The sequence below is a fragment of the Nyctereutes procyonoides genome, unplaced genomic scaffold (assembly GCF_905146905.1).
Source record: "Nyctereutes procyonoides isolate TBG_1078 unplaced genomic scaffold, NYPRO_anot_genome, whole genome shotgun sequence".
NCBI lineage: Eukaryota > Metazoa > Chordata > Mammalia > Carnivora > Canidae > Nyctereutes > Nyctereutes procyonoides.
This window is the reverse complement of record NW_026575133.1, coordinates 45,817,204-45,961,382: the sequence shown is the minus strand read 5'-3', so window position 1 is coordinate 45,961,382 and position 144,179 is coordinate 45,817,204. Positions and strand designations below refer to the sequence as shown.

The window sequence follows — 144,179 nt, the reverse complement described above, 5'->3', positions numbered from 1 at the left end:
ACCCACAGAATGAGAATCAGTTGATTTTTCAGGTAAAAATTTAAAAGTTTTATGAATGGCTCAAAATTATATTGAATTTAGTTATGATAACTAAGTTTTAACAGCTTATGGAGATTAACATATACATATATTTAGAGAAAAAAACTGTGTGAAGCAGATATTTAGATCAAAATTTTGATAAAATTATGAATCATAATACTAAATCAGAGTAGCATCTTTTACTAAATTATTTTATACACATGCAGAGTTTTACAAGTCAAAATGTCTTACAAACTTTTTCCTGAAATCAGAAGTCCCCTGTTACAACTCCATTCTTCACCAAACCACAAGTGACTACTGACAAATGACTTTTAGCAGTTTATTCAGATCCCCACCTCCACAGTTCTAAGTAAGAAACTTTTCCTGCTGCCTCTTGATTTATAATTTGTAGGCATCATCTATTAACTTCCTACTAGAAAATAGGAAGCATCTTTACATCCCCTCACATCTTGTGTCCCTTTCTCTGCATTCTTCAATGCAATTTATCATACTTTCATTATGATCATCTTAAGCATGATTGACTTTGTTTTTCTCAGCTACTAAGTGTATCTTTTATATTTGCTTTCATGATTTTCTGTCTTTATCATTAATGCTTTCAAGTTCCCTGTGTATTAAAAAGACTCTTGAATGCTCTTTGTCACATGGTCAAGCAGGTCAAGGAGCTAGCAATTCAGCTGTATTGTGTGTGTGTGTGTGTGTGTGTGTGTGTGTGTGTGTTTTCTTTGCAGCTTCTTCCTTGAGTTCTCGGTCTCTGTCCAATCTGGAAGTTGTGCTCTATGACTGCTCCTAAGTTGCTGTCTTGAAAAAAAAAAAAAGTTGAAAGTCAAGTAGGTTATACGATATGAATTATTTAAAGACTAATGTACTAAATTTTAGTTTCTTTGCACTAATTATTGGATAAGATGAAAACTGACTATGAGCAGATTCTACACATGCTGGGGTTCTTTGGTTTAAAGGAGGGAAGTTTTGTGTAGACTGAATGAACTCTTGGTTTTACTGCAAAATAAAATAAATAGTTGATATTCCAAATTCTAAAAAAAATATAGATTAGATAGTCAGGTTTGCTTATTTGTTTGATATCATTGATATTTTAAATTCTTTAATACTCTCATGTAAAGAAGGAATGCAACATACTTTATAGTGGCAGATCAGCTTCAAGAAGTTTTGCAGACCATTATGACATAATTTGTAATTTAACACAATTATCAGGGAAGTAGGTGATAATCTTCATACTGCATTGGGGAAAGTCATCACTGAATACCTCATAAGTATGATGAACTATTTTTATTATATATATATATATATATATATATATATACACACACACTCACATATATATATATGAAATTCATGCAATAGGATATGTATGAATCTGGAATCCTTTTCTTCTACTGAAAGATAATTTAAACTTAATTAAAACTTTACAGGCTAGATTGTTAGAACTAGCTTATTGGTAAAAAATTAAAGATAAATGTTCAAAATATATTATCATTTCTTCCATTTTAAATAAAAGATACAATTGAATATCCTGGTTAGGCGGAAATTACTTTGAAATGCTTCTGTCACATATTTTGGGAGGTTAGTTTTACTCCTACAAATGTTATTGAAACAAAAGATGGAAATATTTCAGATATACAGTATACCCTGGGGTACAATTGTGACCAATCCAGCATAGAATGGATCAATTAACCAGCAAAAAGTAAGCACATTTATGACATTAAAGACTTTAGATATTGATAAAAGCTTGGTGTGTTAAACTATGTACCTTTAAAATAGAGAATCTCTAAAAAAATGAAATAAAATAAAATAGAGAATAGCTGTGTTACTAAGAACGCTTGTCAAGTTACATATGTGGAACAATTAAATTTCTGAATGTAAGAAACATTCAATTTCATCATCTAAACACTCCCTTTTAATGATAAACATGTACAGATTTTATAATTCTTCTTTTCCTTATGTTAGTTTTCCACAACATATTTATGAGAATATAATTTTATTTCTGTTGAATCTAATAATAATCTGGGATGTATTTCATTTTTTCTTGTAATTCATTTTTAATTATATTGTACAAAGGAATGTTGCATGTGAAACACAGCTGCAATAATTATGAAGGGAAGAAGGGTACACATTGCTATATTTGGAGGACAGACAGATGATAAAGCAGGGGTCACATGGGATTGGGTGAATTTTTGGAGACCTTCCATGTCTAAAAATATTCTATCCTCATGCCTTCTTAATAGTTTGTCTAGGTATAGAACTCAAGGGGAAAACAATTCTCCTTCAGGATTTTTAAGTGTGATTGTATTATTTATTTATTTACTTATGGTTTGTTGTTGTTGTTGTTGTTGTTGTTGTTGTTGTCATTGTTTTATTATTTCCAGTGCTGCTCTTCAGAAATCTGAAGGTAGGAGCGCCTGCATGGCTCAGTTGGTTGAAGTAGAACTTTTGATTTCAGCTCTGGTCATGATCTCAGCTGGTGAGAACCAGCCCCGTGTTGTGCTCCATGCTTAGCAGGGAGTCTGCTTAGGACTCTCTCCCTCTACTCCTCCACTCCACTCCCTCCCTCTACAAGACAAATAAATAAATCTTGAAAAAAAAAAAAAGAAAGAAAAAGAAACCCAAAGATAGTCTAAGTCTGAGCTTATATATACTCCTGGTTTTCTTTCTTACCTTGTGCCCTCTCTCCCTCCCTCCCACCCTCCCTTCCTTCTTGAAACAATAAAGCAGATTCATTATCTCTGTTTTGCAAATGAGGAACTCCATTTTAAGGACCTTATTAGACATAGTCATTTAATGAATGTAAAAGGGTATCAACCAGTCCAATGCTAATAAGATTAGAGAAAATGGAAAATCAGCAAGTTCAAGTCATTTGCCTAAGTTTGTACTGTATGCTTCAATTTTCTCTTTTGTAATAGGCTAGCAGGGCTCTTAGAAGAAATAAATAGTGTAACGAATGTCAACATGTCTACTACACTACCTACCATTTAATACGCACTTAGCAAATATCAGCGTATCATCTTGGCCCATCCTGAGATCCACTAGCCTTCAGCAGTGTAGATAGGACTGGAATGAATGTCTCTAGTGCAATGCCACATTTTCTGCTGCCTCTGATAAATGATACTGATAAGGCTCAAGAAGCTATTTGTAGTGGAATCGGCCACCTGTGCAATGTGAAACTTGTCACTTATCAAATGGCAAAATGGAAAATTGTTAGAAGGTGACAGGATATTTTATAAAACCAAATGTTCCAAGTTTCAACACATTTCACAAAGTTTTCTTTGTGTGTCTTCGTTTCCTTTCATGTGGATCTGATTTTTTTCTTTCCTTTTTCTTTTTTTAACTTCTGTGTCCTCTGTCAGGCTTGCCCTGGTTGAGACTTGAGAGCCTCTCAGCTTCCTCTCCTGACCTTCTAGTGACAGCATCATCATTGTTCCTAAGACTGTGATTAGGACTCGTGATGGTTGCATGACAGACCTTCCCAGGGGAGTGACGGTCACTTGTTACAGACCATTTGTTTTGCTTCAGTGAACACAACGATGAATGACTTCAGAACAAAGCTGACTATTACCTGGAAGTGGGTTTGTTTTGTTTTTGTTTTTTTTTTTTTTTATTTGGTTTGCTTTTATTTATGAGGAAAAAAAAAAGAAGCTTTTTTCCCTTAAATAATTATTAAGTTAATTATTTAAACCAAATATGCAAGAACTTTCCATATACAGATAAATCAAAGGCTTTTGCTGGAGATGCATAGATCAGTAAATCATAAAATTTAAAGATTAAAAGTGACTTTAAGAAATGTCTAGTTCAGGAGCATTTGGTTGGTTAAGGGTTCAAGTCTTGATATCTACTCAGGGTCCGGGGTTCAAGTCCTGGGTCAGGCTCCATGCTCAGCATAGAGTCTGCTTGAGATTCTCTCTCTCTCACCCTATGCCCCTTCCCCCACTTGCATAAACTCTCTCCCTCTGAAATAAATAAATAAAATCTTTATTATTTATAAAATGGGATGCCTAGGAGCACCTGGGTGGCTCAGTGGTTGAACGTCTGCCTTTGGCTCAGGTCATGATCCTAGGAGGTGATGGGCTCATTGGGCTCCCTGCAGGGGCCTGCTTCTCCTTCTGCATATGTCTCCACCTCTCTCTCTCTGTTTCTCATGAATAAATAAATAAAATCTTTGAAATAAATAAATAAATAAATAAATAAATAAATAAATAAATAAATAAATAAATATAAAAGGGATGCCTGGGTGGCTCAGTGGTTGAGTATCTGTCTTTGGCTCAGGTTGTAATCACATGGTTCTGGGACTGAGTCCTACATCAGGCTCTCTGCAGGGAGCCCATTTCTCTCTCTGCCTGTGTCTCTGCCTTTCTCTGTGTCTCTCATGAATAAATAAATAAATAAATAAATAATTAATTAATTAATTAATAAAATCTTAAAAAAAATCTTTACGTTAAAAAAAGAAATGTCTAGTTCAAGACTGCAAATTCAAATGTCTATGGGAGCCTAAGAAGTAACACAAGTGAAGCTAAGTATGTGACAATCGCAGCCTCCTGGGGATGGTGGGGATGAATGCTAATGGCATACATAATACCCAACATAGCCTTATTCCTTCCTTAAATACAGAAATCTTATTTTGTTCACAATGGCTATTTGCCTGTTTAAAATAGTCATCTTTGTAGAATCCTCGGAATCTCATAGTCAAAGCAATGAGATATACGCAGAAGCCTAGAGGGTGAAACCACTCAGAAACCACTCTGGTCTTCCAGATGGGAAGGATAGCACCAGGAGGCACATGACTCATCATTTGCTTGTCATTCTATCTAGAACATTGTTATGACACCCGAAAGTAGAGCAGCCATCTTGTGGCCGTGGGAACCAAAGTCACTCACTGAAGATGGCAACACAGGATCAATTCAGTGAACACATGTTTTGAGTATGTACTGTGTGGCAAGCACTGAAGAGAAGCAAGGCTCTATGGTAGCAGGGACCTTAAGTTCTAAGAGGGAGTGAGAAACACACAGAGAAGGAGAACAAAAACAAGGTGAGAGGGTAGAAATTGATGTAAGCCTGATGTTCATTTAGATAGGGTGGTTGGCAAAATCTCTCTGATGGGATGACATTTGAAACATGGACTGTTTTAAGATACAACTGGAAAAGTCAGAAGGCTATATTACTGCCAATCCTAAGGAGGAAATAAAAAAGTCTACAGCACTTTGTGTTTGAAAATCCCTGAACAAAATACCCTCTTCTTGGTGAATCACATCATTCACTAGTATATTAAAGCTTCTAATTAATCCTGAGGTAAATAAACATATGTAACTTCACTCAATCCATATTTCCCCAGATTCATGTGACTTGGAACCTTCTGTTGGTGTTAGGCCTATCTACCACCTCTGGAGAAGTTCCAAGTCCTAGTCTTGGGAAATGCTGGCTATCATTGCCCCAGAACGGAACCAATTAACTATTGCTGCAGCCTCTGGAGAATTCACTGAAACTGACCCATTTGGTTTTTTTTAAGTTCTCATAAATAAACATTTTAATTCAAAAACAGTGAGACTCCCAGATCGTGGTGTTCTGTTATTTAGCAAGCAAAAATAAGCAAACAAAGAAGAAAAAAATATATAAGTAAAGACTAGCAATATTGCAATATAAAAGCAAGAATTGTAGAGAGTTTACCACTGTAAAAAAAAAAGTTACAGGGGGGATCCCTGGGTGGCTCAATGGTTTAGTGCCTGCCTTTGGCCTAGAGCTTGATCCTGGAGACCCGGGATCAAGTCCCACATCGGGCTCCCTGCATGGAACCTGCTTCTCCCTCTGCCTGTGTCTTTGCCTCTCTCTCTCTGTCTCTGTCTCTGTCTCTGTCTCTGTCTCTGTGTGTGTCTCTCGTGAAGAAATAAATAAAATCTTAAAAAATTATAGGAATTTAACTTTTCAGGAGGAATAATGCTCTTCCCTATTTGTTACAAAATACCCTATATCCTTTCTCTACACTACTTTCATCATGGTCCCATGTTCAGGTTCAATGTAGTCACCCCGTGTTTGCCTCACTTCCCATTTATTGTGTAGTGTGTTCCATCAAGGCTGACTGAATCAGCTTCAGCTTTCATTTGTCTAGTGTAGGACATGGCTCATGTTAGGTACTGGGTTAATGAGTAAATTTATTCAGAATGAATATCATGTTGTGCTCAGGAGCTTCCCACTTGAGCTCACTGTTTAAAGCTAGCCCAGGGAATACACTCGTGGCAAACTTTGCTTCTATCTCCTCACCTTATTTGTCAATATTGAGTTTCCTTTTCCAGCCATCAAAGCAACTTCCACGTTTCCACACAATCTGTGTACACTACATCCATTCATTGAGAGAAGAATTTTAACATGTCAGTTGTCCTCCAAGCAGCACAACAAGATGGAGAAGAAAAAGCCGTTTTTTTTAGGAAGGCTTCACCAGCGAACCCATACCATGTTCATCTCTAGTTATATTTGAGAACTCAGGAAGATATTCAAAGTAACAATAACTGGATTCTTCACCAAATCAATTAATTCTCCTTTTTTTTTTAATCATCCATAGCCTTTTTTTTTTCCAGGTTTCCAAATAATTCAAATATGTCACAAGTATTAGGTAACATTTTATGTTGATTGAAATGATTGAAAGCTTTAGGGACCTTCTGATTCAAGCAATGAAATGAAGAGGGGATACTTGTGGGTAGAATATTCAAACTAATGCGCAGGATAGCATCATCTTTATTCAAGAGAGCTTGCAGGACCAGTAAGCTAATACAGACTCTAGAAATGCTTTCATCTTTTTTGAAAAAAAAAAATTATCCCAAGATCTTCATGAATCTAAAATAGCAACAGTGCTACTTACTTACTATGTTAAAGACTAGATTTGAAGGAGGTGGGCATGATAATATATCACAGTGCTGCTCCAAAAATCATCTAGAACACTTTATATCCTACAGCTAAGAAAAAAGAAAAATCCCTTAGAAAGTGAAAGATATTGTTTCTTTTGTCATGACTTGTGCCCACAGACATGCATATATATACACACTTACTCAAATGGCAATATATCTGCAACTGAAGATGTCTCAGAAGAAATCTAGGTGGCCATTAATTAACATTTGGAGCAGAGATCATGCATTAGATGTATCTTCCCTCCATTTTTCTAATGACACATATGATTTCATCAAGATTAGTGACTGCGTATTTGTTTTCATATTCTCATTCCTATTTTTCTTTAATTTCCTCTGGAAACTGAGATACCACTAATGGGTAATTGGTGATGCCCAGAAAGGAAGCTCAACCAGTGCAATGTGGTTGAGGCAAAGGATGAAAAAAATAACATTAATGTGTTGAAAGAATAGAACTGATTATCCCAGAAAACTTTCAGGAAGTCAGGTGGGATCAGTCACTCTTCCTCTTTACAAAAATAACGTAAGCATTAAAAACCTGTTTTATTTCTCATATATTTATTTATTTAGTTGATATCATTTTTCTGTACATATTACTTAATTGTTGGCATACAAAACCCTCTTTTACCAAACAGTCTCTATGTGAGAAAGAAAAATGAAGATTTGCCATGTGCTTTATTTCAATTTGGAGGTGGAATGTTGGATTTTGCTGACTCTATGCAAGTTCCTATCCAGAGCCTAGCTCCACAACTGGTAGCTCAGCTGACAACCCTCTGCCAGTCACCCATTCTCACCTACCCAACATAATCATCACTTTTTGCCCCTTGCTTCTCCACAGTTCATTGATGCAAGCAAGAGAAATATCTTCTTAGCTCTTAAAGAACGTTTCAGGCAAACTATTCCTTAAAGACACTCTTTTTTATTTCAATATACACCAGTCAACCTCTAAATCCCTATCAAACACATGAGAACTTTATTAGCCTTAAATAATTGCATTTCAAATATGATATACTCAAGCAGACTGTAAACGCTTCAAAAGCAGCAAGCATATCTTAAATAATGACCACCCATCACCGATAGATCATGGCAAAATGCTAGCAACATTGTAGGAAGTTAGTAGCTATGCCTTAATAGTTTGCCTATCAAGTTATGCTTAATAATTTCTTATCTATTTTATTTTGAAACAATTGAAACAATCTCACACTTACGGAAAATTGTTGGATACTGTAGAAATAACTCTCCTTTTCTTAACAATTCTTTTACTTTTTGAAAGTAAGTTGCCACCAGGATACCCAACCCAATCATCCCTAAATGCTTACTGTCATATTCTACAAATAAGAACATTCTTCCTTATAGTCACAATACTACCACCAAAACCCAGGAAATTAGAACAGATATATCATTGCCATCTAATTTTCAGTCTTCCAGTCAAGTTTTCCAATTAAACTAATAAAGACAAACAAAAATATAGAAAAACAAACAACAAAGAAACCAACGAGACCTAGTTCAGAATCACACATTGCAATTAGTTGACATATCTCTCCAATCTCCTTCAGTTTGGAATTATTTCCCAGTCTTTGCTGATTTGCAAAACCTTGACATTTTTGATGTTTTCTCACAATTAGATATCCATTCCATCAGTAATATTGTAGAAATGATGCTGGTTTCTTCACATCAGATTATATTAGTAATTTAGATTTGTCTCATTCCTGTTAGTATTTGCTTTGGTCACATTAATAAAGTAGTAATTGGTTGTGAGAACATGTTCAAATGGACATAAAATTGTTTTGGAAAAAAAATTGGACAGTTAAAATTTCTCTAAGCAAATATGTGTATGTTCACATAAAGCACTTTAATTTAGGTAGTATCTTACCTCAAAATGATACCAAAGACATTTTGCATATATTAGAATAGCAATGAAGAAGACTGTTTCCTGTATACCCCATTCATCATCGCTACCTGAGATTTCTTCATGAAATAATGGAGAGGTTTTGCTGCCAATAGTGGTGATGATGATAGCAGTAGGGATAAAGGGGGTAGGAGGAATTGGAGTGTGCATGGAATAAAAGATCTCTAGATCCACTCCAATATGCCCTTCAAAATGTTTACTGCTTATGTTTGAAATGCAGCCAGTCTCTGTGCCCCTAAGTTGGGTCCTCTGGGCCCTCTTGGAAGCTGCTTTCTCTCCTCCAACATCAGCCTTTCAATTCTGTCTGCTGTGGCAAGAAGAGGGAAGAAAGGAAGATATTACACAGTTTAACTTGTGTGTATTTATTATTATGCTTAAAATTAATGTTGATTGCTCTATCAAATTATATTAAATAATAAATATATACTATATGAAATATATATTACAGTAGATATTAATATATATCAAATTATATTAATTCCTATCAAATAATGATCACATTTCATAACAGAAGGAAACAGACTAATAAAATTATATTCCCGTCTTGTACTTGACACCATAATAAATCTAAATGGATTAAAGATTTACATATGAAAGTGAAATCACCAGTTTACAAGAGAAGTATAAATGGATATAAGCATGGGGAAGTTCCCACTAAGTGTGACAGGCACAAGAAAAAGATCAATACATCTGACTACATAAAAATTAAAATTTCTTTGTGATGAAATGCATTATCAGTAATTAAAGGACAATATAAGAAAATGTTTGCCTTGTGTTTGAAAAACAAAAATCTAGCAACCTTATTATGTAGATATATTTTCAGAAACCAATTTGTAAAAAAAATTAACTCAAATTGGAAAGAAAAATGGCCTAAAAATATAAATATGCAATCCCCAGAAGAAAACACAAGTAGTTCATAAACGCGGGCAAAATCTCAGACTCACCAGTAATTAAATATAAAATTTAAGGAATAAAATACTAATCTTAGCCCTCATGTTGTCAGTGATGAATAAAGAAGAATATCCTAGGATGGGTAAAGGTATATATTTTCTAATTTGTCTCTAAACGTGTGTTACCTACATATATTGCTTTAAAAATAATTCAAAATTGTAGAACATTTAATTGGTTGTGAATTGTATGAGTTTTTGTAGGAAACAGAAATAAAAAATTAACTCCTTTGACATTAAAAAGTGGTGTTTGTTTCCATCTACATAACCTGTTCATCCATATTAAGAAAAATAGCTGGTTGAACACAATAGCAAGAACTGTACATTTGCCAGTGATGATTGGTTATATATATATATATATATAGCTACATGATAATGGCTATGAAGTGATTAATAATCATGCCTAGGAAATGATGTTCTGCTTAACATGTACTCAGGGAGTATTGTAGTGGTAAAAAAATTAAATACAAATTCCCCTGTTTCTTTGTATTTATTCCAGTGCCAGAATCGTCTGATGACCATGACTTTACAGTGCATTTTAGATCCCCTTCAGTAGTCATATTTTCCAGAAGATGTTTGCCCATAATCCGCTATTTACATTTCCAGATCAACTTCAACATCATTTGATCATAATCTTGAAAAAAAGATTTTTTTCAGAATTGAATTAAATTTATATATTAATTCAAAGAAAATTGACATCCTCAGAAAACAATTGCCCATATCTCAGGTCTTATTTGAGCTTCAAAAAATTTGTGTACAATTTTATTCATAAAAATATTACATATTTCTTGCTATCCTTAGATATTTTAGTTTTGTTTCTATTATAACTGATTACTATCAAATGGAATAAAAAGATTTTGTAAATTAGTTTTTAAATGGCTTTGTGCAAAAAGCCCTCCATCCACCCAGTTGGTTACCCTGAGGTATAGATATACAATAAAAAAATCGAATATTGACAATTTAGCCTGCTTTTTCTCATGATTACACCTCATTTTTGGTTGTTTTCTTCTAATGTCTAAGCAGGCTCTCAAAGAATAATGCTAGATAGCGATGGTAATGGTGAGATTCATGTCTTATTCTTTATTTTAATGAAAATTCACCCACTGTGATGCAGGTCACGGTTTAGTTTTATTATTCCCATCCTATGAAGAAAATATACATGATCATTTCAAAAATTTTTTTCAACAGGAATGCTATGAAATCTTATCAAATGTCTTTTATATCGATTGTGTGAGTCACATGTCTTTATTTAACCTATTAACATGACTAGCTATATACGTAGTTAAGTAGCTTTCCTGATATTAAAACCCTTTTAATGAATTTTACATAATCATGTTTTATGTTTTTTAATGTAACACTGCATTGTAGTTGCTATAAATGTTGATCATAGAATATATGTTCTTTGCATTGTCTCATTTCTTTGGCACAGTTTCAATGCCCAGGACATTGCACAAAATTCTTACATGATCGTTTTATGAAATTATTGAGACACAGAAAACTTACCCTGATGAGACCTTAGATTGGCAGTAACATCTTGTTCTATCAGCAAGTTCCTATAAGTCTTGGCCCATTCTTTTACTCTTTGACCATACATTTCAGATGGAGTCTCCATGATACAAATTAATGATCTATTTAGGATAATGAGAGAACTCCTGGATTGAGATGTACTATTTGGTTTATACTGATATGTTCCTTCCAAATTATCCTGGTAGCTTCCAGCAATAAATTTAAAGGATAACACATTAGTGCCAGTACTCAATATTGGCATAGAAAAATATTTTTATAAACTACTCTGAACGATGAAGAAAAGAAAGTTGGCTACCAACCAAGGCATTGTGTTCCAGAGCTGGAATGTGATTCTGTAATATTTCCATTGTGGTTTTCACTTCTGAGTAATTTGTATAATTTGGAGAGCAGGTCATAAAACTCTATGTGGGGATAGGTTATCCAAGGTAACTTCTCTGTCAAAGGAGAAACAACATTAGTAATTGTAGACTCATAAGAGATTATGTGTTACCAGTCATTTAAGCTAATAAGGAAAATGGAAGATTGTTTCACTTTTATGTACATGTGAATTACATATATGTGCATATGTATATATGTGGATATATCACATATATGTATAATAATATGATATATTATTTATTGGTTACAAAGACACTTTATATACCTAGGCTTAAAATACTCAACTATTAATGTGATATTAGTGAAGAACAAAGAAAAACGCAGCCTCATCTAAAAGCTTGTTTTAATAGAAACATTAACTATTTATATTTTGATACTGTTGTGGAAAAGCCTTACCTGCAAAAGACTGAGCAGAGTTTGAAAGAGGAGATGAGGTTTGAATTAAAGAAATTCATAATTGTATCAATCCAGGACTGTCATTTGTTACCCTAGCTTCTCAGGAACCAACAGTTTGTTATTGGATGCGAGGTGTTCTTATTTAAATATAAACATGAGTCTTAGCTGTAATCTGAAAGTTGAGCTGTGGTTAAAATGTGGGTTGAAAACTGTAAACAAGTTGGGTGAAAATAAATGAGGGCTTCTGACAAAGCTGTTTTAGGCATAACTGTAAAGCTGGGCAACTTTGTGTGTGTTCAGTGTTTTTCTCCTCCTGTGCCCTCTCACCATTCACTGGCATCACCATCTGTACTTCAGGTACTTAAATTCACCCCCGAAGCCCTTATTGCTTTATCAAAACCTCCTTCCAGTTTCTTCATTTGGAAGGTGAATGGGATTCCATGTTAATGAAGCTACATCCTACGCAGGCGAATCTGAGCCAGATAACACTTTAAGGTAATATTAATCATGTTCACACTGCAGCAAACCTAGTGCTACCTCTGCAAAGTAAATACATTAATTTCTTATGAAATAACAACAACAAAAAGATGCTCTTGCATTTTAATAGAATTTAAAACTATAAATTAGAAAGCTGTAACTCAAGAGGCTCTTGGGTGGCTCAGCAGGTTAAGTAACCAACTCTTGGTTTCAGTCAGGTCATGATCTCAGGGTCGTGAGATGGAGCTTTGCATCAGGCTCCATGCTGGGCATGGAGACTGCTTAAGAGTCTCTCTCTCCCTCTTGCTCTTCCCCTCTGTTCTCTCTCTCTCTCTTTAAAAAGAAAAAAAAATAATTGTAACTGAAGTGGAGGAAATAGAGGGTTAACCCAGGATGTTAACCCGGGCTTGGTTCTAATAAGGAGGGGTAGGAAGTGTTTAGGGCAGAGTCAGGAATCAGATTCTTGTAGAATTCTTCAAATCCCTTCACATGTTGGTAACTTCATCAACCCATTTTCAAAAAGTTGGATCTATAATTTTATTTTCTTTTGTTTTCATAAGTGTGATAAATATTCAGATTCCTCAAGAACAAAACAATAATCATAACTCAAGCTACCCCTTCAAAATTGATAGGAATTTTTTCTATCTTGTGGAACCAACATTGTGTGGCAAGTGGCTAACATTTCAACTATCCTGATAACAAATGACCATTCAGGGCAAGAATGAGAAGCCCAATACATTTCTGTTGCTTTATTTCACAGGGAGAGAGAAACAAATATTTTATATCAGTTTTTTTCATATTTTAATGAAGGAACAATTACATTTTTCTACCATCTTGATAATTTTATCATTCTTGGGAAAATTGAGAGACATAACAAAAGCTGATGTCTTGAAATTATATAATCAAGATGTTCCAGCTAAAAAAAGAACAATACACAATCTTTTGCCCTTCCATAAAGTGGAATCAAATGTTCCTACAACTAGAGAGTATCAGAAACTCTTAAATACAAAATGTGGAATGAAAAAAAAAATTTAAAAAAATGTGGAATGAGGAAGTGAGTTGCTATAAAGAGAGTGGCCTCAAAGTGGTATAGAGAGGAGGGCATGCTAAGAAGCATAGGCCACTTAAAAAGGGACCATGAGAATAGTTTAGAAAGTCCCCTTAAAACTAACTTAGGAAGAATTGACCAGCCATCCAGCTGAATGATTGGAAGAAAGAGTCAAGATGATGATGAAAATGAAAATATTATAAAGTTTAGAAAATCAAATTAAAAATCCCAATTATTTCCAAATATACTTATTGCCCAAATTATACATTATACATACACTGATATTTGGGGTCAGACAACTAGTAAGTTCAATGCTTCATTTCAAACTACAACATATTTCTCTCCATTCTCAGTCTATCTTCCAACTCGTTCTATTTTCATCTTTCTTCAATCATCCTGATATTTATCTGCCTTGTCATTCCAAATGAATGCACGCTACAGTCATCTCTGATTGGCTCAAGAATAGTGAGAAGGGAGGAAGTCAATCCAGTTTGGGATCTCTGACTAAAATGTCATTTTCATGGCATTCTTCATTTGAGAGCTTTTAGGAAGTGCAATTCTCAGCATAATGCCAACTGGTTGATCTCTGGTCCATGGAATTCTTCAGGAATGAGATTTGGAAATTCAGGAATACAGCCACATGGCTCGTGTTCCCTTAAGACCATAATGAAAGAACAATTTGATTTTGGGGTAAGAGAAACCAAAAATAAACTTTCCTACATTCCTATTACTAAGTGTTAATTATTACATTTGGGGGGATATGACTGTTATCACAATAGTGAACTTGCAAGAGGAGAGTGTGAGAAGAAACAGGAGCTGCTCTAAATAAGTAGGCAGAGGATGTTTATGTAGGATATTCTAGCCAAAGGCAAATAGAAGTTTCTCAAAATGTTAAATATGTGCTCAAAACCATAAGAAGGCTGAGAAAGTATTTCCAAATGGAGACTGTGGGAGAGAAGGGTGCTGGACAGAATAGGGGAATAGAGCTAATTTTTTTTCATTTTTCTTTTGTTTATCTCATTTCATTGAGATTGGGTTACATTTGAGATTTCCTCCCTGTAATGCATGTGCAAGGGAAATTTTCCTCAAATAATCCGTATGTTTTGGATATGATATTCTCAGAACTAAATAGGTTCTTAGGTCCTTGCTGGGTGGGAAGCTGTGCTTCAGATTGCAAGGACACTGAAAGGATTCATCCCACTGAGATAGAATTGATGATTTATCAAGAGACAGGGTTCACTTTCCTCTCCACTTTCTCCTCCACATTGTGAAATCAAACTAGGATTATGGTAAGACTTTTTTTTTTCTCTCTCTCCTCAATGCAAATGTCAGCAGACAGTGTCAAAAAAAACTAATTTCTATATGTGGCCAGCCAGCATAGTTAACCCAGTGGGTTTAGAAGACAGACAGACTTGGAGAATCCTACCTCCATTCTTTATCAGCTGTGGGACTTTGGACAAAGAACTCTACATCTTGGTGCCACAGCATCTCATCTATAGAATGAGAAGAGTAACGATGCTTATCTCCTGTGGCTGTGGTGAGCATTAAGTAAAATGACTTGGAGACAAGTGTTAGACACTGAACTGGTATATCCTAAGTGATCAATAAATGGGAGTTATCATTATTGTTGTTATTATCATTATAATTATGGAATTTGTGTGACTTTAATTATTAAAGGGAGAAATGAACAGTATTTTCCCACATCCCAATTCCTTATTATATTATAGCTTACTTTTTTCCAAGGAACTCAGAATGTTGCATCAATAGAACTTTCTTAATTCTAAGTAGTTTTTATTTAATTGTGAAATATGAACTTTTTGCAGAGGAATATAATTAAAGTTCACTTTATAAGCATACTTTTTTTATTCAAGGTTTAATAAAAATCTTCCGGGTATTATAAATCTCTAGTTCCAATTTGCAAAAACCGATCAAAAAGCAATTATCATAAAAAGCCAGTCAACAATATGAACTAACATTAATTATCTTTTACCCAATTATAAGTGGGTGATAGATGATTTAATATAAAAATCTTATACTTCTTTTTATCATTTTGTTATCATTCTTTTTATCATTCTGTTATCATTCAGTGACAACCAAATTTAGAGTGTCAGTTCTGTATAATCATTATTTTTTTAATTCATAATTTTTAAAGATCTAAAGCCTGTTCAGGAGATTGATAAATGTATGCCAACATTTGTATGTATATATTTTTATATTATATATTAAATATCATGTTTTTTCTAATGTATAAAATAACTTAAAAAGAATCTTTATATTTCTATATGGTTCCTTTACAGTGACAGCTATGGCTCAGTTATTTTTAATATATCATCTCTGGGTTGTTATAATCTTTCCAATATTTTTACCTTTGGGATTTTCGTTAAGAGCTTCAAAACAACTGAGATGTGTATCTCATTTTTTTTTCTTGTCTATGATATAGAAGAAACACACAAATGTTCATTAAAGGAATAAATAAGTGACTGAGGGATTAGCAAATGAAAAAAAGAATATTCTCTTCTAGTGCTCTAAGTCTGTTTATGTCTTAAAATTATTGACTTCCTGCCTCTTTCTTGCCCACAGTGGCCCAAGAGACATAAAGAAATATCCATACTCAAGAAGAAATAAATGAAGTAATTCTTGAATTTCTAATTAATTTTAATTTTTTTACAATCTACTCAGTTCATCAATGGCAGTGCTTATCAGAAGGTAACCATTCACTGAGACAACATTTGCCATCTGTCATAGCACCCCCCACCTCTTGCTCTCCTCAGGTTAGGCTGTTTCCTTGCTTTGCTGCATCTCCCTCAAGGGGATGCTATCTGGTTCAGCACTGCTTTATCATTTTGCAACACCCAGTGCTTTTCCTAACCTATCTTGAATGATTCAAAATCTATATGTGCAAACCCAAAGTCACACATCAGGGAGGTATATGACTTCATTATTTAAAAGTTAAGTAGATGTTAATTCAATTTACCATTACATGATGGCAGTATGTATGGGGATGCAGGGTGGATTAAAATATAGCCAACATTTCTCAGGATATTTTTCATCTTTTTTTTTTTAAAGAGGGGCGATGCAGGGAGGGGCAGAGGAAGAGAAAATCGTAAGCAGACTCTATGCTGAGTGAGTCTGGAGCCCGGCTTGGAGCTCAGTCTCATAACCCTAAGATCATGACCTGTCCAACCAAGAGTTGGACACCTAACTAACTGTACGACCCAGGGACCCCTACTTTTCATCGCTTAAATATAGTATGTTCAATTTTCTCTCTCTCTCTCTCTCTCTCTCTCTCTCTCTATATATATATATATATATATATATATATATATATATATATATATGTATATATATTCTAACCCTTAGCTAGTTGCTATTGTTATCTACATTTTATTTTCTCATTTAGATAAAGGGTAGGATCCTAAGACTGATATTCCTTTTGATAATAATTGAATGGGCTGCATCTTAGTATTTCATCATTGGTCCTTTTGGAATTCCATGACACAAAGGAAAAAATAGCCACATGGAACATGAAGTCCATTTTATTTTTTTTTATTATTTTTTTTAAATTTTTTTATTTATTTATGATAGAGAGAGGGGAGAGGGGCAGAGGGAGAAGCAGGCTCCATGCACCGGGAGCCTGATATGGGATTCGATCCTGGGTCTCCAGGATCGCGCCCTGGGCCAAAGGCAGGCGCCAAACCGCTGCGCCACCCAGGGATCCCTGAAGGCCACTTTATTGATAGCTACTGCACACTCAATATGCCTTCTCATGCAAGACTTCTCTGGAAAGACTGGAACTCGGGCTGAACTTGAAAGTGTTGTTTCATTCACCCTTTATTTGAATCAGGAACAATTAGCCTGTAGGTGAGGTTCCTAGTCCATTTACCCAGCTACTGAATGGCCCATGCCGTGCCCCTATGGCAAAGAGGAAAGGAAGGAAAGGCACCTTAAGCAAGGGAGAAAAGAATCCTGTTCTGGAATCAATCTGAGAAGACAGGAAAATCAATAAAATAAAACAATAGCATTCAATAATTGTTTTCCCCATAATGGGAAAACACAGGTATCATCTGGGTGCTTAGCAGTAGTACCCTTTGTATCAATCCACTATGCTTGGGATTCATCATTCTTAAGGTTCATAGAATATTGTTTCTTTAAATACTTGAATAACCATGCCAGGTACTGAAATGATACAAAGATGATCTCTTCTCTACAAAAAACAGAAGTTAGTTGATGAAAGAGAAACACAGAACAGCATTCTAGGAGAAATATTAGAAAGGAAAAACAACCAGTTAACGTGAACAAAAAAAAAAAAAAAAAGGAGGTTTTGGTTGTAGAGGTGAAAATGGAAGGCTCTTCCTGATAACTTCTGGATTTCATGCATTTCCTAGAGAAATTGTGTTTAGTAGACATGGAAATCAGGAAATCTACTTTCTATTCCTATCTTGGCCACCAGGAACTTGGTCAAGTAATTTAAACTTCATATACCCTGTTCCTTTGTAAAATGAGAGGACTGTATAAGCAGATCCTAAGTGGGCCTTCTGGCTCTGATGTACCATGATACTAACTATTCAAGAAAGCTGATTAAGTCATCATTGTCACTGTTTCTTCATACAGTGGTCTAAGCTCTAACTACCTTTTTATATAATAAGTTTTCCCTCTGCCTGGATTAGAAATATCCCTACTGAAGCATTTCTGGAACTTCTCAACAAGTCAGTGTCTTAGCATTCCAGGTTGCTTTAGCCTTCATGGTTCCATGTCCTGAAAAATATCTGCCTTTCCTATCTTACATGCCACTACTCTATCAAAAATCAACTAATCAAGTAAAAGATAAATATTAGTTCTAATCCACTTAGTAATAAAAAACTCCCATTTTTCTGAAAATATAGAAATTCATAGGAATTCTATGAATATTAAAGTTATAAAAACCCTTCATCCCACTTAGACACATAAGCATACAGCTGTATATATCAATCAACCTCAACCAGGGATGGTTTTGCATCCAGGAGACATTGGGTGATATCTGGAGGCATTTTTGGGTATCACACTAAGGGTGCTACTGGCATCTAGAGAGAAGCTGGGAGGGCTGATCAACATCATACCATGCACAGAATAGCCTCCTGCAACAAAAAATTATTCATTCCACAATGTCGATAGTTCTGAAGTTAAGGAACTCTGGTTTAGATGGTACCTGGACTTCTAATAGAAAGCCATTATTCTAGACCATGACAAAATGCATAACAGGTTTCTTCACTCCCCCTGCCCAAGTTTATTATTAAGAAAGTCATGACTCTGTTCTGATGAAGCTCTCCTTCTCCATGCTTTCCTTGGACAAAGGTCAATGTTGACTTCTCTTCCTCTCTTCCATCACAATATTCATAAAAGTAACCTGATTGCCAGCATCTTTTACCAATATAGGACACAGGATGAGAGGGCCAGACCCTCATGAAAGATTCCAGAATAACCAGGGAAACCTTAAGCTGAGAATATCTTTCCAGCTTCTCAAACCAAGGCAGATCCTGATAGCACTACCAGCTAGAGAGAGTGTTGCAGTAATCAATTTCTATTCCTAGTACCATACCGATTATATTCCTATACAGATTAGTAGTGAAATGCAGAGTCTAGAGTCAGAAGTACCAGGTTCAGATTCTCTCTCTTCTGCTCCCTCTTTTTTTCTTTTAAGATTTATTTATTTATTAATGACACACACACACACACAGCAGAGGCAGAGACACAAGCAGAGGGAGAAGCAGGCACCCCACAGGGATCCCAGGGCGGGACTCAATTCTGGATCCCATGATCACACCCTGAGCCAAAGGCAGACGCTCAACCACTGAGCCACCCAGGGGTTCCTTCTGCTCCCTTTCTGTCTAGTCTTGGACATATGATTGTACTTAATCTCTGCACCCCAATTTCATCATCTTTAAAGAGGGATAATAGGTGTGTCTGGTGGCTCAGTCCATGAAGCATCTGATTATTGATTTCAGCTTAGGTTGTGGTCTCAGGGTTCTGAGATTGAGCCCTATGTCAAGCTCCTTGCTAGGCGTGGAGCCTCATTAAAAGTCTTTCTGTCCCCCCTAATAATAATAATAATAATAATAATAATAATAATAATAAAAGGCAAGAAAGATAACAGTAAACCTCCCCTGGTGAATTATTGTGAGGATGAAATGAGTTAATATACATAAAGTGTAAGCCATAGGTACAACTTAGCAAATCTTTCCCTGTTGGAGCAATTCCTTTCATGTTATGGTGTCCTTGGTCCTCAGCCATTCACGCAAGCTTTCTAAGAGTCAATAGCATCAAAAATTGTGGAGTTTTTTTCCTTTGAATTTTAGGTGTTTTTTTTTAAACTTTAGGTTTTATTTTTTTAAAGATTTTATTTAATTCATGGGAGATACACACAGAGAGAGAAGCAGAGACACAGGCAGAGAGAGAAGCAGGCTCCATGCAGGGAGCCCAATGTGGGACTCAATCCCGGGACTCCAGGATCACGCCCTGGGGGGAAAGTAGGTGCTCAACTGCTAAGCCACTCAGGCTGCCCTTGAATTTTAGGTTTTAAAGTATACCTCCGGGGATGGGGTGGTGAGGCAAGATGGCAGAAGAGTAGAGTCCCCAAGTCACCTGTCCCCACCAACTTACCTAGATAACTTTCAAATCATCCTGAAAACCTACAAATTTGCCCTGAGATTTAAAGAGAGATCAGCTGGAACGTTACAGAGAGAAGAGTTCACGCTTCTAACAAGTACAACTTGTTTTTAGCCACTGCACTGAGCAAAATGACTAGAAAGAAGAACTCACCACAAAAGAAAGAATCAGAAATAGTACTCTCTCCCACAGAGTTACAGAATTTGGATTACAATTCGATGTCGGAAAGCCAATTCAGAAGCACAATTAGAAAGCTACTGGTGGCTCTAGAAAAAAGCATAAAGGATTCAAGAGACTTCATGACTGCAGAATTTAGATCTAATAAGGCCGAAATTAAAAATCAATTAAATGAGATGCAATCCAAACTGGAGGTCCTAACGATGAGGGTTAATGAGGTAGAAGAACAAGTGAGTGACATAGAAGGCAAGTTGATGGCAAGGAAGGAAGCTGAGGAAAAAGAGAAAAACAATTAAAAGATCATGAGGAAAGGTTAAGGGAAATAAATGACAGCCTCAGAAGGAAAAAAATCTACATTTAACAGGGGTTCCAGAGGGCGGTGAAAGAGACAGAGGACCAGAAAGTGTATTTGAACAAATCATAGCTGAGAACTTCCCTAACTTGGGGAGGAAAACAGGCATTCAGATCCAGAAGATAGAGAGATCCCCCCATTAAAATCAATAAAAACCATTCAACACCCCAACATTTAATAGTGAAACTTACAAATTCCAAAGATAAAGAGAAGATCCTTATAGCAGCAAGAGACAAAAGATCCCTAACTTATATGGGGAGAAGTATTAGGCTAACAGCAGACCTCTCCACAGAGACCTGGCAGGCCAGAAAGGGCTGGCGGGATATATTCAGGGTCCTAAATGAGAAGAACCTGCAGCCAAGAATACTCTATCCAGCAAGGCTCTCATTCAGAATAGAAGGAGAGATAAAGAGCTTCCAAGATAGGCAGAAACTGAAAGAATATGTGACCACCAAATCAGCTCTGCAAGAAATATTAAGGGGGACTCTGTAAAAGAAAGAGAAGTCCAAAGAAACAATCCACAAAAACAGGGACTGAATAGGTATTACGATTACATTCAATTCATATCTTTCAATAGTAATTCTGAATGTGAATGGGATTAATGATCCCATCAAAAGGCGCAGGGTTTCAGACTGGATAAAAAAGCAAGACCCATCTATTTGCTGTCTACAAAAGACTCATTTTAGAACTAAGGACACCTACAGCCTGAAAATAAAAGGTTGAAGAACCATTTACCATTCAAACGGTCCTCAAAAGAAAGCAGGGATAGCAATCCTCATATCCGATAAATTAAAGTTTATCCCAAAGACTGTAGTAAGAGATGAAGAGGGACACTATATCATACTTAAAGGATCTATCCAACAAGAGGACCTAACAATCATGAATATTTATGCCCCTAATGTGGGAGCTGTCAAGTATATCAATCAATTAATAACCAAAGTTAAGACATATTTAGATAATAATACACTTATACTGGGAGACTTCAACACGGCTTTCTGTAATTGACAGATCTTCTAAGCACAACATCTCCAAAGAAATGAGAGCTTTAAATGATACACTGGACCAGAAGGATTTCACAAATATCTACAGAACTTAACATCCAAACGCACCTGAATACACATTATTCTCAAGTGCAATGGAACTTTCTCCAGAATAGATCACATACTGGGTCACAAATCAAGTCTTAACTGATACCAAAAGATTGGGATCGTTCCCTGCATATTTTCAGACCATAATGCTTTGAAACTAGAGCTCAATCACAAGAAGAAATTTGGAAGAAATTCAAACACGTGGAGGTTAAAGACCATCCCGCTAAAAGATGAAAGGGTCAACCAGGAAATTAGAGAAGAATTAGAGGGATTCATGGAAACTAATGAGAATAAAGATACAACCATTCAAAATCTTTGGGATACAGCAAAAGCAGTCCTGAGAGGGAAATACATCGCAATACAAGCATCCCTCAAAAAACTGGGAAAAACTCAAATACAGAAGCTAACATTGCACCTAAAGGAATTGGAGAAAGAACAGCAAATAAAACCTTCACCCACCAGAAGAAGAGAGTCAATAAAGATTTGAGCAGAACTCACTGAAATAGAGACCAGAAGAACTGTGGAAGAGATCAACAAAACCAGGAGTTGGTTCTTTGAAAAAATTAATAATATAGATAAACCATTAGCCAGCCTTATTAAAAACAAAAGAGAAAAGACTCAAATTAATAAAATTATGAATGAGCTTTGTGCAGTGGCAGTATCATAGCCAATGAGGTTTATCCAAGGTACAATTATTGCTAATTGAAAATAAAATCATGAATGAAAAAGGAGATATCAACAATACCAAGGAAATACAAACGATTTTAAAAACATATTATGAGCAGCTATACTTCAATACATTAAGCAATCTAGAAGAAATGGATGCATTTCTGGAAAACCACAAACTACCAAAACTGGAACAGGAAGAAATAGAAAACCTGAACAGGCCAATAATCAGGGAGGAGATCGAAGCAGTCATCAAAAATCTCCCAAGACACAAAAGTCCAGGGCCATATGGCTTCCCAGGGGAATTCTATGAAATGTTTAAAGAAGAAACCATACCTATTCTACTAAAGCTGTCCCAAAAGATAGAAAGAGATGGAATACTTCCAAACTTGTTCTATGAGGCCAGCATCACCTTAATTCCAAAACCAGATGAAGACCCCACCAAAAAGGAGAATTATAGACCAATATCCCCGATGAACACAGATGCAAAAATTCTCAACAAGATACTCGTCAATAGGATCCAATAGTACATTGAGAAGATTATTCATCATGGCCAAGTGTGATTTATCCCTGGGATGCAAGGCTGGTTCAACATTCGTAAAGCAATCAACCTGATCAATCATATCAACAAGAGAAAAAACAAGAACCATATGATCCTCTCAATAGATGCAGAGAAAGCATTTGACAAAATACAGCATCCATTCCTGGTCAAAACTCTTCAGAGTGTAAGGATAGAGGGAACATTCCTCAGCATCTTAAAAGCCATCTACGAAAAGCCCACAGCAAATATCATTCTCAATGGGGAAGCACTGGGAGCCTTTCCCCTAAGATCAGGAACATGACAGGGATGTCTACTCTCACCACTCTATTCAATATAGTACTAGAAGTCCTAGCCTCAGCAATCAGGCAACAAAAAGAAATAAAAGGCATTCAAATTGGAAGAGAAGAAGTCAAACTCTCCCTCTTTGCAGATGACATGATACTGTACACAGAAATCCCAAAAGCCTCCACCCCAAGATTGCTAGAACTCATACAGCAATTTGGCAGTGTGGCAGGATACAAAATCAATGCCCAGAAATCAGTGGCATTTCTATACCCTAACAATGATACTGAAGAAAGAGAAATTAAGGAGTCAATCCCATTTACAATTGCACCCAAAAGCATAAGATACCTAGGAATAAACCTAACCAAAGAGGTAAAGGATCTATACCCTAAAAACTATAGAACACTTCTGAAAGAAATTGAGGAAGACGCAAAGAGATGGAAAAATATTCCATGCTCATGGATTGGAAGAATTAATATTGTGAAAATTTCAATGCTACCCGGGCAATTTACACATTTAATGCAATCCCTATCAAAATATCATGGAGTTTCTTCAGAGAGTTGGAACAAATCATCTTAAGATTTGTGTGGAATCAGAAAAGACCCAGAATAGCCAGGGGAATATTAAAAAAGAAAACCAGAGCTGGGAGCATCACAATGCCAGATTTCAGGTTGTACTACAAAGCTATGGTCATCAAGACAGTGTGGTACTGGCACAAAAAACAGACACATAGATCAATGGAACAGAATAGAGCATCCAGAAATGGGTCCTCAACTCTATGGTCAACTAATATTTGACAAAGCAGGAAAGCCTATCCACTGGAAAAAAGACAGTCTCTTCAATAAATGGTGCTGGGAAAATTGGACATCCACATGCACAAGAATGAAACTAGACCATTCTCTTACACCAGGCACAAAGATAAACTCAAAATGGATGAAAGATCTAAATGTGAGACAGGAATCCATCAAAATCCAAGAGGAGAACCCAAGCAACACCCTTTTTGAACTTGGCCACAGCAACTTCTTGCAAGATACATCTATGAAGGGAAACAAAAGCAAAAATGAATTATTGGGACTTCATCTAGATGAGGAGCTTCTGCACAGCAAAAGAAACAATCAGCAAAACTCAAAGACAACCTACAGAATGGGAGAAGATATTTGCAAATGACATATCAGATAAAGGGCTAGTTTCCAAGATCTATAAAGAACTTATTAAACTCAACAACAAAGAAACAAACAACCTATCATGAAATGGGCAAAAGACTTGAACAGAAATCTCACAGAGGAAGACATAGACATGGCCAACACGCACATGAGAAAATGCTCCGCATCACTTGCCATCAGGGAAATACAAATCAAAACCACAATGAGATACCACCTCACACCAGTGAGAATGGGGAAAATTAACAAGACAGGAAACCACAAATGTTGGAGAAGATGTGGAGAAGGGGAAACCCTCCTGCACTGTTGGTGGGAATGTGAACTGGTGCAGCCACTCTGGAAAACTGTGTGGAGGTTCCTCAAAGAGTTAAAAATAGACCTGCCCTACGATCCAGCAATTGCACTTCTGGGGATTTACCTCAAAGATACAGATGCAGTGAAACTCTGGAACACCTGCACCCCAATGTTTATAGCAGCAATGTCCACAATAGCCAAACTGTGGAAGGAGCCTCAGTGGCATCAAAAGATGAATGGACAAAGAAGATGTGGTCTATGTATACAATGGGATATTACTCAGCCAATAGAAACAACAAATACCCACCATTTGCTTCGACATGGATGGAACTGGAGGGCATTATGCTGAGTGAAATAAGTCAATCGGAGAAGGACAAACATTATATGGTCTCATTCATTTGGGGAATATAAAAAATAGTGAAAGGCAATAAAGGGGAAAGGTGAGAAAATGAGTGAGAAATACCAGTGAGGATGACAGAGCGTGAGAGACTCCTAACTTTGGGAAATGAACAAGGGGTAGTGGAAAGGGAGGTGGGTGGGGGGTTCGGGTGACGGGCACTGAGGGGACACTTGACGGGATGAGTACTGGGTGATATGTTATATGTTGGCAAATTGAACTCCAATATAAATAAATAAATAAATAAATAAATAAATAAATAAATAAAGTGCACCTCCACCTCTAAGAAAATTATATTTTAATAAAATCTTACTAGCCTTACATAACTTCATGTATACTCCTCTTATGGCAAATGAAATCAACATAATTAGAAGATAAAAGCTATTTTTTAAACTATTTCTTCCTTGGATTCACAGAAATTGTCAGGAATTTTAACACTTGCCCACAGTGTAATTCTTCATGCTGTCATCAGTGCTAGGAGTGTATCCTGCATTAAATCTTTATCTGAGGGCAGCTCCAGTGACTCAGCGGTTTAATGCCGCCTTCAGCCCAGGGCATGATCCTGGGGACCCGGGATTGAGTCCCATGTTGGGCTCCCTGTGTGGAACCTGCTTCTCCCTCTGCCTACGTCTCTGCCTCTCTCTCTGTGTCTCTCATGAATAAATAAATAAAATCTTAAAAAATAAATTATTTATCTGAGCTAAGAGATCCCACATAATAACGTACATCTCTTGATTAATAACTCTGTTAGGTGGTGTGTGGCAAAATGGCAAAAGTCAAAGGGTCCTTACTGGCTCTTTTCGCCAAATAATTGGGCTGGAAAGCAGATATCACCATTCCCCCTGGTCTTACTCCAAACTCTGTGATTAAAGATCTTGCTGTTTTCACAGAAAATTTAGGTGTTAACGAGTTCATCTCAAACATCCACAGAATCAAATCTTAGAAATAAATAAATTCAATGCTAACCCAATAGGAGTTTATCAACAAAGGGCCTGAAATAATGTGCCTGAAATCATTTAATCAAGGAGAATAAAATCAGCAAATGAATTATTTCCCATTAAAAATAAAATCAAAAACTACTTGAATCCAGAATTCCCGTTTAAACAAAGTGAAATTATGTCCTAGAAAAGTAGAAGGTATTTGTTACTAGAACAGCACAACTGTGAAAGGCTTATGAATACATATTTGAATAATAAGGAGGTGAACCTGAATCTCTGCAAGCTAATGGATAATTCAGAACAGAGGACTGATTTTGAAAGATGGCTTAAAAATGTAGGTTTTTTCCTTTAGTAAACTTTAATCAGCTGTGTGCATCTTTTTAGTTAAAATTGGTTTTCTCTTAGCCCACCCCTCAAAAAAAAAAAAAAAATAAAACCACAACAACAGAGAGCACAATCACATGCACACAAAGGAGCCCCCGACTCCCAACTGCGACTCAAGAGAGCCATGCTCTATCCTCCCCCAGAAACAAACTTTATTGTGGGACTGTTGTAACATTCTCCAGACATATAATTTCAAGAGCACTGTCATTAAATCAATGTTCATAAACAAACAAACAAAAAAAAAAAAACACTTAAGTCGACCCACAAAATAGTTCAGTTACATAAAGTATTTTGCAAAGAAATTAATACTACACTTCAGTTTGTTCATCCTTTTGCTTCCTCGTCGAGCTTTGAGAGCATTGCTAAATAAAGCACTGTTTCCACAAATGAACGTTTTATGTTGGGACACAACTTCAGCAGTACATACTCACTTTGATTAAAATGATTGGTTTCACTAGTGGACATTTCCCAACTTGCAGGCATTTGTTTTCATCATTGTGGCTGAAACAAATATTTTGTTAGGCCTTCCTTACCAACTCGCCTTGCCACACATATGTAATATGAGAATATATTTGGTCATCTTCTCTAATGGGAAAGCAATGGGAAATATGCCGAGGGAAAGCACCCTCAGCATATTTGCATAAAGTCAGTGAACCTTTTAAGGTGATACAGAAAATTCTATATCATTGTTTTAAATATCAGCTTCCAATTAGGCTGGCTACTTCTCTGTCAGCCCTTCTGAAAGGATTTGCCTATCATTGTGTCAGATATTTTGCAAATCATGCCAGTGGTAGGTACCAGCGTGGTCTGCTAATAAGGAGATCTATCTCAAGAGGAGGATTGGCCTCATCTGTGTGCTAGAACTGTGGGATGGGCGAGGATCAGTGATTCAGCAAGCAGATAGCAGAAGACTTAATGAAAAATCCATTTTTGGTGAAAGATATAAGCGGTAACCTTATCTAAAAATCGTCTTTAACCTCCAATTAAAAGTTAAAGTGCATTTAGCATTTAAGTTTCTAGATTCCTGAAGGCATCACAAATTTTGATTATGATATTATTTTATGATTTAGTCTCAGTACAGGTTTTTCCGCCCTATACCTAATATCTGCTTCTGACATGACTGGGCATACCTGATGAGTTAGCAGGGCCAGTCGCCAAGAAATCTGTGAAAGATCTAAAACTTTCTGGGAGGCCTCTTACACTTAGGTAAGAAGGAAACCACCCAGGATGAACCTGAATTAGTAAGGAGATCTTTGGCAGTGGGAGAAGGATCTATCTTAATACACCTGGCACTCAAATTTTCCTTCAACCTCAGCCCTACCTAGACTTATGGTGAGCAGAAGTATCACACAAAAAAGCTAAAATAGCTGTCCTACAGAACCCTGCTTGATCTAGCCTCACCTCACTTTCTAATCTTTTGTTACCTCCCCCCATCCCATTCTTTAAGATCAAACCATATCATATCTTCCGTGCACCAAATTCCATCAGGTAATAGTAACTTTACTCTTGTTATTGAGATCACTGAAACTTCTTTCCCTCAGGCTTCCCCCAACTCCCTTCCTCATAGCTAAGCATAATCCCTAAGGCTTCTAAGAAACACCTTCATGCTGAGAAGAATGGTGTTCAAGAAGACAGATTCAGGAATCAAAGGAAAGCTCCAATAAAACTTGGATACTCTGTGACTCTAACTTCATCCGTCCTCCCAAGTAGGCAAGGTCTGGCAAACTAGGGTTGTGTTTTTAAAACTGGGTTGTGGGGATCCCTGGGTGGCACAGCGGTTTAGCGCCTGCCTTTGGCCCAGGGCGCGATCCTGGAGACCCGGGATCGAGTCCCACGTCGGGCTCCTGGTGCATGGAGCCTGCTTCTCCCTCCTCCTGTGTCTCTGCCTCTCTCCCTCTCACTGTGTGCCTATCATAAATAAAGTAAAATAAATTTAAAAAAAATAAAACTGGGTTGTATTTTTTTAAAAGATTTCTGATGGGGGTGCCTGGGTGCCTCACTGTTGAGTAACCCACTCTTGGTTTTGGCTCAGGTCCTGATCTCACAGCCATGGAATAGAGCCCGTTGTCGAGCTCTGTGTTCAGTGTGGAGTTTGCTTCAGATTCTCTCTCCCTCTTTCTCCCCCTTGTGCTTGCCTCTCTGTCTCACTCTTTCTCTCAGATAAATGAATAATTTAAAAAAACTATTAAAAAATAAAAGGATTTCTTTTTTAATATTTTATTTATTTATTCATGAGAGACACAGAGAGAGAGAGGCAGAGACACAGGCAGAGGGAGAAGCAGGCTCCATCCATGCAGGGAGCCCGATATGGAACTCAATCCCGGGACTCCAGGATCATGCCCTGGGCCGAAGGCATGCAGTAAACCACTGAGTCACCCAAGGATCCCCAATAAAAGGATTTCTGATATAGAATTCTCTCTTTCTCCTTACCCTTTCTTCCTCCCTCTCTCTTTATCAGAAAGCTATGTATTAGACTTAGAACTAAAACACTTCTCACCTAACTTCTTTCTAATTCCCAAACTAGTTCCCTTAATAAATGATGATACAGAGCCATTACATTTTTGCAGATTTAAGGAGGGACATTAGAAATTACGTGGGTCAAGCTAGGAAAACTGAGGGCCCAGGAGTTCGAGTTACTGGCTCAGAGTTGCATATTTAGCTGCTGGAACTCAGGTTGACATTCAAAGGTTAGTTCATTTGCACTTTTAGGTTTCAGTTTAAAGAAAGAAGGGTGAAGTGTCACATTATGGAATTAAGCTGAGTTGACCTATAATTAAAAATCAAAGTCACGTCACCCAGACCTATCTACTCTGCTTAACATTCATGACCATCACAAGTGTATCTCATAAATTACAATTATTTCTTTGGCCCCAGAAATCAATTTGGTAGATAGATGCACCATTTATATACAGAACCCCACTTTTACATTTATCTCAGGACTAGATGTGAAGGACAGGGTTAAATATAGCTAAAGGGCATACATTGAGGGAAATGAATTACATACGATATTGCATATCTTACTTTAATATCAACAATAATCTTTCATTTTTCAAGCATATTGCATATAAAGTGGGCATTATGAACTCCTTGCACTACAAGCAAACAACAGAAGCTTATCATATGGCAAATGATGAATGCTCCCACCTCTAAGTTACCTTGGGCATAGTCAGGAGGCGACTGAAAGATGTGTTAAATATCTATCAACACCTTCTGAATCATTGGTATAAAAAGAAGGTAATCATGAAGGCCCTATGCTTGTCTTTCTTCAGGGTTAGATTCACAGGAAAAAAAATTAGGAGACTTTCTGAGAAATTAGGTAACTTTCGACACTTTGAAATTCCTTCATCCATTTATTTGTTCATTCACATAGTAAACATCTGTTTTAAAAAAGGGAGGGGAGCTATAATATATCAGACACTCATCTGGGCTCTAGAAATAGATCCAGAATAAAACTCTTCTTGTTAAAGAGTTAAGATTATCTTGGAGAAGTTAGAGAAATGAATGTAAAATATTGGGTGTAGATACGGGCTGTGGAGGCTAGTCACAAGTAGAGGGAACTAGTAAAGAGGACTAGTCTGTGGCTGAACAGGGAAGGAAGGAGCATGGTTCTGAGTATCACTGCTGATAATCTACTTAAGAAAGTGGCATAACTCAGGAAAGTCCTTTATAATGAGATGCCATTTCTGCAGAGAAGTGAAGGAAATGAACATGAGCCATGCAGATGTCTATAGGGAGAAGATTCTAGGCAGAGGCAATGGCCCATGCAATGACAGGAACACAGGAATGCACTTGGCTTTGGCATGTTCAAAAAACGTCAAGTGGTCAGTGTGGCTGAAGAATAATAATGTGTGTGCATGTGAAATAAATGAAATGTTTTTAAAAAGAGGAGGAAGATAGATTATTTAGGGTTTTGAAAGCCATAGTAAAAATGCATTACCACTGTGTGAAAAAAAAAAAAAACATAAGATTTGCTAATACTGGTCTGGGTCATCTGGAAAAAATGGAACCAAGATAATATATAATATTGTTTTAGAGATAAAGGAATTTATTATAGAAATAAGGTTATGTGATTATGGAGACCAAGAAGTTTCATGATCTCCTGTCTCTGAGCTGAAACACTGGGAGAGCCAGTGGTATAATTTAGGTGAGTCTCAAGGGCCAATAACCAAGAGCACACATATCTGAGGACAAGAGAAGAGGGATGTCTCAGCTCAAGCAAAGAGAGCATATTCATTCTTTCTCTGTCATTTTTCTCTACTCAGGCCCATCATCACCAGATAACAACTATTTGCCTTAGTGACGATTATCTTCTTTCACAGTTCAAGTTAAGTGCTAATCTCTTCTGGAAACGCCATCACAGACATACTCAGAAACAATGTTTTACTGGTTTTCTGGACATCATGTAGCCCAGCCATGTTACACGTAGAATTAACTGTCACACTTCCCAAAGTGCTATAATTTCTGGAAAAATGCAAATTCATAATTTTTAATATACAAGTCTTCACAGAGCAACACCATCATTTCATATCATTTTCTGAAAACATTATAATCAGCAACTGTTATTTAATAATTTAATGTATGGAACTATATTCTTGAATCAAATTCCCTTACTCTGAATCACTGTCTGTTTAGCTTTAATCATTTATTTAAAGTCTCTATACCTCAGTTTCCAAATCTTTAGTGCAGGGATCAGAACATAAGAGCAATCTCATGAGCATAAATGCAAATATATGCATAACAAACTAAATGATAGCAATCACATACAAGATAATGTATTAGAAAAATTAGGTGTATTCAGGAAATGCAAGATTAGTAAATGTTCTAAAATTGATCTACATGATTCATTATATCATCAGAAAAATAAAAGATCATATTGTCATCTCTATATTTGCAGAAAAAGCAATCAATGCCTATTGATTTTTAAAAACTTATAAAACAAAAAAAATATAGACAGAAATGTTCTCAATCTGATAAAATACAAAACAACAGCAACATACAGCTAACACTACAGCTGAGACAAGACTGTCCATTATTGTTACATTTAGTCAAAAATGTACTGGATATCCTAGACAATTCAAAAAGGAAGGTTTTTTTTTTTAAAAAAAAACACACGCTATCAAAATCAGAAAAGGAGAAATTGAAGGATAATTATTTTCATCTAGCATAATTGAGAACAAGAACATTTAGTAAATGTAACTAATAATCAATTGGAGAAAATTATGGGGTGAAAGATCGTATTTAGTTCCTACATAGTAACGAAACTATTAAAGATTCTTAAAAAGGAACTATTTCCTCCTATAGCATCAAAAACATCAAACACCTAACAATAAATCAAACTAGCAACCTGCACATTACTTCTGGACCAAAAAATTAAAAATAAAAAAATTAGAGAAGACTTTAAAAAATAGAGGAATACATCATGTTCATAGATTGGAAGTCTCAATACTTCAAAACGTTGATTCTCAACAGATCATTTCCTACATTCAATGCACCCCAACCAAAGCCTTGACCAAAATTGGCAAATGAATTCTAAAATATATATGGAAAGGCAAAAGGGCAAACTAGTGAAGATAAAAATTTTAGAGGATTTCCATTTCCAAACATCATGACTTCCTATTAAAGTACAAAAATTCTATTCTATTCCACTCCATGTACAGTTGCCTGTTTTATCACCCATGTGACAGAGTAATTCAATTGAGGAAAGGTTGTTCTTTCTAAAACATGATGCTCAATCAAATGAGAATCAATATGGGAAACGTATGCATTTTGGTGCTTATCTTAGACCACATATAAAAATCCATTCCAGGTAGATTGTAGATCTGAATTTGAATAATGAACAATAAATCTTCAGTAAAATAAAATAGAATAAAATATCTTCATCATTTTGAGATGATACTTAGAAGGCAAAGTAAAGCAATGGTCATATTTCTTACACTCTGAAGCCAGCCCGGGGCACAGGCACGAGGACAGCAATCAGACATTCAGATCCTTCTGCTGCCAGCAGACCTCCTCCATTAGCTTCTTTGCAGGCATGAGCCAAATACTTGAGTAACTCCTTAGCAAATACAGTAGAAAAGTTCAGATGAAAACTTGTAGAAGAACTGCCTCTATTTACCAAAATATAAAACAAAACAAAGAACATATTCTTGGAGGGTTTTCAGAGATAGTTTCTATCAACAAAGTTTTGAAAGGTATGGTGTGATGATCCCACCACATTTTCCTTGGACTTCGCTACTTGACCTGAGCAGAAGACAGATGGAACCTAGAAGATGGTAGTGTTGGGATGCCTGGGTGGTTCAGCAGTTTGGCGCCTGCCTTCGGCCCAGGGCATGATCCTGGAGTCCTGGCATCAAGTCCCACATCCGGCTCCTTGCATGGAGCCTGTTTCTCCCTCTGCCTGTGTCTCTGCCCCTTCTCTCTCTCTCTCTCTCTCTCTCTCTCTCTCTCCCTGTCTCTCATGAATAAATAAGTAAAATCTTAAAAAAAAAAAAAAGAAGATGGTAGTGTTTTAGTGTAAACTTAATCAAGCAGGGAAATCCAATTGCAGCTGCCGGTCCAGATGTAGCATCAGTACTAGAACAAATCAACACAGTACCAGCATCTGACCAATCAGACAGCATCTGTCTATCTGTTTCCTTCTCTTAATCTCTCTGTCCCCATCTCTTTCCTTTCTCTCTCTCTCCTGCCCCCTACCCCCTACCTATCAGTAAAGATTATCAGAAATAATTGACTTTCCTCTGCTAGGGCCAGTAATACAAAACCATATTAAATGTCTAGCCCTAGGGGTACCTGGGTGGCTCAGTGGTTGAGCATCTGCCTTTGGCTCAGGTCATGATCCCGGGGCCCTGAGATTGAGTCCTGCAACAGGCTCTCAATAGGGAGCCTGTTTCTCCCTCTTCCTCTGTCTCTGCCTCCTTCTCTGTGTCTTTCATGAATAAATAAATTCTTTAAAAAGAGAGAGAAGAAAATGTCCAGCTTTATGCTATCATATAGTCTACAGGGACTTATATGTCATCTCATTCCATAGGTATCATTATATTGACAACCTATTACATTTATGATACCATGCTGATTAGGCCAGATGAGCAGGAAGCAGCAAGTGCTCTAGACATTTTGTAGAATACATGCATGAAAGAGGAAAGGGAAAGAAACCCCACAAATATTTAGAGACCTTTCACCTCAATGGAATTTTTAGGGACAAAGTCGGTCTGAGGCATATTGAAACATTCCTTGTAAAATAAAAGACTAATTGCTGCATCTGCTTCTTCCCATTGTGTAATAAAAAAAAAAAAGAACCACAAATGCTTAGTGTGCCACTTTAGAATTTGCAGAACTATAAACCTCATTTGGGCATTCTACTTTGACCAATGTATTGAGTAGCTTGATAATTTGCTAAATCTGAGTAGGATCCAGAAAAAAAAAAGAATAATTCTTCAGTTTCCCTACCCCTTGGATATGACCTTGCATGGTCTGATGATGCTTGACACGTTTATGGCACATTGGAATAATTTACAGAGACTTTGGCAAGACCCTATAATTAGATCAAATAGTAAACATTTAAAATTTTGGATCTAAACTGTGTCATCCTCTGTACACTACTATTATCATTTTGAGAAACAGCTTCAGGCTTACTACCGGGGTCAAGCAACAAATGAACGCTTGATCATAGACCACCAGATTATCATAAGACCTTAGCTGCTCATTATGAGGTAGGTGTCATCTGACCCTCAAACCATAAAGTTGGACAGCACAACAACACTTCATTGTCAAGTGGTAGTGGTACGTACAAGATGCAGCTTAATTGAGCAATTGGCCCATATGCCACAGGCCATATTCAAACTACATAAACTACCCTACCCCCTTCTCAATCTTCCCTCATAACAATATGGAGATCTCCCTATACCCAGTAGACTAAGAAAACAATGGCTTCTTTTAGATATGAGGGCATTGATATAGGCCTACTCTGGAGTGGCCCTGGAGAATGGTGATGAAGGAAAATCCTCCTGTAGACAAAGCTTTGCACTATCCCCTTGGTTGTTTGATTGCCTGAAGGAGAAAGAAATGACTAGAGATACGAATCTATACTACTAAATGGAGAGCAACTAATGATTTGATGAATGGTGGAAGATTTTAAAGGGATATAATTGGAATATGGGTTCTGTTATTGGGGATGATGGATTGTGAAGATATTTGTTCTTCATATGAACACTTACAAAGAGTAACCTCAAACAGGAGGATTTTAATCATCATCTAGACAAGAAGACCCACTCAATGGAGGCCAGTCAGTCATATTGCCCCCAGACACTGCTGCCCTTGTCCAATAGATCCATGAACAAAACGGCTATGATTTTAGGGATAAACTTTGCACACAGGCTTAGAAACATATACTACCATCACCAATGCAATTTTGGAACATCATTCAGCAAACTGGTACAGGTTGATTACATTGGATCATTCTATAATGGAAGGAGCAGCACTTTGTTCTCACTAGAATAAACATTTACTCTGATTATGGATTGTCCCCTTTTCGCCTGTAAGTTGTTTGCCAAAACCTTCATTCAAGGATTTATAGAAAACTTCATTCAATGTCATGGTATTCAACACGGGTCTTTTCTGATCTGGGACACAGTCTCTTACCATCTCCCCCACCATCCTGAAGCAGCTTTACTGATAGCATGGTGGAATGGCTTTTTGAACACTCAATTATGGTTTCAATTGGGTAAGAACATCTGAAATAAGGTCCTCCAGGATGCAGTGTATGCTGTAAACTTAGCAACTTCTATGTAGTACTGCTTTTTCTAGTCAAAATTCATTGGTACAGGGATCAGTGAGTGGAAATGGGGACTCTTCTCACCATTAGCTCTTGTACTCCTCTAGCAAATTTTTTTTGCTTCTGTCAACAAAATTTTAGATTCTACTGGTCTCTATACTATCTAGTGGCAGTTCCATATCTGTGTAGTCCAATATGGTAGACATGAGCCACATTGAAATCTTGAAATATGGCTACTGCAACTGCAGTAATAAATTTTAAAGTGTATTTCATTTAAAGTAATTTAAATTTAATATAAACCTTCCCATGTAACCAGTGACTATAACATAGGTTAATGTATATCACAAAGTCTAGAGCTCCCAAAAGATGAATACTTATACCAGGGGGCATAGAAATGATTCCATTAAACTGAAAGTTAAGATTGACATCTGGGCACTTTAAGCTTCCATGATCATGATTTAAGAGTTGCTCTACTTTCTGGGATAATTGATCCTGATTATTAACAGGAAATTGTATTATTACTAAATAATGGGGGTCTGGAATACAGAATATCCTCTGAGTGCCTTTTAATACACCCATGTCCTGGCTTTAAAATCAGTAGATAATATAGGCATTTTAATAGTATTTGTTCTTTCAATGCATGAGCAAGGAATTTTTTTTTCCATTTCTTTGTGTCATCTTCAACTTCTTTTATCAGCACTTTATAGTTTGCAGAGTACAGGTTTTTACCTCTTTTGACAGATTTATTCCTAGATATCTTATGGGTTTTGGTGAAGTCATAAATTGGATTGATTCCTTGATTTCTCATTCTGCTGCTTCATTATTGTATAGAAGTGTATAGAAATAGAACAGATTTCTGTATGTTGATTTCAGATCCTGCAATTTGACTGAATTTGTGTTTAATTTCTAGCAATCCTTTTGTGGAGCCTCTTTTTTTTTTTGAGAGAGAGAGAGAGAGAAAGAGAGAAAAAGAAAGAAAGAAAGGGAGCATGAGGAAGGTGGGGATATTTGCAGAAGGAGAGGGAGAGAGAGAATTTCGATCAGCCTCTGTACTCAGTGTGGAGCCTGAATACGGGGATTCATCTCATGATCCTGAGGTTACGACATGGGCCAAAATCAAGAGTCAGATGCTTAACTGACTGAGCCACCCAGGCATCCCATTTTGAGTGTTCTGCATAAAGTATCATGTCATCTACAAATAGCAGAGCTTTGACTTCTTCCTTGCCAATTTTGATGCCTTTTATTTATCTGTGTTTTCTGCTTGCTGCAGCTAGGACTTCCAGTACTATGTTAAATAACAGTGTTGAGAGTGGGCATCTCTGTCTTGCTCCTGACCATAGATGAAAAGCTCTTAATTTTTCCCCATTGTGGATTATATTAGCTATGTCACATTAGAGGCAACAATAAACAAAAATAAAGGCAACCTATGGAATGGGAAAAGATATTTGCAAAAGACCTATATGATAAGATTCAGTAACCAAAATCTATAAAGAATTTATCAAACTCAACACCCAAAAAAACAAATAATCCAGTTATGAAATGGGCAGAAGACATGAATAGACATTTTTCCAAAGAAGACATAGAGATGGGCAACAGACACATGAAAATATATTCAACATCTTTCATCATCAGAGAAATACAAATCAAAACTACAATGAGATATTACCTCACACCAGTCAGAATGGCTAAAATTAACAACACAGGAGACAACAGGTGTTGGCAAAGATGCAGAAAAAGGGGAACTCTCTTGCACTGTTCATGGGAGTGCAAACTGGTACTGCCACTCTGGAGGAAAGTAGGGAGGTTCCTCAAAAAGTTAAAAACAGAACTACCCTGCAATCTGGCAATTGCACTACTAGATATTTATCCAAAGGGTTCAAAAACACTAATTTGAAGGGATATATGCACCCTAATGTTTATAGCAACATTATCAACAATAGCCAGATTATGGAAACAGCCCAAACGCCCAGTGACTGAGGAATGGATAAAGAAGATGTGGTACACACACACACTCACTCACACACACACACACAGAATGGAATATTATTCAGCAATAAAAAGAGTGAATTATTGTCATTTGCAACGACATGGATAAAGCTAGAGAGCAGTATGCTGAAGGAAATAAATCAGTCAGAGAAAAACAAATACCATATTATTTCATCCATATGTGGAATTTAAATAAAATAAATGAATATAGAGGGGAGAAAAAGAGCTACAAAAACCAAGAAACACTCCTAACTATAGAAAACAAACTGATGGTTACCAGAGGGGCGGGTGGCAGTGGGGGGGATGAAATTGGTAATACGAATTAAGAAACACAATTGTGATGAACACCAGATGATATACGGAAGTAATGACTCACTAAATTGTACACCTGAAACTAAATTTACACTGCATGTTAACTAACTGGAATTTAAATAAAAACTTGGAAGGGAAAAAAATCAATAGAAAATTATAATTCAATATAGGCAAGACTGTGAATAGCCAGGTAGCCAATATTATCTTTGGAAAGAATGATCATTTTGCAGCAGGTGAAAAGTTGGACTTAAAACCATAACACTGGAGCACAAGGTCCATTGTTTACATAATACCACTACCTCATATTTTAATTTGACAGAGTATTTTACAACAAACAGAGACAGAGCAACTGGAGATTTACTCACGAGAGTGTCTCTCTGCCTGACCTCCCCATCTCCATTTTCTCAGCCATAGTTCTCTGTATTTCCTTCACAGAACTCCTCAAAAATTTTTTTTGTTTATTATTTATTACTTGAATTGTTTTATTGGTATGTATGCTCCATGAGGACAGTTATCTTCTCTATTTTCCTTATCTTTCCTCAGTATTAAGGAGAGTGACTGGCAGACAATAGGTTCTTAATAAATATTTATTAAGTAAAGCAGTACAGAGAGCATGAATGACCATGAATTGGGCATAAATAATTGGCAACTATGGCATGTGGGTCAGCCATCTCAACACAAGTGATATTCATGGCTGACCTCTCCCCTAGTTTCTTTCTTATAGAAAGCCGTTCTGCCATAGTTAAATTTTTGCTCTGTAGAGTTGTAAGGGTGATTGTTTCAAGGTCATCAATTTCTGAATACTTGACATTTCTGATCCAATTGCCCTTGCACTTTTGTTAATGAAATGACAACACCACAAATCCTTTCCAAAATGAAGTGGAAAATGAAGGTGAATAAATAAATAACTAATGAAGGGACTACAGTCCAACTAATTATAATCACAATATCAGAAAGTTCATGTTAATAAGAAGTGTGTGTCATTTTACCTTGCATTTATTCATCATCTGGAAAATGGTGACAGGAAATCCTTGTGTCATCAAAAAAAATCTCTCTAATAATCACTGAGACATAACCACTATAAATAATTTAAATGATATCAAGTAAAAACAAAGATTTAACTGAGTTTTGCCAACAAGGCTTGGGGCACTTAAATATCCCCGCAGCAGATGGGAACTGTCAAAGCCCATAAACATTCCAAATTGTAAGACATGACTTTTAGACTTTTAGATGACAGAAACAAGAAGAATTCATGCAAATCAATGAGCCCAACACACCTTATTTAAAGACAATCCTTGACAGTCAAAAGAGGAGACAGTGTTGAAGCTGAGCCATTGGAGATATCTCAGGTTTTAATTAGTCAAATGTCACCATTTCCTAGATGGAGACTCTTCTATAGATAACCCCTTTGAAAATCCATTAAAAAAATAGTTTTTTCTTCCATTGGTCTAACTCTATGTTCAATCATACTTTTTTATTATTCAAAACCTCAATGATATTCAATGATAGAATAAGGAGACTAAAAAAAGTTCTGTAACAGATCTGGTCAACTTAATTTTAAGCAAATCCATGTGGGGTGCATCCATTTTGATTGATATATGCTTATTGCTGTAATAAACTTGCAGGTTACAATAGCGATGCCTCTGGAATTTTTTTTAATAGGAAGAGCAAAAATACATCTGGAATTAGCAACTCAGGATGTATGACAATGTATTTGCATAACAAGCATAATGCTTTTACTTTGTGTGTCCATTTATTGTTACTGCTGATAGATACTGATAGATCTTTAGAAGTGACAACTCAACCACCACCAAATGTTACTCACAAGACTTCTGCTGAAATGTGGACAATAAAATAACTGACATATACATGGCATTTCATCATTTTAAAAAATGCTTTCATATGTGTGACCTAATTTGTTCCTGAAGTTAAACTAGTGACAAGGATATTTTTATTGGCTGAATATTTCCAACTGAAGAAACTAAGGGTCAGGGAGGTTAAATAACTCATTACAGATCATGTTCACAGCAAATGCAGGACTCAAGCACCAGAACCTTTTGATTCCACATCTCTTGGTGTTTTCTACCTATCATTTTAAGGGAAGAATCGAATTCACCCTGTGAAAATAATGTTCAAAAAGAAACTGTGTGACATGCATCATTATATGTTCACTGTATACCTTTTGTATGCAAAGACCTGGTGATGCAATGGGGAATAAGACTCAACTTCTATCTGCTACAAGGTTGACAGGTGGTTGTACCATCATCACTGTGAACACTGCTATGGTGTCGTTAGTTCCCTGATGAATGGGATATCTCAGCCAATACCTCAAAGTTGAGTAAAAGCTGGGTTACAAGATGGGGCAGCACATTCTAAGCAAGGGGAGAGCATGTACAAAGGCACAAGAAACGAGATGGTGTGACATAGTCTAGGAATTGAAATAAATCCAGTTTTATCTGAGCGTATGGAGGGACAAGAGAATCATGACAGATGAAACAAGTTGGGCAAGCAAGGGCCAGATCACAGAGGACCTTCGAAATCATTTAAGTTAAGATTTTGCTAAAGACCAGTGGAGAGCCTTTTAAGAAGTTTAAGCATTTCATGTGCATTGGCAACCTATTTGAAAAGTTTATATGTAATCCTAAATATAAGTGAGGATCTGTTTGGAGAGCATGTTGAATCTTCTTTGGAAATCTGCCAATAGATAAAACTGCAAATGGCCAGATAGACCTTAGAAGGAATAAGATTTCTGCTCCAGGCCAATATAAATTTAATTCTTGGGGTAATACAAATGTATACAGACATAATTGACCCAAAGGAGAATTAAAAAATAACAAACACATTTTTTTTTTATAATGTAGCTGACCTATTCCTATTTGGGGTAGATTTTTTTTAACACTTTACTTGGTTCTATAGACTAGATAAATTTGGTTATTTGAAATAACTTTAAATAATATCATAAATCTAGGCAAGATCCCTTGGGCCATTGGAAGATGAGCTCTCTGCATGCTATACTGCAAGGTTCAGCATATGGTCCCTAACATTTGCACAAATAAAAATCTTCAGAAAACATTTTCAGTGAGGTGTCTTTTATATTTGTCTTTCATCTACATGCCTAAATTGTGTTTCTTTCATAACATGCAACATTATTTCCTTAGGAATAATTTCCATAATGCCTACAAAGGCTTTTAGTTTGCCCAAATACTTTTCTTTGCATCAATTTTGTACTTAGTTGGTGGCCAATGATGATTGAAAGTACTTATTTTCCAGTCCTACTATACAGTAAAGATAATTCCTGCTCTTCCAGACTCAAGGCTTTACATGAAAAATATCCGTAATTGGTAACCATTTCTTTTTTCTACATTCTTTTATTAAAATACAATTTAAATAGATTAAATTCACCCTTTTCTGGTACAGTTTAACAAGTTTTAACAGGCAAATGCAGTCATATAACCACACCACAATCAAAATATACAATAGTCCCATCACTCTAAAAAATTCCGCCAGCCCACCTTGTAGTCAATCCCTTCCCATCTCTAGTAACCTGGAAACCATTGATCTGCATTCCAAACCTACAGATTTTTTTTCAGAAAATTGTATAAATAGGAGAACATAGTGTGTAGTAGCTTTTGAGTCTAGATTCTTTCTCTTAGCATAACACTTGTGAGGTTTGTTATGAGTTGAAGTGTGTCCCTACAAATTCATATGTTGAATTCCTAATCCCCAGTGCCCCAGAATGTGACTTTCAAAATAGGGTCCTATAGATACAATTAGTTAAGTCAAGATGAGGTCATATTGGTCATCCTATTCTAATATGACTGATGTCATAGAGGAAATTTGGATACAGATGGGCTTATATGGAGAATGCCATGTGAAGGTGATGCTTCTACAAGCCAAAGAACACCAAAGATTGCCTGCAAACCATTAGAAGCTAGGAGAGAGGCATGGAACAGATTTGCCTTCAGAAGGAACCAACCTTACTGACCTCTTGATTTCAGGACTTTGTTTCCAGAACTGTGAGAAAATGCATTTCTGTTGTTCAAGCCATCCAGTTTATGGTACTTTGTAACAACAATCTGAGCAAACAAATACCAGGTTCTTCCATGTTACAACTAGATGTATCCATAGTTCATTTCTTTTTATTCCCAAGTTTTATTCCATTTATGAATGTTCATCTATTCACCAATGGAAAGGTATTTGGATTGCTTCCCATTTTCAGTGACTACAAATGGAACTGCTAGAAGTATTTGAGTACAGATTTGTATGTGAACATAGTTTTTCATTTCATCTAAACAATGCAGAGCAGGATTGTTGATAAGTGTATGTTTAAGAATGTAAGAAATTGCCAAACTGTTGACTAAAGAAGCTTCCCCATCTTACGTTTCTATCAACAGTGTATGAACATTTTACTTGTTCTGCATCTACATCAGAATTTGGCATTGGTGTTCTATTTTTTTTATGATCATTATAGGTATGGCTTTAAAACCACCTGTGGTTTTAATTTACTTTCCTGTAAGTATTAACAAAGTTGCACACCTTTTATATTCTTATTTGCCATTCCTGTACATCCTTTGATGAAAGGTGCTCATTTTTTTATTTGATTAGTTGCATTCTTATTGACTTTTGACATTTATTTATATATTCTGAATAGAAGTCCTTTTTAAGATATTTAACTTGCAAATATTGTCTACTGATCTGTGCACATTTTCACTTTCTTAATATCTCTCAAACAGCAGAATTGCTGTTAAATTCCAATTTATCAATTATTCTTTTATAGATTGTGCTTTTGGTCTTGAATCTATGAAATCCTTGCCTAATTTAAGGTCACAAATATTTTCTCATGTATTTTCTTACAGAAGTTTTATAAATCTTAGCTCTATATTTAGGTTTATAATCTATTGGAAGTTACTTTTTTGTATGGATCAAAGTCCCTTTGGGTTTCTTGGTTTGGGGTTTCATTTGTCTTATATATAGGTATCCAATGGTTTTAGCACCATTTCTTATTAGTTAAATTTTTAAAAGGTTGGCATCGATGTTCACGGTGAATATTGTTCTGCAGTTTTCTTTTAATGTCTTAATTTGGTTGTGAAGTCAGGTCAATGCTAGCCTCATAAAATAAATTGAGAAATATCCATTTTTCTTTAACTTTTGGGAAAAATTTGTTTCAAACTGTCATCGTTTATACTTAAATGTTAAGAAGAATTCACCAGTAATGTCATCGGGCTCCGACCTTTCCTTGACGGAAGAGTTTGTAACTACAAATTCAGTTTCTTTCCTGGATGTAGGCTATTCATGTTCTCTATGTTTATCTATCCTTTCTATCTTTATTTCTATCTTATTGAGGAGCTCTAGCAGTTTGTGCCTTTCAAAGGATTTTTCATTTCACCTAAATTATAAAATAAATCAACACAAATTTGTTTATAACATTTCCTTATCATCTTTTCCCATCTCCCTAAGTTTTGTAGTGATCTTCCCTCTGCCATCTCTAATATTGGCAATTTGTGTCATATCATTTTCTCCTTAGCAGTCTGACTACAAATTTATAAATTTTATTGATGCTCTCAGAAAACCAGTTTGATGTCATTAGTTTTCTATCTATTTTTTTGAAGGTTGATTGATTGATTGATAGAGCACAAGTGTCAGGGAGGTGAAGAGGAAGAGAAAGAGAGAGAGAATCCCAAGCAGACTCTTTCAGGGCTCTGCTAGGGGCTCCATCTCATGATCCAACATTATGATCTGAGCAGGAACCAAATGAGCCACCCAGGCGCCGCTAAGTGGTTTTCTTTATTGCTATTGTTTCATATTTCCTTGTTTTCTGTTGTTATATTTATTATTTCCTTTGTTCTCCTTACTTTGGGTTTAACTTACTCTTAATGTTTTAGTTTTCAATGATACTATAAAATTTCTGGGCTTTTTCATTATTATAAATTCCTCTAAGAAATGCTGTGGCTGAACAATACAATTTTTGATATATTATTTTCATTTGCATTCAGTTCAAAATACTTCCTAATTTTCTTTTTCATTTACTCTTCAGCTTTGCTGTAGGTTATTAGTTCCTAACATTCGGAGACTTTTTAAATATATCTTTCTATTATATATTGTTAATTTAATTCCATTGTGGTCATATTTTGTATTATTGAATACTTTTAAATTTATTGAGACTGGGTTTATGTCTTTGAATATAATCTGCTTTGAAAATGTCTGTATGTGCTTGAAAAAATGTGTATTCTGCTGTTTTTGAGTGAAGTGATAAGTAGGTGAAATATTGTTCAAGTCTTTTGTATTCAATTCTTATGGATCCAATTTTCTTTTTCTATCAATTGTAGAGAGAGGTATTGATATATTTGGTTATCATTGTAAATCTGTTTATTTACCCTTTTATAAGTTATTTGTTAATAATTGGTTATTTATGACACTTTTATAACAGCTTTTGGTTTATATATTTGGAAATTTGTCATTAAATATTCATAATTGTTAATGTCCTCGTGAATAATTGGCCACTTTAACCTTCTGAAATGACCTTCTTTATCACTAATTAAACACTCCTCTGTAATCACATTTTCTAATATTATATAGACACTCCAATTTTCCTTTTATTAGTATTAGAATAATGTATCTTCTACCATCCTTTTAATTTTAACTTCTTTGTGATGTTAAAGTCAGTTTCTTACAGGCAGAAAATAGTATAGCCATATATATATATATATATATACCCTGACAAATTGACAATCTCTGCCTTTTAACTGAAGTATTTAGACTCTATATATAATGTGATTACTGACATGGTTGGGTTTACATCTACTACCATATTATAGGGTTTTTTTTTCCTTAGTCTCTTCTTTGTTCTTTTTTTTCTCTCTCTCTTTTTTTCTGCCTTATTTAGAATTAGCAATCTTATATGATTTCATTTTGTCTTCATGCTAGTTTATTAGTTTTAACTACTTGTATTTCTTTGGCACTTGCTTTCAGGTTTTCTGGCATTTGTCTTTAACTTGGTATGATCTACTTTCAAATAGTGTTATAGTAATTTAAATACAGCTGAATTTTCACATTTCACCTATCCCAGGATTTTTAACATTATTGTCATAAATTTTATTTCAGCATCTGTTATAACCCCACAATGGACTGTTAGTATTTGTGGTTAGATGATTATCTTTGAAACTGATTTTTAAAATAAAAAGTTAATTTGTATGTATCTACATGCTACTAATTCTCGTATTCTTCATTCTTTTGTGTAGATCTAGGTATCTATCTGGTGTAATTTTCCTTCTGTTTGAAGAACTTCTTTTGACATTCTTATTTTGAAAGTCTAATAGTAATTAATTTTTCATCTTTTATATTGTAGAAAAATATTTTATTTTGCCTTAGTTTTAGAAAGGTTTTACACTGGATATAAGCTTCCAGTTTTATTTTCTTTTTGCACTTTAAAAATCTTGCTCCACTGTCTTTTGATCTGCATTATTTCCAAAAAGAAATCATTTGTCATCCTAACTCTCATTTCTCTATATGTACTATGTGTTTTTCCTGCAGCTGCTTTTAAGATTTTCTTATTTATTGCTGGTATTAATCAATTTGATTATGGTTTGCCTTGTAGTAATTTTTCTGCACTTTATTTTTTCTGACATTCTTTTTTTCTTTCTGGAAATTTTTCCAATTATTTCTTCAAATATTGTGTTTTTCTTTAATACTCAAAAGATAGTCAAGCTTTTCTTTCTTCTTTCTTTTTTCTTTCTCCTTTTTTTTTTTATTCTTTTCTGGGACTTTCAGATCATGTGGAAATAATTTGATCTTTTTAAAAGCTTATTTGTGGGCTTTGCTAATGGGACCAGAAAAGCTCTTAGTCCAGAGCTGATTTTTCTCTACTACTGAGGCTATACCATTTTATAATACTCTACTTATGACTCATGTTTTATGAAGTTTTTACATCCTAACTGCTGAAAACATCAACTGGTAAAGGCTCAGTATAGCTCTAGGATTTTTCTGTTTACTCTTTCCTGGACTGCTAAGTTTGCTTGTATGCATGTACCAATCAACATTCAGCTGAGGACTTGGAGGAGGGAACCTGTGGTACATCTCTGAAGCTCATTCTCTTTCTGTACAACCTTCTCCTCACCACTTGCCTGTCTTAGGAACCCCCACAACTGGTTCTCTTAAACTTTCCAGTTCTTCTCCATATTACAGAGTAACCACCTAGTTTTGCTTCCATTTACTCCTGTACTTTGACCTGGAAACTCTCCAGGCAGTAAGGTGGGCCAATTGTAGAACTTAGCTTATGTATTTCTCTCTTCTCCAGTATCACTGACCTGGATCAAGTTCCACTTGTTGGAACACTATCTTGTTGCCCACTATCTGGAAACCATTCTTTCATATTTTTCCCTAAATTAATAAAATTTTATTGAAGACTGGAGGGTTAAACTTGCCCCTTTTATTGATCTCGCCAAAAGTAGAAATCCAGACATTTATTTTAGAAATTCATTGTTGTATCCTCCAAACTCTATAATGTAGAAACTAAGAAATGTTGGTAATTGATTGCACACACAATTGCTGTATAAATAAGGCCACACACAAAAATTATTTCTTTTTGTAAAATCCTTTTGTTAATATCAAAAAAGTTTAGTGACCAAAAACATTTTATTCAGTAAGTCTGTAAACATTCTTCGTGTTGAACATCTGTTTGGATTTTAGTAGAATCTTTTCATCCCCAGGCTTGAAATTAAAAATGAGATTATGTGGTCATTTGCAATTCAAATACAATTAATATTACTTACAGGGACAAAGTCTGAAATCATCTGAATTGAATGAATTAAATGTAATCTTTTATGAGTGCAAAGCAATGAAACTATAGAGAAAATTAGCTCAAATTTGAGCACAAATATTGTCTCTGCCTACAAATCATTTACATGTATGTCAAATTTCTTTTATGTGTGCCTCCAAATGATTCACATACACAATCAAGAAAATCCATTTAGGAGACGTTGGAAAAACACACAGACCCACAAATGTTTTTCTGGTGTATTTTCTCCCCTGTTGATGAATAGTTTTCAGACAAACTGCTAAATTAAATTTGTTTAGTGGGTGATTACAGAGTTTCACAACTTTTGTTCAGGAATTTCTTAGCTCATTTGTTCTAAGAAAAATATGAAAGAGATAAGTGAAGCCAAGCTCTGAAGGGGGGAAAGAAAAAGACAATTTGATCCAAATCAGTCACATTCTGAAAGTGGCTTGGGCTTGTTGAAAATGGGTCTAATGTACATATTTGGCTCTGAAATGTAATAGTACATCATGTCAACTTTTCCTTTCTCAGACACAAACTTCTTTGATCTACCATGAAAAGTCTAGTTATGTCAACATTCCTACATTGCTATAAAAAAAAAGGTTTGACAGAATTAATGGTGAAAACATAACTAAATTCAGTAGATGTTGAGTTTACCTAGACACAATTATGTGAATTTTGTTGATGATTCAGAAGTAGGCAAGAGATCAAGCTTAGAACTAAGTCAGACCACCATACACTAGTTGTATCTCAGGCAAATAAAATAAATTAGTGAAAATTATCTATTAAGAAAATAAAATCATCTATAAAACCAGAGGTAAATTTGGGAATTGTAAAGTGGCAAAGTATCTATTCCAATTTACAGAATTAAGAATTGTGGGGATCCCTGGGTGGCTCAGCAGTTTAGCACCTGCCTTCGGCCCAGGGCCTGATCCTGGAGACTGGGGATCGAGTCCCACATCAGGCTCCCTGCATAGAACCTGCTTCTTCCTCTGCCTGTGTCTCTACTTCTCTCTCTCTCTCTCTCTCTCTCTCTCTCTCTCTCTGTCTCTCATGAATAAATAAAATAAAATCTTAAATTAAAAAAAATAATTAAGAATTGTGAGAACTATAAGAGAAATTTTATGATAACACATCTTGGTTAATAATGACATTCATGTTGACCAAGGTTGAAACGGAATGTTTTCCATCAAAAGTATTTGTTGCTAGTTATGTTTTCTGTGTTTTCTTGTTTCTCTGCTAGAACTCCATAGTCAATATGATTAATGCTTCTTTCAAAAAAAAAAAAAAAGACAGCCCTGGGGGTATTTATTACTTTCCTCAAGAATGTAGAAAACCCTTAATGATAACATTTCTGCTAACTGTGGTGGTAGAGTTATGTATTTACATCTAACACTTTTTTTTCTGTATAACAGGGATTACTTAATTACATAGTACTCACATCCAAGGAAATTAAAGTTATTTTAGAGTATGAAGAACATCTTTTTAAGTGAAAGTTCTATTTACTGTTTCTGAAACCTATCTTGGAGGTCAGAATTACCAACTTTTTAAGAATTGTGAATACGTCTCATACACAGCTTAAGTTTCTGTATGCATGATATATGTATGTATAAGGTAATTTTACTTTTAAAAATTTAATGAAGGTATGACTTGCAAGGAAAATTTTAAGAGTACAGTTTTAAGACAGTGAACTGTTTAATTCAAATAACTGAAGACCTGTTATGACTATAATTGCAATGGTGGGAAATTGGCAATCTTTACACCATGGCCCTAACATGAATTGGTATAAATAATTACATGTTTATACAGCCCAATTTAACAAGATGATTCCAACAGAAGCCATTTAAAACACAAGAAATAAAAGTTAAAGCTTTAAGTAACTATAGCAATTAATTATTAAAATCCATATTAATCACAAATAATCCAGAAATATTCTTAAAAAACAAACCAGTAGAACAACTACATGTCAGTGCCCTTTTAGACAAAAATGAACAATAATGTTTTAAATAGAAAGCATGTTCTTGAATCCCAGCCACATTTTAAATGTATGAAGTTGTGTGGTATTATTGGCTGTCAGGAAATAATTGTAATATGTGTGAATTTATATTAGTTATGTAATTTATAAATACATTACATATATGCTATATATGTGTTACAATATTGCTCTACATTTTATAGTCCCATAGAATTTACAAGCCAGTTTCAAATAAATTTTCTCATACAATTCCCTTATTAAGTCTACAAGGCAGCTGTTAACTTAGTTATTATTATGCCCATTTTCCAGTTAAGGAAACAGGGAGTCTGAGAGGCTGTGCCCAGCTCAGATTTTTTGGACTCTGAACTGAAAAACATCAGTCAGAAACCACACATCTAAGCATATTAATATGAAAATAAGATATTTCAAACTAAATATTTAATTCTCTTGTATGACTATCATTGTCTCAATAGTATTCTTAACTGTAGGAAAGAGGAGAGAAAGCCTGCTTTCATAAATGATTCTAAGTCCTATTAGGAGGAATTTGTTCATGTTTTTTTCTGATTTTACTGAACTTTTTTTTAAAGCTTCTCTTTGGCTCACATTGTGTATTTTGCAATAAAAAAAACATGTTTCCACAAGTCCATCATTGCTTTCAATCCAGGAGCAGACAAAACGCAACTACCAATAAACAACTTCAGAAATAGCCTATGGTACCTTTAAATGATACCACTTTATATCCTGACCCTTCTGTAGCAGAAAGGGTAAAACAATTTGGGTTAAACACTTATGCTGTGTCCTTTGTTACGTTCTTTGAGCTTTGCCATTTGAATTTGCCTGTACTTTATGTATGTACCACTCTAGACATGTGCTAAGACGTAACCTTCTGACACTATCTATTTGCCAGAAAGATACAAATTGAAGACCTGAAATCTAATATGCAATAAATCAAATATAAATGTGTCAGGAGATTTAGCACAACCAGCGCATAAAGGGACTTTTTTTTTCTTAATCTGTAAAAGGCAAATGTCATAGTTGATGCATTGACCAAACTGCAATGGAGAAAGTGTTCACTCCAGATGCTGAGTACAGAGCATCAGGGCTGTGAGCCCAGGATGGAGGATGGAGACCCCTGAATTCCAACTCCAACTTGGGAAGAGAATAAAGAGAGCTTTCTCAGGACTCAGCCACAAGGGTGAATGAAAATGGCGTAGGGAGATTTGAAAATAAAGTTAAAATTCCCACAAGATGCCTCCTTGAGAGTTGCTAAACTAAAGGACATCCAAATCTAGAGAGTTAGAGCCCCAAGGATGTGTTGCATACTAAAACTAAAATCTAGGGGCTCCCCAAAAGGATGACTAGAATAAAGCCATACTTCCCAAAGTATGAGACAGGTTCTACTGGTGGAAGATTATTTCAAGTGGTATGCAGAAAGATTTTTTTTCATTTTACTTGTTAAAAATTGGATTATGCATTTAATGAATACATATTAAAATAAAATGAGTATATTAAACTCGTCAGTTTGTGGATTACTAAGATAAAAATAAAATTAAAAGTTTAAAAGAGTTTATTTAAGGAAAATAGTAAGGAGATAATGATCCAGGTGCCATGTAGATTTGGACAAATATTCTTTAATTTTTTAAAAAAAATTAGTTATTCATGAGACATAGAGAGGCAGAGACATAGGAAGAGGAAGCAGGCTCCCTGAGGGGACCCAGGTGCCAGACTCCATCCCAGAATCCTGGGATGATGACCTGAGCCAAAGGCAGATGCTCAACCACTGAGCCACCTAGACACCCCTTGGACAAATTTTCTAAAGAAGGTACTCAAAGGACAAAGGTTGGGCTAAATGCTGGAACAGATCATAACATCATTTGGTAAAACAATTACCATCCTTTGTCTCCTTTCTCTGGGCATAGGGCATAGACAGCCTCTTTTAGTCTAACTGACCTTTCAGAATGATGCAACTAATCTCCTGACTGCACTAGCATGACTCTTTCCCCAATTTTATAATCCATTCTTATTCCTCACTCTTTTCTCACTCTCATGTCCACATCTCAGAGGGCAGATGTTGCATCCCAGGTATTTAGTGTCTAGGCACTTAATACATTTAAGAATGAAGAACAACTGCTTTATACCTACATATCTCTGAACTTCAACTTGACAACACACACATATGGGCATGCACACAAAGACACAAACACACACACACACACACACACACACACACACTAGCAGCAGCAGCTCTGCTCTTGAGGCCAAAGAATTGCTCCCTTACGTCACCTTTGCTTGCTTTCCGAGCACTCTGAATTGGTTCCTTCAGACTTATAGCCTGATTCGCTATCTCACCATGTGAGATTAAGAAGGATTCCAGAATTACTCACAGAATGTGTGGTGGTCTCAATGGTTCCTCCTGCATTGTATAGTTAAATGACTTAAGAATTTTTTTTCAAACTGTAGGCTTGGCCCTGATTAGCTCACAAAAATTAGGATAATTGACCTTTCTACAGAGATTGGAGAGAGAAGGAACGGTCTGTGCCAATGAGCAAATGTCATTTCTCTTCCTTACTGAGACTGATCAAGAATAAGCAAGTGACCCGATTGCCAAAGGAGATGCGGAGAGATGTTTGCTTGCAGTTTCTGAGAAAGAAAATTATTCTCACATCTGAAAAAATCCTTTGGAAATGATCATCTATTTTCCACTGGATCTAGCTGGGTTCAGATATGAGGTTCTGGCACTATTATCACCATTTGGTTGCTTGGATGAAGCAGCACTTGAAGAGCCAAGCAGAACCAGACACTAATGTGAAACTGGATCAGTATAAAGGCTGATCTAAACTCCTGGTCTGTCCTGGATCTGAAGCCCTAATCACAGCCTTACCTTCAGCCAGGTAAAGAATTCTACTTATTAGACCATTTTAAACAGATTTTTTTTCTATAGCTTATAGCAAAAAAAAAAAAAAAGAGAGAAACATAATTTTAAAAACACCTATATACATATATACACACATATATATCATATATTGTGTATGAACAAATACGTATTACATATATACATGTACACTTTAATTTACATAAGAGACAAACCTATTATCATATATCCATTTTCTTTGTTGAGTAACTAACAAAATTCCAAAAAGGAGAAAGCCATCACATTGTTTACTTAATAATTTTGTTTTATTTAGTGCTTTTTGTTTCCCCACTATACTAAAAGACAAAATAATAATAATAATAATAATAATAATAATAATAATTAATAATAATAATGGCTAACTCTTATTGAACATTTGCTTTCTGCCTGACAATCTGCTAAATGCTTTACAGAGATCATATTTAATCCTCCCAACAAACTTTTGAAATAGTTCCCAAATTTATTCTCATTTTACAGATCAGAAAACAGAATCTTTAAAAAATTTATAGACTCAGATTTAACATCATTAATGTGATCAGTGACCAAATGATACTGTGTTTTCATTAACTCTGCCCACCTTGCTAAAATAAATCCTATGACTATTCTCTGTTAAAACATGTACGGATATTCTCCTAGTATGAATTGCCACTCAATTGTGTTTGCTTGTTACCTGCCTTTCTACCATTGTATCAGAATTTCAAGAGGAAAGAGTTTTTAATCCGGTTGTTTTTATCTTCAGTATCTAGTGTAATAGATGCTCAATAAATATTGAATGAATGATTGAAAAATGAATGGAAAAATAAACATATTTGCCTGTGTTAGTTCAGGCTGCTATAACAATTACCATAGACTGAATGGCTTAAAGAACAAAAATGTATTTCTCACAATTCTGAAGCATAAAAGTTCAAGATCAGGGTATCGACTTGGTCGGGTTCTGGCGTGATCCCTTCTTCTGGTTTATAGAAGGCAGGCTTCAGGTTGTACACCCACATGCCTGGAAGCAGAAAGAGGAAGGAAGCTCTCCTGTCTCTTTGAATAAGGACACTAATCCCATCACAAGGGCTCCATCCTCATAATCTAATTATTTTCCCAAGGTTTTATTTCCAAATACCCTCACATTGGTGAACAAATGAATTTTGTGGAGATAAAAAATGCAGTCTATACCATTGCCCAAGAATAAATAGGTAATAAATATCACAGCTGACCCAAAGGCTAACACCCTTAAATGCTAGAATATTCTGTAAGAACACAGAAGCTGTGTAGTTCCACTCCATGCTGACTTCTTCACCAGAATCATCATACTTCAAAAAATGCATTGACCTTGAATATCATGGATATGGTAGGCATACAGCTAGGGGAATCCACTTTTTTATTAAGTGCATCAGATACTTCTATGTTTTCATATATATATATAGATATATTTCATATATTATATATATATTATATATATATATATATATATAGAGAGAGAGAGAGAGAGAGCAGGACCAGGGGAAAGGGCAGAGGGAGAAGCAAACTCTTCACCGAGCAACGGAGCCCAACATGGGGCTCTGGGATCATGACTCAAGCTGAAGGCAGATGCTTACCGACTGAGCCACCCAGGTGCCCCTAGATACTTCTTGTTTAAGATCCACAGCCATAGACTGAATCCTCACAATAGAGATAAATATACAGCCTCTGAGTAGAGACTGTTCAAAAGTTCAAATGGTTTAGTTCACTTTCTTTGAAACAATGCCTTCTGTTTCTTTTTCAGAGAAGTTCTACAAATCAATGCCTTCAAATTAGCCAATATGTATGATTGTAACCCTACACTTTGTACTTGCTTGATATTTGGTAGCTACTAAAGAATTTTTGAATAAAGTCTCTCATCTAAGCCCCTAATGCTGCCCTGAGACCAGTGAGACATACCAATTTACATGTGAAGGCTCAAGGACATGAAGATTTAATTATTAGCACAGAGAGAGAGAGAGGGATCGATCAGCTGTCCAGCCAGCCTGGTTCTTACTCTTGTCTCATTTTTGGTAGCTTCTCCAGTTCCATCAAGGGTTGAACAACTGCACTGTAAGCCAAAACTTTGAGACTGCTTGCACTGAGCAAATGTCAAGCTGACATCCAAGCTAGACCTGAGCAGAGGTGGCCATTGCTATAGTAACTCTCTGCCTCATGTTTGGCCATAACCTCAGATTCCTTGCTTTCACCTAAACTTCTCCCTGAAAACAGAAGTTGGAGCCATGGTGACGTAGTGGGAAATGCCTGCCAAGGCAATGAGGGAGGGCTTTGTTCCTGTCCTTTATCATCCTTCACCACACATGACCCAGGTCAGTGTCACCTGCCATCTCCAGTCAACTAAAGGGTGAAGCCAATTTAGGAAACATGTAAACTCTCCAACATACTGAGGCATAATTTCTGCCATTATTTTGTATTGCTTTTGAATTTTTTGTTCTTTATTCTTTTTTTCTTATAATGAAGTTCATTTTTAGTGAAACAGGATTTTGAGATGTGCTAATTAGTAGTTTATGAAATTAAGGATTTTATGCTCACTTTCAATCTATTTAAGGCCCAGAAACATTAAAAAAAAACCCACTACATTTTATTAGAATAGAAAATTAGTTTTTTGCAAGTTAATTTCTATTGCGTTTTATCATATGAATAATTTTAAACATCAATTCAAAAGCAAATTATTTACTTTATAAATTGTCACTGGCCTAAATATAAACCTTTTCTAGATGGCATTTCATATCTCCTTTGTACAAAAATATTATGTATAATACCAATGCAAGAAAATTTGTATTAAAATTTAAGTATTATACATGTTTCTTTTTAAGTCTTTAACACATCAAAATTATTGTTTGTTTCCAATAACAAAGAAGTAGTTAGAAGTCTTTGGAATTGGAGCTTTGAAAAATACTGCCAAAGGATATTCTCATTAACACTCTTTGCTCCTGTTAAATTCTACAGAAGTGAAAACATGAAAATTGAATAAGAGAATATATCCAAAGAGCATTTTTATAAATAGTAAAATTGTCAAAGAAGAAATAGTAGTTATGCCATTTTTTAAAATATATTACAGAGATTTGAAATTCCCTCATCACCACAGCATCTGGCTACATTCAAAGTGCTTAATGAAAAAGATGAGTCTATGTGTTATACTAACAATAGAATTTTGTACAAGCATGTACTATGGAAGAGATAAACAAATTACTTTCAGAAAGTGCTACGTCAAAGAGAACAATTCTAGCACAGATGCATTATTTGCTGGCTATAATACAAATATTGTATATTTCCTTCAAAAATTGCTAGTATTTTACCCAATAAATGAATACCATTTTTTAAAAAGCCAAGTATTTTGAGGAAACTAATAAACTTCAGAAAGCCAGAATGCACGTATTTATCTAGCTATTTATTTGAAAATTCACAAAGCTATCATGTATTTATATATTAGATGGTGCCCCTGTTTAACTGTTTTTCTAGGTCAAGATGGGCAATTATCAGCAATTCATAAGAGTCAACCTAACAGAATGTCTATTATCAGGCCACACCATTCTTGCTTAATTGTCCAAATAACAGAGATGACAAGGACAGACTCAGCTATCCAAACTGCAAACTATTAAGAGTCTTGACCTATAATAGTATTTAAGTGGGTTCTTGGGTAGAATTAAATCTTATGTTCTAGTTACAAACTCTTTTAATGACTCTTATCTGTCTCTGTTGTTTCTTGCCTGTTACCATATTGCCTTATCCAAATCAATTTCACTTCTGGCTTAAAGCATTTATACACATCTCTGTGTTATCATGCACATGATGCTACTTTTTTTTTGAGTCGTGATAACACCAGTTACATGTAAGTCACATCTTCATAAAAACTTCTTTCTGTATCATACTCACAGGGTGGTCTGAAAAAAGTTTCCATTGGCAAATTTACATTTTTATGGGTTGTGTTTTTAATTTAAAAAAAAAAGCCATATTTGTTCATCTTATCTCCCTAATTCAGTATGGTATGGAAAAAATCTAAGGAAAAAATTATTAAAGATCATACTAGAAACGAGAACACTACATTTGTACTGTTAGGCTGTCTGATACAGACAAAACCACAGATTAAAAAAAGAAGAAGAATCACCTTCACACAATATTACAAAAGAAAGGGGGCATGCTGAGAATTCTTTGAGGCTCTCTCTCCTACTCAAGCTTGATCCAGCAGACTATTCTCTACTTTTCTCTACCCTGTTCTCCCCCTTGTTCCCTGGTTTCTTGTTGGGTTAGACCAGTGGCAGGCATCAGTGAGAGATGGAAGGATAGTGATGTGCAAGAAAGTGAAGAGATGACCTCTCCACACCCCCTGCTGCTGATCCCTTTCAATCTTGCTTCACTTTACAGAAACTATGTCTCAGCTTCAGGTAAGAGACCTCTCTTCCATGGGTTTACACACCACGTTCCAGGAACACTCCCCATTCTCCCTCAGCCCTCTGTGTGATAATGGTTTCACTCTGTTGCTTATCCCAGCTGTGTCACCACCCTTTCCTGGTTTCCTTACCCCTGCTCACACCTCTGCAATTTAGATTCTTTTCAGATAAACACTTTGGTGGTGTCATTTATTTATATACTTTGCAAATCACAGAAGCACAGCATTTTGTTTGATATAAGCTTTTTATACTACTTGCAATATTTATAATATTTATAAGCAAGCAGGCAAACAAATAAATACACACATTGAAAATGGACTTTACAGACAGTTGAGAAGAGTTCAGAAAATATCTTTGTCACCTGAGAAAACTTTGAAAGCAGTAGTTTTATTATATCAGCTTTCCGAGTGATTTTTTTTCTGGAGGGGGGAGGGTAACAAGATTAATCGAGAAGTTATTGCAAAGGGAAAATTTGATTGGTGTATCTTCTTTCATTCAACAAATGACAAAGCTGTAAATAATCCAAAGAATCTTGGCCTCATGGAGCCTATTATCTTGTTGGCAATAAAGTCCTTAAACAAGTAATGACAAGTAAATACACATATGACAATTGTTATAAGTATTAAGAAAGAGATATACAGTGGAAATTAATCTAGGTCAGAGAATGATTGATAAGAAGTGAAGGATGAGTTAGCTAGGTGCAGCAGTGGGTAAAAAGCTGCTTAGATGTGTCCAGAATTTCTATGGTGTGAAGGAGTATGGAGTAATTGAAAAAATGAAAGGAAGCCAAAGTGACTATATCATAGACAGTGTGTGGTGTGGGATGATGGTAAGATATCAGACCAAGAGATTAATGTATGACACAATTTAAAGACCTTGTAGTTCATGATAAAGTTTTTGGAGGCTATTCTAGGAACACTGGCAAACTATTGATGGATAATAGAAGAGGAATAACGTGATACAAATTTGTGTTTGTAAAGACAACTCTGGATGCTTACAGAAGAAAGAAAAAAAACGAGTTGTTGAAGGAGTAACAGTGAATAGGAGGAGAAAAAGTACAACATATTGTTGATTTACACTAGGATGTTAGATATGCAGAGAATAAGAGTCATTGAGTGTGGCTGGGCAGAGAAGGAGGCACAAAAGGTGATAAACAGGATTCTACATTGAGCAGAATACTGGTTGATGGTGCATTTTATTAAGATGGAGATTCTTGGGTCAAGAGCAGGTTTGTAGTGAAGGAAAATCGATTTGCTTTTGAAGACCTGAGACATTTAATACATGAAGCAAGTGAACAGTTGAGTCTGAGGGAGGGGAAGATAAGACATTGCCTGGAAAGGGATCACTAGAGCAAAGGGTCAGCAATGGATGGAATGTCAACCTTTAAAAATTGAATAGGAGACAGAAGTAGGGGACCAGCAAGGATTGACCAGTGAGTTGAATTAAAAACAGAAGTTTCTGGTGTCAGTGGAGTCAAATCAAGAAATTGTTTCAAGGAAAATCAAATACATTGAATGTGCTTGAGATTTCAACTATGATAACAATGAAAGCTTGCCTTTTGGACTTTGTAAGGCTGAGGTTATTGGTGACATTAGCATAGCCAGTTTGGGAGTAGAAAACTGATAATAAGGAGTGCAGCAAGCAGAGACAATGAGTAGAGACAATTCCTAAAAAGTTTGACTGGGAGAGAATAAAGGTAAAGTGCAGGAGTGGGAGGAAAGAAAACAAAACTTTCTTCCTCCTTCTCTTTCTTTCTACTACATCATCTAATGAATGGAAGAGGCAAGTTCATCTAATGCACTTCATCTAATGAAAGAGGCAAGTTTAGCTGAGATAAGAAAGCTCAAGTCGAATAACAAGTTGAAGACTCAGGAGAAAGTAAATTATGTAAAGTACAAGAGTCCTGTGGTAGCAGGAAGAAAGACGTGAGCAAAGGTAAAGAAGCTATACTTGAATGAGAGGAGGTATAGAAGATGCATCACTTCCATTGTAGCAAATGGGCATATTTGGTTTCAGAAACTGAATGCCTTGCTCTCTGGCAGCTTATATTTTCTCTGTGATGAAAGAGAGAGCATCATCTGAGCATCATTTACTGAGCGTGAAAAATGGTGGAAGGCTAGAGGTTTGACAGTACTATGATATGCTGAAATAAACAATATGTTTTATGGAATTTCAAGTCAATTAAAAAAAAAAAAGAAACAGGTCTGCCAAGCAATGTTGAAGGTCCATTTGACATTAGCAACCATGAATTTAGAGGTAATCTGAGAAGTTTTATGCCGTGCCATTTCAACTAAGTTCAGTATGTCCAAAAATGGAGTGTTAGTGCCTGGATGACAGAGAACTTCTCATCTCTTGCTACATCTCTATACAATTTTTTATGTACCCTTGTAAATTCATATCTATCCATGCCACGTGCATTATCACCATATAAAGATGATCTTCTAATACTCTCAAGTTTAGTCTTGAAACCACTCTTCCGGGGATCCCTGGGTGGCGCAGTGGTTTGGCCCCTGCCTTTGGCCCAGGGCGCGATCCTGGAGACCCGGGATCGAATCCCACGTCGGGCTCCCGGTGCATGGAGCCTGCTTCTCCCTCTGCCTGTGTCTCTGCCTCTCTCTCTTTCTCTCTCTGTGACTATCATAAATAAATAAAAATTAAAAAAATTAAAAAAAAAAAAGAAACCACTCTTCCTAACCCATTTCTTTATCAGAAGGCATGTCTTAGAGCTTAGGATCATTTTGTGTTTACTATACTGCACCTCTCAAACACCAAATTCCTATGATTTTGCCTATGATGATCATTGAGCATATGCTATTTTATGCTGCCATAAAGAAATGATTTTCATTTCAAGATTGAAGTAGTCTTTAGTCACTGACCTAAGCCCATGGTTAGGGTAAATAACACAGTTCCTCTGTCTATACAACCTAGAACAGATTTCTTGTCTACCCTCTTCCAACACATTCTCTCAGTCACTTTCATAATTGCTGTTTCTAACAACAAAGTCCTTACAGAAAAGCTCTATCAAATACAAGCTTTCCATATAATAAAATCAAATTTTTTAAACTATTTATTTATTTATTTATTCATTTATTTTAGAGAGAGAATGAGAGAGAGAGAGACTAGCAGAAAGGGCAGAGGGAGAGGGAGAGAGAATCTGAAGCAGACTCCGTGCTGAGCAGGCAGGCTGACTTGAGGTTTGATCCCACAGTTCTGAAATCATGACCTGAGCAGAAACCAAGAGTCAAAAGTTTAACCAATTGTACTACCCAGGTGCCCCTCATAAAATCGAATTTGTGACCAACTCAAAACTTCTCTAATATTGACTGAAGGAAGAAATCTTCAAAAGGATTTGAATGAAGTTATTCTGAAGTGATAGTTGGGGATTTCAATCACTAAATCCAAGGATTTAAAGGGATCAGTGTGTGTGTGGTGTTTGTTGGGGGTGGAGTCTATACACCTACTAGCAAGTAGACCCAAATTGTACAAATGTTAGTTTTTCAAGACTTCTCCAGTAAGTGAAACTCACACATTTGGGCACCATTGTTTCCTTTTGAAATCTGATGAAATTTATGAGTATTCTCTCTGAAAAATGCACACCCAACCATATACACATGTATTTTATTACATGTTTAAGAGTTTCCCAGATACTCTGGGTGTCAACCATGAGTATCAGTTCATAGATCTCCAAGTAAATAATTAGTAATCAAGGTAAAAGTCAGCATATACTTTGAGATTTCTTCAAATAGTCTAGGCACTCTAGACCCCGACCCTGAGGAACAGAACTAGATTTGTCACGAGGAATGTGAAGAAGAAAAATAATCACCCTCACACACTTTAATAATAACTGTCCTAATAAGGTAGCATATGTCTCTTAATCCAGAACTTAAAAATTAGAATAACACTTTATGCTCTTAAATGATACATATTATAAAATCTTAGGTGTTTTTAAAATTAATTATATAATTCAGAAGTTACTTTATAGGAGAAAAAATACAGAGATGAAAGTGAAACTAGAGAATCACAAATCCAGGCTGGAGTAGGTTTACCAAGCATCCCTCTTTGCCCAGGTTAAGGAGAAGTTCCCAGAATGTAGGCTGTCAACACTACCACCCAGCAAATCTCTGGAAAACTAGGATGAATTGGTCAAGCAGATAGGCAGATGACATTGTTGACTTTTAACCAAGGCAGCATGGCTCAGGAAATAATCCTTTATCAGCATTATCAATTCAAATTTGTTCTGAGGAAAAATTACAAGTAGTAATAACTGAAGTTTGACTTAAGTTTACTTTGTGATAGGCAGAGAGATGAACACTTTCCAATGGAATATTACTTTTAAATCTCGTCCCATAATAGTATAATTATTATACATCCTAAGGACGAGATTCAATAATTAGCTCAAGTCACATAATGAAAAAGTAGAAGATCCAACATTCAAAACACAGGATGTCTGACTCCTGGGCTTGAGCTTTTAACCACAGCACTAATACACACTAAGTCTTTAAAATCATTTAAAAACTGTAGAAAAACATCAATTGTACTATTTTCTATGACATAATTATTCTCATTTCAAATTGCTAATGAGTTAAGTTACAGAGATACTATATGTGGAGTACATAAGATGAAGCTAGACATTCAAGACAGGTTCTGATACTGGGAAATTCATTTTTAAATAAATATTACTAATACATGTGCAACGCAGTAAAAAATGCATATGTATAATCCCTCATGCTTAAAACAGAGATAAGAGGAATTAAATAGTTTGCATATTGGTCTTAATAGTTTGGGCAATAAAATTTCATAAAAACACATTTTTATGTTCTCATTGTAATTAGGGAAAAGATATTCAAAGAGGATGTCAACCTTAGAATCCTTAGAATTAGAGAAGTACCTGCATTAGAAAAAAGAGGCCATATAAGAATTTTGCAGAAATTAGATTTCGTGGCTATTATTGTTTGAAAATATAGTCACTGCTCTCTTATAAACCCAAATTTGTTTTTAAAATCTTTGAGAATACATGAGAATATTTAGATTTGTCCTGAAATTGGATACTTAAATGTAAGGACAAAGGTATTCACCTCTATATGACAGTAGAGGGTGTCATATTTCTAATTAATTCTTCTCTTCCTTTTTTTCTTAACCAAACACAGCATGAGCCTCCTGTATATTTTGAAAAAAGCATGCTATTAGTGTTCAAGCATGAACTGGGCAACCATTTATTGGGCTGTTATATAGTCAATTTAAAATCAAGTAAGCCTTTCCAATTAGACTTTCTCTAAGTCTGTGCACTTCTAAACTTATAGAAACTAAAATTTCAAAATGTCATTTCCATTTCTATACATAATTTAAGCCCAGAATTTAACCCTACTGGTATCTATGAATCAGGTTAGGGCATTCCATTTACTTCTACAGCAGCAAATATTTAAAATGTTGGAAAAGTTGAGAAATCTGTGAGATGAGAAGCTGTTTTCCCCCCAGATAAATCATAAATTTTCTCTTAAAGTAAGGCCAACCAAAACGAGACACCATCTGTAAAATTTTAAAGTCAGGTATTCATCACCGTGATTTAAAAAGGATAAAGGCAACCCAGATGGATGATTCATTGGGACAGCATCACAGAAGGTAATCTGGTGTAATATTGAATACACCTGTTGGAGGTGGAAGAAGGGAGAAAGTGAGAATATTTTCATCTTCCAAAATTATCCGGAAATAATATTTTTACTACAGTAAAAATATTTGGCAACTCCTTTCTGTACAGTCCAAATTAACTGAAGGTGGATAGTTAGGTTCAATTTTATTTCTCTCCGTAAGATGTGCCCACATGTGGCAAACCAAACTGACCAGTCTCGCTGTAATAATTCAGTCAAATGGTATGTTTCGGTATATAAAAACAAACAAAGGGTTAAAAAGGTTTTGGCTGAATCCTTCTAAAATTAAAGTCATCAATCACCCAATGGAATCAATTGTTTATGCATGCAAACATAGTCTTTATTTTTTAAATTCTCAAACAGAATGAGTTTACACGAGAAAAGAGAATGAGATATAGTCAAGAAAAAAATGCGACTTTTAAGATGAGCAGTGAGTGCAATTATTAAGAGTAGGGGTTGGGAAAGGGGAATTACCACTTCTCAAACTCTTTTCCTTTTCCTATTACATGGAATTTAGAAGGAAGAGATGAGGGAAACAAAAGAAGCAAAGAGGATAAGATGTTTAGGAAAAAAGGAGGGAGGAAAAGTTACAGCCTTGTCCTGGAGCTCTCTCCCAACATGGAAATGGAAGAGCATCCTTTCTCTTAAAGGAATGGCATTTTGTCAGCATGGCGCTCCCTGTGTTTTCCTGCCAGCATTTCACTCACCAGGGACACCATCTGGAGTCAGCCCAAAGTTCACTTTCTTCCTAGCAACTGCTAAGCCAAGATGGTGAGTACGGCTTATCCTCCTACCTTCTAATTCATTTGGATGTAGAGGATTTGGGAGGTTTGGGAGGCTCTGATAGAGTTGCATTCTCAGTTCAGTTCCTGATAATCCTTTAAATTACAGCTTACCTTCACTTTCATTTCTTTCCCCTAACTATTGCTAAATGCCATGTTCTCAGGGAGATCTTCTCTAACTCCACGTTGGGTGGGGAGCCTAGTTAAGATTCTCTCTCTGGGGGATCCCTGGGTAGCTCAGTGGTTTGGTGCCTGCCTTTGTCCCTGCATGGAGCCTGCTTCTCCTTCTGTCTGTATTTCTACCCCTCTCTCTCCCGCTCTCTCTCTCTCTCTCTGTATTTCATGAATAAATAAATTAAATATTAAAAAAAATATTCTCTCCCTGCATCTCCCTCTGCCCCATCCCCTCCCTCTCAAAGTAAAATAAAACAAAACAAAACAAAATAAAATAAAATAAATAAAATAAAATAAAATCCATGAGGCAGGCATTTAGAGCTGTCTTGCCCATTGCCATGCCTTGCACTCAATAAATATCTGCTTCTTGAATTAATTATTTGTCTTGGCCACTCTATCTGGGTCATATTAGAAAGATCCTACTTCATTTGTCACTATTGCTTTGAGGGCAATACATAATATAATGGTCAACTTAAGGCTCGTGTATGACAGCAAGATAGTGCAGATTTGGGAGGCTACAGATCTGATTTTGTATCATGACCTCAGTACTATAACTTCAGCTTTGGACACTGAACTTCAGCTTCCTTTTCTTTAAAGTGAGAACTACCATAATACCCTCTTTTTGGTGTTATTGTATCAAATGACTTATGTGACAAAATTATATATAGTAAAAAGTTATAAAAATATTGGCTATTTCTGTTTAATAAGAAAACCTCACTGATTTATCTGAAGTAGTAAGTAGTAGATTTGAGCCTGCAAACTCTATTTAGGCATTTGTATTTCTTGGATATGCTCTATGGTAAAAATCAACTGTACACCTGAAATACTTTATTTATGCTCCCAAGTAGTTCCATCTTTCTTGAATCTCTAGATTTGGAGACCCAGCTGGTTACTGTAGCTGAATTATATAATATCATCTATCTTTTGTACATAATGTTATGATCGAACTGAAATAATTACAACTTTACTTTATATGCAGGATGCATTTTTCATATCATATAACCTATTCTTTAGCAAACACACTTAACTTTAAAATTTTGAGAAAGAAGTCATTCTTTGGTATGTTTATTGTCACTTGAGAAAGATTGGTGTGGTAAGCTTATTGTCTAGAGAGAAAATTGTTATTTGACTGTATAAAATAGCCTACTTTTCATACCATTGGTATAGCACTTCATTTTAGAAAAGTGGTATTTTAATATTGTAGGAGCATGAAAAGGAGGTGATTTTAGTAACCAACAGAGAATCATGAGCACAAAATCTTTAAGGAATGAAATAGCTGGGAATGAGGGGAGAATGGCTGGATTTTTTTAACCTTTTATTTGACGTCCTTCTGACTTCACCTCCCACTTGATTCAGATTCATTTTACAGTATTAAGTCTGAGGCCAAGCAGAAAATCTTAGGCTGTAGGAGAAGTTGCAACAAGCTGAGAAGCAGGAAGGCCTATCGTACACACAAGGAGTAATTCGGCACCACTTGCTTTAGTTAGCCATGCTGATTCCAGGGCAAGTTAATCCCTCGAAACCTGACATAAACCAGTAGTGCTCTGCTAAGTTATTACTTCTGCTGAGGACTGAACATATCTTTGTCTGATTCTTACCATTTTTTAGGCCATCCTTTTTTCTTGCTCTCAAGACCTTTTTTTTTTAAAAAAAAAAAAAAGAGACTTCAAATTCTGCCTTATTAAATTTGTCTAAATGGATACAGACTGAATAAAGAAAAACCACCATGGACAGTCTCAGCAAGGTGAATAGTGGTCACTGATCTAACCCACTCACTTTGTAGGAAAGGAAGCCAGGGTGGAAGAAGGTTGAGTGATTCATTCAGAGTGAGAGATGGAGATGAAATGAAGAGTGAAGTATCCATGCCAAGTCTAAGGCTCTTTCCATGTAATGTTCTCTTCTTTGAGTGTTCTTCTTGGCCGACTTGAATATTTGTAAATATTAGATTATAGCAATGAAATAATTTATTACCTGTCCATCAAGAAAAGGGCAAACTACAGAACTGGTGTAGTTGAGCAGATGTTTATTCCTTAAATGGGAAAATACACAGATAGTGTTTAGATCAGTGGTTTATGAATTACTCAGTGAATGTTAGTCAACATGTATTTATCAGGCACTAAGATTCCCTGAGTAACAAGATCTGAGATATTTGTGAATTCTCTCAAGACTTGGACAATATTTATATAGTCATGCATTAACTCTTGTGACTGTGGACAATCTATATAACTTCTGCAACTTATTTTCCTCATCTATAAAAAGGGAAAGCCAATATTAACCATCTAGTGTTGTAAGTATAATACCTGGAACTTAATAGATGCTCTTAAGTGATGTTTGCCATTAAAATCTTATAATTATATCCTCATCATGAAGCAGCTAATGACTGAATATTTTAATCCAGCTTTGAGAAATTGAGATATATTAAAAAGGGGAACTCTCACTTCCCTCTACCTCCATGCACATGGAAAGACTATTTCCTTGCACCTTTGAAGTTAGGTTTAGCAGAAATGTCATTTACAGGTGGAACCACATAGAGTCACTGCATTACCCTTTATCCTGGGTTTCTTCTGAACTATTGACTGGTGTTCTATATGATCACAGCCCCTACCACCTTGACACCTTCAGTAAGGACCACAGGAAGCAGAGCACCCTGGCAATGAAAGACGAACATGTATGTGAGCAAAAAATGAAGGTCGTGTTGTTTTCTATCCCTGAAATTTGGGGGGAAAAATGATCTTCCTTTATTGCAGTATAACCTAGACTGTCTTGATTTATACAAGAAGAGATTTCAGAATTAAATCTTCATAACTATTCACCCAATGGCATCCACATAAATCCTTACTAGCATTAAACTTTTCTTACAAAAATTCTGTGTAACTTATTAATTCTCTCCCTCATAAATATCAATAAATCCATTCAACAACATTTTCTGAGAACACCTGTGTACATAGCACACCATATTCCTGAATTTCTAAAACAGGGAATTTTGCATAGTAGACATGCAGTAGATGCTTATTAAATTGAATTGTTGAGTTGAATTAGATCATGCCATTATTACTCAGAAGACAACAATTTCCTGTGTTTATTTTAGGATAACTTTTAGCCAGTATGTAATTATGGATCTAGAAGAATGAGACAGACACCTATCAACCTAAAATACTTAAGCCCAGATTCACCTGCAAATAGGAAGTCACCACTTATGTCCACCATAATTCTCCTTTGCAACCCATGAGTTCTATATGGGTTGAATGTGAAGTGGACATATGAAATTATTAAAAGAGGATAAACCTTTGGCCAACATATAAAATTTATGTTTGGCTCTTTTATACCCCTACAATGTCATTTTCTGTCTTTCTAGTCCTCCTCAAACTCTGGCAGTATATATTACAGGTCATATCTGCGCATTAAACTATATGGCACTCCTCTGAGTTTTCTTGCCTCTGAGCCCCAATTCTAGTCCACGTAGTCAAGCCCCAGGATTAGCTTATTGAAGGCTTCTATCAACCTAATATTGCAAGCTGCAACCTTAAGACTAAAGCTTCTGTGGCATCTTACCACAGTTATATAAGAGCTTGCCTAACAATAAACTAACACAAAGAAAAACATTAGAGAGAGAGAGAGAGAGAGAGTATCTTTTTTCAGTATTCTCTCCTCTTTCCAATCTCACCAATCCCTTTTCCAGACATGGGAACCTGCTGGCTTGGCAATTCTCCATACCTTACAATTTAAATCATTTCCTCTGCAGCACACTCAAGAAGTCAGGTTGCTCTTCTTGCTACTCCTATTGCACAACAGGGAGGCTCAATTAGTGGTCTCCTAGACCACCAATCATCACTTTCACCTTGCTATGATATAGTCCCCCCAATTGACTATTACAAATGTTCACTATTCCCTCTAAACTCCTCCTTCCAATTCCATGTCTACCTCTTCAATTCTAAAAAATGTCTCTCTCTCCTAATTCAGATAAAAGTAGAGATGATTAGGAATGAATTCCCCTAATTGGACATATTTAATCCATCTTTCTTCTTTCTGACCCAGTGAAAGAATTGTTTTTTAAAGATATTTCAAGTTAATTCCTTCACATGAGCTCTAGATCTCATCCCTTCCTATTGTCTGGGACTCCTCTTATTTTCATATTCTCTCTCTCAATCTCTCTCTTAATTTTCCCCTACTAACACTTATTCACTCAGCTATCAAGTTGCCAAATTTAGCAAATAAGAACACAGGTCATCCCACCAAATTTCAGATAAACAACTACTATTTGTTTTTTATCTAAAATTTAAATGTAACTGGACATCCCATATTTATTCTGGAAACTCTTTTCAGCTACAATGCACACAAGTGTACAATAGTAGGATGGAACATCTCATTCCTTTTCTCATCATTTGTATCATTCGGGAGGAATGGTCTTGGTTTCGTGCCGGAATACTCTTTCCATTGCTGAGGACCTTTCAGTCGCCTCAGACCTTTTTCTCACAAAGATTGACCTCAAGAGCCTCATTTAAGTGTTATTATGGCAAGAACTCCTTACTGCCTAGGATAAAGACTGATAGGAAGAAATAACAGGATTGAGAGAAGAGGAAAATCTGTTCTAATGCACATATTCATGAGAGTGCCCCACAGCACACACCCCTATTCACTCACACAAACTCTCATCATCTCTACAGCTCTTTCCAGTCATTATCCTCTCTTTTTCCTCTTCACCGAATTTTCTACACTACCCAATTCTCAACTCTGTGTAATCTGCCATCATTCTCATCACTCTCATGAGTCCACTGAAAATAAGGTTATTACCCAACTTCTAATTGTGAAATCCAGCAGACACATTCAGTCCTTACCTCACCGGTTCTCTGCTTCATTTCATATGTTTTACTGTCTTTTCTTCTGGAAACACTGGTATGATTTGACTTCTATCCCTCAAAAGACATAATGAAGTCCTGCTTACCTGTACCAGTGCATCTCACCTGATTTGGAAAAGGGGCCTTTGCAGATGTCATCAAGTTAAGATGAGGTCATTCAGGTGAGTTCCTAATCCAATGTGCCTGGTGTCAGGACACAGATGCGCACACAGAGGTGAATGTCATGTAAAGATAGAGACACAGAGAGTAGGTAGCCATATGAAGTTGGAGGCAGAGACAGCAAGTAGTACGTGGGACCTCCAGAAGCTGAAAGAGCCAATGAAAGATCCTCCCCTCCAGGTTTCCAGGACAGCATGGCTCTTCTGACACTTTGAATTTGTACTTCTAGCCTCTACATTGTGAGAGAATACATTTCTCTTGTTTTAAGCCACCCAGTTTCTGATGTTTTGTTATGGCAGCTCTAAGGAAACTAATACATTCCCCTACTTTAATGCTCATGACACTATTACATTATTTTCTGATACTTCTTTTCAGATGTTTCACCTGATTTGTCCATCTAACGTATAAATGTCTTTATTCACCGGAGTTTGACCTTCAGCCCTTTATCCCTCTCATTTTACCTGATTTACCCAAATGACCTCATCTACCACAGAGCTTTAACTACCACCTACGTACTGTCTACTATGTATAAATACAACAGTTTATTGCAATTCATTCTAGGATTATTAGTCCATAAAGATTAGAAACACTGGTTCTTTATGTTTCTTAGTCCTAAATGCAAATAGCGCCATTTTGGACACAGGTCATGGTTAATCCCTCTTGAATTAGTGGAGGAATTCATCACTGAGGAAATGCATGCACCTTGACAAGGTGCTCGTTCTTCATTCTCACTTTGTGTCCCACAAGTGACCCAGTCAGGTTTCTCACCCCTAATTTTCCCAATAGTCATTTAAACAGTTAATTCTGAGAAAAATGTAAACATTCATCTAACAGTTATTGTGGGGCATAACAAGTTACAGAATGAAAACTGCCATGCGAGAATAATTCTGATTATCATCCTAAGTAGGCAGAAACCACTGAACCAAGCATCATAGAACCCAAGTCCCTGTCAGAATTATTTTAGGACCACTATGTTGGCTTCCTTTTTTTCTTTTCCTTTTCTTTCTTTCTTTCTTTCTTTCTTTCTTTCTTTCTTTCTTTCTTTCTCTTTCTTTCTTTCTTTTTCTTTCTTCTTTCTTTCTTTCTTTCTTTCTTTCTTCTTTCTTTCTTTCTTCTTTCAAAAATGATTTCCATTTAATCCCTTCAATGTTTTGAGGTGATTTCCAGAAAGTATAAAAAATAAAATAATAATAACAATTAATGACCTTATGAAATGTGCTTAATCACTAATGTTCTAAGAGTGCTGTGTTGCTTAAGTGGGCAATTTTGTGAAATTGGGTTTTATCTTATAAAGCATCAAAGACATGAAAGGTAGTATTTTGAGAAAAAGAAAGTTGTTTTCAAAGAACTAAAAATTTTTCTATCCACTTAGGACTACATAATGCTCAAAATCTAGTATGAGAATCCAGTTTGTGGGAAATAAGCATGAATTTGACAAACAGCCTGGCCTCTATGTTCTTAAAAAGCAGAGGTCAGCTAGCTCTGGGAAGAGCTGAGAGAGAGAATGCAAATGATAACAAACTATCACCAGAAAATTACTGTCTCTTTTGTAGACAATATTTTTATACTATTCGTGTTTATGAGGATTACGGTGGCCTTCCCAATCCCTATCAAATCAACCTTAGTCTTTTTTTTTAATTTAAAGTGGCACTTATTAATGTTTGAAAAATGCCATCCTAATGGAGCTCATGCACATGAGTCTTCATGATAGATGCATCTCATCCCAGACACCTAGTCATATGCCCAAGTGCATGGTTTCCATGTCTCAGATGGAACACATCTGTGACTTTCCTGGCATTTGGCACAGAACTAGCCTGACATAAACCCATTCCTGAGTGGCACATTGTCCCTTTGCTCCTTTTCTCTCAAAAACATCTCCTTTGAGGAAAACAGAAAACACACCTAAGTAAACAACAAAGCACTTTGTCATAAAGGGCCTTCAGCAAGGCATGAGCCAGCCAAGATGTGAACGTGTTTGATTATCACCAGCACGTTCATCCAGGAAACAGATGCAAATGGGAGTTTCAGGGACACAGAGCAATAATGTTTTCTGCTGTGCCGAGCTGCACAGTGTTGCAATTACAGGCCCATCTGCAAGATCTCATACTTTCTTGGAATCTAATAGAAAGTCTTTAATTTCATTTTTCTACCTGCACTGAAAGCCAGATATTGCTATGTCATCTATTTCAGTATCCTGGTTGCAGCCTGTCAAATCTGGTAATGAGGTGACCTTCTACCTGGAGGGACACCCTCAGCACTGCCCCACCCCTCTCATGGCCAGCAAACACTTAGATCATCTCACAGATTCTGAGAAAATCTGCTGACTGCAGGATATTTCTCCTACAGTAGGCAGATGAACAAAATAAAATGGATGGAAATAATGAAATAAAGGATAAAGGAATTGGCAAGCAGGAGCTTGGCCAACAGAAAAGAATCTGCTAGTTAATAAATTGAGGTTGAACATGACAGAGTTGAAATGTAACCTTTACAAGTAGAATCCACAAGGATTCAAACTTGAAATGTTGGAAAACACAATGACAGACTCCTCTTTGTTTAATGGTGGCCTTGGTTATTTAGGAAGAATTGTAAATTCTAGTAGAAGTGAAAGATAGAAGAAAAGAATGAAAACAGTACCTTCTCAATTCTTCTAGAATAAAACGGATTAGAAAAATATTTGTGAGGATGCTCAAATAAACGAATGAGATTGGATACATATCTGTGTCTCCCTTGAATTTTCTTCTATAAAATGGCATCCAAAACCTATTCAACTCAAATATCATTAAGAAGATCTGCCTACAATTGCAGATTAAAAAAGAAATCTTATATACTAAGATCAAAGTATACAGTATAACTTTGAACAAAAGTTATTCAAAGAGCTTTGTAAAAGCTCTTCAGCCTGCTTCTCTTATGAAAGGGTTTCCTGTTTATTTCAAATTTGTAATTTTTGTATATATTTTCCTACCACCTTGAATAAGTTGTAAAGGAACAGAGGGATTTTAAGCAGCTGTTCTTTTACCAATCAAAAGGCTATGTTAATTAATGTTAGCACCATTATTTCATTGTACAAAATCACTACACAGTCTCAACTATAAAAACCTGATGTTGATGCTGGAACTTTGGAAACATGAAATATTTCATCAGATAAAACAGAATCTATAGTCCAAAATTTTCATCTCATAGAAGGGGAGCCTGTGGCCCAATAAGGATAAGTGTTATACAGTAAAGCACATTTCAGAGTTGAATGCATTTATTTATTTATTTATTTATTTATTTATTTATTTATTTATTTATTTTAGAGAGATAGAGTGAGTGGAGGGAGGGGCAGAGGGAGAGGGGGAGTTCTCAGGCAGACTCCCTGCTCAACACGGAGCTGACACTGGGCTCAATCTCAGGACTCTAAGATCATGAACTGAGCTGAAATCAAGAGTCAGATGCTTAGGGGAACCTGGGTGGCTCAGTTAAGCATCTGCCTTTGGCTCAGGTTATGATCCCAGGGTCCTGGGGTTAAGCCCTGAGTTAGGCTTCTTGAGCCCCAAGTTAGGCTCCATGCTCACCAGGAAGCCTGCTTCTCTCCCTTTCCTTCCTGCTCATACTCTCTCTTGCTATCTCTGTTTCTGTCTCTGTCTCTGTCTCTCTCTCTCAAATAAACAAATAAAATCTTTAAAAAAAAAAAAAAAGTCAGACACTTAGCCAGCTGAGCCACCCAGTCACCCCCAAAGTTGGATGCAGTTAAACCAAACTGTCCCATCACAGCTCCTTCAAAGACCTTGTCCACTGATGTCAGGTTTTATCTGTTTACACTTGAGCTGGCAAAAATAAAGAGGTCTAGTATCTCAGAGATGGAAGGCCAGTTACAGGCCACCTTATCTCATTGGTTAATAGATGGAGATGCTAATAGTTACAGACACAAGACACTATTTCCTTAGGGCTGTGTAATTAGTTAACTGGTTAATATTGAGAGTTCATGATCTTTTACCCTCCATTCAATAGTTCACTCAGAGCACATAGAATTCAGGCTTATTCTAAATCCAATAAACTTTGGGTAAGGTGCTTAGTTTATATAGTGACTTACCTACCAAACGTAAACATCAAAATATTTTATCCTATAAACTGTGTGAGACAAAATAGTCTACCAACTAGCTTTGCAGATGACCAAAGGAAGGAGACTATGAGAAGTAAATCTACCTCCCTAAACACATGCAAGGCCTGAACTCATTAATGTTGCAGCATAGAAAGATGCTTCCCTGAATGCACTCAGTTTCTTCTTTGTATGTAAACACCTGCTCTGGCACTCTTCAACTTCCCTCTCCCAGACCTGTGGTACCTCTGCCCTGTTATCTCCACATTAGAACATCCCCTCAGGAAAAGATTGCTATGAGTCATATCCTAATGAACTTTTCAATCAGGGTTCAACGTTGACCAAAGGAATTTATATTTTAAGCCACATATGCATTTGTAGAAAGGTTTTTGTTTTGTTTTGTTTTGTTCTGTTTAATTTTCTTCCTTGTAAAAGCAGCAACAAGTAGGCAGGAGAAGCATTTAGGAATACATTCAAAGTTTTTTTCTGACATCCTTGAAATAACACCATATGGTTGGCTTCCTTTGTTGACTTTGAGTAAGTCAAAACCTGGCTTACTGACTTGTGCTTACTCACCAAGCCATAATCACATGGCCACATATTTGTAGAGCACACCTTCCCAGGTGTAGCCTGCAACCTGAAAGATCATCTGTTTTTAGTGACCCTCCCAGAATTTCCCTTGTCAATATATAATGGCTACCTGGTTAGTACTGAAGGATCTATATGAGTGCACAATTTAATTCAAGTTTTTTATAATATAATTATATTAATATAATTGAAATATTCAATTAGACTGGAGAGTCTAATTGAATGTTTCAAATTTCTGTATAATTACTTACTGCACAGTAATGGTTTTGTAGTTTGTAAATATCAATGGAATACCCTCAAACTTGTTTATCACTTTATTAAATCTATCAAAGAAAATGCCAGAGAAACATATCTAGAAAGACTGAGTAATACAATTTAATTCTCACTTTGCAACTGATCTGTTCATTCATTCCTCATGGGTGCATGCATTCAACAAACCTGTTTTGAGCTCATACTATATTCACCTTGTAGAACTTATATTCCAACAGAGGACAGAAACCACAGCTATAATAAATAAGCAAAACATATTTTATGTTAGAAGGTGATATATGCAATTGAAAAATGAAAAAAAGGACACCAAAGTTAGAGGAACTGGGAGAGCGCAGAATTGGGCATGATTTTGAGAGAAGTAAAAATTGCAATGACTGGGAAAGAAGGGGGATTATGGAGGACATGACTTAAGGGATAGACTTGAACTATACCTATGAACCTCTGAATTTTCTAATTTTTGAAAGGAAAACATATAACTTAAGTTAAAATAATAGCTGAAAGAGAGTAAGAATTGTAATTAACATCTACCCACATAAATCTTACTATGGAATGAGAAAGATGTAGATACATCATTACCACTCTTCCTCCATACTCCAACCCGTTCCTAATTATATGTCTCCAAAAATTGCCAACAGGCTCACAATTTATCCCTTCTTTTCTGTTTTTCTTTTCTGTTTTTTTTTTAACTTTTTCAATCTATTCTGCACTCAATAGCTTGATTTCATTCATGAAACATGACTCTGCACATGATCCACACATCTTCAGAATGCTTTCATTATTCCCCATTGCCTATAGAGGTTCAAAATTTTGAACTTTTATAGGGTCTTTGAATTGCAACCAAATGCAAACAAGATAACACCTATCAGAATATTGAAATAAAAAATATTGGCAACATTTAAAACTGGGAAGGATGTGGGAAAAACATTATTCATACATTGTTGGTGGAAATGTAAAATGCTATGGCCATCTAGAATATAGTTTAGCAGTTCTTTAAAAAACTCTATCATGCAAGTGCTTTTCTGAATTGTATTTTAGACATTCATCCCAGAGAAATGAAGACATATGCATATACAAATCATATACACCAATATTATGGCAGCTTTTTTCATGACATCCCCAAACTGGAAACAATTCATATGTCCTTCAACAGGTGAATGGTAAACAAACTATGCTACATCCACATCATGGAATACCAGTCACAAACAAAAATGAATAAATTATCTATACACAAACAACCTAAATGAATCTCCAGAGACTTGTGCTGAGTGAAGAAAGACAAATTCAAGTTAAATACTATAGGATTCCGTTTATATAACATTCTCAATATGACAAATGTTATAGAAATGAAGAACAGCTTTGTAGCTGCTAAGGAAGAGGTGGAGATGACAGGAAGGTAGGGGTCTCTATGAAAGGGCAACATGAAGGATTCTTGGGATGATGGAAATGTACCAATGTTGGCATCTTGGCTGTGACATACCATAGTTTTACATGGTGTTTATTTACCATTGGGGCAAATTGCATAAAGGGTAGATGGGATCTCTCCATCTTATTTCTTGCAACTGCTTATGAACCTACACATACTTCTAAATAAAATGTTTAATTCTTTTAAAGATACATTTGCTGTCTTTTAGGTTAAATTCCTATTATTTCAATTACTATTTGTCAAGTCTTGATTGTCAGTCTCTACTCTTAAGAGTACATGCAAATCTTACAAGCCCAATGGTTAGTTAGTGGTGGCTTCCTGGAGTGCTTGGCTGATCTGGGTTGTGAGTCCACACATTTCCCCACAGGCAAGAGTTCCATAATAGACCGTCAGTATCTACAACGAATGTGGAGATGGGGGTGGCAGATGATATCCTTGATCTCTCGAGCAACGTAAACTTTCATAAACAGAAAATTTATAATGTTAGAGGACAAATAGTAATAAACAGAGGTAATAAGTAATTCTGCTGGAGGACATAGGGAAGATGCCAAAATTATAGAGGCTTTTTTTTTTAAGGCATAATGTAAGGGAAAGAACTTTCTATAGAGAGAAAAGCATGTGCATGAGCACAGTGAGAAATGCTGGGTGGTTACAACAGAGCAATACTGTTTAAGCATGTGGGAAGTAAACCGACATGGACAGCTTGGGGCTACCTGGTCTTGAACTCTCACAGAATACATGCTAATATTTTAGTTACTCATAATTTGTAATAATACTTAAAAACAAAGGCACATGATAACTTTAAATATTTTTTGGTAGCATACAGACTGAGCATCATTGTCTAGGGCCCTCATCATCACCATTTTTGTGCATGTGAGCAGTATCACTTATAGAAAAAACAGAGTGACCCTGCTTCATCCTGGAGAAGTAGCATCATCCCTGGAAGTTAGTTCTTTTCCCAAGTGCACCTGGCTCGGTCAAAAGTATTATAGATCAAGAAAAAGCTTGAGAAAAATTAGTTTAAGTTGAACTAATGTTCAACAACTGGTGCACAGAGATGCAAACCCCGTGTCACATATGGTGGATCACACATGCTAGTCTGAATTCCTTAGTACGCAGCATTTGGATGTATGATAGAACAGTAATTGCCAACCTGGTTGATCATCTTTCTTTTCCAGAGAACTTTAACAATCTAAATTCCCAGACCATACTCCAAATTTACTCAATGGGTCTCTTAAGGAAGACCCAGGGGTGTGTTTTTTTAAGCTCTCAAGTGATCTTAATTTGGGCGAGTTTGAAAAGCAGCATATTTAAAACTTTAGGCTTGTGATGGGCTGAATGGTGTGCCCCCAAATTCATCTGTTGAAGCCTTAACTGCCAGAACCTCAGAATATAACAGTGTTTGGAGGAAAGACCTTTAAAGAAGTAATAAAGTATAAATGAGGCCATTAGTGTGGGATTTAATCCAATCTGACTGGTGTCTTTATAAGAAGAGGAAATCTTAACATTCAGAGAGACATCAGAAAAGGGCACCCACAGTGGAATGAGCATGTGAGCACACAAGGAGAAGGTGGCCACCTGTACCCCAGGGAAAGGGGCCTCAGAAGAAACCCAACCTGCCAATTCCCTGATCTTGGACTCTAGAACTAAGAGAATAACTTTGTTGTTTGAGCCACCCAGTCTGTGGTATTTTGTTGTAGCGACCCTTGCACACTGATAAAGGCTGAAATCCCACAAAATGCTGAATAAAATGATGTTAGAATACTTGGTCTAGTGGGAAAAGTGAAGATCAGAGCAAAGTGCAGAAGACCCAGCAACAGTTAGAAGATGAGTGAGTGGGGAATCATCCCAAGAACTGGGAAATGCAAACTATAGCCCACTGAACGAGTCTTTCCCATTACCTATTCTTATCAATAAAACTTTATTGAAAGACAGGGCCATCCTGTGGCTCAGTCAGTTAAGCATGACTTTAGCTCATGTCATTATCTCAAGGTCCTGGGGTCAGGCTCCATGTTGTGCTCTCTGCTCAGTGGGGAGTCTGCTTGACCCTCTCCCCTTGCCCTTCTCCCCACCTATGCTCTCTCTCAATGCTCTCTCTCTCTCTCTCAAATAAATAAAACCTTATAAAATTTTTATTGAAAGATATAGTTGTGCTCATTCATTACAATGTCTCTATGGCAGTTTTCAGCAAAGTTGAGTGGTTAAAACAGAAACCATTTGGCCCATAAAGCTTAAAATATTTACTATCCAGCCCTTTCCAGGAAAAAAATATCAACTGCACACTAGAATAATAAACTACAAGAGGGCAGGAACTTTGTCTAGCACAGTACTGTCGATAGAAGTTTCTGCTTTGATGAAAATATTCTATGTTGTCAGTATGGCAGCCACCAAACACATGAGTCTGCTTAAATTTAAATTAATTTCAATAAAATGAAATTTAAAATTGAGTTCCTGAGTCTCATTAGCCAAATCAAGCTTACCTTAGCCATATACATGCTTAGCAGGCAATCCTACTGTAACACAGGCCTCGTGTCACTCGTTGCTATATTCTCAATGCCTAGATCAATGCCTGGAAAATAATAAAGAAGCTTTCCAGAAATCATAGCTAAATGAGTAAATGAATCGATCAGTATGGATGGAGAATGACATTTAATTTTTCATTCGTGTATAAGCATTAAAATTCACATTGACTTAAATTCCAAACTACGCCCCTATGACAGGTAGAATTATAAAGAGATGCCTCCAAAAATCACATCTCCTGGCTTTCCAGCCCCAATCGAGGTATTTCTGTAAAGGGACTTTCCAGTTGTAATTAAGGCCATGAATCTTAAGATAGGGAGATAATCCTGGAATATCCATGGGAGCCCAATCTAAACATGTGGATCCTTCAAAGCAAAGAAATTCCTCTGGCTGGAGTCAGAAGAAAGATGTCAGAAGACTTAGGCAGAAATGAAACAGAAGGGGAGCCGGAGAAAGGAGAAATGTCAAAAGGATTTCTCCATCCTCCATTCCTGGCATAAAGGAGGCCATAAGCCTTTCTTTCTCTCTCTCTTTCTCTCTCTCTCTCTCTCTCTCTTTGTGTGTGTGTGTGCATGATACTTAAATTAATTTTATATATTTATTATTAATTTTTTAAATTTAATTTCAATTAATTAACATATAGTGTATTATAGTTTCAGAGGTAGAGGTCAGTTATTCATCAGTCTTATACAATATGCAGTGCTCATTACATCACCTGGCCTCCTTCATGCTCACCCCCCAATTACTCCATCCCCCTCCCCTCCAGTAACCCTCAGTTTGTGTACTATACTTAAGAATCTCTTATGGTTTGTCTCCCTCTCTGATTTCAACTTGTTTCATTTTTTTCCTCTCTTCCCCAGTGATCCTCTGTTTTGTGTCTTAAATTCCACATGAGTGAGATCGTATGATAATTGTCTTTCTGTGATTGACTTATTTTGCTCAGCATAATATCCTCTAGTTCCATCTACATCACTATAAATGGCAAGGTTTCATTTTGTTTTGATGGTTGAGTGGTAGTCCATTTTATATATATGCCACATCTTCTTCATCCATTCATTTGTCGATGGACATCTGGGCTCTTTCCACAGTTTGGCTATTGTGGACATTGCTGCTCTAAACACTGGTGTGCAGCTGCCCCTTCAGATCACTATGTTTGTATCCTTTGGGTAGATACCTAGTAGTGCAATTGCTGGGTCATAAGGTAGCTCTATTTTCAACTTTTTGAGGAACCTCCTTACTGTTTTCTAGAGTGGCTGCACCAGCTTGCATTCTCACCAGCAGTGTAAGAGAGTGACCCTTCCTAATGGGTGCCCTTAGCTCCAGAAGCTAAGACCAACCTTCAGGCAACAGCTTCATATCTCTGAATTCAATCAGCGTCCTGAATGAACCTGGAAATGAATTTCTCCCTAGAGCCTCCAGAAAGGGACATAACCATGTTCTGAGGCTCTGAGCAGGGAACCAGTTCCTGAACTTCAGACCCAGAAACTGTGAGATGATGTATGGATGTTAAACTGCTCTGTTTGTGATCATTTGTCACTTAACTAGCCACAGTGCAGATATTAAGTCTCCAAAAATTAGAGTTTTAGAAATGATTATAAATAAAGCCTGAATAATTATATATTTGAAATGAAAACCGAGCCCTGCCCATCCTTCAGCTATTTCTTCTTAAGGATTTAGGGGAAAAGGCAAGTCCTCTGTTTATGTAAAACAAGCCTGCCTGGTTCAAAAAGACATCAGTGTGAAAGTCAGCTGTGCTAGCCAGTCAGAAGGAAGACAAGAGCCCACAAAGACATCTCCTCTCAGTGCCCATGGCCTACCAAGTTCTACATTATTGAGAGCTTTGTCAAGAAAATTTCAAGCCAACTTTCTGTGTGTGTCAGGTGACACACACAAAGAAATCACAAGCCTTATAACCATGCATTCATCTTTTATGTCACTCCCCTCTCTAGTAGTCGGGTTTCTTTCACTTGTCTCTTGAGATATCCAATTAATTGTGTTTAACATATAATTATAACATTCTCTAGGAAGGCCAAACAAATATAAATATGGCAAAGTTATGCCTAGCCAACACACTTAGCATTAGCAAGTTATTTTCAAATACCTTTAAGGTAAGGGGAAACATTTAGAATTAGCACCAGCCTTAATGATAATCGACTAGCCACTAACCCTCTTCCAAGAGCACACAACTCTTTCTGTGATCATGTCAGATCTAGAACCCCCTTATTCTGATTCTGTGGCCCATACTTTTCCTATTATCTTTCTGATACTTTGTGATCCTCACATCTTTGTGGATACTTTCATGTAACTTTCTGAGTGCAGTTTTCTGAATTTTTATATACAATATACACAATAGTAGTAAAAATACAAAAGATATTTTTCAAGTTGTTACCCAAAAAGAAAACCAACTTTTATACTTCTTACACTATGTATTTCACAATTTCCTGCATATTTTTCTTTGTTCTCTTAGTCCTCATTTCTCGTCTTCTTGGCATTATCAATATTGTAATGGGCTTTTTCTGTATCCTAAGCCTTGGCCTATCTGCTGAATAAATTAGGAATATAAATAATCAAGCTGTCCTGATCTTTTTCTTTTTAAGGATTTTATGTGTTTATTTGAGAGACAGAGAGAGCATGTGCATGAGTTGGGGGGGAGGGCAAGAGAGACAAGCAGACACCCCTCTGAGCAGGGAGCCCGGTGTGAGACTTTATCCCAGGACCCTAAGATCATGACCTCACCCCAAGACAGACACTTAAATGACTAAGCCACCCAGGTGCCCCAGGCTGTCCTTATCTTTGAGTCATATGAATTATTATGAATTAATAAATTATATGAATTATCATGTCATTACACAACTCTGATATATATCAAACCTAGTATTAATATTAGGACTATTTGTTCCTAATTTGCCTATTACTGATAAGGGACAAGAACGTCTAAAAAAGACCAGAGAAAAGTTAATTCCATGCTATGCAAGATAGAGTAATTTATAATATTTCTGATTGTTGGTTTTATGTTTTTCTCTTGTGTTAGAGCTTAATTCACATTTAAAAAAATAGTATTCTCATCTCTACTGAAGTATCTTTTTGACATATTTGGATGGTCTTTTTTTTAAAGATTCTTAAAATTTATTTATTCATGAGAGACACAGAGACAATGGGCAGAGGGAGAAGCAGGCTCCCCGTGGAACTCGATCTCAGGACCCCAGGATCATGACCTGAACCAAAGGCAGATGCTCAACCACTGAGCCACCCAGGTGCCCTAGATGGTCTTGATTGGTTTACCTCAAGCAAAAAAATTAGGGACTAACAGAAAAGAAAAAAAAAAAAAGAAAGTTCAGTGTCAGTGGTCTTAATAATAGAAAATTTGAGAATCAAGTGATATTTTCCTATCTACATTTCCACATGTCAGTGTGATTGAGGCAGCACTTCCGATGATAAATGTTCATGTTGTGACATAATAATCAGATTATCAGTATAAAGAAATAAGGAATTTTCACAAGGAAACTTATTCATGTCTGCTGAAGAAGCATTTCCCAGAGCATTCTCCATAGAACACTCTTTCTGGAAATGCTAATGGGTGCTCCTCATCAAATGGAACTTATGGTCAGATACAATTGAGCAACTCTGCAGGCTGCATCCCATTCTTAGAAAGTTGTAATTAAGATAAATGTGTGAAAAGTCTAGAAGAGTCGTTGAGGAATTAAAATTCCCACGTTTAGTGAAACCCAGAACTCTCTTAAATTCATTTGACTAGAGGACTCTTTTCCAAAGAACATCTATTAATATCTCATGGGAAATGTTCTGCAAGAATAATCTTGCATCAATTCTTTCTTCTATACTTAGTTGTACTTCCAGTTTCAGGTTCTACAAAATAGTGATACTTCCTACTGCACATGCTTTACTGTGGTCTGTATAAAATGTTCTAAGTAGCCTGCAGGAATGTATGAAATAATAAAAATGTTCTCAAACCTGAAGTGCTGGGAAGAGAAAAAGATGGTTATGTTTTTCAGCCAGGGGCTGTTTCATCCATTGCTCTTATTTTAATTCCCTGTCTTGCCTTTCCTTACACACGAAACCAAGGGCAGAGGGGTACAGACCACTGAAGTCAAAGTGAACTCTGCTTCATGTGAATCTGTCAGAGACACACAGGAACTTAATATTGGTGGATTTTGTACAGCCTAGAACAAAAGAGAAGAATTTTTTTTAAAGAGTTTATTCATTTAAGAGAGAGAGCGCGGGTCAGAGAGGTGGGACTCCCTGCTGAGCAGGGAGCCCAATGCAGGGCTGCATCCCAGGACCCTGTGATCATGACCTGAGCCAAAGGCAGCCGCTTAACCCACTGAGCCACCCGGGGAACTGCTAAGACAGAAGACATTTTAAGAGAAGAGAATATAAAGGAAAGTCAGAGAGGAAAAGAAGCTGCAGATTTCTGAAGCTATTTTGCACTTCACTGGAGATAATGCACATTATCCTAGCAAATTGTGTCTTACACGGGATGGACTGACAATTATTAGTACCATTATTAACTGGCACAGGAGAATCCCTTTCTTTCTCACTCTGTCTTCTATTTTTTGGCCAAAGAGAAGAAATCAAAAGCACCTCTCCCTATTGGAGAGTATTACAGACACGCACTCACTGTACCTCCCTTCCCACTCGGGCTTCCTCCTCCCAGGGAGTGAGCGACACAGGCCTAAAGGGGTAGAACATGCCTCTATCAGGGCACGTTGCCCCAGTGGGCAGAGTCACTGCACCTTAAAGGAAGATCTTCCAGTGTCGGGTCCTCCCTGGCCTGCCTGCGTGTGAGCATAGAAGACCATTTGGACCTCTCATGGGTAGTTGTCTTGAGCTTCCTATTTCTGCTTAGCAAAGAGGTTGGCCCATTTATCCCCCTTTTCCCCTCCTATATGTCATAGGCACGCACCTTACACCACTGGGTGGATCACATCCACACAGCTGGATGGTCCAGCTGCTGTCAACTCAGAAAAGTACAAGTGGAAAGATCCTCATCATCTTAGGTGTTAGCCACATTCTCTAATCCTGCTCTTACCAGAAAGTTCTACAAAAGAGAATGGGGGGTATCTTCAGCTGCAAGGAACAAAATATCCAACAAAAATGATTTAAACAGTTGGAATTTATTTCACTTATGTACAATATATATTCATGGCAGACCCCAGAGTCAATTCAGAGATTCAATGACAGTAGGGATGCAGACGGATCCTGTCATCTTCATCTTGGAATTGCAAAAGGTCTGAGGCAGTTTCACTTGTATCTTCACATGATGCTGTTCAAAAGCAGCAGCTGGGGTGAGGGTATCTCCTTCCACCAGTCCTTGGGCAACTTTGGCACTCCCCTGACCAAATCACTCCCCTGTGATTAGGTCACACACCCATGCTATGGGAACAGGGGAATCTGAGAAAGGGAGGATACAGTTTTCCCAGCCTCTGTAATGAGGCAGGGGGTTGTGCCCACAAGGAAGAGGGGAGATGAAAGTGGTTATCAGGCATGCAGCTATGAGGATCCAATCTGACTGACACAGGTTAATAAAGCTCTCCTGGTGTATCTGCTGTTGAGAGAATCTCCCATTGAACCATCATCCAGGTCCCTGAAGGGTCGGTTAAAGAAGTGATAGATCCTTAAAGCCTAATTTTTATAAAGAAAGAGGAAGTAGGAGTAAATGTTAACAGGAAACAGCAGAGGGAAATACAAAGGGGTGGGGTGGTATAATAATAATATAAATGATGGAAACCAGGTCATAGGAGCCTACTACCTACTAGTTCCCAGAATCCCTTCACTGGGCTGTGCACGCATCCCCCCAGCTGCCATGAGTATAGGCAGCAGAGGCTCACAGCCATACCATTCCCTGTGAATCACCCATGGCTGAAGGGAAATGCCTCAGCTGCAGATGCCTGGGACCTGCTGCATCTGTGGTGGCCTGCAGCCACTGAGACAAAGGAACAAGAGGCAGTCTCCTTGCCTTTCAAGATGAAAAAACTCCTGCACCATTCATCCTCCAGAGCTCCCTTGGGATCAAGCAAAGGCTAGATATTGGCTGAAAGCACATGCATTCTGTGCTCAGCTTCTTCTTTGGCCTCCCCTACTTCTCTCTTTTCTTTAATGGTTCTGCTGGGAACATCCTCAATCATTTACTTGTACAAGAACTCTTACCTCATATTCACTTCTCGGAGTTCTGAGCTGAGATGATCAGGAGAGCCAAGCTACAAAGTTTGGATTGTATTATATAAGCAATGGGGAGCTACTGAAGGTTTTAGAGCAACCCTGCTTGAAGATGATTAGTCTGGCAACAGCCTGGAGAAAGGATTAAGGGAAATGGTTGCCGTGTATTACTAATGATCACACAAAAGGTGTGATCTTGAAACTGTATATTAGAGAGAGGAGAGACATTCTCCAAGATCTCTCCTGATGGCTCTATAGAGATTTACTCCAAAAAGAGTTGTAAGGTTTTTCATTACAAGACTTCTGGCAAGAATTTGTATTGAAGTATGTTTTTTCTCCTTATTATATGGCCCACCCATATCCACTAGAGTTGAACAACAACAACAAAAATAAATCTATCTTTATCAAGACTGACTTAAGCTAGTTGCAGATTTAAGGCATGATTCCAGAGGTAGGGTAGGCTCTTGTTACTTTTCTGACCCTGGAAGTTCTTTTAAAAAAGAAATAAAAATTTCAAAACACCTGTGTCTGATGGTTTGAGTATAAATTAACCTGAGTTCATGGCCATGCTCAGAATTCCCCAGGAAATCCCCACTGATAGTGTATTCCAGGTAAATGACAGGGCTTAAAATCACAGAATCTAAATCTGTATCAAGCATAACACAGATGAAAAAAAAAGGTACTTAGGCTGTTTTTATACAAAATGTTTACAGTTGATATGTTAAATATTTCTATATAATGCATTTGCTAGAATTCAAAGGAAGATATTTTTATTTATGATCAGAGGGATCTCAAAACGATTATATTATTGGAAGAATCTAAAGTAAAAACAGATTTATTTTATGTTACCTCCCCCAGTGAGATTATAACTATGTAGCAATGAAAATTAGGTCTGTCATTTGTATCCGGAAAAATTGGAAACTATTTACTAATGTAGCTCTCTACTCAGATAGCTCTCAAAACCATGGTCTTGGGAATGAGCCTTGAATAAAGAGGAAAAACAATAGGAATAATAAGGTTCACTTACCTCTGTCACTCAGAGTCATGGAGTGTGGTAGTTAAGGTAATAAGGCACAGTACTTCTGGTTTCACTCCCTAAATAGAACTTTTCTAAATCCCTTATATGTCTTAAATTTGGTGCTGTGAGCTTACGTGACAGAGATTTACATAGTAAGCACTTAATTGCTTATTCACTGGCATTAAAACATTATACATATCCTGCAAGGAATTTTAATTTTCAAAGCTAACAGTAACATGCTACAAAGCATAAGATTTTTTGATCATGCCAAATTTCCTGGAACTCCTAGTTTTGTATAAAAAAAAAAATGGTGGTAAAGTGAGTTCTTGTTCACTCATGTGTTTATCATACAAATAGTTTTTAAGCATCTGTATTTCTTCAGATTGCTGTAAGTACTAGAGACAAAGCAGTAAGCAACGTAGACAAAACCCCTTTCTTTCATAAGCAAGTATATGGTTTAGTAAGTATAATAAGAGACATGGTTTTATTTTTTTAATGAGGAAAAATATATAATATGATAGATGGCAACAAATGCTATTGAAACAAATAATAATTCAGGAGGGGAGTGAGTTATGTCCAGGTTTTGGAGAGGGGAACAGTTGCTGAGTACTTATTTAAATAAGTAGTCAGGAAAGATCTCATTAAAAAATTAGATTTTGGGGCAGCCTGGGTGGCTCAGAGGTTTAGCGTCGCTTCAGCCCAGGGCCTGATCCTGGAGACCCGGGATCAAGTCCCATGTCAGGCTCCCTGCATGGAGCCTGCTTCTTCCTCTGCCTGTGTCTCTGTCGTTCTGTCTCTCATTAATAATAAATAAATAAAATCTTTAAAAAAATTAGATTTCCCTAAATGAAATACCTGCAGGAGGTAAGAGTGAATCAAGCAAATATCTAGGAGAAATAATCACTCAAGTAGAACTGCAAGTTCAAAAGATAATGCCTGGAAGCTCATAGAACAACTAGCATGTTGTTTGCCATCATGGCCTTTGCCAAGGGAAAGCATAATAAGAGAAAAGTAAGAGAGGTCACAGGGCATCCTCAGTAACTTTTGGGTTTTCATTTGAGTCATATGGAAGGCATTGGATATTCTGAACAGGATCATGACATGACCCATCTTATATTTTAACAAGATGAATCTGCTCACTGGGATAGAAAGAGACTGCAATGAGGTCAAAGAGACCGGCGCTACAGCTTTTGCTATAATTCAATAGGAAGACAACAGTGGCATTGACTAGGGCGGTGGTTGTGGAGGCAATGAGAAACAAAGGAACTCAAATAACTTTGAAAGTGGAGCCAGAAGAATGTGCCAACTGATTGGATGTGAAGTGGGAGAGAAGTAGTCAAAGATGCTGCCAAGGTTTTCTGCCAGCTTGGGAAAGATGGAGTTGGAAGGATTAACGGGGATTGAAAGACAATGAAAGAGCAGGTTTTAGAGAGCATATGAGGGCATGAGGAGTTCAGAATTGGACATTGTATTAGTTTACAGAGAACTGCAAATAAGGCACCTTAAACAGTGTACACTTATTGTCGCACACCTCTGAAAGTCAGAAGTCTAATATCAAAGTGCCAGCAGAGTTGTTTCCTTCTGAGGGTTATGAGAGAAGGATCTAGTCCAGATCTCTCTTGTTGGCCTGTAGATAGCTGCCATTTCTGTGTGTCTCTTCACAGTATCTTCCCTCCTTGTCTGTTGCCGTGTGTCCTTTCTTAGAAGGACATCAGTCACATTGGACTGGGGCCCACCTTAGTGACTTCCCTTTAACTTAATTACTTCTATAAGGATCTTATCTCCAAATAAGGTCACATTTGTAAGAACTGGGTGTTAGGATGTCAAGATATGAACTTGAAGGGACACAATTCAAGCCATAATAGATATAATAAGATCTAGCTGACAAAATTCTGTGTTATCTGGGTCCTCTCTAGGTTCAGGGTTATTCATGAATTCTGGAAACAGAATGCCCCTAATAATGTCAAAATGCAATTCTCGAGGACAGGATTTGTTATTCTTTTTGTTTGATTGGTTGGTTTTGAATTTCACCCACCTTGTGTCTGGAATATAGTAAAAAATACTATCTGAAAAAAATTTAACTGCAGAGTATCTTGCTAATAGAGGTTTTTCCTACAAGCATATCTATAATCTTCCCTAACACGAATTATGATGGCAGACAAACACAGGATTAAATAATTCAGCTACACGGTTACATCACCAAAGACATTGGGCTGTTTATTTTTTGTTTCTGCCGTTCATCAGGTGTTGTTGTCACTCTCTGGCTGTCCCATCATCATCTTAAAGATGGCTGCTGCATCTCCAAACATTATATCCTCACACAACCATGACCAAAGAGAAGAAGGAGCATTACTTCTAGCAGGGCTTTTTGTTTTGTTTTTTGTTTTTGTTTCACCAGAAAGCCAAAATTTTCCCAGAAAATTTATAGGCAAGAGCAGCCTTCCTTTCAGTGATTTAGGACTGTATCCTATGCTCTACTTTGTAGGGGAGACAAGAAATTAGGTGTCTTGTAGTCTCCACCTTTCACAAGGGCAGGACTGCCCTCAAATTATAAGGAGGATCAGGACAATGTTTTAAAAGATAAATCCTCAGTAAGTGTTTAATGGGTGAATAATGCATAATCCTGCTGATGGAAAGTCAGTGCTGTCAGTGGTTGCTCACTATTTTCTGGGAGCAAACTCTAGACTCCAAAAGATATTTCCTTTAATGTTAGACATTTGACTTTATAATTTCCAATCAAAGAAGAAGTACTGTATGTACTACCTTCAATTTACTTCGATTTTCAATTTAGAATTTTTGGGGAAAAGATAGCATAGGCAGAAAATCAAAAATAAGACAAGACGTCATACAGCAAACAGAAAATGTGACTAGAAACCCTACTATCATAATCCCTCTAATTAGTCACTACCATCTGAAAGGTAATTGTTAGTCAATGGGTAATATTGAAAGCAATTGATGAAAATTTTATGAGAAGGAAAACTTATTTACAGCATGAGTGTCCTGAGAAGTGTTGTTATCAGAAGTCCTCCAGGTAAGAAACCAAATCAGTTGCCTTAAGGATTTCTTCTTAGGTTTTACAGAATGTTCAATCTGTCCCACTCAGCACTGAATCATCTTAGCACTGTTATTGACTTAACCACTTACTATATCTATATTTCTTTTCCCACTGAATAGAAGCTCTTTGAGGCCAAAGGATACATCTTTCACAGCAACATGTCAACCAGGGATGATTTTTCCCCTTGGGAGATATTTAGAAAAATCTGGAGACAATTTTGGTTGGTTCCAGGGTGAGGAGATGCTATTAGCATCTAATGAGTAGAGTACAATGATGCTAATAAATATCCCTCCAAAGCACAAGTTGGCTCCCTCCACCACCAACAACAAAGAACTAAATCATAAGCTTAGAAATGCTGAAGTTGAGAAACAGTTTTTTACAGTAATCCTTAAAATTCATCCTTTAATATTATAGGCATTTGATTGTGCCAATTCTTATAACTAAGGATTAGCTGTCAGTAAGCATTAATATCTTACTTTGACACTTGCTAGTATGAACTGTTTAGGCTCAACAGATTCCTCTGTGTATGGAAATTCCAGTGTTCCCCAAGAATGTGTAACCTTCTGCGTAACTCAGATCTAAGCTGATGGTAGATGTCCTGGAAATATCTGCTGAACAGAATTGAAATTAATTTGATGTTCAAACTAATAAAATAATCTGTGGGCCCTTGCAAATATTTCTGCTAGTGTTTCTACCTAGCTGAAAGGACTCGCACTGAATGCAAAACTCTGTTCTGAAGTTCTCACGGAAGTGCTTTTAAAAACTGTTAAATGATTGCAAATGACATATCTATTTCAGTTTCAGTGAGAACATCTGAGAGAGATAACAAAGTGGTTTGAAGCAATTTCCACCAACAATTTGAGGAAATTAGAAAAGACGCCAGAAAACCATACTGCCACAGAGGGAGCTGAAATGCATGGCTTGCCTGAGAGACCAGGAAAGAGAAAGTGCTGTGGTCTTGCTGTTGTAAAGACTCTTCAGTGATCAACACTTTATGCTCTAAGTTCCACAGAAACAGCTTTAGACATCTCATTCAGACCAAGGGCCCACCTGGCCTTTTTAAATTTCCAGTAGAGTATGTTAAGAGGGATTTGTGTGAGTAAGTATCCTGTTACACTTTTTGGTAGGTTGTTTCATTTGTTTGCGACTTTCTTAAATTGTGAAAGAAAGAAGAAAAAAAAAAGAGAGAGAGAGGAGATACAAGTAGGGCTTTTCTCCATTATGTTCAAGTGTTTGGCCAGAAGCTCCTCCGAGATTCTGTGATAGCTCATTTATAATATGGTGCAATTGGATCATCATTATACTTACATACCATCTGTTCACTCCTCTAATTCTACTTTTTTACCCACTTGTTTCCATTTCAACTATTTTCATCTGAAGTGATACACATTTGCTAAGAAAATCCCAAGCATATTTGCTGTAGGAGGACTTCTGGACAAGTGGCTTTCAGAGTGTTGGAAGATAGAATTTCATTTAGCACACATTTATTTATTTCATTTAGAGCTAGGTTTTTTGAGGCCCTATATTTGGGAAGTTCATTAAACTGCACATTTCACAGTTTTGCTGTTCTTTTCTCTTTAACGATGCTATTTGGATTCAGGCACACGTTCAGGAGAGTTGGAATGGAGCCAGTTTGTGAAATTTGGTATCTGAATTTCTAATCATTGTAGATTATGAATTCTGTCCCACACATCACATTCTGTCCTCTGTTACACGTGTTATCCTTGTTGAGCCCCCTTGCCACTGCTGATCTTTCTCAAACAACTTCCAAATTAAAAAAAAAATAAGACTATAAAACATAACTATCTAGTCATTCCTTCTGGTACAAATCCTTTCCACCACTCTTCAAGAAAATCATTAGTGCTGCTGTGTTTTCCAGTTGAGACTAATATTTCTTTCTACTGCATTCAAGAATAGTGAAGTTGAAAAACTCTAGTGTTAAGCATTGAATATATTGTACTACCTGACAATTGATCAGGTGACAAGCATGACAGAGATTAAGGCAATGCATTGCATTCCACATATTTGTGCTTAGATTTATGTACCTAAGAGTTTTAGGAGATAGGTATTAGTATTTTCACTATTTTAATAAATAACAATAATATTGAGGTTTGATGATAGTCAAGAATTCAGCAAATTTTCACAGCTAGTAAATATTGGAGCTAGAGAGAAACTAGGTTTTTCTAACTTCAAGACCACATTCCTAGCAACAAAGTAAATTCTAATTGGCTCAAGTGGTACAAGGTTTTCTGCAGTGACACCATCACTATCTCAAGGAATCCACCCCTCACAATGAGACTAATCCTGTCTCTCTCCCGTTACACAAAAGGGCAAGCATATCCATTCTCATGAGAATGAAATCCAGTTGGTAAGGGGGAAAGTCCTTAAGTCAAGAATGAACATGATAAAATAGCTGCTGAGTCACGTTATACGACTAAAAAACTAAATTCAAAATACTGAGGTCATAGATTCCTCTTCAGGCAAACTAGTAGGTCCCAAAATAGACCTTAAAATTCTGTACTTGTTTTCTGAAGCTATCAGTTAAATTAGAATTAAATGCTAGTAGACACAAACATCAGCATATCTCTATACACTAACGGTGAACAATTTAAAACAATTGTTCCAATTTCAATTGGAAATTAAGAAAACAATTCAATTTACAATAACATTAGGAGAAATAAAGTTCTTTTTTATTTATTTATTTTTTTAACTTTGGCTGGGGGTGGGGGGGTGAGTGGCAGAAGGAGGAGAGAGAGAAATCTTAAGCAGGCTATATGCCCAGTACAGAGCCCAACAGAGGACTTGATCTCATGATCCTGAGATCATGATCTGATCCAAAATCAAGAGATGGACTCATAACCAACTGAGCCCCTCAGGTGCCCCAAGAATAAAAGTCTTCAGAATAAACTGAACCAAGGAGACAAAAGACTCATATACTTAAAACTACAAAACAATTGCTGAAAGAAATTAAAGAAGATGCAAATAAACGGAAAGACATCCCATGTTCATGGATTGGAAAACATAATATTGTTTAGATGTGAATACAATCCAAAGTGACCTACAGATTTATTTTTTTAAAAAAGATATTATTTATTTATTCATGAGACATACAGAGAGAGACAGAGACAGAGACACAGGCAGAGGGAGAAGCAGGCTCCATGCAGGGAGCCTGACGTGGGACTCGATCTCAGGACTCCCAGGATCATGCCCTGGGCTGAAGGTGGCGCGAAACCGCTGAGCTACCTGGGCTGCCCCCAAAGTGAACTACAGATTTAAAACAACACCTGTCAAAATCCCAATGATATCTCTTGCAGAAATAGAAAAATCTATTGTAAAACTCATGGAATAAACAACCTTGAAATAGAACAAAGTTGAAACTATCACACTTGTTGATTTCAAAATTTGAAACTATCACACTTTTGATTTCAAAACTTATTTACCAAACCACAGTTATCAAAACAATGTGTAGCACTACCATAAAGACAAACATCACCAAAGAAATAGAAAAAAAAATGTCCTAGAAATAAATCCTCACATGTATGGCCAAATTATTTTTGACAAGGGTCCCAAGGCCATCCAATGGGACAAGGCACAGTCTTTTTACTAAATGATGTTGAAAAATGGATATCCACATGCAAAAAAAAATTAAGTTGGACCTTTACCTTACACTGTATACAATTATCAGCTCAAAATAGATAAAACAGCTAAATGTAATAGCTAAAACTGTAAGTTCCTTAGAAGAAAAGATAGGGGAGAATATTCATATTGTTGGATATGACAATAATTTCTGGGATAGGATACCAAAAGCATAAACAAAAAAACATAAAAATAGCTAAATTAGACTATGTCAAACTTTAAAACTGTGCATCAAAGGACACAATCAACAGGGTGAAAAAGGTAATCCATGGAAAGAAAGAAAACATTTTCAAGTCATGTATCTGTGATAAGTGATCAATATCCAGAATATGTAAAGAACTCCTACTAGTCAAGAACAACAACAACAACAACAAAAAAAAAAAAAACAAATAACCTGACTTTAAAGTTGGAAAAGGACTTAAACAGACATTCCTTCAAAACAAATATACAAATATCCAGTAAATATATGAAACAATGCTCAATATCACTAATCATCAGCACAATGCAAAACAAAACCACAATATCATCTCATATCTGTGAGGATGGCTACTATCAAATAACAAAATAAGACAGAAAATAACAAGTTTGTCAAGATGTACAGAAATTGCAGCCCTTGTGCACTATTGATATATATTTAAAATGGTATTGTTTTTGTTTTTGTTTTTATAAAATGGTGTAGCCTCTATAGAAGCCAGTATGGCAGTTCTTAAAAAGAAAACCAGAAATAGAAGTATCACATAATTCAGCAAATTCACTTTTGATCATATATCCAAATAAATTGAAAGTTGGCTCTGAAAGAGAAATGTATACACTCATGTTCATAGCAGCATTGTTCACAATAGCCAAAAGGTGGAAGTAACCGAAGGGCCCACTGATGAACAAATAGATAAGCAAAATGTGGCATGTATATGTATACATACAATGTATGTCTTTGATCTTAACAAAGAAGAAAATTCCAACACATGCTACAACATAGATGAATCTTGAGGATATTAATGCTAAGTGAAAGAAACTAGTCACTAAAAGATAAATATTATATGATACCATTGACATGAAATTTATGGAAACTAGCATAGTCAAATTCATAGAAGCAAGAACTAGAATGGTGGCTTCTAGGGGCTGGTTAGAGAAGATAGAGAAGAAAGAGTAGTTGTTTCATGGGTATAAAGTTTCAGTTTTGCAAAATGAAAAGTTCTGGAGATCGGTTGCACAACAGGTTGAATATACCTAATTCTACTGTACTATATACTTAACAATGGTTAAAATGGTATGTTGTATGTGTACTTTACCACAATTAAAAATGCTTTTGGAGAGACAAAGTACTTCCTTACCTCCCAAAGAAACTGCCACCCACAATGATGGGGATATGTCAAAGGGTTACAAGAGGCACCTGAAAGAGCTCAAATTGCAAGAAAGTAAGTAACAAAGTAAATATAGTGGTATTGGACTCTAACCCAAAGTATAAAATAAGTATTCATGATTTCATAGTAAAGGTGAAATGTCTACATAAATTATTTAAAATTCTTCTGTCCAGGAGATTTGTCTATTCTTCCCTACCTCCCTCCTTTAGTTAGTTAGTTAGTTAGTTAGTTAGTTAGTTAGTTAGTTAGTTAGTTATTTTATGACCTTAAGAATTTTGAGGTATATTGTTTAAGTATTTTGTAGAAAGTCTTTTAATTAGAATTTCTCTGATATTTTCTTCATGACTAGATTGGGATAATGGGGTTCAAGGAAGAAAAACCATAGATATAAAGTGCCATTCCCATTACATCATATCAAGGGTACATACCACCAAGATTTATAACTTTTGATGTTGACCTTGTTCATCTGGCTTGAGGTATATTTGTTAGGTTTCTCCACTATAAAATCATTCTTTATATGTAGGGGCAAGCTATAAAATATCTGAGTAGTAGGCCTCAAAACTATCAATGCCACCAAAAACAAAGAAAGTCAGAAACTCACAACTAAGAGGAACATAAGGAAACATGACAATGAAATATGATATGATATTTTGAGTGGAATTCTGGGACAGAAGGAAGGCATTGGGTAAAAACTAAGGAGATATGAATAAACTATCCATTTAGTAATAATTTATCATCTTTGGTTAATTAATTATGACAAATATTCTATACTGAGATATCAATAAAGGAAATAAGATATAGGATATGCAGAAACTCAACCTTCACTTTAATTCTGCTAATCCAAAACTGTTCTGAAATAAAGTTTATTTAAAGAAAGAAAGAAAGAAAGAAAGAAAGAAAGAAAGAAAAAAGGAAGAAAAAAGAAGTGTAGTTGAAATGCAAGGAAAGGCAAACATCACTATTGCATTTAAATAATATTCACTCATCATCTCCTGCCGTCTCCCTCACCATTTTGCCTACTGACCTCCTCCCAGATTCAGACTGAAGGGACATTTGGAATAGAAAAAAATAAGTGGAAGAAAAAGAAAAGACATAAAAAGGGATTTAATATTTTAAAAGAGAAGAAAAAGAACTAAAACTGAAATAATACACTTAAAGATCATGGTGAGTATATGATTAAAAAGATATTTAAATCATCCTTGGCCACATATTAAAGCCTCCATGAGTTTGTAAGATATACAAAAAGATAGCCATCCCTGCTGTATAGAGCTATTTGATAAGAATCAGCATGTTCAGCAGCCTTTACACATGATTACAGCTCCACAGAAAAGTAAGGCAAAAGTTGAATTTAAGCCTAGCGGCCCTGGACAATCTCTGCGGTCAGAACCATGAGAAGTAGGCTAAAGCAATTCTCTTCCTCCGTCAAGCCAACAGCCCCAACAACCCATAATATGCCGCCTGCTTTCTACAAGCTGTAATATGATGGGGGTTTGATCAGAGTATCAAGCACCTCTGCTATCTAGTTGTCAATCTTTGGTAATCCAAAGGGATGTCAAACACGTAACAACTACCAAAACATTTTCAAGGTCAGCTAATGGTCTGTCAGTTTGCAAAAGCCATAAGGACCGTATCAGTGAGCATTTCTCTTCTCCCCATCTCAAGAAACAGCTGCTTTTCCATTTGCCTGGCGTCTTGCCAAAGAAACAGGACAGTTAACACAGAGCTGTCAATAATCCGTAGGAGCTGGACTTGATAAAGTAATCAGGAGGGGATATCATTTAATCAAGGTCTTTGAAACAGGGAGAAGCAATTGGGATTGCTAATCAGGTAATTGCAGGGGGAATTTCTCAGAAATAATTTGTATTGAACTAATGGAACACCAAGTCCAGCCTACAATCGGGAGGAAGGATTTTTCATGCTGGTGTCATCTTTACTATGATTGCTAATCTTTGTGCAGTGTGCAAATGAGAAGGGAATCCATTCTTCCATGGCACTTGATTCCTTAAATGTCACATTTCTGGCTTGTGCAAGTCACAGATATTGACTACACTGTCTCTGGAGAAAACAGACTTTGCTGAAGCTTTGAAAGAAAATATGGACACAGTAGATCACATTCAAAGTCACTTCCATATTGACCTCATTATATCCAAATATATGATTATGAATTGCATGAGCTTCTATTCCGACAGGGAATTTAACATCCTGTGGATTTTTCTCAAAAATTCTGAGGAAGAGCCTTAAGTGGAACGCTCTTGAGTCATTTGATCCACAAAAGAACTCCAACAGGGTTCAAGGCAATGTAAAAATTAAAAATAATCTAACAGGAAATACTTCTGAATTATGCTCCATAAACTGACTCACATGATTTGTCAAAACTGCATGTAATTGTTTACAACCTTTTCATTATTACAAAGATAAATCAAGGTAAATTCTACTGCTCCATAGAACATAGCAAGATGAAAAACGAACTAAAAATCAGCTAGAATATGAAATAATACAATACATTAGCAGTCCGAATGATTAAGGAAATTTGCCTTTTCATTTATTCATTCATTTCACTGAAAAATATTGAAAAACTTTCTCTGTACTAGAAAGATTATAGAATTTTCCTTCGTTCAATTTTTTGTGGATATTTTATAATAGTTGCTTTTACTCTACCATTTCCTACTTTGACTATGTTTTGCCTTTCTTGATGCATATTGGAATTATTATAAATGTGGAACAAGAGACCATTCAATGAAAGATCGATCACCATTTGCTAGTTACGTGCTTTGAGACAATTTAAAGTTCTGGTTATCTATTTTGTCCTTGTAAAATTGAGTTGAGAACAAATACACAAACTTTCGTTGTTTATGACATAAAGTGCTTAGCCCACTGCGTAGAATGTAGTAATCACTTCATAAATGACAGCTATTAATAGCTCTCCTATCTTTGATTTGTCTTATTTCTTCCAAAGTTGTGCTTCAGAAAACTTCAATCCTTTCTTTAAATAAAAGAGAGCATTAGTTAAGAATGTCTTTGTCCTTTGACAGATGCCAGTCCTAATTGCACAACTTGATATGACCTAGACAGGATTCTATTAATCTGTACAAATGTGACAGAGACAAAATTATTTAATATGCAAGTTTTCTTAGCTTTGAACTATCTCTGCCCTGCCATTCCATCTGTCAAGGGGAATCTCATATTTGCTCATCACACCCCTTCCTCCTACCCTCAGCCTTCACTCTTTGAAGAAGAATTAAGTCTGGTTAGTTTTTAAAGTCATGGAGGTTAACTAGACTTCTCAATGGTGGTCACTTTGCAATAAACACAAATATTAAAGCATTATGTAATATAATATCATACGTCAATTACACTTCAATAAGAAATAATCATGTGATGCAGACTTAGGAGCACAGAAAGGACTGGAAACTAAAAATGAAAAAGTAAGAAAAAGAAAAGTAAGTCAAAGAAATGGGAAAAGAGGAGACATATAGTATATATGTAAGGTTATTAGTAAAAGAAACACTGATGATGGACAGGAGGACACTGAAGAAGCCTCTGGGCTTCAGAGAACAGAACAGAGGAGAAAGGATTTTAAGAAGTTGTGTTTGGGATGGTATCTTGAATCCACTTTAAAATTCTTTGAAAAATAAGTAAAAGTTGGCACTAATTTGTAATAGTATTGGTCATTAGACATGATTCTTTCAGACAGCATGCTGCCAATCCAGCCATGTGGCATCTTGGATTTTATTTGGTTTACAGGAAAATCCTCACTCCTTTTTTTCTTTTCTACTTAAGCTGGTTATCATCAGAAAAAGCTATTATAATGGTGCTCAAAGAAAACTAAATAGAACCACAACAATAGCTGTTAATTGGGTGGGAAGCAAAAGATTGTGGTTATCACGCAAGATGAATGTCAGTAATATCCTGTGTTATTCTGCGATTCAGAGACACGGAGTCCTTGATGCCAAATTTTGCTGTTATGCTGGAGTTCGTGTCCTATTCTTCCAGGGTCCTAATTGCCCATAGACTTAAAAAAAGGGGGAGGTTAAGTTCCTCTTCAAAAACTCATCTATTTATTAATAACTCTGGAGACAGCTACCGGCTCGTTAACGTCTAAATAGGTATTAACAATTTTGTGATGATGGTCGGGAAATTTTAGGAAATACATGGAATTAGAAGATAACTTCTTTTAAAAAAAATCTCCAAATATATCAGAAATAAAAAGTTTTAAGTGCCCATTGCTCTTTTTCAGACAGATTACTGGTCTAAAGCAAGGCGATTTACCTCTATAAATTTCTTTCTTTCTTTTTCTTTTTCTTTCTTTTTCTTTCTTTCTTTTCTTTCTTTCTTTCTTTCTTTCTTTCTTTCTTTCTTTCTTTCTTTCTTCTTTATTTCTTATTAAGAACACTCCTATTATGTTTCAGAAAGCCCTGTGGAACATTAAAGTCTAGATAATAGTGCATATTACTCTTGCCCATTTACTTGTATATGCTGAGATTATCAAAAGGATAGTAAATTTCATTTAAAAATAAATATTAAAATAGACAAAGTATTGAGGAGGGGGATAAAAGAAGTATAATGAGTTAGGGTTAGGTTTAGGGTTAGGGTTAGGATTAGGAGTTAGGGTTAGGGTTTAGGGTTAGGGTTATCTAACAATAAATATGAAAATAGACAAAGTATTCAGAAGGGGGAAAAAGTATAATGAGAGGGACTTTACTAGCTATTTATGGTTAACGCAATCAGGTGTCAAAACATATTATGAATCCACAGTAATTTCAAAGGTGCAATAATAGCACAGAAACAGGCAAAACAAAGAACAAAGGCAAACTCTATTGTACAAGAATGATGACACTTGAAAACAGTGGAAGAAAAATGGTTAGATGGTCCTGAAATAACTAAGTCAATACTGGCCAATAAATAAATAAATAAATAAATAAACTTAATTTCTTCCTCATGCTTTTAACTACAAATAACTTTTGGAAAACAAAATAAAATATACGTTCATAAAATTATAGAAGAAAATAGTTTTCTTTCAGAATTGAAACTATAAAGGGCAATATTGACATATTTCACTACCTAAAAATGTTGTTTCCTTATTTTTTGTAGTTTCCTTATTTTGAAAGGCATTTTAAATTAATGAAAAAATTAATGCCTTATTAAGTACGTTGTAATGGCACAAATGGCTATTCATGTGGGGAAGAAGATGAACTCATCCTTACCTCACTCCTTATCACAAATAAAAATATGCCCAAATGGATCAAACTTGTAATTGAAAAAAAAAAGCCATGAACTAAAGAAAGTACAATTTTACACTTCTATAATCTTAAAGTGAGACAAAATTTGTATGGCTAGTACCAATGGAGATGCCATAAAAGATATTTTTTGTGTAAAGAACATTTTCTATTGTAAAATTATATGAGATATTGAAAGATAAGTGATAATCTGGGGGAAGAATTTCCAATCTGTGTACAAATAATCACTAACATTAATATAGAAGCACTCTTATAAATGAGAAAGAAAAGGTAAACACCCTCCTCAGTGGGGAGTCTGCTTCTCCCTCTGCTGCTCCCCTGCTTATACTCTCTCTCTCTCTCAAATTAATAATAAAATCTTTAAAAAACATCCTCCTTACCAGATATTGTATATATAAATGATTCTATTTTATATTGGTAGCGGCAATAAAATTTACTACAATTTTTCTATCAGGCAGTTTAGCAATCCATATCAATACTTTAACTGTTTGTATTTTTTGACTTAGCAGTTCCACTTTTAGGAATTTATTACAAAGAGATAATGAGATAAATATATGCATTTATATACAAATATATTTAAAGCATGTATAACATCAAGATGTTCATAATAGCAGCTATAATGGGCATTCATAATAGACTGATCAAATTTATAATGGTATATCATCAAAATACCATTTAGCTAATAAGAATTATAAGAATTATTTAGGAAATCCATATTCATTGATGTGAAAAATTCTATATAATATTTTAAATGAATAACGTATGTTGTTGAACATTATATATGGTATGGTTCCATTCTATTATAATTTTAATAATAGTATGTGGTATCAATAGAATATGCAGATGAATTCATATGCAAATCAGCACAATTAAACATGAGAATTCATAACTAAATATTAACTGTGCTTATTCATGAGAACACAAATAATTTTCATTTTCTTCCTTATATTTTTGGTATTCTCAAATCATTTTAATGAGCATGTACTACCACTCTGTAACTAGAGAACAATACCCATTGTTTTATGTAAAACAAGTAATCATGCATTGGGCAATATTTACAGTTCATTAGCTTATATCTTAGACACTGGTTTGTTTGGGACCTGGTTTTTCTTAGCCAAGTCACTTGAATTGATAATACATTATTTAATTATGTTAGTTTCACTTCAATTATGTAAAGGTGTTACACTTCCTTATTTCTCTTTTCATGTAATAAAATTTGTGACTTTACAAAAAATAAAGAGGAGTTAATTTCCAAAGTTGCCAACACACTTCTAAAAACGATGCTTCTACTTTTCCCTTTTATACTAAACACCCATACTGGATTTCCTTCATTCTTCTCTTCCCTCCTTCTCAGAAAAAAAGGATCACCACCAATTTCTCTCCTATTACACAGACAACATTATTCCAAACATTAGCAGTCTCACTTTTATCTGGAGTTGGATTCATCAATTTTGTACACTTAATTATTTTTAAATTTTTTTTTTAAGTACGAGTCTAGGTTCTACAGAACATATAGCCTTTGGCCTATATCAAACAAGTTGCTCTGAACTAGACTATGTAGTTCAGTGCCACTGTGCTTCAGATAAAAACCTCAAGGCCTGGAAAGGCGCAGTGAACTTCTATGGCTCACCCAGCTTGTTAACGACAGTTAACAGAGCCAGAACTTGACCCTGACATGGCTCCACTCTCATACAGCTGACCTGCCACACTTAGCACAGATAATGAAATCCTTCAAGGAAAGCCATCTTAAAAAGTCCCTTTGCTTTATAGATAGAAAAGCTAAAACCCAAAGAAATAACTAGTTGGTAGCTTAGAGTCAATCTGACAGTACCACGATCTCACCTTCTTTTTTCACCAAACACACAGAGAAGTTGTGTATAAATTAGAGAAGAAGTTCAGTGTGGTGCAATGGAGCCCAGGTATGTCCTGTGGAACACTGAATCCAGGTAACAAATTTCTCTGGAAAATTCTGAAAATTGTGTTCTGCCCTTTGAGAGACTCACAGAGCTCATCGGTGCATTAAATGAAGGCCCTGTAAAGTTCTGCTGCACATGAACATATTATACATTGTATAATCCAGAGTTTTCCAAATGTATATGTCCATGAGACCCTTTGTTGAATTGTACAAATAGTGTTTCATTGGACATCTAGTGATATTTCTAGTTGAGAGTGGAGAGACCTGCCAGTCTCATGTCTGCCAATCTCTGCATAAGTTCCCCTGGGAAAATAATTTAATTTTCTTCATGCATGACTAGAAGGGATGGAGGGAAACAAACACATTCTAAAGTTTCTCTCATTATTGTGTCATGTAGTCTCATCTGTTGTACATATTCTAGACATCGAACATGCATATCTCCAAGATAAGCTTACCGTTCAAGATCCATAACAATATGTACTTAAATGTGTTTATGAAACATTTTTCAACATCTCCCCCTCTCTCTGCTCTCTCTTTCAATCCCTCTCTCTCTCCCTCCCCTTCCTACATCTCTCTTTCCTCTCCTGTTCTCTACCTTTCAGAAACATGTGATCTCCCATTTGTAAGGAAGCACATGAACAGTGTTCTCTAAATCAAAATCTGAAAGATGTGTATAGGAGCTGGCTGGAAGTGATATATGGACAAAATATAGTAGGTACTCAGTAACTACCCGAGGGATAAGTTTTAAGTGATCTTGTACACATCTCCCCTGCTGTGCTTTCTGAACTATCATTTCCAACATAGTTGTTTTTTGCTCAAGACCTTATAGTGTTAACTAAGGCGTACTGGCCACATCCTAAATCTTCAATCCAGTGTGTGTCTCTTGCCCAGGCTTCTCATAGTGGAGTTAGGGGGACTGAAGAGAAAGGATTTGGAGTTTCAAGTCAAACATTGAGGGTGACTCCCTGCTCAACCGGGAGCATGTAACCAGGAACACTGTTTCTGCAGTAGTTGGAATCATGCTTTCTGCCTTTTATGTTCCTTGTGGTGCCAGGTATGTAACAAAAGTTTAGTGACCTTATTTTTTAAGGTGATGCTAACTCCTTGTTATGGACTGAATTTTTTTGTCTCCTGCCGGAAAATTCATATGCCCCCCCCAACTCCCAAAGTAATGGTATTTGGGAGTGGGCTTTTCTGAAGGAATCAGATTTAGAGAAGGACATGAGGCTAAGGCCCTCGTGAAGGCATTAGTGTCCTTATAAGAAGAGGAAGAAACCAGAGCTCTTTCTCTCTTTCCACCTTGACAGAACACAGTGAGAAATTGGCCAGCCATCTGCAAACCAGGAAGAGGATCTGACCAGACAGCATCTGACTACACTGACATCCTGATTTTGACTTCTAGCCTCCAGAACTGTGAGCAAATAAATTTCTTTTGTTTAACCCGCCAGTCTATGTTATTTTGATATAGCAATCCTAGCTTAGCATGACACTCTTTTTATTTTATTATAAGAATCACTTGCAAAATCCTGGAAATTCTGGCCTTTACTGATTTCTCTGGCTCATTGCCTATTCTGCATCTCATCCTCTCTATTCCACACCCCATCCTCTGTCGACTACACTGGACTACTACTATCCTAAAGCATTTCTTCCCAATCTTTAATGCCCTAGGAACTGCCTAAGGGTCTTCTGAAAATGTGATTCTGCTCCAGTAGGTCTCAACTGGGGCCCAAGAGTCAGTATTTCTAACAAGCTGGTGATACTAAAGCTGATGCACTTTGAGTAGGAAGGTGGAATATGCATCACACTCTCTCTGGTCCTAGGCTCTTACATATGCTGTATTTTTGTGTGTTCTCCTATTTTTCACCATCTGCTTTACCCACATAACTCCTAGATTTCTGATTAGTAATCACTTGCTTCAGAACACCCCTCGAATATTCCCTGAGTTTTAGAAAAGGAAGGCTTTCTAGTACACATAAATCTCAAAATGTATAATGGCCCAAACAAAGAGAGGCTTAATTTTCACTTAGGTAATAATTTCAGCTCCTATATGAAATATCTCTGGTTAGCGTCCTCATGTGGTGATTCAGGGACAGAGACTTCTTCCATTCTGTGGCTTCCACAATCCCCATAGTCATCTGAACTGAGACAGTGGAGAACAAAGGAAATTGAAGATGCATGACAATTCTGTTCACATTCTATCGACTAAAATGCATACCTGTGGCCATATCTAACTGCAAAAGAGTTTGGGAAATGTGGATTAGTTGTGTCTGGGAAATGAATAGAGATCTTGGGAGTAGGGTAAGTTTCTGGCTTTCTCTGATAAGAGTGGTTTCCCATCCAGGGAGTTCTTATGATAAGGTATCCCAGATACCCTAATTGTACTTGTCATAAGACCCAGGGAGTGATAGATGGTTAATAAATCTGATATGATAAACTAGTTATTGAATGAATGCTGGAAGGTGCTATGATTTTGATCAATATGACACTTGAAATATCACTAGAATTCAGAAACCTAGTTTTTCATCTAGTATGTGGTAATGTAGATTGTTTTATCTCTGAGTTTCAGTGCCTTTAAATGTAAAGAGTGACAACAGTAACTACTTTTCCTATTTCCTAGAAGTCTATGAAGATCAAATGAAATACATATGCCATAGCTTTTATAACTATAAAGCAATTGTAAAAAAAATGTTATGTTATCTTACTATTTCTAATAATGGGCATAATATGTTCTAGTACCATTAGTAGAAGAATTTCTTTGACCCTATGAGCTAATCTTTGAGAACTAAATTGTGAAAGGATATTTTACATATACCACTTTAGCAATTGATAGGCAAAGCTTACACTAAACTTCTTATGTTATATTTAGTATTTGTGGAACCTCACAGGGTTGGTTAAGAGGATGACATGAGCTAAGTCATGTGAAGTCCTTAAAACAGCACCTGCAATAGTACGTGCTCAGTCAATGTTATTGTCATTAGGAGAACTAGCATGAGCTGAAAATTCTGAAGTGCAAAGCTAAGCAGTTTATATATTATCTTAGTTGTCGGAGCAACTTTACAATGTAAGTATCGTTATCCCATGTTATAGATTAGGATATCTGAGATTCGAATAAGTAAAATAACTTACTGATCCTAAACTCCAAATAAATATATTTCTTTACTCTTACATTGCTCATAAATAAATATTTTTCACAAACCAACAACCCATTCATCCAACCCACTCATAACCACCTGAATTCCATTATGATATATTTTTGTCCTGTACTCTAGTCTCTTCATAGCTCAGATGGTGATGAAAGCAGTTCAATTGATGATCACCATAATATTAAATATTAAATATATATATACAATAGATATTATAAATATATATATATACACCCAAAACAAATAACAGTACATGATAAACAACCTTCTAGCAATATAAGTACCATGCAGTAGGAGTACAGTAAAAGAAACAATTACTTCTGATTGATAATAAGGGAGTGTTTGCTCATAACTCCTGGGGCATCTGCTTACGCCCGGTCATATAAATATATTTTAATAAGTGGAAAATCCAGGAAAGGCATTTCAGGTTGGGAACACCATGAGTAAAGGTAAACAAATGCCTCCTTCAACTAAACATAAGGAATGGAAACATAAAGATAGAGAATTAGAAAGGAGGAAAAACTAGAATGTTAGGCTGGAAAAGTTGTCTAGGAAGAAATTGTTTAAAACAATAGAAATAGTCTCCTAGATGGCAACTTTAAATCTCTTGATAAGTCTAAAGATAAGGAGCCTATCAAATACTATACTGCCCTTTTACTGGCCTGCATATCCTTCTCATACAATCACACATTTATATCCAATTTAAACATTATCTCCAGCACATTACTAAAATGCCAATGTAGACACTTCACCTGGGGAAAATAAAATCACCAATATAGAACACCAGAGAAGGATCTCAGGAGCGCTTACATATCAAGGAAGGATATTGGAGGTACAACAACATGCACGACATACACTTGGCTCCTTGGGAAGAGGAATGTTCCCTGGATCATTAGGCTTAAGACTGAATGCAAAAGAGGGAAGTTGAAGGCTGTCAGCCCCTCAGGAGTGTTCCCTAGAGAGACAGGGACATGGAAAGGATAAGAAAGACATGCACACAGCTGTGAGACACTGAGTGTGTGTCATGGGGAGCAAGATCCAGTGGAGCTGTACTGAATAGCTACCAGATGTGCTCCTTTGTCAATGACCTCATATGAAAGAGCTCTACAGTGGATATGACAAGGCAACCTTTTTAGTGCTGAGAGGTTCATATGAGTTGAACCAAAAGAACCATCATCTTGAAAGAGATAATCTTTTCTTCTGGGGGGCAGTTATTCTCAAGAGAAGTGTAGGAACCATGTCATTAGCTTTGGAGATGTGAGCAGAAAGTGCAATATGGATTGAACCTTTTTTGTCACGAGTTTGGAGTCCCGAGGGCACCAGGGAAAAGAGAAATGTGGGCATAGATCTGGAGTACAAGTAATACATTATCCTACAGATCCAAAGACCATAGATTCCTGACATGCTCCCTTGTGAGAAATTAGAGAGCATGCAGTCTTTATGCCTTTCACACTTAGAGTAGTAAAAATTGCTTCCTACAAAGACTTGTAGAGATGGAATTCTCAACACTGGTTGAAGAGTTGATTGAAAGCCAGGCCTTAATTTTTCCCCTCACTAATATTGTTTAGAAATAGAGGCATCTCAATATTAAATATATTATAGTCTCCTCCTCCAAAAAAAAAAAAATCAACAGAATGAAGTGCCAAATTATTATATCTTGGAAAAACTGCCATTTGCAACATATGGTAAACAATTGCAAACTCAAAAACTGATGTTAACTCTATCAGCTGCAGTGCATACATTTGTTAGGATCAACATTGGTATATATTTATTTTAATCTTTCAGCACCACTGTATAAATATAGCCTGTCAATGTTACGACACACTTTATGCTGAATACCAACTAAAGCCCGACCTTTAGTTTGCTGACTGCATGAACCATGAATGCACCATAGCATTCCAAAGGACATAAGGATGTTAAATCTCCCCTACATTTTAAAGTTTAGATGGATTTAACTTCCCCTTCAACTTGTATTCATTCCAGCCATGCAGATTCTGTACAACCCAATGGAATGTGTGAGGAAAGGGGTCAAAGAGAGTGCATTGTAGTGAAAAAAGTACTGAATAAGCTGCAAGTTTCTCGATCTGGATTTTACCTTTCTCATTACCATTCGGGTTAACTCAGGCAATCACAACTTTGGGGAATTATTTCCTTTATTTGGAAAGTGAGAAAGGGAACACTCCACTAGTGGGTCAAAATTCAAATGTTAATGCCTTAAATTCTCAAGAAAACACAAGTGTAAGGGGTCCAAGGGAAAGGCCTAGAGAGGCTGAATTCTAATCGTTGTAGCAGAAGTGGGTCAGAATAGACATAAGGCATCAAACATGTGTTCCACTAGTTTCCAAAATACCCAGGATTAGATCATACTAATGATTTTCTCCTTCTCTAAAATCCTATGGCCATAAGATGATGCATTTCTAAGTCACTGACTCGTGAATTCACCCGATAACATAAGAATAGATCTTTATTGCAGAGAAGAGTGTGTCATTCATTTTTTGTATGTTTATTTTTAAATCTATATATTCAATGCCTAAAATAATATCCAAAATTTGGAAGTGGCTCTTTGTAAAGGAAATTCTAAATGGGATCTTCTTTTTTTTTTTTTAATCTTAACTTTGAGAAGAAATCAAAGCTCAGTCCCCGCTGCCTAGCTTGCAGATGCCATTCTGATTGCCCCTTTTAAGATGGTTTACTTACAAACCAAAAATTCTAATTTTATTTTAGCACTCTGGATGATGTTTGATCTTTACTTGAAACCTCTACAAGAGATCCACTGAGTGGAAGATTATTCTATGCAGTCTGAACATTACCAGGTTGCAGACGAGCCTAGCATTCTCTTTTCTGTTGATTCTACTTACCTTTGCCCTGAGGCCTGCAGCCCTCACAATAGCATCCTTTCCCCATTTGCCCATGAACACAATATCTACTGATTCATTTCTTTGATATCTATTAGTTGAGCACATACTGTGTGCCAGACATTGAGCTTCATCCTGGGATATAATGGCTCACAGAATACATGGTTTTTGCCCTCCAAGAACATGGACCCCAGGGGGCAAAACCAGAAAATAGGCACTGACACCAACATATAAATACCAGGAAAGTGAAACCACAGAGTGCTATGGGCACTCAGAGGAGAGTCATCTAACCTTCTTTTAATGAATCTGAGTAGGTTTTCAAAGGAAATGATCCCTAAAATGAAAACCAAGAGAAAAATGAAATTGAATTCACTGGAATGGAAGAAATCTTTCCAGGCAGCACAATCTAGGGCCTGAGGCTGTGGTAATATGCTATATTCAGAAATACAAGTATAATTTTGAGAGAAGTGTAGTGTTTGGGATATGGGGGTAAAAAAGGATGAGACAGGCAAAGCCTAACTCATATAGAGCCATTTAGATATAGCATGATAGAATCAGGTATACAGTGGAAAGATTCTACTTAGGATTCCAGGAGACTACTCATCACATATTCAATATCAGTTGTACATTTCCACAATAATGTCAAATAACAGATTATCCCAACTCTCAGTGGCTTAAAACAATTAATATGTATTTGGCTCATGAATCTTCAGGTGGATGAAGGCTGGATATTCTTTTCATCTCAGTTGGACCCAGTGACATATCTAGGAGTTAGCTGGTCATTAATTAGCTGTTCGAGGGTGGCTTTGGCTGGGGAGACTACATCGTGTGTCTCAACTCTGTCTGGGCATGTTCTTACAGGAAGGTAGAGGAATAAGAGGAGAAGCAGAAATGTGTAAGAGCTTTTTAAAGTCTCTACAAGAATCGTATCCACTAACATTCTTTTGTTCAGGGAAAAACAAGTGGCCAACTCACAACGAAGACAGTGGGGAAACAGACCCTACCTATTTCACAAGAGACACTACAACTCACATGACAAAGAGAATGGATAGAGGGATGACTTAAGAATGATGGCCACATGTTGTTCTGTATGTTGGTAAATTGAACACCAATAAAAATTAATTTATAAAAAAAAATAAAATTAGATTTGATAGGTAAAAAAAAAAAAAAAAAAAAAAAGAATGATGGCCACAAATGCCATCAACCAATCAGGCATACAATCCCTGCTGGGCTCTAGAATCTGTGCTTCCTAAGATGACAACTAATCTAAAAGATGACAATGACTTCATTGGATGAGATCACTCATGGTTTACTCATCCACACACCGCCACCAGCACATGCATGTCTTATGAAGCTACATGTTTTGTCTTCAGCATTTCTGAGACTGTGGGCCTACTTTTTCCTGAAAGTGTCAAGTAATGGTTGTACTTTGGGGTAAATCGGAGAAGGAGAAAAGGAAAGAGAAATGGACTGGAAATACATTCATACAAATAGTTGCTTTATAGCAAGCTTTAGAAAATCACTTCATGCAGTTAAACCTAAGTAAAAGTATATTCGCTGAGAGTAAATAATGTGCCAAACACTGTACTAAGTACTTTTACCAAGATTTTTTCAGCCTCTTTGTCTCTTTCTCTCTCTCCATCTCTCTGTCTGTCTGTGTGCCTCTCTCACACACAGAGAACAACACAAATTAGATAAGGGCTGTTGTCATATTATCCTTCTAATTTTACTATCAATAAAATTGAGAGTTAGTGACTTTATGTAACACATAACACCTGAATTTGAAACCTAGCAGTTTGATTCCAAAGCCTGTTTAAATAACATATGCCAAATTGTCTTATCCCAAAATGTTCTAAATCATTCCCTTAGAAAAGAGTATGTTTGAAAAGACATTTCCAAAGTCTATCTATTATACACTTTTCTTAAAAGTAAATGCCAAGACCCACGAACACTTTCTACAAATGAATAATGCAGTGAAAGCCTCAGAAATGTATAGATTGGTGTCGTAGAAAGTCTGCTTTCCTAACAAGTTTATCTTTGATCCGTGATTCATTTACATAGAGTTTGTCTGTGTGTCAATCCTCATGATTTGTGGCACTGCATATTTTAGAACCTGACATATGCATTCTTTTCACAAGCCACATTTACAGCAGCCTCCATTGTTTATGATAATGAAGAAAGCAAGTTGGTAATATAGAAAGCCCAATGTCTTTGCAGACCCCAGTAAAACATTTAGGCAAGCCTAACAATTACTCTACCCTCGTGTGTTCAGTAGACTGCCACGCTGACTGTTCCCATACCTGTAGATAAAATATTCATTCATTCGAGAGCATATCTATTGAACATCCACTCTGTCATGCACTGAGCTGAGTTTAAGAGATACAATGGGGAACAAGTCACAAATTTACAGTCAGGTAGGGGAGACAGACCAAAAAAATAAGCAAATAACTAGAATAATTATTATTTAAAACAAGACTCATAGAGATCAACCTAGACTGTATACTTAGATCTGTATGTATATAACAATCTTATATTAGAATGATTGGGGAAGTGCTTTCTAAAGTGGGAGCAATGGAGCTCACTCTAACAAGCTAAGAGGAATGGGAAGGCATATGTGCAAAGGATTACCTGTAATCAAAATGTTCAGGGAATGTAGAATCTGGGTTATTCCAATGTTCCAAAGATTAAGAGTTGACCAGGAAGCCACTTTTATATTTGCCTCTTTTGTGGAAATATAATAGCCCTCTTTCTTCCCTTGGTTACATATGCTCAATCATAATTAATTATTTTCTGGTTTATCAGGACCCTATAATTCCTAGCATCATTCCCATCCTCAGTCTGGGCTTCCTGCTATCTCCCGGTTTGAAGGAATCTCCAAAATGACCGGTTCTGCCTCCTCCCACCTGATGCTGGATATTGGCATAGATTAAAGGTATAATAGAGATGAGCAGAATCTCATCCTGGGCCATGGCATAGAAATTGTCAGGATGGCCAAAACCAATTTTTAATACAGGCTTTTAAAAAATATCCCCTTTTCTTTTAAAATTTGAGTTTATTTCTAAAAGTGAATTGAAAATCATAGTTACTTTAGTTTGGGTTAATTTGATAAATAGGATAAAATGACATTAACCTATATACTGATCAAATCTTTAACTGATAATTTATTAGTAACTAAAGCAGGGGAGTGGTTTGCACATTTTGCACATTTAGCCCAAACATTTACAAAAATCCATTATAACTTTTATCAAATTTTCCCATTCACTACAGTATGAATATAATCATATATAGTAATAGAGAGTACCAATTGAGTGAAAGGATAAGGACAAGTTGTAGGGAACATTTCATCCAATTTCCTTTATTCATCACTTTTTTTGGGACACGTGGGTGGCTCAGCGATTGAGTGTCAGCCTCAGGGTGCAATACTGGAGTCCCGGGATCCAGTCCCACATCGGGCTTCCTGCAGGGAGCCTGCTTCTCCCTCTGCCTATGTCTCTGTCTCTCTCTCTGTGTCTCTCATAAATAAATAAATAAAATCTTTAAATTTTTTTTTAAATTAACCTGTAGCCTATTTTTTAAAATTTCACCAATTTTACTTAGTTTCAGAGTACGCTAACCTGTACCAGTATGTCTTCTATTTAATCTGCATAATCTTAAAAATGGGGTTTAATGGATAATAATACCACACAAGAAGAGACATGCAAGCAAAGAAAGGAGAAGTGCAGCATGCAGAATTTTATCAATAAGCTACATGTAGGCTTGCTGAGAAAGTATACATGTTGTCTTGGATTGCTTCTATTTATGTCTCCATATCGTCTCCTAACTGTCATCCCACCTTGCCCTGGCTTTCTAACTGCACAGAATGCCTTCTGGTTGGGTTCTACCACTTAGAGGAGTTAATAGAAGACAAGAGAGAAGAAATGTGAGGGTAGGATTTTTCCTTCTAGGGTCTTCTTAGTTGTATCGCTCTACCAGAGGCTGTGACTACTCTCACAGAAGTCCTCTGTCATTCATCCCTCCCTCTGGGTCTTAGGCCAGCAAAGCTCTGAGGTAACTCACTCCAGAACACTGAACTAAGTTCCTTCATATTTGGCCCATATCTTTCTAAATAGTCCCTTCATAAAACCCTGCAAAAATGATTAGGGTAAATCTTTTATGTTTCAGTTCCCTTTCCAGGACATACCCTTATTTGATTCTCAAAATAACTCCTGAAGATTGGTCAAATAGTCATTGCTAGCTCCATTTTATAAGTCAGAAAAGTGAGTCTTAGAGGGATTAAGTCATCAGGCTACTGTCAACATACACACCCAGTACCCCTAAAGTCCAAAATGTGCTCACAGCTGCCTGTCTATGATGCTCAAATTAACAGGACATACATGTGTCTAAAGTCCCTCCTGATCATATATCAAAGAGTCAGTCATTTAAGGCCTTATTTTTATAAGGAGAATGAATGCAAATCTATAAATAGTATTTTGGGTAACTCCAAGTTAACCAGAATATTAAATTAATCATAACATGCTATCCTATGATTACTCTAGGAAACAGAAACCTACCTCACCTAGGAGATTATTCCTTTCAAAACTTCCTTTTAATTGATGTTCTGAAAATAAATTGATTCCCAAGGGAAGCTAGAAACAGGAGCACTTTGATTTTTTTTTCCTACTGCCAAAAAACCTACGAGATGAAATATGGGATACCAAGTCCAAACACCAGCAATGCCCAAATTCAAAGTTGATAGCTTGAAAGGTAGCCAGGGAAAACTGCCCTGGATGGGATTTTTCAGACAAACCACTAATGCACACTACCTCAATTATTTCTTTCTGTACTGTTTATCAGTACAAATGTTTATCAATATTTTACATAGAAAAATACTAGTTTATTTTTGCATGTAAATAAACATTAACTTTCATTCCTTTTTCTTTAAAAAATCAATATTATTAAAACTTTTTTTATTAGTAAAAATAAGTAACATAGAGAATTAAAAATATATTTCTTATTGTGAGACTTTTAGAAGCCAAGGATGACAGAGAATAGCTCTTCTTCTTCATCTTCCCATTCCCACCCAGGAGAACAGTGAATCACATGGCCTGGCCTCTCCTCCAGAGGAGTGAATGTATCATTCCCAGTGGCTGGCTAGAACAATTCATGTTCTCAGCCACAGAGGTTGATTCATGGGTGGGCTTGTTACTCATGCAAGGCCAAATCAGAATCTTCTGTGGGGAATTGATATTAATATTAATAGTATAAAAGTTTTTCACCTTCTGAGTTTTGACTCATATGGATCTTGTAATTCTGAAATGGCCCCTGGTCATTTTCACCATGTGACAAAACATGTCTGAGAATGGACTCAACACAAAGGCAAGCAGAGTAGAGAGAGATGGAGAGAGAGCATCCTGGTGGCCTCATCTAAGTATTTGAATTAAAGTCATAACGGAAACTAGCCAACCTGTATACTTCCCATATATGTGTGTCGCCACTTTTACCTCACATATCATTTTTGATAAATATGTAGGAATTTGTTGATTTCAACTGAAAGCGTCCTGAATAATTCAAGGTGCAGAGACAAGTATATTAAAATAGACATTCATTCACTGAACAATTGTGTATCCAGTGCCTACTATGGACAAAGCTTGAAAACTAGACCTGCCCAGTAGTGAATCAAGGGCTTAGGGAAGGACCCTAGGGGGAGGGATGCCAGCCAGGCAGAGGGAGCACGCTATTCAGAGAATATGACACATGCTGAATGGCAGTAGGATGTCAAAGAGGCTTATTCATTCAATTATTCAACACAGAGTTCTCAATACCCACCCACTCTGTGTTCTTGGCATGGAGGAGACAATAAAAAGGGAAAATAAAACATCACCCCTTCCTCTGTGGAGCTTTCTAACAAGGAGCAAAGATAGCAATCAAATAATCTCACAAAAAAATCAGTAGAATTACAATTGACAAGCTAGAGAAGCAAAGCACGTGGTGCTATGGAAATGTGAGGATGGGGATTTGACCCAGTGCAAGAGGTCAGAGAAGGTTATGGCTCATGACTTGGTGAAGATGTGTGGGAAGAGCATATAAGGAAGGAAAAATGAGTAGCATGAGTGAAAGAAGGCTGGCATTTCTTGAGCACCGAGCATGGGGGCCTAGAGAGTGTGAGATGAGCTTGAAAGTAAGAGGAGCATCACCTCCTGACCGTTCTAGATAGGGTGACCTGGGACAATACCATGTTACACTTGCTTTCCGTGGTATCCTTTCTCAAAAATATCCTAGATTGGATGTTAAATTCTATAGTTCTCTTTGTCAAAAACCAAATTTGGCCAACTGCAGCATGATATCACACAGTGGATGTTAAAACAGAAAAAGAACATTTGTGCAAAAACTGGTAAAACCCTAATAAAGTCTGAAGTTTAGTTAATTGTAATGCACCAATGCTAATTTGTTAATTATGACAAATACACCATGGTAAAGTATTAGCATTAAGGAAACCTGTGTGAAGGTATAGGAATTCTCTGTACTGTCTTTGCAACTTCCTTATATAAATTTTAAAGTATTTTAAAAGTCTATTGATCAAATAACAACAACAAAAAGTAGCCTAAAGGGGAAAAAAGTTATGGAGTTTTGTCTTCATCTAAGAAGGACAGAGAGATATAAAAAAGATTTGAGCATGTCAGGGTGGTGGGAAAGAGGAGAGCTATCAGAACAGCTTAGGTCCTTCTGGCTTTAGGAAGATCAAAATAGGTTTTATTTCTCAGGAGCCCAGGAAGAGATGATAGTACCTTTGGTTTGGAACGAAAAAGACAAGGCTATTTTGATGGTGGACTAAACGTGGGATTTGGGTGGATTGCATATGGGAGTGAGAGTCAAGGATGACCTTTAGGCATTTCAGGAGATCACACACAAGACCTGAGCTGTGAGTAGACCATCACAGGGAGATGGGAGGGGTATGACTTCCTAACATGGAGCTGGGGAGTAAGTACAGAAATTAAGTCCTTGTGAGAAGTGGCAAGAACCAGAGAATACCTCAATTTAAACATCACCAGATCACCCGGTGGCTAATCAGGACAACATGTCAGGTTCCTCAGAACAACTCACAGGCTCAGACACAATGCAAGGAGCCCAAAGGAATCCAACAGAAGTTCCATTCTTCAGATGGAAATCCAAAACCACATTTGAATTTGCCACAGTAGAAACTTCCTGCAGTTTAATGATGATTTCCATTCTTTTGACCTCCTTCAAGAGCCCCTAATTACAGCCCAGCCTACCCCTCCACTTCCAACATGGGATGGGGCATACTTATCAGGGGGAGGCATAGCTTGGTGCCTGAGAGACTCTGGAGCCGCCCCAGACCTCGGGGGCCAGAACACGTGTGTGGCACGTAGCTGACAATATTGGTTGATGAAAAGAAAGGAATGAATGAATGAATGAAAAGAAAGGAATGAATGAAAGAAACATCCTGAGCCACAGTCTCCTCTCCTGTGAAGTCACCCCGATAATAGATAACTGATAGGGCTATACAGGCTTCAATTAGACTAGGATATTTAGTTCAGAGCTTAGGATCATGGAAAGCCCTAGAAAGACAATAGCCACATAATGAAAGAGGCAGAGACTTTCTTTAGAGTGTTTCTCTTTACAATGACCAGATATTTATTTACATTGCCCTTAGTTAGTAATCTAGTTACATATTAGCACTTTTAAGAATATACATAAGGCATGGGGATTTTATTACTCTTTGTGCGTAAGACCTCAGGTATATTATTTACCATTCACCATCATGTCTCAGGTACCCAGATACATTATACAGTTAATAAAACCTGACATAGAGCTTTCTTATTACTGCCTTTCTGTCCCCTACAGAGTGTGTCTTTTCAGGAAATTGAAACATCACCTCCTCCTCTTCTTTCTTCTCCTCTTCCTCTTTCCCCTTTCACCTTCCTCTCCCTCTCCCCCTGGCCGGGGATGTTTCCTTCTTCAATTACAGTGAAAGTAAGTGGGAAGCATTGGGTGTCTCTGTCCCCAAATGGGATTCACGTACTTCAGTTCATGTGCCCTATAACTGCCACAGCTTGCCCCAAGCACAGCGAAGGAATGAAATGCCCTTTGGGTGGGTTGTGCAGGAAGAAAAGCCTACCTGTTCCGGGAACAGCCGCATCCAGGAGAAACAGCTGCAGGAGGCTCTCAACGACCTGGCGTGGATAGAAAAGAAGACTTAGAGGCATAAATTCTTAGGGTGGTTTTAAAGCCAGTTAAGCTCTTAAATGGGGAGCCCAGTGGGTGGGTAGGTCTGTGATTTGTTGCTGCCAGGTAGGAATATGAGTTAAGCTTCTTGGAAGCTGGAACTCTGCTTAATTTACCTGTCAAATAGCCTGATAGATTTGTCCACAGAGTTTTTAAATAGAGGATAAAGCTTTTCAATCTGTGTGGCTCTACCCCACAGTGGGGAACATATCCATCACTTGCCCAGATCGAAGTGGCTAATTCAGGGCCCTTCTGTACCTTCCATGAATACTATATCTCTACTATGTAGATGCAGTTATTTGGAGTAAGATTTAAAGATTGCCCATTGCATATTCAGTTTGTTGGCCAATGGAAGCTCCAAGGAACCAAGGCAACAGCCACTTCTATTTGGCCTGCTGGCATGTCACCATCAAGGTGCTCACTTAGAGACCCAGAAGGACTCAGGGAGCAAGGGGAGATTACCTAGGAGCTTACCTAGGTGGAATGCTTAGCCTGGACCACGATTTCTTAGTTTTTCAATTTTCTTTGGCTCACTCTCCTAAGAGTTCTGTACATTCTTATCCTCTCAGTAGAAAACATACCTTTGGGGCAGGGATTAATAAATAGTAATTCTTAGAGATTCCTGGTCATCCCTCCCTTCCCCCATGAAATATAAGGTTAAAGAAACATTATTAATTCTAGGTGCAGACTTTTTATTAACTAGTAACACTTATATGATGTCTTTCCACAAAGACTGACGAATCCACTGTAAAATCATTAATAAATACTGAATGTGCCTATTTGATTCATGGTTTTATAGAAATGTAAGTGTAACGACTAACGTGAATTTATTTAACATTTGCCTTATCCTTCATTTGCCAGCAGTAACATATAATTCTATTTATCCCAGCAAAGTGAACTAAATACAAAACCTATCCCTTTAATTGAATATTTTTGTGTCTTTTAAAAACTGCTTATTTTTCCAATAATGGAAACATAACTGAATTCAGTGTCTTCTGATGGAAAATATATGGAGAAAAAAGCACTTATATTCATATAATCACTGATTTATTTTCTTTTAACATACACATGCAAAATGAGAATTCAAAGTGCTTTTTTCTTTTCTTTAAACAATAAATAAAGAGATTAAGGTACTCCTCACAAACTGTTTAAATTTTAAAAATCTTACTTTAATTAAAAATAGAAAGATCCCAGGTGCCTGACTGGCTCAGCTGCTTGAGCCTCTGACTCTTGGTTTCAGCTCAGGTCATGATCTCAGGGTCATGAGATCAAGCCCCACATTAGGCTTACCACTCAGTGGGCAGTATGCTTGAGTTTCTCCCCCTCTGCCTCTTCCCTCTTTCATGCATGCACTTGTGCATGCTCGCTCTCTCTCTCTGAAATAAATAAATGTCTTTAAACAATTAAAAATAAATAAAAAGGATATCTGTTCCAAGCTTCCAAGATAGCAATTTAATTTCAATTTCTTGTAGATTTTGCCTCCCCCAAACACTAATATACTCCAAAATATAAACATATATTCTTCATATAAAATAAGTATGAACAAAGATCAAATTTTTATTTCATCATTTTTTAACATGACACTAATTTTGGAAGTCATCATGGAGAAGACTAATGCCTTAAATTTAAAACTTTTATAGCACAACAAACTCCCCCTAAAACAAACAAACAAAGAAAAAGGCCCCAGAAAGATACTGGCAACTTGTGATAGGAAGTTAATATCTCTACTACACAAATTATTCCAACATATCAGGAAGAAAAAAAAAAAACCTAGGAATCACAATATAAAAATAGTATAGGAAGATGAAAAGACAATGCACCAACTGGCCAACATACTTCTGCAAAGATGTTTATACTCTTAGATAATAAAAAATAAGATAAATCAAGTTAAAATTCAGATTTGTAAAAATGTAAAAGAGTCATATCACATGATATTAGTATGCATGTGGGACGTCACTTACATGCATTTTTGATACAGGTGTAAATTTGCTGTTTCTGGAGAGTACTATAGAGAACTAAATTGAACATTTCACCTGTACGCACTGACACAGAAATTTCATTTATAGGAATCTATCCTTAAAATAAATATGTAGACAATATTCAAGGATGTTTAGTAACATATTGTTGAATACATCATGAGAAACAATGTAAAAATCCTTTAATTAAAAAATCCTTTAATAGTGATTTGGTTAATTAATTATGGTACTATATAATGATACAGGGGGATAATATGTAGCCATTTGAAATGTCATACATATATCATAGTTATTGAAACAGATATTTCTGTAGAGTTTTAACATTAAAAAAACTAAGAAATAGAATGTATTTCTTATGCTTTTAGAAATTCAAACTTGTACTTAATAAACATATCCAAGAACTCTAAAGAACATTGAGAGAAAACACCACAATCCAACTGCTTTTTGTTTGTATTATGGTCCAATCTGGAACATATATGCATAGTTATTTACATATGCAATTAGTATCCATTTCTTAAATACCTTATTCTAAATATATTTATATTTTTAGCAAGGACAGATTTTTTTTTTTTTTTACAAAGCAAGGACAGATTTTTAAAGGGAATTTTTATCTATTGCTTGTTTTATTTATTGCTTGTTTAATGTAAATCAAGAAAGGCTTTGGGATTTGCCCTATTTCATGAATCCATGATATTGAAGCCAGTTAACAACCTGCTGGCAGCTGCAGTCCCTCCTCAGCTCTGCCTCATGGTTTGAGATTCCTGCATTAGGTCTCTGGGCTTTCTCCTGGATAGCCTCTTTCTGTCCTGCCCCTCAGCCCCAAGGCTGCACTTCAGCTCACTCCTCCAGTATACTGCCATTTGCATGGTGAAAGTAATATTCTCACAAAGGGCGAGGATTTGGGGGTGTTAGGAGATCTTTATTAGCGGGGAAAGCTGTTCATTTCCTAGGAAGGGAAAACCTCATGATGCAAAAAGCTTGTTTTCTGCAAAGTTTTTCCAAATAAAACAATAAATTAGATGTTATATTTAAAATGTAGAAACTTGTGTTTCTCATGCAATTTCAATGAGCTGCATTTGTCTAGTGAGCACCCAGTTGAGATTAATGATATCCATCGGTTACCATAATAGTAAATTCTCTCTTACTATTAGTAAAAGAACTTTTAGAATGCATATTTTTTTTCATTTACTAGCTTTATAAAATAAATTGAAATGTAAGAAAACATTTAAGTTACACAAATAAACACTGCTATATGCAGAAGAATGAAGATGTTCCTAAAATTGAACCATAGAGATATATTTGGCACCACAATTTTAGAGCTCATCATGTTCCCTGACCAAGAAATTTAAATCTGAATTTGACATATGAAGAGATAATGATCTGAGGCATCAGTGTAAAATATGTACACTGTGTAGAGATTACACAAAACGAAGATATGTAGAAGCTGAGGATCACCTGTATAAATGCTAGAGAGAAGCTCATTTTTGATAATGCCAGGTGAATCTTGGCTCCCTGCTTATTTCCTCTTGGGTGTACCTGACAATTATGAGTAATCAATTTATCCTTCCCAGGGGTATTTTAATACTGATAACTTTAGCATAAATTAAGTTGTTTAATCTTAGTGTAACTTCCATATTTTGGAAATGTGGGTAATAACCTAGTTTTTAAATTGTTGTAAGAATCAGGGGCACCTGGGTGGCTCAGTCAGTTAAGCGTCTGCCTTTGGCTTAGGTCATAATCCCATGGTCCTGGGAGGCAGCCCCATGTCGGGCTCCCTGTTCAGTGGAGGGCATGCTTCTCCCTCTCCCTCTGCTGTTCCCCTGCTTGTGCCCTCTGAATTACTGTCTCTGTCAAAACAATAAATAAAATATTTTTTAAAATAAAAATAAATTGTTGTAAGGATCAAATGACTGAGACAACATAGTACTATGTCTGGGATGTGCTCAACAAATGATGACTATTATCAATGAGTCATTACTTGTGAAAATTGTGGCGCCTTGAGAAGTCTAAAAATGACTTTCCAACAGACTACCTTACACAAGAACAAACTCCTAAGATTCTCCTTAATATAATCTAGTGCCCTTACCCCTATGTAAGGACATAGGTTGTTTCTCAACCTCATAGGAATAGTAATGTGAAAGATACTTGCTAAAATATTGTAGATGTGGTCATGATCCCTATTTTTAAAATACTGGTTTCAGGTACGTTCTTTGCCTGTTTCCATATACCATAGTTTAGTGTCAAACAATATATCTCGGATTTCCTGATGCTAAATTTGCATAAACATCTTTGTCAGATCATATGCTTGCATTTCTAATTATCAAATAATTGTTCTCCATGATATTAAGTTTAATGACTACACACCAAGTCCCCCAACATATCTGTATTTCAAATAATACCCATTGTCTCTGCATCCAGTGCAGAAGTAGGCAAGAAAGGAAATCAACCCATACATCTGAGCTTCCAGTCCAAAGGCAGAGAGGCAGTGCAGCACAAGCAGACAGGTAGTGTGTTACTCACAGCCTATAGCAATCAATGCAAATCTATGCCACAGTTAGAAGGTGTTTTAATTCCAATAATAGACATTCTGTGATTGATAAATCTTTCACAGCTGCTATGTCGCTGCTTAATCCAAGCCTGCAGGCAGAGGTGGTTGCAAGCTTTAGCAAGTTACCCATCCCAACATATTGTGCTCAACCTCCAGCAGGTTGAAAGGAGTGGTGAAGCTGTGAGCAGGGACACCTGAATGTTGGTGTGAAGTCAATGTGTGAAGTGATCAAATTCCACCAGCTTCCTGAAAAACACCAATCAACGGCAAATGGAGCACTAGCTGATTCTATGGTCATTTCTGTCCTGCCTTTGATATGGTCACCTAGAAATGCTTCCTTAGTGACCACAGGTTAGTCCCTTGGAAAGGCCTTATCAAGTGCTTATCTAGCCTAGGATAATATCACAACCACATCCCTACAAGATTCTATTTTCTTGTAAATGACTATTGTTTGCATGTAAAGTTATTTAGGAACTGTCTTTTTTTTTTTTTTTTTATAAATTAATTTTTATTGGTGTTCAATTTACCAACATACAGAATAACACCCAGTGCTCATCCCGTCAAGTGTCCCCCTCCGTGCCCGTCACCCATTCACCCCCACCCCCCGCCCTCCTCCCCTTCCACCACCCCTAGTTCATTTCCCAGAGTTAGAAGTCTTTATGTTCTGTGTCCCTTTCTGAATGTGTGGGAGATATCAGATAGGAACTGTCTTGTGCTTCAAGTTGGTATAGCCATTTTGAAAAACAAATTTGAAAGTGTACGCACCTCAAGTCACAAAAATTCTAATTCTTGCTATTTACCCCAGGGAAAATCTCGCACAAATTTACCAGGAAACATGTTCACAGTTGTTCATTACAGTAGTATTTATACTGTAAATCTGACAGCAGCAGAAAATTGGAAACAATTTAAATATTTGTCAGTGGAGGAATGGATAGAAAATACTGTGGCATAATTATACCATGGAATACTGTGCAATGGTTAAAAGAATCAATCTACATTTATCAACATAGGTATTAAAAACAAAAGATGTCAAGTTGCAATGTGTATAATTTATACCAAATCATCTACTTGTGTGAAATTCACAATTAAAATATTAACCAATATTTATATGTTGATGGACATTTACAGATTTTCAGTTCCCAGTTAAAGATGGATTAAAAGGATATGTATCAGATGTCAATGCACAGGAAGAGTATGGAGCCAGGAAAAGATCCAAAATGGGACAAAATAGTCATGGAGTTATGATTTGAACAATAACATTGTGCTAGTAACAGGGCATATAGTTGATTGAGTCATTCTGACTCTGTGCACCTGAAATCTGACATGACCATAAAAAGCTAGTGAATGTTTTATGAAGAATGTGGGTTTAGAGACAAAAGCAATACAAGGAACCCAGGCTCTGCCAAGGTTACCCTGTCTTCTCTCCTATGCCTGGGGCAGTCTGACATTCAAAAAGGGAGCTGATGGCTCAGACTTTATACACTGTTTAAGCACTGGCTTCTCTGTGGACAATGTCAATGAAGAATCTAGTTTCAAGGACAATTTGGTGATATGGTCACCCATGTGCTACAAATGCATCAGGATGACCTACTTATTACCTAACTTGGTAACACTGAAGACAGCTCAATGACTATCACACTGGACATAGATATTTCCTACTTATTCATTAGCCCTCCTATCCTCTGTGATGCCCTCCCCTCTTGCTCCTCAAAAAAAAAAAAAAATGAATAAATGAATGAATGAAAGAAAACAAAGATGCTTCAATTTGCATCAATTGACCTAATAAAAGAAATAGTTCTAAAAAAAATAATCTCAGTGGTTTAGCAGCTGGCTTTATTCACCTTTTCAGCAATGCAGACTAAATGCAGCTGACATTCAGGTTGAGATAATTGGAGTGTAAATTACTTTCAAATACTTATTTCTTAAAATAGAGAAAGGTCTGTCCTTCATATTTGAAGATGACATTAATTATGGTTATCCATAAGGCAGTGTGGGAAATGACTTCATAATACTTGTTATAGTTTGTTTAAATATGTCTTTAACAGTGATGTTCTTGTAAAAAATAAAGTGTGTTTAACTCTATGCCCTTTAATGGAAATTTGTTTGCCTTGAAATTAAATTTATAAGATGGAACAGTAATAGGACTGACTAAAGACATTCAAGGGGAATTCCATAGAAAGGACAGGGAATTCAGAAAAGGAGTCTATAGCTTTTTTGTTTGGTTGGTTTTGGTTTTGGTGGATCTGCCATTTTACTTCAAGCTTTGGATGAGTCATTCTAGTTATGACTGCTTAGCATCATGTGGTTCTTGCACAGAGACACCTATATAGGTGAGAGTATGCTTCTAAAAGCCTGCCTACCTTCTGGTCATCTATTCTTAGCTATCTTGCTCTCTTTTAATCACTATATAACTATCAACCTATTGTACTGTTTCTTAAAACAAGGTCAAGGAGATAGATCCCTTTGGTAACTAGAACAGTGGCTACTCTTGCTTTAACCCTTTTGGCCCCTTTTCATTCTGATAAAGGTACGAACTTCATGAGCCAACCTCTATTACACTCATGTCAGTTTCCTGACCGAGTCTAACTGAGATTGCTTTTATTCTTCCAGGTTAATGCTAAATAAATTCAATCTTGATGGTCTCAAAAGATCTAGGTAGAGAAGTAGAATTAAGGCAAGGAGAGTTGGAAGGAAAAGGTATGATGGGCCATAGGTTCATCTAAATCTTCTTGTGAGAAGACAAGTCATCTATTGGAAACCAGGGTAGAACATCTGCAGCAAGACAAAGCATCTGATAAATAGTGAAATTAGCTGTGCTCATTAAAAATAATAATGACCTTCAAAAAGTTACAAACAGAGCTACCCTACAACCAGCAATTGCACCACTAGGTATTTACCCAAAGGACACAAATATAGTGATTCAAAGGGGCACATGCACCCCAAAGTTTATAGCAGCAACTTCCACAATAGCCAAAATATGGAAAGAGCTCAGATGTCCATCAACAGATAATTGGATAAAGAAGATTTGGGATTTCGGGTACACACACACGCACACAGAAATATTACTCAACTATCGAAAAGAATGAAATCTTGCCATTTACAATGACATAGGCGGAACTAGACGGTATTATGCTAAATTGAAATAAGTCAGTAAGAGAGAGACAAATACCACATGGTTTCAGTCATATGGAGAATTTAAGAAACAAAACAGATGAACACAGGGAAGGGAAGGAAAAACAAAATAAATGAAAATTGAGAGGGAGGCAAACCATAAGAGATGCTGAACTCTAGAAAACAAACTGAGCATTGCTGGAGGAAAGGTGGGTGCTGTGGAGGGATTTTGGGTGATAGGCATTAAGGAGGACGCTTGATGTAATGAGCACTGGGTGCTATATACAACTGATGAGTCACTCAATTCTACCTCTAAAACCAACAACAAAAAATGATGATAACAATAATAATATCTGTGTAATCACTAGCTCTGAATGATAAGCAAAATAACAAAGCACTGTACAAATTAATACTAGTTTGATTATCTTTCAGAGTACATTGCAGCAAAAGGAATAGAAGTGGGGACATTTTATGATGAAAGTATGGAAAGAAAAGTGCTTGGTGGTAGTGCAAACAACAGTGACACCTTCTCCCAAATTTCGCTCCAAGCAGCCTTTCTTAAAATGGCTTCATGGACTTCATATATTCTTTATTCCCACTGAGCAATATCCAAATAACTTATTCCCATTGACCATCAGCAAGCATGTAAAGGTGTATTTGAATAACAAAAACGGTATTCACACAAAATTAGAAACCCCCTACTCACTTCCAGTTACGTCCACAAAATTGAAAGATTCCTGAGATGGGTCATAACTTGCATTTTCTTTGGGCTCATTTATTTTAATCTTCTTCAAACAAAAAAAAATGGCTATAATCCTGTCTATATTACAGAACTTTCCTATCTGCCACATCTAGGACAGGCATAATATCAGATAATGTTAATTTTTGTTAATACATTAATTATTAATAACATTTAATCATTTTAATAAAGGTTCTTTTGAATTATTGAATGAATATAATCCCCCAATACCATTTAAAGAGGTTAGATGATGCTAACCAGAGGGCATTTTGATGAGCACTCTAATAAGTCAGAAGAGGCAAATTTCTACATTTAATAGAGGGGCAAGGGATTTGGAGATCATGAGAAATATTTGAGAGAAGGAGATTGAATTTTAGGAAAAGTTGGATGCTGCATGAAAAGAAAGATGAAAGGGGACAAGGGGAACTTGGGAGAAGAAAACAAAAAAAGGCCAATGCATGAACTTTTTCTAAATTTTAAATTGTTTATGCTATAACCCAATCTTGTGCTTTTTAAAGGACATCTTCAATCGATTCTGCACTAATGCTTGATTTTCTCTTACTAGAATGCAGAGGACATGAACAAGTAATTTCAAGAGGAAGAAGAAGGTATAACTGACATTTGGGGCGCCTATGGCATGTTTCAGTAATTTCATATATTCCATATATACCATATATTCCATGTATGGTATAAAGTCTATTTTCCAAAGATTTTTTTGAAACTAATTAATAGCTGAGTGCCTTTTTCTCACTTGTCTTTGCATTGGCCACCTAGCACATTTTACATGTTCATTCAACAATGTACATTGAACACCAACTCTTCAGGAGACACAGTTAAGTTTTTGAAGAATCCAGTGTTGAATCAAATGTTCATCTTGCCTTTAAGTGGAACAGAGCCCAAAAAGGACATAAGACCTGGGCACTGTTACTTATAATACAGGGAAGAAAGCAAAAAACACTGTAAGAATGGAAGAGTAAAACATTTGTTGTAGGGAAAGGGAATTAAGAAAGAATATGTGGAAAGGTTAGCACTTCAGTTGCATCTAAGAAGAGATTTGAAATCAACCAAAATAAATGAGTCAGATGTTTCCCCAAAACGCAATGTGATCCACAACTCAAAATTTTGTTATGCTATTGGTTTCTATGGTAAAGCATCCCACCCCCATGCAAAGCTCACAGTCCAAAAAATAAAATTTGGGTAATAAAACAAATCCATTATGCAGTTCACACTCCCACCTATAAGAACCAAAAGTGTCAAGAGAGAAGAACAAGAAAAAAAAGCTTATGTACTTGGGAGATGTTAAATATATAGTCTAAATTCTGTGATATTTTACCTTTCCTAAGGAATAGAGGGGTAATCAAATTGTTGCTGAACCATTTACACCTTTACAAAGAGAAACACTGGGGGTAAAATCAGCTATGCTGTATCTGATACAGGTAAGGCCACAAAGCCCCTATGACCCAGTTAACTCATTCTCATTAAACATATTCACTCTTTATAGTCACCCAAAATATGTCTCCACTTTCTGAAACCATGGGATTGCCCTTCAGGAGTGGGGATCAAAATGGGGAATAGGGAATTAGAGAAGCTGAAGCCCAGTAACATTGTCCCAAAGATATAAAGGCTGGTTAGTGTAAGAAACAATTTTCTTTTTACTTTATCTCTTGAATTATAAAATAACAGAGATAATTCAATCCCATAGGAGTTCATTAACTCCAATTAAAAGTGTAATTGTAATGGGGAGGAAGCAGATTTCTTCAAAAGAATATTACCCTAGCCCCATACCCAGCAGTGTGAACATTTAAATTTCTTTACCACTGTGTAATCTGGTGCTGCCTTATAGAAGTGCTTCCATCTCTAACAAGCCAGAGCCCCAACCGTGTACACATTCAACCACAAGTTAAATCTAATTACCGAATATTAATGAAGTTTTTGTAGGAGGAGCTACTGAGTTTTCACACATTTCCTTATTCAAAGCTGTCTTGATTTCCACAGAACTCTACCATCTGTCATGATACCAAATATGACTGATCATTAAATAAAGAAATGATTGAAGAACATATCCAATTAATTCCTTCTGGGCTTCCCACATTGCAAGAGTCAAGCCAAGTCAGAGTGTGCTACTCTCTTTAGCTTCCTATTGTTCTTGCTGCCGCGACATCCCCAGTAATGACACATTCCCTCTTATTGTTAGATCTAATTTTGTGTTTATCAATCCTGCATTCTGAACTATTGTTAGACACTTAACATCATTTAGAAGTGCCTCATATTTTTAAATTGAAGATAAATGTGAAAAGGTAATGGAGTCCTGGCTCTCCCCAACCCCAAACACACACACGCGCACACACACACACACACACACACACACAGACACGTTATGATTACTCACTATATTTGGTCATGCTAAATAAAATAAACAAGCTGGGTCAATAAAATTTAAAGCCCTATTGCTCTGGATGGGACTTAGAAGTAAGTAATGCAATAAAGGATAATCCTGGACCATGGAACTATCTTGTCTTGAAACCTCATATGAGGTCACCACTTTAGCTGAATTACATTTGAATTATATGGGCCTCTTCCCATGACACTCCTCATTTTTACCACTCTGATGTTGTTGAGGAAATTTTTTGTGATATTACAAAAATGTCTTTCTGTGAGAAACCATTGGAGAATTTCTTCTCATTTGAAGTTACAACAATATTTGTTTCTCCTCAGTTACTAGCTTAGTTTTTTTATCCTATGAATGTTGTGAGTTGTAGAATTTATCACATTTCCTTTTTTTTATTTATTGCTATAAAACCCAGTCCAGACAAACCCATAATCCATATCTTCCTGAATGGCCTCAGGACGACAGCTGGAGTGAGGCCAGCAAGGCACATAAAGCCCAAGAACTGAGGAGTCACTCAGGATGCTTTACCTATATCAAGCTAGCCCAGGCCCCACAGAGCCTTGCAGCATGTGAGCTAACTTAACCCTTTGTACACCTTATACTTTCTTAGTTCATCATTTTCTCCCTTACCTGTATTTTTATTTTGTATGTAGTTTTAATACTGACTGATATAACTATCTTCAATCTAAAAAGTATAAGTAGAAAAATCATCTAAAGCAATAGCAAACCTGGTACTAATCAAAGTTGCCCAGTAAATTATTTTTTCCTACTATCAGGACTTCCAGAGACTATGCATTTGTCCCTGATATTTGTACAGAGTTTGCAGGTTTAAACACCTTTAGAAATGTTGGGCTAACAAAGAAGAGGGATTGCATACAGCAGTGTTTAACCAAGCAGAAGATAGAGGCAGTTTACAGGGGTTCAAGTTTCAGCTCCGCCATTTCATAGCTGTGGGAATAGAGGCAAGTGACTTAATGTCTCTATGCCTCTGTCTTCTTATCTATAAAATGAGAATAAACTACTTCATAAGGTTGATATGAAGACTAAATGGATTAAAGGAAGATATTTAGCATAGTATCTGAGAGCTAGTAAATAATATAAAAGCATTTGTATCATTCGTTTACCAATTCTTCCTTGTGCTATATCTCCCACATTTAAAACAGTGTGTTTTATTCTCACAATTCCTGCCTCTTCTTTTTTTTCTTATATATATATATATATATATATATATATATATATATATATATGAGTTCAATTTTCCAACATATCATATAACACCCAGAGCTCATCCCGTCAAGTGTCCCCCCTCAGTGCCCGTCACCCAGTCACCCCATCCCCCCGCTCACCTCCCCTTCCTACTCTAAAAGCTTTAAGCATCACTTTCAACTCAAAGATGAAAGTAAGAAAATGCACCAAAAAGCTACATATGGACTTTAATAATCAGGTCATAATAAAGATCTTGGAAGTTTTCACTACCATCCTTAGAGAAAAAAGCTGAACAAACTTAAAATCTCAGAACCATCAGAAAACTAAGGTTGCAGAGCAAGCCATCACCCCAAAAACTGGAGAGAAAGGTAAATCAAGAGTCAGAGTTGCTTACTCTAGATAGACATGACTGCTTGGAGACATAAACTAGTAAAACACCTAAAGGATAGTTTTGATGAGTTGCTGGAGACTAAATATGCACTATGATAAAAAAAAAATCCTTGGGTCTGCAAACTTGAGAAGATCCCCACGTTTTGTGTGTTTTATCTGCAGTAACGACACAAAGTACTCCTAGTGGAGGTCCTCAGAAAGATCCCCATCTGTCTCAGACAAGGGGAGGAAGAGCAGTTATTGTGAAATTAGCCAATAAAGGTCTCCATAACAGAGGTCTATTCCCTGAGAAAAAGGCATTTGCCAGAACCTTAAGCCAGCTGGAAAGGGCATTCCTCTCATAATAGCCCTCCACAGCTTTCCCATCTCACCCAAAGGGAAAGGACAGATACCAATAGAACAATACTTGGGAAGCTCACAGCCTAGATAAGCAAGTCCACTGTAAGATTGAGATTTAATCATAAGATTACAAAAATCTCCCCCTATCCCCATACCTAACCACTAAACAAATGGTGGTTATAATAACAGAGCATACTCTCCATGAGGAGGAATACTTAAGGAAACTCAAAAGACAAAAACCAAAGTAAGGAGAGCAGAAGAATTTGAAGCCTCAGGTATTTACAGCTACAGCAAACAATAAATACAGTCAAATCCCTAGCCATATCAACACAAGTCCTCACACTGAAGACGATTTACCTCAGTTCCTATTACCCAACATATATAGCTTTCAAAAAAATTTACAGCATTCCAAACAGGAAGGAAGGAAGGAAGGAAGGAAGGAAGGAAGGAAGGAAGGAAGGAAAGAGGAAGGAAGGAAGGAAGGAAGGAAGGAAGGAAGGAAGGAAGGAAGGAAGGAAAGTAGGAAGGAAGGACATTCTGAAAAGACATAGCAAGCATCCAAAAAAGACTCAGATATGATACAGATGTTGGAATTATTAGACGGGAATTTAAAATAACTATGATTAATATGTCAAGAGTTCAGTGGAAAGAGTAGACAAAATTCAAGAACAAATGAGTAATGTAAGCAGATAGATGAAAACTCTAAAAGAGAATCAAAGGAAGTTCTATAAATGAGTTCCCTTAAGGAGTTCATCAGTACACTGGCTATCAGGAGATAGAAGTACTAAAAAATAGTCAAAAGGAAATGCTAGAAATTAAAAACAATGCCAGAAAAATAAAGAATGACTTGAATGGGTTCATCAACAGACTGAAGAAAGAACTAGTGAATAAGAAAATAGGTCAACAGAAACCTCCCAAATTGAAATACAAAGAGAAAAAAGAATGAGTGAAAAAGGACAGAACATCCAAGAAGCATGGGATAATTTCAAGAGGTGCAACATACACACAATTGAAATATCAGAAGGAAAACAAAGAACAGAGCAGAAGAAATATTTGAAGATGGTCAAGAACATTCCAGAATTAATGACAGACTCTAACACCTAGGTCTAAGAAACTGAGATACTAAGCAGAATAAATATCAAAAAATTAAAAAGAAACAACTACATATAGACATATCATATACACATTTCAGAAAACCAAAGACAGAAAAGAATTTCAAAGAAGCCAGAGGATAAAAACCACCTTACCCATAGAAAAACAAAGAATTACAAAAAGTACCATAACTCATCAAGATGAATTAAATCATTTGATGGTTCTAGTACTATTTAAAAAATTAAGTTCATGATTTAGAATCTACTAAAAATAAAATCTTCAGACCCAGGTTTCAGTGGAGATTCTACCAAAAGTTTAAAGGGGAATTAACACCAATTCTACACCATCTCTTCCACAAAGTAAAAAAGGAAAAAACAATGCTTAATTAATTTTATGAAACTATCATTGTATCAAAACTAGAGAAACATAACACAAAATGAAAACTACAGACCAATATTGCTCATAAATATAGATGCAAAATCCTCTATAAAGTATTATCAAGTAGAATTCAGCAAAGTGTAAAAATAATTATGCACTATGACCAAGTGGGCTTTGTTCAAAGCTTATAAGACTGGTCCAAAATTCCAAAATCAATCAATATAATACACCTCATCAATACGCTAAAGAAGAAATATCATATGATCATATAAATTGATGTAGAAAAAGCAAACAACAAAACCCAAATCTACTTGTTGCATAAAACTCAGCAAACACAGAGTGGAATTTCCTCAACTGAATAAAGAACATTTGTTTTTAAAAATCTACAGGTAACATATTTAATGGTGAAAAACTGGACACCTCTTTACAGTTAGAAAGTAGGCAAGGATGTTCTCTCTCACTATTCCTATTAAATGCCATACTAAAAGGTCTACTTATTATAATAACAAAATGAAAGGAAATAAAGAATACAAGATGGAAAGAAAAAAATCAATCTTTCTTTATTTGCAGATAGCATGATTCTCTACATAGAAAATCCCAAATAATCAATAAAAATCTCCTGTAACAAATAAATGATTATAGCAAGGTTGTAGGATAAAAGTTAATATATAACATCAATTGTTTTTCTATATACCAAGAAGAAAGGACTGGATTTGAAAAAGAATTAAATATAATTTTACAACAATTTCATGTTATATTATATATATCTTATAATTATAACATGTTATAATTTAACAATTTCAAAAAATTGAAATATTTAGATACAAATCTAACAACATATACACAAGACCTACATGGGGAAAACTACAAAACTCTGATTAAAGAAATCAAAATTCTAAGTAATCAGAGAAATAATCCATTTTCATGGATTGAAAGACTCAATAAGAGTAACATGTCATTTTTTCTAATTTGATCTATAGATTCAGTGCAATATCAATCAAAATACCAGTAAGCTATCCTGCATATATGGGAAAAACTAATTCTAAAGTTTATATTGAAAGGAAGAAACTCAGAATAGCCAATGCAAGATTGAAGAAAAACAAGAATGAAGGACCCACACTACACAATCTCAAGACTTACTATAAAGCTGCAAAAATCAAGACAATGTGTCATTAGAGAAAGGACAGATGTATAGAGTAATGAAACAGAATAGAGCATGCAGATTTATACCCACACAAATATGGGTCTTTGGCAAAGAAATAAAGCAAATCAATGAGGAAAGTATGATCTTTTCAACAAATGGTGCTGCAAAACGTCAGACAAATCCCAACTGAGGGATATTATATAAAGTACCTGACCAGTACTCTTCAAAACTGTCAAGAAAATCAAAACTAAAGAAAGTCTGAGAAATTCTTATAGCCAAGAAGAGGCTAACAAACATGTTAATTAAGTTTGATGAGATATCCTATATGGAAACGTAGAACAGAAAAAAAATTAAAAGCCAGGGTAAAAACTAAGGAAATCCAGATAAAGTATGGATTTTATTAAAATAATGTATAAGCACCAGTTTATAAATTTCAACAAACACATTCAATTAATATAGGATGATAATAATAGAGGAAATAGATGTGGTCTATATGAAAACTTTCTATACTGTTTGAGTAACTTTTCTGTAAATTTATAATTATTTCTTTTTTTAATTTATAATTATTTCAAAAGAAATAGTTTATTGTTAAAAATGGTAGCATATGTTGTAATCATTGATTTAAAAAGTCACTGTTAACATTTTGGTATCTGTACTATTCATCTATTATTTTTGATGTGTGCATATTGTAAAGATAAGATTTTATATTACTTTTATACCTGTGTTTGTGTATATATGTTTATGCACATTAAAACATTGGCTATACAATTGTACTCCTAAGTAAATACAATGGTACTTACTCGAATGTAAGCTACTTTCTTATTTGGAGCATATATTATTTGTAAGGTTAGATAGAAAGTGCTAGATGATTGAATTAGGTGCTTAAGAGCCAACCAGTCTTGGTCTTATCTTGGTGCCATGACTCAATAGTTGTGCTAACTTAACTCCTATATCATCAAGGCTTTTAATCTTCCTATGCTTAATATGTATAATCTATAAAAAGGGAAATTAATAGTACCTACCTTATGGGAGTTCTTGTGAAGCTTAATGATTATATATTTCATAATACATAAAAACTAATATTCTGTTGAACATAATGCATATCATATAGCATTATATTATGTATAATATATATTATGCATAACATTTATTAGTATATATATTTGTATACACACACATATATATATTACAGCAATGGCGTCACACAGCAATCAATGTGTATTTGCAATCACTGTGAACTTCCCAAAAACATTCCGCAAGGGAGTTACTGTTATCACTGATTTATAGAGGGTAGACCCAAGGCTCTGAGAATCTTCACAATTTTCCTAAGTGCTCACAGCTTGTAAAGGACTCAATAGGATTTGAAAACAGGTATGTGAGTCTGTAACCAAAGCATATGCCCTTTTAATCATCATATTTACTATTAGTAATGACTACTGTGATCCCAGAATGGAGAGGCATTTCTTAGGATTACTATTGCCAGGTAGAAATGATTCTTGTCATAAATATTTTCACACAAAATAAAGTTCATTAAGGTTTTGTTACACTGTTATTGACAGCTTAAGCTTGTGTGTTATACAGTCCAAAGAAATATAAATGGGGGAAAGTTTGTCCAAGTTTTAAAAGCCAGGGAAAGGTGTTTTTCATAGACCAGAATCTTCAGGACTTCTTCAGGGTATAGAGAAATCTAAAATAAGGGATGATTAGCCAACATACAGATTACTATATGCTAAAGCCCCAAACACAAACAAGAGGTAGCACACCAAGTTGAACGCAAGAGCATATCATTTGAAGAAGAAAGCACCACCTGTGATAGTGCTGTAGAGCTTCGGATGGAGAAGGTGGTGTTTACAGAAACTGTAAGTAGAATAAAAACCTACCACAGAAACAGACCATTTCCTCAAAAGGATTCATTCAAACACACGTAAATTCAACCTAGAGTGATATATTGGCCAAAAAAATGGAGGTAATGCCACCATGTTGCTAAGTAATGAGAGCAATAATGAAGAAAGGAAGAATTCTCTAATTCAACTATCTCAATAAGATTTTTTTTAAAAAAGAGGAAACATTAGATTTCAGCTACTTGTTAGACCAGATGGACCTAACAGACACATACAAAACATTCCATCAGTAACAGCCGAATACACATTCTTCTCAAGCGCACATGGGACATTCTCCAGGGTAGATCACATGTTAGACCACAAAAAAAAGCCTTAATAAATTTAAGACTGAAATCACATCAAGCATCTTTTCCAACCACAATAGTATGAAACTAGAAATCTATCACAAGAAGATTGGAAAATTCACAAAAATGTAAAAATTAAACAACATGCTCCTGAAAAACCAATGGGTAAAAGAAGAAATAAAAAGAGAAATAAACAAAAAGAATCTTGCAATGAATGAAAATGTAAACACAACATACCAAATCTTATGGGATGCAGCAAAAGTAGTTACAGGTAAGAAGCTTCTGGTGATAAATACCTACAAAAAGAAAAAAAGACCTCATGCAGCAAGATACCACTACACATCTATCATAATGGCTAAAATAAAAAACATTGACAACAAATGCTAGTGAAGACACCAAAAAACTGGATCACCCACATATTGCTGGTAGGAGTATAGAGTGATAGAGCCATTCTGGAAAAGGTGGGCAGTTTATTTTAAAGCTAAACATAAAACTACCCTACACCCTAGCAATGACATTTCTTTTCATTCCAGAGAAATGAAAGCTTTTATGTTCACACAAAAACCTGTACAGTAATGTTTATGTTTATGACAGCTTCATTCGCAGTGGTCTCAAACTGGAGGTGACCCAAATGTACTTCAATGGGTGAATGGTTAAACAGTGCATATATACCATGGAATACTAGTCACGAATATACAGAAAAAGTCTTGACACACAGAGCAACATAGGTCAATGTCTAAGGAATATGATGAACAAACAAAAGCAATTCCAAGAGTTTCCATACAGTATGATTTTACTTATATAATATTCATGAAAGGACAAAATTTTAGAAATGGAGAAAATACTAGGGTTGCCAGGGGTCAGGCACAGAGTTAAAAGAGAGCAAGATGTGGTCATAACAGAGCCACACAATACATCCTTATGGTGTTGAAATGTTCAGGATATTGACTGTGGTGGTGTACATATGAACTTACACAGGTAATGAAACTGTATAGAACTTAAAACAGATGTGCATGCACGCACACACACACACACACAAGTAAAACTGGGTGTCAGTAAACAAGTAAAACTGGGGAAATCTGAATATGATTGTATCAATGCCAATATTCTGGTTGTGATAATATACCATAGCTTTGTAAAATGTTAGTATGGGGGAAACTTGGAAAAATATAAAGTTTTACTGTATTATCTTACAACTGTATATGAATCTATAATTATCTCAATTTTTAATGCAATTATTAACTACAGGGAAAAAATGATGTATAAGGAAAAAAAAGTAACAATAGCAAAATACTTGCCCTAACAATAGTTTTTATATAGTCAAAATAACAAAAACACTGAAAAATGTAAAAAAGAAAAAACAGACATCTAAAATAAACAGCCTAACTTTACACCTCAAGGAACTAGAAAAATAAAAGAACAAACTAACCTCAGAGTTAGCACAAGTAAGGAAATAAGAATCATAGAATGGAAATACATGAAACAAGAACTAAAAGGACATTCTTCAAAAAGTCAATGAAACTAAAAACTGGGCTTTTTTAAAGAGAAAAGATTGACAACTCTTTACCTAGACTTATCAAGGAAAAAAAAAAGAGGACTCAAAATTACAAATGAGAGGTGAGAAATTACAACCAATACCCAAGAAATATATAGGATCATAAGAGATTACTATCACATGCCAAGAAACTGGACAATCTAGAAGAAGTAAATTCTTAGAAACATACAACCTACCAAGACTGAATTGTGAAGAAATAGAAAATCTTAACAGACCAATTACTAGCAAGGAGCCTGTTAATTAAAAACATCCCAACAACAACAACAACAAAAAGCCTAGTACTAGATGGTTTCACTGGCAAATTCTACCAAATACTTAAAGAACTAATATCAATCCTTTTCAAACTCTTCCAAAAGAATTAGAAAGGAGAGAATACTCCCAATCTTATTTTATGAGGCCAGCATTACCCTGACTCCAAGGCAAACAAGGACACTGAAAAAAAATTACAGACCAAGATCCCTGATAAACCTAGATGCAAAAATCCTCAACAAAATAGTAGCAATCTGAATTCAACAATATTAAAAGGATTATACAACACGATCAAATGGGATTTATTTCAGAGATGCAAGGATGGTTTGACATCCACAAATTAATAAGTGTACACCACATTAACAAAAAGAAGGATAAAAGTCATGCCTTCTCCATAGATGCAGGTAGAAGCATTTGAAAAAGTTCAACATCTTTTCATAATAAAAACTCTCAACAAACTGAGTACAAAGGGAACATATCTCAACATAACAAAGGCCATATATCAAAAGCCCCGGACTAACATCATACTTAATGGTGAAACATCAAAAGCTTTTTTTCTAAGATCAAAAACAAAATAAGTATGCCGTCTCTCAACACTTTTATTCGATATGGTATTAGAAGTCCTGGACAGAACAATAGGCAAAAAAAGAAATGAAAATGATCCAAAGCAAAAAGGTAGAATTAAAGCTGCCTGTGTGGATGACATGATATTATACATAGAAAACCATAAAGACTGAGCTAGAACACTCTTAGAACTAATAAATTAAAAAAAGTTGCAGGATACAATATCACTATACAAATATCACTTGCCTTTCTATACACCAACAACAAGCTATCAAAAAGAAAAATTAAGAAAACTTTGCCATTTGCAATTGCATGAAAAAGAATAAAATTCCTAGGAATAAATTTAACTAAAAAGAAAGATCTGTATACTAAAACCTGTAAGACAATGATGAAAAAATTGAAAAAGACACGAATAAATGACAAAATAATCCATGCTCATACATTTGAGAAATTAATATTGTCAAAATGTCCTTACCACCCAATCCATAGACTTAACACAATTTCTATCAAAACTCTAATGTCATTTTTTTCAGAAATAAAAAGAAAATCCTAAAATTTGTATGGAATTGTAAAAGACCCCAAACAGCTAAAGGGAAAGAAGAACAAAGCCAGAGGCATCACACTTATCAGTTTCAAATCATCTTACAAAGCTGTTGTAACCAAAACAGTTTGGTATTGGCATAAAGATACACATAGGTTAGTAGAACGTAATAGGTGGGTGCCTGGATGATTCAGTGGGTTAAGCATCTGACTCTTATTTCAGCTCAGTACATGATCTCAGGGTCACGAGATCGAGCCCCTCATCAGGCTCCACACTGGGCATGGAGCCTACTTGAGATTCTTTCCCTCTCCCTTTGCCCCTACTCTTCTCACCCCCACCCCCCATTCATAGGTGCCTGCACTCTCTCTCTTTCTCTCTTTCAAAACAAAAACAAACAAAATAGAACATAATAGACATTCCAAAAATAAACCCATATATGTACAACCAATTAATTTATAACAAAATAGCCAATAATATACATGAGGAAGGGATAGTCTCTTTAATAAATGGTGTTGGGAAAACTGGACAACCACATGCAAAAGGATGAAACTAGATTGTCATTTTATATCATACACAAAAATCAACTCAAAATGAACCAGAGATTTAAACATAGATCTGAAACCAAGAATTCTTAGAAGAGAACAAATGGGTATATTTCTTGATACTGGTCTTGGCAATGACTTCTTAGATAAGATACCAAAAGCACAGCCAACAAAAGCAAAAACAAACAAGTGGGACTGCATCAAACTTGAAAGCTTCTGTAGAGCAAAGGAAATAATCAACAAAATGAAAGGACAACTATGATAAGGGAGGAATTACTTGCAAGGCATATATCCGATAAAAAGGTTCATATCCAAAATGTACTAGGAACTCATAAAACTCAATAGCAACAAACCCCACAAATAACTCTATTAAAAAATGGGTAGTATAACCAAATAGGCAATTTTTCCAAAGAAGACATACAGTTGACTAAGAAGTACATAAAAAGGTACTCAACATCACTAATTATCAGAGAGATGCAAACCAAAACTACAGTGATATATTGTCTCACACATATTAGGATGGCTGTTATCAAAAAGACAGGAGATAAAGGGGCACCTGGACTCTTGATTTCAGCTCAGGTCATGATCTCAGGGTTTTGGGATCAAGCCCTGTGTAGGGCTCCTTGGCTAGGCATGGACCCCACTTAAGATCCTCTCTCTCGGGATCCCTGGGTGGCGCAGCGGTTTGGCGCCTGCCTTTGGCCCAGGGCGCGATCCTGGAGACCCAGGATCGAATCCCATGTCGGGCTCCCGGTGCATGGAGCCTCCTTCTCCCTCTGCCTCTGTCTCTGCCTCTCTCTCTCTCTCTGTGACTATCATAAATAAATAAATTTTAAAAAAAATTAAAAAAAAAGATCCTCTCTCTCCTTCTCCCTCTAACCACCCCCACTCCTGCTTGTGCTTTCTCTTTCTAAAAAAAAAAAAAAATGGAAATAATAAAATAATAAATGCTAGTGAGGATGTAGAAAATTGGGAACCCTTGCACACTATTGGTGGGAATATAAACTGATGCAGCCACTGTAGAAAATAATATGGAGGTTCCTCAAGAAATTGAAAATAGAACTACCTTATGATCTAGCAATCCCACTTCCGGGTATATATACAAAGGAAGCAAAGTCATCATCTCAAAGAGACGTTTGTACTCCCATACACATTGCAGTATTATTTGCTAAAACTAATGCATGGAAACAGCCTAAGTGTCTCTGTGTAATGAATGGGTTAAAAAAAATGTCACATATAGACAATGGAATATTATTCAGCCATAAAAAAGAAGGAAATCCTGTCATGTGTGATGGCATAGATGAACCTAGAGGGGCATTATGTTAAGTGAAATAAGCCACAAAGAGTAAGACAAATAATACATGGTATCACTTATAATAGAATCTTTAAAAAAAAAAAAGAGGAAAAGTCAAATGCATAGAAACAGAGTAGAAAAGTAGTTGCCAACACCTGTGAGTGGGAGAAATAGGGAGAGGTTGCTAAAATGTTCCAAACTTTCAGGTATTAAATAAATAAGGCTCGAGGATCTAATCTACAACGTGATGACTTTAGCTGGTTAACACTGTATTGTATGATTGAAATTTGCTAGGAGAGGAGAACTTAAATGTTCTTACACACATACAAAAGGTAAATATGGGAGATAATGGATGTTAGTTAATTCACTGGGGGGGAAGTTTTTTCACTGTATATTCATATATTAAATCATCACACTGTACACTATAAATACCATACAACTTATTTGTTAATTATACATCAGTAAACCTGAAAAAAATAAAATAAAAAGAAATGAAAAGAAACAAACTACTTGGCAGAGGAGAGGAGCTAAGCTCGCATTACCTCAATATCCCTCATACTTCATGTCCGCACCTGGTGAATACAATTATCATAAGTATAAAAGTGCTCCTTGTCCCTCATCAGAGACTATGAGATCCAACAAGGGACCACACAATATCTATTAAACTTAACAAAATTTGTGACATTAGACAACTTTGGACATGTAAAGATGAGCAGAGAAAAACAACCCAACACATTAAAAACAAAACAAAACAAAACAAAACAAAAAGACTTCAGTTAAAAAAAAAATGAGCCAATCCAAGAAATCAAGCAAATATTTCTCAATGTCACTAGATATACTGCGATGAAAAGAGAAAAATTTGAGATAAAATTAAAGAGCATATTGCATCTACGAGTCTATTAGTCAAGTACAAAACGGCAGTCATTGAAGACCCAGAAGGGATGCTTATTTCCAGATTTACAAGCGCCATGAAGGCAGCGCCACCTTCATGAGAATCCTGAAAACCCTTGTCGATTAGAGAAGAGATCGACTTTCTTCTTTAATAAAGGGAGAGACCTTGTTAGTTCAGAGACTTTATTAGTTCAGAGACTACTCAATAATCATGAGTTGAGATTAAAGATCTGCAAATGATGAAAGAAAACATGGGACACAGAAAGAAAGATATCTGGGAACCAGGACACACGCGTAGCAGCAGTTTCAAGCAGAAATAGGAGACAGATGAGAGGCAGACTCAAAATACCATCAGAGAGCTCTCTCCAAACTGAAGACAGGTTTGAGGCTTGGAGTCGAAGGGGCCCGTGATTGCCAGACAGAACAAATGAAAAAAGCTGTATATTCTTACGATATGTTTTCATTTCAGAAATAAAGAAAACAACATTCTGAATGAATTCAGAGGGAATAATAAAGAGGTTGTCTACAAAGGATAAAGTATTCACTTTATATTAAAATTCTTTTCATAACAGAACATGACAGAAGGCAATGAAACAATGTCCACAGAGTTTTGATGAAAAATGACCACAAAACAAGAAATTTATAGCAAGATGAGAGGAGAGAAACAGATATTATCAAACATGGGAAGTCTCAGGAGCTTTTTCAACTAAATATATTTTCTGGAAATAAAGATTGTAAGTCTCAGGAATTGGAATGAGAAAATACAAGAAAACACAAATACAAACCCTCAGGCGTTGTCTTTGTTTGTGAGGGAATGCCATAACCAAGGAACCTAGACTTGCTGCCTTAAACAGCTAGAAGTCCAGAATCAACGCGTTGGCAGGATTGGTTTCTTCTGAGGCCTCTCTCCTTGGCTTATAGATGACCATCTTTTCTCTGTATCCTCACATGGTCTTCCCTTCATACATGGAAAGTCTGTGTCTTCTCCTTTTCTTACATGTGTACCAGTCACACTGGATTAAAGCCCCCTCTAATGTCCTCCCTTTAACACCCTTTTTAAAGACTCGAGCTCCAAAAATAGTCACTGAGCTACTGGGAGTTAGGATTCCATGTATGGATTTTGGGAGAATACAATTCAGCCCATAACAGGCATAAATAGCTACACACAGGAGAAAATGCTAAAATGGCCATTTCATTAATGAACACATTTTTAAAGAAAATGCAAAGTTTAGATTTTGACTCAAAAAATAGACAACTCTGAGATTAGTCATGATGTAAAGATGTACCAAATTAAAAAAAAATGTTTTGAAATGAAAAACAGAGGACTTCATTGATTTTTTATAGACATTCAAATCACAGATAATTCTTAAACGACATAAACCATTCCAGATAAAAGAGTTATAGGAAAGCTATAAACGCTATTCTATAAAATGAGCATAAGCCTGGTCCCAAATCCTGAGAAGAATGCTCTAGTGGATCAAAGACTATGCTGCCATTCCCATCCCCTTTGGCAGGTGATGTGATTTGGGAGTCACAAGCCCCACGTCTGGCTGTCCAGAGTCCCAGGTCTTTATGGTGATACAACTGTTAGAAATGTCTAGATGTTGCAGTCAAAGCCAATCAAGCCTTCTAGGGAGATTTGCTGTAATTATAGGAAAACAAGCACTCTCTCCTGGGATCCAAGATGTTAAGGCCAATTAAAGCCTAGAATTAGCAGCCCAGAGCCAGGACTGGCTACATAATTTGTGGAGACCAATGCAAAATGAAAATCACTGGGAATTTCAAGGTAATGACTGTGATGGGTTGAATTGTGTCCCCCCAAAATTCACATATCAAAGTCCTAATCCCCAGTGTCTCAGAATATGGTCTTGTTTGGAAATAGGGTCATTACAGATATAATTAGATAAGATGAGGTCATTAGGGTGGGCCCTAATTCAATATGACTGGTGTCCTTATAAAAAGGGGAAACTTGGATACAGACACCCAGAACACCATGTGAACATGAAGGCAGAGATCATGGCGATGTGTCTACAGGCCAAGGAACACCAAAGATTGCCAGAAAACTAGCAGAAGCTAGGAGAAAGGCCTGGAACAGATTCCTCCTCACAGCCTCAGAAGGAAACAACCCAGCCAATACTTTGATCTTGGACAAGAGATCGCTTCCAGCCTCCAGACTGGAAGAGAATAAATTTTAATTGTTTAAGCCACCCAGTTGGTGGTACTTTGTTACGGCAGCCCTAGCAAACAAATACAGTGACCACAGATAATTAAACTAAGTACTGGGCACTTCTAAGCTCGGGGCCCTGTGCCACTGCAGAGTTTGCGTGCACTTGAGGCCAGCCCTGCCTGCAGCTGTCCATGCCACCAGGTGGAGAGAGCCGATCTGAGGATGAAAGTCTGGCAGAAGAAAAGCAGACTTGAGGGAGGGAGGGGCAGTGGGGGAGCCAGAGAAAGTGTTGAAGCCAGAATTTAAGCTTTAAATCTCATATGTCACGTCAGGTCTTTGCAGAGGCGATGCCAAGATGTGATTAGACATGAAGCATTGACTTAGGAGAAATGCCTGTGAAGGGTAAGTGGAGGAGGAATCCAGAGAGGACCGGCAGAGCCTTCATATGTCTGCACTGCTGATATGACACTTGAAAGCAGTGAAGGAAGTAAAGAGATTTAGGTAAGAGTGATATTCCAAGTGACACAACTTAATGGCCATCATCAGACACCCCTCGCATCTCATAAACCCACCTGACACATGGCCACAGTTCCTACAGCCTCTTTTCCTGAGGACAAACATAGGAGAAAGAAGTTAGTGGGATAAAATGCAGCCTCCATCTCTGTGGTTGGACTTAGGGCCACATCTGGTACCCATTCTCTTCCACTCTATCCTCTACTTCAAATTCCCCTCATCCTTAGCCATCATCTCAGTTGGTCTTGATATCACCCGGTGGGGTGATCCAAACCTTTGTACCTTGGGATACAAGTACTTGGTCATGATGCCATCCTCAGCCTGGGGTTGCTAAACAAGTCTGTTCATGGTGACAGTGAAGCAAAGGGGCACCAGGAGGTGCCTGAGTGGATTACCTGGGTCCCATATGTGTTTCTCCAGTGTGTCAAAGCAGCCCTTCATTCTCCTACTGGTCAAGGTCAGTTGCCCTTGGAATGAAAGCAACTCCTCCTTTTACCTGCTGGTCCCTGGGCATACCGAGTCCATGCCCTGAGTTATATTAATATTAATATTAATATTATAGTTTATATTAAAATGAAAATTTAGTTGTGTCCCTGGCAACACAACTAAAGGCATGATCACCCTCTGGGGACCAGAACCTCCAATCTTGCAGAACCCAGAGTTGTGGGGATGAATGGTAAAAATTAACCCATACAATGTCACTATATTATGAATGTTATTAATTTCAATAATTATAGTTAGCTATCATTCTGTTTTATTATTGTACCAGAATTTATCTGACATTTCTGTTGGTCCCAAGTATTTGCTATAAGCAACTCTGTAATTTGGGTCAGTGGCAAAGGGTGCTGCTCCTGCCCCTCCCCTTTGGTCTGTGGACTCATATATTCTCCCTGTTAGGGATGCAGCATCGTACAGACGTCTCCTATTCCGTGTACACGTGTCCTGAAATATAACGCTTGGTCTCTCCGAGGACTGCAAGCCAGCTAACATTTCAGCTCTGCATTCAACAGGGTATTCTAATGTGCTACTAGACTGCCTCTTTCTGGATGGTACATACAACGTGACCAATGAATTCACAGTAACCAGCTCACTCCTACACCCTTTTGGTTCGGATGTGGGTGTCCTGGTTGGATTCTATGTCATGTGGCATCCCATGCCTGTGGATCGGGGCCATCATGAGCCCCCACAAGCAGAGCTGGCTGAGGCTCTGTGGGTGAGAAAGGCAAATCCACGCCAAAATAGATCACTGTCTCTGCAAGGCTCTGCCCTGCAAAATGGGAGACACCCAGTGTGGTCAACTTGCCACCAAGTACCAAATTCAATTGTTGGAGAGAAGTGTCAGACTGGATATTTGGTCTCTGTTGCCAAAAGGTTGAACTTTCAGATATAGCATGGACCACGGGAAGTAGGAGTCCATGTGCAGCTTGCACCTCAGCCTTTCAGCTCATACGCCCACCCTGCCAGTTCTGGGACGGCTCATGATGCAGACTGGCTAATATGAACTGGCTTGAACATCTGTCTCCCTAGTTTGCCAGTGCGTTTTCAGAGGTCAGCGCTTTGTAACAGGCAGACAGAAATCACACCCCATGCCCACTCACATATGTCCATCCACATGCTTCTGCTCCAGACCTCCTGGTCTCCAGTTTTCCCATCCCTTTCCTTACAGGCCCTGACCACTTTTAGCTACTTCTCTCCCTTTGGTTACTTCTTCTTCATGAGAACACTGCCCACCGCTCCATCTTTGGAAAGATTTTTTTCTTTTTCTCCCCTGACTCTCAGAGTGACCTCTGGTTGTAGCAGTAATGAATGGGTGCTCCTCTTGTTTTCAGTTGGCACCAGCCTATCAAGCTCACCCATCTGCAAAGCACATTTGGGTTTTTTCTGCCCCTTCAGCTGGCCATATAGGAGCCCCTCCCTACAGTGTAGCCAGAGGGAGCAACAGAGAGAGGTGCTGGTACAACTTTGGTGGGAGATGTGGGAATCTGAGCTACTTGCTCAGGCTGCTTACTCATACTATCTGGTCTTGCTTGGGCTCCATCCCTAATGTATGATCTGCATTACAATGGATGGCTGCTGTGCCCAACTGACTCTATGACTTGGTGGTCCAATAGGATCCAGCTCATAATTAGTAGTTCTAGATGCACGATCATTTGTTGTCCCTCAGTGAAGTCTTCTGCCTCTACCAGAGCCCAGTGAAATGTCAAGAGCTGCTTTTCAAAAGCATATAATGCTCACTCAAATGGTATACACTTGCTTTAGAACTTCAGAACTTTCTCTCTCATTCTCCCCATCAGACTTGCCATTAGTTCTGCACTTTATCTTTTCCTGTCATTGATACTTCCAACACAGAGTTGGCTGGGTCCAATTGCCCAAATGAGAGAACTATATACACTACAATCCGATCTACTTTAGAGTCCCTTCCTACTACAAGCCCCACTCAAAGTTGGCAACCCATTATGACACCCAGCACATGGGATAGAGTTGCATTATTGGGACCCGGGTGAAACCTCCAGAACCTGAAAGTGTTTACAAGGAACTGTACTCCCTGCTTTTTTAGTAGTAGGGAATGCAAGAGGTAGCCATTTGGCTTTTATTTTGAAGGTTATGTCCTGGAATTCTACTGAAAACTGGATTTCTAAATGTTTACTAAAGAGATGGGTCCCTGATTCATCACTGAGCTTAATTTCCAGCCCCGAGAGTGCATGTGATGTCACCAAGTTCTCCAGTATGCTAACAACTTCTTGCTCCGTCCGCCACATCAGCATGATGTCATTGATATTTTGTAGCAATGTGATGTCCTTTAGGATACATAGACGGTCAAGATCTCTTTGGATTGTATTGTCAAAGAAGGAGAGAGAGTTAACATAGCCATGAGGCAAAACCGTAATTATTGTCAGGTATTCCTCATGAATGTGAATTATTTCTACCCCTGTCTTTCGATTAGAATGAAACAGAATGCATTCGCCAAATCAATGGCCACATGCCAGGTACATAAGGCCTTATAAATCTGCTCTAGCAATGACACCACATTTAGTACAGCAGCTGTGATCAGAACCACTTGATTGCTTGTGGCAGTCTGTAGTCATTTTTTTTTTTTGGATTAATCCAGTTTTTGCAGGGGCCGGACTGGTGAATTAAATGAGATGATGGGGAGCACTGCCCCTGCATCTTTTAGGTCATTAATTAATTTTAGGCATTAAGCTCCACCATTCCCCTGGGCTACGATACTACTTTGATTCACCCTCTTGGTGGAGGATGGGAAGAAGCAAGAATGGCCCAATTCTAATCCTCCTGCTGTGCTCAGTCATTGGCTGAGAACTCTAAGAGAGGGTGGCCAGAGCCTGAACCCTAAGGTGGATTCCAAGGTTCAGCAATTGAGACTGTCTGCCAACTACTCTTTGCAGCAAAAGAAATGAACTATACCTCTCTGGTCAGCACAGCTGGATCAAGCTACATTAATATCCCAATCTCTATACCTCTATCTATGCCCCAATGTGTAATATCTCATCATACATAATTAAGACTCATCCCTTGAATTCAAATATTTATTCACTCTAGAAGACTTTCTTTAATTTTTTAAAAGATTTTATTTATTTATTTATGAGAGACACAGAGAGACAGAGAGAGAGATGGAGACAGACAGGGGGAGAAACAGACTCCATGCAGAGAGCCCAATGTGGGACTCGATCCCAGGACTCCACAATCACACCCTGGGCCAAAGGCAGGCGCTCAACCGCTGAGCCACCCAGGCATCCCTAGAAGACATTTGAGTAGAATTCATCAAATGACTGCGTTGGAGGTGGGGGGAGCACATAATCAAACAAAAGATGGCAATAGTTTTGGTTTTCCTTGGAGATTTTCTGTGTATTCAAAACTTCAATATGCAAAGCTTCTGCAATTGCACACACACACACACAAAAAGATTTTTAATTATTAATTTTGAAAGAGAATCAAGAGATTTATCTACAGATTCTGGGCATCTAGAAATAATACTTTCAGAATTTACTGATGATCATAAGTTGGACCATCTCAAGAGCTTTGGCCAGTAAGATCAATCAAGTCTCCCAGTTCCATATATGCCACCACATGCACAGTAACATGCCTGTCACTGGGCTACTTATATCCACATCACCTCTGGAAGCATCCCATCAGTTAAGAATAATATGGAATGTTTCCGAGGACCCCAGCATGATCTCTTTCCCTTTGAGCAAGAATGGAAAAACCCATGACAGTATTAAGGAGTAGTCACATACTTTGAATAGCCAGGAACTCTAGAATCCAAAAGAGTATTGCCTTCACATAGACAATAAAAATACTTCATGATTTAATACATTGTTCCGGAGCCCAGCAAACCACTTCCCTTAGAATAACCTTTCTCCAAACACGGCAACTCAGGCAATGGTTATATATATATATATATATATATATACCAAGGGGACCTGGAATGTTCAACAAGCCTGGTACAGGCTGAGCCACAAGAACAAATTAAGCACATTTAAAAATAACAATAAGGATAATGAAGCTAATTATTATCCCTCCAGTGAGATAAAAGGTCACTGTGACCACCCAATCACAATCCCAAATATCCTGCCTGGCATTATGCTTCCTTGGCCCTTGTGCATTTGCAAGCCCAGAGCCAGGCTGCAGGCAAATCCCAGCCCCAGCTTTCACTTGCTTACCCTCCAGGGACTGCCAATGGCTCAGGTTGCAAATTTGTTTATATTTAGAAGAACAGGTGTGTGGCTCAGTTCTAAATCAAGTCGGTGCTCTGCTGGTGTCATCTTGATGCATTTCTTATAGCTGGAATGATTTAATGTGAAAAAGGACAACACCTCTACCCTTAGCAAGGGCTGTACCTCACATGGGGGAATTTTATGTTGTGACTCCCCTTCTCTCCGGATTCTGTTCACTACTCCCTGTTTGCACCAACCTGCAAGATTTTGTGTGTGTGTGTGTGCTGATTTGTGGTTTCCCGTGAGCAAAGGCATCAGAAGCCCTGGCTTCAGGTGTGTCCTTATTAGGGGATTGAGTTACCTCTTACCTGTGTGACCTGGGGATGATTTATAATATCTGGTCTTCAGCGGGTCCCTCTTAGTGCACCAAGATTTCTGCGATGCTCAAATGCCACTATGTAGGTGAAAGTGCTTCATGAATGCTAAGGTGTCCCACAAATGGAAAATAAAGTGATGTGTGTAAAAGATCTTTATGAAGCCAAGTGTGTTCCATAAATGCAAACTAGCAGAAAGATGGACGTGTGCTGTGAGCAATGTTGTAAATGTCAGATACCTGACAGACTCCAAGACCAGGTGTTCTTGGAGACAGCCATCTCCTTTAATCACTATTTCTATTAAGATTTCTGATGAAAACATAATGTATGAGGACATAGAGACACTTGGTTTAATGCAGTTATCCTGCTGGTGATTTTAGTTCTTTTTTTTTTTTTTTGGCTTCCATCTTAATTCCGTTGAGGGTACCATGGGACCCTGATAGACTCTGCATAATTTTGTGTCATCTGCAGATGAACTAGGGGCCAAGCTGAAAGATTTTCAGTGGAGGGGACACCTGGGTGGCTCAGTGGTTGAGTGT

The 144,179-nt window shown here is 36.5% G+C and overlaps 1 pseudogene; it reads left to right on the top strand.

The window, feature by feature from the left end:
- Positions 1 to 22,520: 22,520 nt before the first annotated feature.
- LOC129494000 (U4 spliceosomal RNA) lies at positions 22,521 to 22,601 on the top strand (annotated as a pseudogene).
- Positions 22,602 to 144,179: the final 121,578 nt, after the last annotated feature.